This window comes from Pinus tabuliformis, chromosome 2_1 (genome assembly GCF_031772625.1).
Source record: "Pinus tabuliformis cultivar Carrire ecotype Pingquan chromosome 2_1, CPIR1, whole genome shotgun sequence".
Classification (NCBI taxonomy): Eukaryota; Viridiplantae; Streptophyta; class Pinopsida; order Pinales; family Pinaceae; genus Pinus; species Pinus tabuliformis.
Genome location: NC_142299.1, coordinates 826,267,396 through 826,411,574, shown reverse-complemented (window position 1 = coordinate 826,411,574; position 144,179 = coordinate 826,267,396).

The window sequence follows — 144,179 nt, the reverse complement described above, 5'->3', positions numbered from 1 at the left end:
AAATATTTAGGTATTCATCTTTATTTAGGTATGAAGGTAAGCCTTTTATAAGCTATACATATTTTATTTTCAAGGTGCGAAGGATTGAATTGGAGTGAAATCACTTGGAGGTGAGGTACTTGTAGAATGAGAGAGTAGTTAGACACTCACTCTCATCTATATTTTAGGGTTCAAAAACATTACTGTACAAAATCGTTGTTAGGAGACCAAGTGGAATGGATCAAAGAAAGCAAGAATATTATAGTTTAATGTTCTAAAACAAACGTAGCAGATCAATATATATATATATATATATATATATATATAATATAATATATATATACCTAATTATGTTGAGTCATGCTCAAATACAACTTTTAGGGACTCTAAACTTGTGTTGTGGCTAAGAACAAGCTAATCAGGTTTTTTGTGAACTTCCTATGTGGTCAGAGAGTAGAACCTAGGAGGTTCCATATTCATTATGAAAAAAGAAGAGAAAAAAAAACATGAAAATTCCAGAAGATAACTATTTGGGTTAGTCATGCCTAGAAATAAAATATCATCGTGAGGAATCCTTAAAGAGCTAATTAACAACAAAAAAGTTCTATCACATTGAGAACTGTAACCACACCTTGAAATTGTTTCTCCTTGTAGATTGCGAAATCCAATCTTTAAATATGCGCATAGTGGAAACAGGGGAAAAAATTTCTTAACCAGAGTTGGGAAAATCTAAACACATGCACAGCTCCTTAACGTAGCATAATCAACAACACTATGGAACTAAAGAGTAGAAGGAAAAAAATTGAAAGATAAGACTTAAGATACTTGACCATTTTATGATGCCAGAGCATTACATTATGATCAAACGAGAAAAATTAAGAATAAATATGAAACAATCAAAAGTGGGATGGAAATAGAGTATATAATGTTTTGTACAATTATGGAATCAAACAATAGGCATAATGTATGAGAAACGATCCTCTAAAGCATCAAATATTCTACTAAGAGGTATGTGATAGTGACACAGGTAATTAAACAGTGAAATACATATTTTCCATTTAACTAATAGTATCATATGTGAACAATTACATATTCCAAGAAGCACAACAGGAAATCGAGACTAGTATCCAAAAAATATATGATATTTCTGAATAAACAAAAAAAATAAAAATAAAAAAATAAAAATTAATTAATTAATAAATTAATAACAGTGCAATTATGAAGAGAAGAATCGTGTTACAGGTGACCACATTTGAGAGAGTAATATACGCATTTCAATATCCTATAAATTTTGGGATCCAAAATTTTATACAACCGAACAGGAAAAAGAATTCCCCTGAGGGTTTTATTTTAAATGCATTGTTCTACTGCCCCACCCGGAAGGTCCTCAGCATTTACCTATATTTCATATATAGTATAAAATATAGGCTACACGCCTAGTGTGATATTCCATAGTAACAAAAAAAAAAATACAATCCCTTCGATAATTTAAACAAGAGTTATCATCAATGTAAAAATTAACGCCACGACCACTGTGCCATAAGAAAAATACCTAACTTTATGTGTGGAGAACCGACGTATAGGAATATAAGGGAAATGGTTAGACATCGAAAGTCGACCTCATTGCCTAGAAATTCAACGAACCCATTTTCCATCATACCTGTAGTCATCAAATTCAACAAAGTAATAAGTCCTAAATTTTCGGAATATAATTATAGAGTATCTCATGCTGAGTAGGAAGAGCAGAGTACATAGAATGGTTAATCATATCTACGTAAGGGAGAGGAACCAATCACCCTACACATGTAGCATGTTTGTGCAAAAATAGGGTCAGTAATGCACTCATGGTGCGATAAGAAATTCGACAACGAAAATAGCAGGTAAACAACAAACGCTCAATAAGGGTGGAATTTTGGAATTTACACAATAGTAGGCCAAACAGATTGGTACTTAAATTCCGTGCTAATAAAAAAAATGGATTATAAATTCAATTTACCTGCCATTATGGCCTATAGGGAGGAGTGATTTCCCTAACGATTCCAATCTTACCCACACAGGTAAAGGAAAGGACTAGGAGCCAGGCACACCTTGGAATTGAAAATCTAAGAAATTGGATTAGCAAATGTTATGACCAAAACCAATTTACAGAATTAAGGAAAACCCTTCTGCTATCGAATATTACCAGATGGGGGTACTTACATTTCACCCAGAATATGCTTATGGGTACCGGACTCCAGCATTAACACTTCACTATTAACCTCACACCACTGTACCTTGAATAGTGAGAAGAAAAGTAATTATAGAAATAAACAACAAAGGAATAACAAAACTCAAAGGTGTAGAGTGTATGATTATGAAGTTTGTTTTAAAAACCTTACCATACTGTTGAAGCCCCGAAAATCGGGTCAACAACAAGGGGGATACCCGCCCGGTCCGGACCTTGGTTGGCAGCTCCTTATCTGTTTGGTATAGCGGGTCCGACTGGGGATAATGGGACCAGTTTCCCAATCTATGGGTGTGCGTTTGTAGAATTGGATGTTGCTGATCTAACAGTAACTATCTAAGCTATTCTAATTCAAAATTTAATCTAATTCTATGCTATTGTAATCTAATAAAAACAGCACATCTAATCTATGCTAACTCGGATGTAATTCTTCTATTATGCAATCTAAAGAGATTTCAAATAACAACTTGTAATAAAGATCATTCAGCGATTATAAGAAAGGAAATCAATTAAGATGAACTATTTCACATAAAAAGTTAGGCAAAACAGTTGTGAACAACATATCGCATAATAAGCTATTCATACATTAGACATAAATAAATAGCTATCACCGTACAAAAGTGCCAAATGGTAACTCAAGCATTCATGCAATAACATATAAACAACTAAAATCTGTATATCACTTTAACATATAAGCAGAAACGGTCAAGAGATAAAAGTATCATTTATGACTGGTCCTACTCATAAGCTTCAAGCAATAATGATTTATCTCTCCTTGCTCTAACATCTACTAAGAGTACAAAAGTGCAACATCAGTGATCTTGATCCATTCATTCACCAAAACCTCCTCTGAGGGTGCAAAAGTGCATGTTCCGAGGACAAGTTTTTGATAAATTTATGGACCCTTTCTAAATGCATGAGAAGGGTTTAAATACTACTTCCTAGTTCTAATAATAGTTTATTTACAAAAATTCAGGATGCGGATTTCAAATGACCACCCATTTTCTAAGCAAAATTTAAAGCGAAAATTAAATTCAGAACTAAACTACTTTTGTATCTGGTCTTTAAAACTGCATGTATTCAGCATTGGTTTAAGGAGGGTCGGCTGGCTGACTTCTGCTTTGAGCTGGGCTGAGAAAACGGAATCGATGAGTGCTGGTACCACCTTTTCGGCCGCATTTATGATACACTTCACACTCATCCACTGACTATGCGACTTCACCAAGTATGTCCAGTAACATTCCCAATTTAACCTGTTTAGTGCTTGGATTACCTTTCCCTTTTCTTGTGCTCTCTGCTTTCGTTCCGCCTCTAGTTGTAGTTTGTTTGGTAAATACCTCGAGGTGGTTTCTGTGATTAAATTAGCTCTGTGCAAATTCTCATTTACACAGTCAATAAGAATTCTTGATGTTGTGGTTGTTGTTTCTGCCGCTTGTTTTGCCTCCCTGATTTGATCGTCCCACTTGTTAAAGAGCAGCTCTTTATGATTCTCATTTATCCTAGGTGCGCCTGCTCTTTTTCCCTCGTCCTCATCCTGCCAAGCCAAGTACTCAGTCACTCGTTTGTCAATCAGATCATATTCACTTCATAAGTCGACCACTTGATTAGTGATCTTATCACTCATTTCGCAATAATCATTCCACTGTGACATCTTTTGTCCCAATGCTTTTTTCTGCTGCAGTAGTTGTTCATTCAAAGAAATAGATTCTGAAATAAACTCTGTAAGCTTAGGATCATCCCTGTGCATTTCTTGTACTTCCTGTAATCGTTTTCCCTTCTCATCCAAACTTCTCTTATAACTTATCTGCATTTGCTGGAAGTCTTCCTGCAACTTTTCAAGCTGTTTGTGTGCCTCATTATTAGCATTGGCTTGTTGCAATTGCAGTTGCAGTACCTGTATCTGATCTTCTCGCTCTTTCAACAATTGTTGTATTTCTGATGCTTTGTCAATAGTCGCAGAGGCATACGCTCCTGCAATTTGAGATAGTTTGGTGAGATTTTCAGTCGGATTACTGGCGGGATCTTTCCATAAGACATCTAATTGCTCAACATCCTGAGAGAGTGTATTTTCTAACTTCCTCTTCTTTCTCTGTCTTCTTACCACTGCTTTATGCTGGGGACTATAAAATATGTCTAGAGGGGGAATTTCTTCTACATTAAGTAGAAGCTCAGAAGACGGAGCGATAGGAATATGCTCTGTTTCTGAGACATGGCTGACTATGGTTGGGACCACTTCCTGTACTACCTGTATATTGCTTACAGGTGTTTTTGGGGCTTGTCCTTCAAGATTGATCAGTTCGTTGAAGGTTTCCCATTCCTTATCTAATTCTGTCGTGACGGGTGGTGCTTCAATGACGAGAGGGGGAGGATCTCTTTGTGGGGAGGCAATAACCTGCTGTTGTGGAAGTTCTATTGACTGAGCAGTGTCCTTAGATGATTCTTCGCTCCTATCTTAGTCGTTTCCGGATCTTTTAGAATGTTCAGGCATTTCTTATACAGACTTAGACTTATATCCGTTAGTGCTTGAATTCCAACTGAGGCTAATGCTTGGAGTCGGTTCTCTGGCAGACAGTTGCAGTTTTTCTAGAGGAACACTGGCTAGTCTTCTTTCCCTGTATACCATGAATTTTTTAAAGTCTTCTGGAGACAATTGCAATAGGGCTTCCCGCAAAATTTCTTGAAGTGAGCTTTATTTTGGAATATATCATCAAATAAATCCTTTTTCCCAAAGAACACTTTTATCTTGACTGTAGTTGTGAAATTCTAGGAAACCTCATTTGGGTCAAATGGTCTTCCCGGGAGTTTAAATAATTGTAGACACGTCATATTCTGTACTTCAGTGACAGCATGACCTACATCGAACAGTGAAAAGGCCCCACAAGCCATAGGAAACTGTGGCCATATAGCCTTCTGCACAGGTTTGATATGCAATTTCTCGAGCTAGGAGCTTATCAGGGATATACAAAGGTAGAACATGAGGGGGTACAGTACTTCCAAAAACTCTAACATAAGTAAACAATTCTTCTCCGAACCATCTTGCGATGGGGAGGATATCTATCTGTGCTTCAGGCGAGCACCTCAGGGGTTCTTTATCATACAACATTCTATACAAGGGCAGCATGAGTCCGTGACAAATCTGGTAGAAATATGGAGTGAACTGAGAGTCCCACAATATCTTATGATAGACATGGATAGGTAAAGGGTCTTGAGTTGTCCACTTCCAACCCATAACAGGGAATTTAGACACATAACATATTGAATCCATAACATATGTGACTAGGTAAAAAGGAGGATAAATCCTTTGAGACGTAGATCTTTTGGACCGGTAACTAACAATAGTCGTGATTAGGTTATCAGATAAAATATTGGCCCAATCTACAATAGTGGCATTTGTGGCAGCATCTAGTAATGGTAACCATTCGGATGAAAATTTGTTGATATCTGGCATTCCAAATAATCTACAGATCATGGCAGCAGCAAAGCAATATGGGGAGGTAAGGGAACCAGTACTGTACATACCGTGTTTATTTTTCTTGAGCGGTTCATCTTTTATGGACCAATCTTTGGTGGTCTCCGACAGGTTCGGGTTCTCCTCCACAAATTTTTCTATGAATTGCATATTATAGGTTGCCTGCGGTTCAGGCAGATGATACATAAGCTTTAAATCCTGCGTAGCGAATGACTTGATGAGCCCTTGACCATGAATCTTGAACTGTCTATTTTTCATTTCTGCGCTATCAAGTATCCACCTGATCATGTCTGTATATGGGAGAATTTTGGGCCTCGCTGCTATCCGATGTAAGAATGAGCATGCTATCTCTTCTAGGGATGCTTCGGAAGAGCCTTGCGAGCCCGCGAGAGCAGTAACCTTCATTACTCTGGGATTTTCTTCTTCGAGCAGTTTGTACATGCCTTCCGACGTTGATATTCCTGCATCTCTGTTACAGGCTGTGTCTATGTATAAAGGTGCCATTTCCTTCACTTCGGAGCTCTGAGCCTTGTTTTTCTTCCCCATTTCAACTTGCGTATTGCCTTGTATCGTCCTCCGTTCTCCGTACCTACAATTCACAAGTGAAATGGAAATGAATGACACGGACGGGTGATGGGAGAGTTCTTAATGCCGCAGACATACCAAATACACCACCTTACGTGAAGTGATTCTTTGAAGAGCACGCGTCCATATTTTATTAATAACTGGCAACTAACTCTTGTATTAGCATTTAAACCGTGTAATTATGTGTCAGCTTATGACAAGTGGCTTTTCTTGAATATTGTGCCCGAACGATCTGCGATGGAGCGATTTTGCGATTTGCCTCGCAACATCGCAGATCGCACCATCGTAATATTGTAAAATCGCACAAATGTAATATCGCAACGTTAGTGTGGCTTGACATTGCAGCCGTCTCTATATCGCGATATCGTAATATCGCAGATCGCAGAAGTTTATGTATGACATTTAACCTGTTTTCCTGCGATATGCGATCTTGCGATCGGCGTCATCGTAAATCGGTAAATCTTGAAGTTTTTCTTATAAGCTTTGCTTATTGCGACGCGGTAGTTGCTTTAATACCATAATCTCACACATGCTGGGATTGTACTTGTATGGTGGGGTTCTACTACCATTTATACGATGCGTTTTAAAGATTTCTTCCTCATCATAAACTTTAGGTTTTAAGTGTTCGAAGGAGTTTCCTAAGCTTATGATGGTAACTTTATTTTGAGGGAAAGAAAGCTAAGCCCCACTCTTGCTTTTCCTAAATTTTAACTAAGGGTCCCCACACATTTAGTATTTTGGATAACACTTAAATGAGAAGGGGGGGTTGTTGCTGGTCACAACAATTGGCGATGCACTTGGGAGAACCAACTATCTCTGTTTTTCTGTTGAATTTTTCAAACTTCCAAAACAGGAAATTTTTCAGAAAATTAAACTTCATTATGGAAAGATAAAGCACATTATACTCTAAACTGTCAATGATATTTTGTTTCAAGCTTCCTTTACTTCGACTATTGGCTTCCTTAAGCTAGTCCTTGTATTTATATCAGCCATTACTTGGTTTTGTAAAGATAAAACAAATTCTCCTCTGTATACCAGTTTTAAATATGCTCATTTGTTGTAGGTAGAGCCTCTGCTACCAGCAGGCGTTTATATCCTCGACAGGGTTACCTGTTATCCAGCAATGATCCTGTATCCTACTCAAGGTGACCTACAACTTTCAAAGAAAAAATTCATATCCACACTTATTGATTTGATTTTCTTTTTTATTCTTAAAGAACAATGTACTGGTTTGGTAGCCAAATTATGACACAGTCACTCACTTGATTCATAACTTTGCTGAACAAGCTGGCTCGTGATGAGACCCCTTGTCTTTTGATTGCAACAATCTTGAGTCATTGCCCTGTCGTAGTGGATAGTATTGGCAAAGTCAGCAAGTTATAATATCTGTGATCATGATAAGCCGGCTCGTGATGAGACCTCTTATTCTTTAATACATAGTGTATCCTTGGATTATTCCTCTGAAGGCTGCGTTTTCCTTAGCAGGGAGGAAGTCATTCTTTCCTTAAGATAGCTCTGGACGACAATAATAGGGTTTTTTGGAAACAATTGTTCTACAGAGAATCTTCATTTTGTTATTGATACCTTTCATTGTACTGAGATAAAACAATTTATTCACTAAAGGTTGCTTTCGTCAAACTTTATGAAGTTGAAACTAGTATAATATGTAGGCTAGAGTCTTTAACTGTATCTATCAATAATAAAGATTATTTTTCCAAAATATTTGCTATTTATACAAGCGAAGGATTCAAAATCTGAAAGAGAGTTGGCCTCTTTTAGTAAATGTCAAATGTTGCCAACGACAGAAAATTTTATTAGGGAAAAACACGTTAAAGAAAATGAGAGGTAACTATTCCCTTGGATTATGTACACGATAGTGATAATTAATTCTCTTATTTTTCCTATCAACTGTTAAAAATAAACTATCCACCTAACACCTAGCTAAATTAATCCTACTCCTATTTTAACTATACACAAAAAATCGACTAGGTATAGTGATATTTCCAGTGTAACCATCTTTCCATTTTTATTCCTACATGTGTATCCCTTTCAAACATCAGTATTAAGACTAAATTTTTTCCTGGACTAAAAATGTTGAATGTGGAATTAGAAAGTGTAATTGTGGCCAGAATTCTGTCTGAAATCTCTTTCTCATGAAATCTTCTTTCCAATTGAATATCTATTGGATCATAAAAATCAGGATGAGTTTGCATTATGGGTTGGTAATCGTTCAATAGGAAAGATGACAGGCTGGGCTGTAAATATGAGTTTTTGGTTTTAATAGCCGGTATTTTATTATGTGTGAAATTTAGGACTTCGACTTTTTCTAATAAAAGGAAAGTTTCCAAATATATCTCGCTGAATGAATCAATGAAGAATGGATGGAAACTCCTCAAAAGACAATTAGCAATTAACCTGAATTGTCAGAAATTCTCGAGAAATACCCTCTTTTGTTGATGTTATTCTGGATAGGATAGAAGTTTTTCAAGAAAAGCCGATATTGATTGGACTAGGAATTGAAAAAGTTCTAGATTTCCTTGACACAATTGAATTTTCCAAAATGGTAAAACATCTCTCCAATGTTTGTCAGTAAGGTGCTCAGTATGCCATAGTAATCTATCAAGAGTCTGAAAATTGAAAATCAAAGCAAAATCCGGTTTTATACAAAATGAGTGCAAGCAACAAAGAATGCAATGACTATCTGTACAACTAGTGTTATAGCACAACTGGGATTGATTTGAAATATCTTCTCTTTCACAAGAATTGACCAGAATTATGGGATTCGAGTAATTTCGAATTCCATCTTGTGAATTAGAAAACAAATTATGATTGGGAACAGGCGTGAAGGTTTGTTCATGATATGAATCATAGATTGGAATATTCTCTTGGGTAGTGAAGTCATGTAAATGATCGGCCACTCTGGAATGAGGATTGGCTGAAATAGTTCTTGAATTAGAATATCCCTCATTTCCATATTTCTGTTGATTTACTCGAGATAAATCAACATCTTCATCATCAAAGTAGTTATCATAAATGACTTTACAGGATTCCCTAGATTTCTCTTTTTTATCCAGTATATTCAAACAAGGGGGGTCAAGCCGTTCATGTTTGTAAATGAAAAAAGGGTGTTCTATATCTGCCTCTTTATCTTGAAAACCTAATGGTGATTCATTTGTATAATCCTCTGTACTTTTTGAGATATCATTAATACTGAGGGGGGGAAATTATCATCATTAAAAACATGAGGATAAAGAGAAAAATGAGACTCTGAAATAATGCTTTTGAAAGTATCATCATGGAAAAACCCTTGTTCATCACATTCATCGTAGTTTTCGGGATTTAGATCATACCTTGGTGTGCTTATGTTTTTTGAAAGAGGATTATTTTGTTGTTCTAACCTTGGCATCTGCATTTGTCGACTTGCGATCATATTATCTGACATTGTCTCAAAATTGCTTTCTGGTTCCAATGCAGGCTTTCTTCTAACATTCCCACTTTCGTCTTCTTGTATTGGATCAGGAATGTCCCCTAAGCTTTGGGAATTTTCTTCATCATGACTTATTCGCACGTCCAAATTGGAATTCTCATTCATATTAGAAGAAAATGGAACAAAGCTTGGACTAATTTCTACTGGATCAAGGATAGGAGGAAAGGAATAGTTATGCTCAATACAATCTAGTGATTCTTCATTCATGAATTCATTCTCAACATCATATTTCAAACAATTAAGATGAAATCGAATATTAAAATCTCTAACAGGCTCGTCTTCTTTGCGTAGATATTCAATTTCGTCATATACATTATCGTAATCATAGCAATCAAATTTAAAAATGAAAGCCGTGACAAATTGGTCCCAGCTGTGAATTGAGGCAACTGGGAGGGTTCTACACCAGTTTCTAGCTTCCGCTATGAATGTGAGAGTAAAAGTTCTGCATAAAATGCCTTCATCAATTCCTTGAAAATTTGAATTCGAAACATTTTGAATAAATTGAAGGGCATGATTAAAAGCAGAAGAATTAATCTTACCATTGAATTTTACCTGAGACAAGAGTCTTACCACTTCGGGTGGAGTGATGGAAGAGACACGAACATGGATACAACTCCAAATGGGAAGCTTGAGAGAAGCCATCCTAATTCAAATGTCACAATTGCAAAGAAACTCCAACAGACAACATGTTCAGGCCCTCCTTCTAGCGCCAAATATGTTGAAGCCTCGAAAATCGGGTCGACAACAAGGGGGATACCTGCCCGGTCCGGACCTTGGTTGGCAGCTCCTTATCCATTTGGTATAGCGGGTCCGACTGGGGATAATGGGACCAGTTTCCCAATCTATGGGTGTGTGTGTAGAATTGGATGTTGTTGATCTAACAGTAACTATCTAAGCTATTCTAATTCAAACTTTAATCTAATTCTATGCTATTGTAATCTAATAAAAACAGCACATCTAATCTATGCTAACCTGGGATGTAATTATTCTATTATGCGATCTAAAGAGATTTCAAATAACAAATGGTAATAAAGATCATTCAGAGATTATAAGAAAGGAAATCAATTAAGATGAACTATTTCACATAAAAAGTTATGCAAAACAGTTGTGAACAGCATATCCCATAATAAGCTATTCATACATTAAACATAAATAAATCGCTACCACCATACAAAAGTGCCAAATGGTAACTCAAGCATTCATGCAATAACATATAAACAACTAAAATCTGTATATCACTTTAACATATAAGCAGAAACGGTCAAAGATAAAAGTACCATTTATGACTGGTCCTACTCATAAACTTCAAGCAATAATGATTTATCTCTCCTTGCTCTAACATCTAAGTCTAGTAAGTACAGAAGTGCAACATCAGTAGCAGATATCAAATGCAAACATCAACAAATCTTGATCCATTCATTCACCAAAACCTCCTCTGAGGCAAAAGTGCATGTTCCGAGGACAAGTTTTTGATAAATTTATGGACCCTTTTCTAAATGCATGAGAAGGGTTCAAATACTACTTCCTAGTTCTAATAATAGTTTATTTACAAAAATTTAGAATGCGGATTTCAAATGACCGCCCTTTTCTAAGCAAAATTTAAAGAAAAAATTAAATTCAGAACTAAACTACTTTTGTATTTGGTCTTTAAAACTGCATGTATTCAGCATTGGTTCAAGCAGGGTCGGTTGGCTGACTTCTGCTTTGAGCTGGGCTGAGAAAACGGAATCGATGAGTGCTAGTACCACCTTTTCGGCCGCATTTATGATACACTTCACAGTCATCCACTGACTATGTGGCTTCACCAAGTATGTCCAGTAACATTCCCAATTTAACCTGTTTAGTGCTTGGATTACCTTTCCCTTTTCTTGCGCTCTCTGCTTCCATTCCGCCTCTAGTTGTAGTTTGTTTGGTAAATACCCCGGGGTGGTTTCTGCGATTAAATTAGCTCTGTGCAAATTCTCATTTACACAATCAATAAGAATGCTTGTTGTCGTGGCTGCTGTTTCTACCGCTTGATCTGCCTCCCTGATTTGATCGTCCCACTTGTTAAAGAGCAGCTCTTTATGATTCTCATTTATCCTGGGTGCGCCTGCTCTTTTTCCCTCGTCCTCATCCTGCCAAGCCAAGTACTCAGTCACTCGTTTGTCAATCAGATCATATTGACTTCGTAAGTCGACCACTTGATTAGTGATCTTATCACTCATTTCGTAATAATCATTCCACTGTGACATCTTTTGTCCCAATGCTTCTTGCTGTTGCAGTAGTTGTTCATTCAAAGCAATAGATTCTGAAATAAACTCTGTAAGCTTAGGATCATCCCTGTTCATTTCTTGTACTTCCTGTAATTGTTTTCCCTTCTCGTCCAAACTTCTCTGATAACTTATCTGCATTTGCTGGAAGTCTTCCTGCAACTTTTCAAGCTGTTTGTGTGCCTCATTATTAGCATTGGCTTGTTGCAATTGTAGTTGCAGTACCTGTATCTGATCTTCTCGCTCTTTCAACAATTGTTGTACTTCTGATGCTTTGTCAATAGTCGCAGAGGCATACGCTCCTGCAATCTGAGATAGTTTGGTGAGATTTTCAGTCGGATTACTGGCGGGATCTTTCCATAAGACGTCTAATTGCTCAGCATCCTGAGAGAGTGTATTTTCTAACTTCCTCTTCTTTCTCTATCTTCTTACCACTGCTTTATGCTGGGGACTATAAAATATGTCCAGAGGGGGAATTTCTTCTACATTAAGTAGAAGCTCAGAAGACGGAGCGATAGGAATATGCTCTGTTTCTGAGACATGGCTGACAGTTGGGACCACTTCCTGTATTACCTGTATATTGCTTATAGGTGTTTTTGGGCTTGTCCTTCAAGATTGATCAGTTCATTGAAGGTTACCCATTCCTTATCTAATTCTGTCATGACGGGTGGTGCTTCAATGACGAGAGGGGGAGGATCTCTTTGTGGGGAGGCAATAACCTGCTGTTGTGGAAGTTCTATTGACTGAGCGGTGTCCTTAGCTGATTCTTCGCTCCTATCTTGGTCATTTCTGGGTCTTTTAGAATGTTTAGGCATTTCTTGTACAGACTTAGACTTAGATCCATTAGTGCTTGAATTCCCACTGAGGCTAACGCTTGGAGTTGGTTCTCTGGCAGACAGTCGCAGTTTTTCTAGAGGAACACTGGCTAGTCTTCTTTCCCTGCATGAATTTTTGAAAGTCTTTTGGAGACAATTGCAATTGGGCTTCCCACAAAATTTCTTGAAGTGAGCTTTTATTTTGGAATATATCATCAAATAAATCCTTTTTCCCAAAGAACACTTTTATCTTGACTGTAGTTGTGAAATTCTGGGCAACCTCATTTGGGTCAAATGGTCTTCCCGGGAGTTTAAATAATTGTAGACACGTCATATTTTGTACCTCAGTGACAATGTGACCTTTATCAAACAGTGAAAAAGGCCCCACAAGCCACAGGAAACTGTGGCCATATGGCGTTCTGAACAGGTTTGATATGCAATTTCTCGAGCTAGGAGCTTATCAGGGATATACAAAGGTAGAACATGAGGGGGTACAGTACTTCCAAAAACTCTAACATAAGTAAACAATTCTTCTCCGAACCATCTTGCGATGGGGAGGATATCGATCTGTGCTTCAGGCGAGCACCTCGGGGGTTCTTTATCATACAACATTCTATACAAGGGCAGCATGAGTCCGTGACAAATCTGGTAGAAATATGGAGTGAACTGAGAGTCCCACAATATCTTATGATAGACATGGATAGGTAAAGGGTCTTGAGTTGTCCACTTTCAACCCATAACAAGGAATTTAGACATATAACATATTGAATCCATAACATATGTGGCTAGGTAAAAAGGAGGATAAATCCTTTGAGACGTAGATCTTTTGGACCGATAACTGACAATAGCCGTGATTAGGTTATCAGATAAAATCTTGACCCAATCTACAATAGTGGCATTTGTGGCAACATCTAGTAATGGTAACCATTCGGATGAAAATTTGTGGATATCTAGCATTCCAAATAATCTACAGAGCATGGCAGCAACAAAGCAATATGGGGAGGTAAGGGAACCAGTATTGTACATACCGTGTTTATCTTTCTTGAGCGGTTCATCTTTTCTGGACCAATCTTTGGTGGTCTCCGACAGGTTCGGGTTCTCCTCCACAAATTTTTCTATGAATTGCATATTATAGGTTGCCTACGGTTCAGGCAGATGATACATAATCTTTAAATCCTGCGCAGCGAATGACCCGATGAGCCCTTGACCATGAATCTTGAACTGTCTATTTTTCATTTCTGTGCTATCAAGTATCCACTTGATCATGTCTGTGTATGGGATAATTTTGGGCCTCGCTGCTATCTGATGTAAGAATGAGCATGCTAGCTCTTCTAGGGATGCTTCGGAAGAGCCCTACGAGCCCGCGAGAGCAGTAACCTTCATTACTCTGGTATTTTCTTCTTTGAGCAGTCTGTACATGCCTTCCCACGTTGATATTCTTGCATCTCTGTTACAGGTTGTATCTGTGTATAAAGGCCATTGCCTTCACTCCGGAGCTCTGAGCCTTGTTTTTCTTCCCCATTTCAACCTGCGTATTGCCTTGTATCGTCCTCTGTTCTCCATTCCTACAATTCACAAGTGAAATGGAAATGAATGACCCGAATAGGTGATGGGAGAGTTCTTAATGCCGCAAACATACCAAATACACCACCGTACGTGAAGTGATTCTTTGAAAAGCACGCGTCCATATTTTATTAATAACTGGCAACTAACTCCTGTATTAGCATTTAAAGCGCGTAATTATGTGTCAGCTTATGGCAAGTGTCTTTTCTTGAATATTGTGCCCGGACGATCTGCGATGGAGCGATTTTGCGATTTGTTTCGCAACATCGCAGATCGCACCATCGTAATATCGTAAAATCACACAAATGTAATATCGCAACGTTGATGTGGCTTGACATCGCAACCATCGCTATATCGCGATATCGCAGATCGCAGAAGTTTATGTATGACAAATTTATTTAACCTGTTTTCCTGCGATATGTGATCTTGCGATCAGCGTCATTGAAAATCGGTAAATCTTGAAGTTTTTCTTATAAGCTTTGCTTATTGTGACGCGATAGTTTCTTTAATACCATAATCTCACACATGCTGGGATTGTACTTTTATGGTGGGGTTCTACTACCATTTATACGATGCGTTTTAAATATTTCTCCCTCATCATAAACTTTAGGTTTTAAGTGTTTGAAGGAGTTTCCTAAGCTTATGATGGTAACTTTATTTTGAGGAAAGGAAAGCTAAGCCCTACTCTTGCTTTTCTTAAATTTTAACTAAGGGTCCCCACACATTTAGTATTTTGGATAATACTTAAATGAGAAGGGGGGGTTGTTGCTGGTCACAACACATACTCAAGTGGAAAAATTCACAAGACTTAAGAAAAATTACGGCTGCCACAGAACTCTGGTGTAAGGTTCAGCTACAACAAGGATAAAGAGTGTTCTTGGTGGCAACCTTTCAGTGTGACACCCTTTAGAGTGGTTAGCAGACCAAATGAGGCACAAAGGAGAGCAAAGCGAAAGGTAAGGGTTACTCAAGAAAATCTCCACCGTTGGATCTTACAGAACCATCCTTACCGTCCACCTCACCATTTTACCACCAACCATGTCAATATCACGTGACCACCAAGAATTGGCATAATTGGTATGATCTCACCATTCAATAATTTATACATTGGACTATGGAAAAACCACTTGGCATTCCGCAATGGGAGAAATCAACGTCACTTCCAATGTCATGCCAAAACAAACACATAATATTAAGATGGGTGATGACCTTTTCTAGAGGCATCGACTTCAAGTTTAAAAGTTTAGGTGCATATGTATATAGACTATACAAATAGTCAAAAGGTCTACGATGTATGAAATTGATGTCTAAATACTCAGGAGTGTGTGACCATAGTGAGTGGCAAGAGAAATATGAAATTTCCTTTATCCTTCAATATGATAATAATGCCTATGTTATATTGATTCTTTATGAATTCAAGTCATTAGAGAATGTACCTGTTAGGGAGATTAACAACTGAAAATACCTGGGGGGGGGGGGGAATGTAGAAGGGTCCAGGCTTGTACATAAACTCTCATAGTTTTTTATTGAAGTTAAAACAAAAAAGTTAAATTACAAAGAAAATATATGTCTGGATAATTTATTCTTCACTTCGGTGTAATATAGGAAGGGGGTTCCTTGGGTAGTTTATGAAGCTATTTTTTAAACTAAATGTTAGCAGAAAATACTGGGGTATAAATTTAATGAGAGTATTTGTGTGTGTGTGAGGAGTAGGGGTATTTTACAAAGGGATAGTAATTGGTTGCAGGTTTTTAGGAATATCAACATTCTTCACCTCATGTTTGTTTATGATGTGCTCTTCATAGGAAAACATCATGGAATGGAGGGAATTCAACCAAATACTAAAGAATTTTGGAGAAGCATCAGGTTTCATCATGAATAAAGAGAAATCAAAATTGATCACAGATAGAATGGAAGAACAGGAAAAGGAGATTGTTGATCTTTTTGAGGTAAAAAGTAGGCCGATAGATGGACATTTTAGGAATTTGGGTTTCATTTTGAAGAAAAATAAGTATGAGACTCACGACTCAGAATGACTTATTAAAAAAATTGATCAAAAGATGGATCTTTGGGAACATAAGTGGATGTCCATAGGAGCTAGCGTAGTCACGATTAAAGGAGTGTTACAATGACTCTCAGTGTACTAGATGCATTTATTTAAATTACCAAAAGAAATCATCAAAAAAATAGAACTGACTCTTGATAAGTTTCTTTTGGTAGGAACAAGGAAGAAAAAGAAAATTCATCTAATCTGACTTGATGTGATTTCATAGAGCGAGATTGAAGGGAGATGGAGTATTAGAGATACTAAATGCTTTAATCTAGATTTGTTGATTAAAAATCTTTGGAGGGCATTCAAGGATGAATTGTTATGGAAATAGGTAATGATAGAGAAGTATCTAAATAACCAACAGCTGGAGGAATGGATTACTGAAGGTGTAACAACTAAAAAGGAGGTATATTTTATTTGGAGAAGCCTGATGCAGGTCGAACACTGGCTTCTAGCAAATCTATGTTGGTAGGTAGGTATAGGAGACAAGCATTAGAGAAATTTTGACGTATAAAATGGGCCTCCTAAGGAATATTATAAAATAACAATGGAAATAATAAAATAAGATTAGATTACCTCATCAATTTGTGGAGGGAAAAAAAACTATTTTTTCAATTCACATTTTCAATTTCTGTCCCTATGATTTTACTTAAATTTTGAGTGGGAGCACTCATTGGATGCGAAATTCACTTTTTCATCCTAGGAGTACCCATTTTCCATACTTTTGATAAACTCGACTACATGTAAAAATTGAAAGACATGAAAAGTGTGATTGCAATCACGTTTTTCATGTATTTCACATTTTTCATGTAGTAGGGTCCATTGAAAGTATGGAACATGGGTACTCCTTGGATGCAAAATTTAATTCCACATCCATTGAGTTTTTCGACTCAAAATTTGAGTAAAATCTAGGGAGATAAGTTGAAAATGTAGTTTTTATTTTTATTTTTTTAGATTTTTACTCCAAAAATGGTGAATCATCCCCATGGTTGACATTATCATATTGAATATTATTGGTTCTTATATTGAATCCTATTGGTTCATATTGAATCATATTGGTACAATTTTGTTTTGAGGTCCATTTTTGACCTGAAAATTTCTCTAATGATTCAAATCGGTCTTGATGCAATAAAATGTATGGAAGGAGTCCATCTGCTCTCTGTACATGTCATTTATTTTCTCAATCAATTGAACATAGAATTTCTAAATCAACTAAGTTGTTATAAGAAAACCTTTATGTCCCCCTTTATCTGGCCGAGTTTTAGAGATTTCGGGTTACCAGAGGGCCTTTAGGCATAGTAGGAATGGTACTAGTATGGGATCAACCATGCATGCATCACATCGACCGAGAAGGAGGATGTATTAGAATGGGGTGGGTGTGCGAGCGACGCGAAAATATCGACAAGGAGATTTATTCCCACATTACTTGGGGAAGCAGATCACCTATCAGCAAATCTCAATGCCACTTGCATGGAGGTGGGAGGTGCCATTGAAGTTGAAATTCTTCATGTGGTTTTGCCTACAAAATCTGCTCTTAACTTGGAAAAAACTCACAAGAAGGGGATTTCAAGGCACTCATATTTATTCTCTATGTAGTAGGGTGAATGGAGAGGTGGTACAACTCTTCCTCTCTTGTCCATTTGCAGAGTTTGTCTAGAAATAGGTTATGCTACTACTCAATATTCAAGCTCAAGTGGACAAATCTACTATTTAAAACGCTTTTATAAGTGGGTTGAGGGTCAAAAATCTTATAGGGCACTTCCTTTCTACATATCTTGGGGCATATGGAGGAGCATAAATGCCAAAATATTTGATCAAATTATCTATGAAGTGAAGTATGTAAATCATATTCTGGAGTATTTTTAGGAGATTAGGCCTTAGAAGTCGAAGCCACGAAGGAGAGTTGTTTACTTCAAGGAAATCGAGGCATCTATGTTGGTGGGCTATTTTGATGGGGCTTCCACTAATGGGGTATGCAATGTGGGGCATATATTGTCCTAAATCCTGGTTAGACCTACCAATTTTACTAGTATGGGGGTAAAGGTACTAAAAACAAAGTAGAATTGCTAGTTCCTTGGGGTGTGTTGAGGCATTCTAGTCGGTTGGAAATAGAAGAGATGGTGGTTGCTGGTGATTCTAAACAATCATAGATTGCGATAAGGGGAAATCAATCTTTGGGCCACCTACTCTATTCCACTAGATTCAGTATATTGGAGTTTTGACAAAGTCCTTCAAGCACACTACCTTCCCCAACATCTTCAAAGAGCAGAATTTGGAGGTCAACCTCCTTTTCAAATGTGGACGAATTGTCCAAGAAGTTGAAATAACATACAGTTGTTTTGTTGATTCAACCATTAGTTGCACTAATTGTTTGAAGATATAGTGGTCCTCCTTGCACTATCGGGCTTCCTTTCAAAGGCAATGGAAGAGTTATATCAAACCTGGCTTGAGTATGGATTGATGGTTTTTAAAGTTTTTAAAAACTTAGTTTTTGTAGCTTATCGATATTAATATAGATTCTTAGAGTCAAAATTAATAATGGAAAAATTATGAAGGAAATGGTGAGCTTTGAGGTGAGGCTAGCTCACCACGAGAGTGCATCAAACAAAGATTGTATGCCAATGTTAAGGCCCCATGAAGTTTATGTACCAATTTACCCAAACAGGGCCCATAGTTTGGTGCTTCATCTCCTAGGGTTAGGTTTTCAGATGTTAGGGTTTTCCATTATTTATAAACAATAAATAGGCCTTTGAGCCTCTTTGTAAGCATATTTAAGTATTTTACATTAATGAAATGAAGTATTATTTCTGTTGCATCTCTGTATTTTTGGTTATCTCTGTAATTTGTTGTGTTCCTGTTTAAATCTAGATCAGTGGTATTAGAGCAATCTACTCTTTCATTATTTTTCTTTGTATGTCCCCAACGAGGTTGAGATATAAGGAGTTAGGGCTTGAACTGGTCGAACCTTTGCAAGACCAACCTCGCAAATCCTGATGGCCTCCCATGGCAGATGAAAAGAAAGACAAGGGGCAGGAGATCCTATCAAAATCTTGCTCGAAGAGGCCCTCAAGTGATAAAGGAACACGATGACAGACAACTTTGCCGAGATTCTTTAGTGGCTGCCCAGGGGCGACACATCTACTTCCAACAGCTACTCTGGAAGCACCACACCCTTTAAGGTACAAGTTAACTTTGACATTCCCATATTTGAGGGTTATGTAGATGCAAATGTTGTAGATAAATGGTTAAATCTGCTAGAAGGGTATTTTTCTGTTCATGAATTTTCTGACCAAGAAAAGATTACTTTCACTCTTCTCAAAGCCACCCCCATGTCAAGGACTAGTCGAAAACCTACTACGAGTAGAAGGATGAAAGTACGACCTCAATGTTTTCAGCTACACCCACTTGGAATTCATTCAAGAATGTGGTGAAGGAGCAGTACTACCCTCTCAGAAGCTATGACGATAAATACATAAAGTGGACCATGTTGCAGCATGGAAGGGACCAAGACGTGTCAGAGTTTACCTAGGTATCAAGGATTCTGAGCTACATTTGGTACTCAAATACCGTGGATGCCTACACAGGTACATCCAAGATGAGATGGAGTTCCTGGACATCTCCTCGCTTAGCAGGACGTACCGATATGCTGTCAAGATTGAGCAGAAGTTTAAATGGAAGAAGTGAGACTTTGGATCTGCAAATCTAAAGCAAGGGAAAGGCGCCCCCAAACCATTTAATAAACGAAAAAGCCAAGGTTGGGTGCCTAGGACAACTCGCCAAAGCCACAAGAAAAGAACAACACCACGTAGCTGAAGAAGGACACAGGAAAGTGATGTGAGTTCCATAAGAGCTTCACTCACAACACAAGTGAGTTCCGGGCCAAGTAGTCACTAGTGTCCGAGCTAAAGTGTTTGGAATCGGATGCATGTTCTGACTCTGAGTCAGAACTCGATAAGGGAATGACAAAGGGAAGTAGATTATCGATGTGGAGCCCAATTCCACCATTGCCACCATGAAGATCCAAAAGGAGGAACCCGAAGATCCATAAGAGGAGGAGTGCCTCTTCCACTCCCAGATGTGGGTAAAGGGCTCCCTACTACAATTCATTGTCGACAACGGGAGCCAAAAGAACCTCATTTCGATAGAGGTCACGAAGTGGCAGGGCTTACCGACCACAGCACATCCACAACTGTACACCATCAGGTGGCTTCACCAAGGACGGGATCTTCGCGTGAGACAGTAGTGTCTCCTTCCATACAACATCAAGCCCTTAACAAATGAGGTATTGTTTGATGTTGCTCCCATTGATGTTTGTGATGTATTATTAGGCCAACCATACTTGTGGAAGTGACATGCTATCTATGAGTCAAGGCCTTAGGCTGTTATTATTACTTTGGGAAATAATTTGTACAGGATACTCGAGGTAGAACCGCCTACCACCATCTCCTTGGTTACTACAAAACAATGTCGTAAGCTCATTTCCAAAACAGGGAAATTGTTTTTCCTGATGATACGCCCTCAAGGAAAGAAGAAGACGGTGGCCACAACCTCCAAAGGGGCCCCTTTGCACGACAACTACAGATGGACAAGGTCGTGCAGGAGTAGGAGGACCTCTTCAACTCCCCCACAGGGGTTCCTTTGCACTGTCAGGTCAATGAATCTGTATTGACTCTTCTCGGCACCAGTGCTCACATTACCAGACTTGCAACAACCATTTTAGATCAAGATAGATGCCTCTGACTATGCTATTGGGGTAGTCCTTACTTAACAAGGGAATCCAATGGCATATCAAAGTCAGACGCTTTCCGACACAGTCTGAAAGTATCCCACTTATGAAAAAGAGATGTATTCCATTGTGAAGGCCTAGAAATAATGGAAGCATTACATTTTTGGGAAGGAAGAGATCACCCACATAGACCACTGGCCCCTGCAATTCATACAGACCCAAGGGAAGTTGCAAAATGGTAACCATCAGAATTGGTCCACATACATGCAACAATTCCATTTGAATATCAAGTATAAGAAGGGCAACACCAATAATGTTGTAGATTTCCTCAGTCGACCACCAATCATGGCGTTAACCATTATGCTCATCTCTTGTGGGTATGAGACTTTTAATTGGCCGCTTCTCTACAAAAGCGACCCAAAATTCAGCCACACATATCAAACAGTCTTGGAGGGTCAGCATGTTCCATATTTTCACCTCCAGGATGCCTTGTTATGCCACCTGGGTCACCTTTGTGTTCCTTCAAGTGAGCGTGCTAAGATGATTTGGGAAGCACACTACAGTCAGGCTACTGGGCATTTCGAGGTCGAGAAAATGGTGGCAATACTGCATAAATATTTCTACTGGCCAAATTTTCGATAGGATGTCAGGGAGTACATCAGATCCTGCACTGCCTACACCATTTCCAGACTGACCATGAAGACGTAAGGCCTCTATACTTCACTGCCTACCCCTAGTCGACCTTGGGAATCCATCTCCATGGATTACATGTCAGGCCTTCCTTCTACTAAGCATGGAAATGACTGTGTTTTTGTGGTCGTCGACAGGTTCTCGAAGTTGGACATTATGGCAGCCTACAAGAAGAATATCATAGCAGAAGCCACTGGTAAAATCTTCTTTGAATGGGTGTGGGTACAATTTGGGATCCTACAGTCTATCATCTCAGATCGGGACAACAAGTTACTCATTAAATTTTGGTCCAGTCTCTAGTCTTTGTTGGACAACAAACTCACTAAGTACACAACCTTCCATCCCCAAAATCATGGTCAAATAGAGGTTGTCAATAGGATGATTTTACACATTATGCACATGTACAACTCAAATAATCCATGCACATGGGATGAGAGCCTCCCCTATGTTCATCACAACTATAACCAGGCTCTCCATAGCTCGACTGGCCATAACCCTTTTTAGGTGGTCTTGGGATTCCAGCCACTATGTCCCATTGAAGTGGCCATGCCATTTGCAGCTACTCAGGTAGATTTGGCTCATGTCTAGCCCAAAACAGATAAGGAAAACAACTTCATTGAGCACATCCAACATATCCTCTAGTAGGTCCACGACATTTAGGAGAAATGAAATGCCAAGTACAAGCATCGACATGATCAACATTGGGTGCCAAACAAGTTTCAGGTGGGAGACAAAGTCTGGTTTCATTTGCAAAAAGAACGCCTTACCGAAGCCTATCGGAAACTCAAACCACTCTGATATGGTCCTTACACCATTACCAAGGCTATGGGAGATAATTCATTTGAGCTCAGAATTCCCCCATTCCTTGGCTTGCACCCAGTGTTCAATGTGGACCGCCTTCAGCCATACTTTCCACCATTACTAGACACATCTGACATTGCAGAACAACTCACACCAACAAATTTAAATCTAGATTGCATGTAACAAGCTACAACTGATCAGATCATGGACACGCAGATCATGTACACTCACCATCATAGGATCCAACTGTATCGAGTTGGCAAAGCAGGCTAACTCCTTCACCAGGGAAAGTGGCTCACTAGGGATCAATTTTAGCAGAAGTTTCCTCATCTTATGGAGGAACTCAACGAATGGGGACCATTGCTTCCTAAGGGGGAGGAATGATCCAAGTGGATATTGGTGGCCACCCGCCAATTCCACTGGGACCCCCACCATTGTTTCTTTCACTTTTTTAGTTTCCTTAATTGTAGCACAATTCACTATTTTTAGTAGTTTTTCGGTCCTAAACTTCCAAAATCGTTTTAATGCCCTAAATGATGTTTTTTGGGAAATTGGGAGCAACATGGGTCCATGGAATGATGTTTCTCATCCAAAAGTTGTAGTCCTCGAATAGATCTTTGTATCAAGGTATTGTACACGTCAAATGGAGATCATATGCCAAAGTTACAACCCCGGGAAGTTGATGTACCAATTTACCCAAACGGGCCCATAGTTTGCTGCTTCATCTCCTAGGGTTAGGTTTTTCGATGTTTAGGATTTTCCATTATTTCTCAACAATAAATATGCCTTCGAGCCTCATTATATGACATTTCAAAGGCATGTAGCTGCCACATCTCTCCTCAGAGATAAGTTACCATCACCTGAGCTAGTTTATTTCCATTTCTGTTTGTAAGCATATTTCAGTATTTTACATTAATTAAATGAAGTATTATTTCTGTTGCATCTCTGTATTTATGGTTATCTCTGTAATTTTTTGTGTTCTTGTTTAAATCCAAATCATCGCTTCTTTGTACCTGTAGGCAACTGCACTAACCAAGATTCTACATGCAATTACTTACTCAAACCACACTTATCCACCAAGTCAGGACTAACATAGTTATAATTGGATCTAGGGTCAATCAAAATAGAAATAACTTGATCAGATAGCTTACCATCCATCTCAGTGATAAATGCTTGATGGTCTGCCTACTTATTATCCAATGTTGAATAAATACGAGGAACGTGCTAACCAGCATCCCCAACAGTTTGTGCCTCCTATGCATTATATATTTGAGGGCTATGACCTTGATTCTATGGAAAATCTCTCTTAAGGTGTTGCTTACCGCTTATCCAACACTCGAACTGACCGATACACTCACCTCTATGTTGTTGTTGTGACCCATGTCCCTGTCTAGTTGCATTAAACATCTTTTGTGGTCCCACATTCTCTTTCTCATTTGAATTCTAAGGCCTTGCTCTATTCAGCTTCCATTTACCTTTACCTTTGTCTTTCGCTTTCCATACTTGCTGAGATTTATTCTTATGCTTTTACTATTCATAGAAATGCCTCAATTTCATAATAACTTCCTTAAGTGACTGGTGCTCATCATACTCAATCTGAGCTCTAAATTCTAATGGAAATCCACTGAAAAATCATTGAACTTTAGGCTTCTCATCTTTAAGATATGTAAATACCTCAATAGCTCCAGGAACTTAGTCGTGTACTCTTCATCCGTCATTCATCCCATCCTTAGCTTGTATAATTCCTTGGCCCTCCTATCGTAGTACCTTTCTGAGAAGTATTTCTTCCTAAAAATCCTCTTGAACTCATGATAACTAAAGTCCTTTGTCCTAATATCTCTAACCCGCTCCACATCTTCCCACCTTATGTCTACTTTACCTCTCAGGCTAAAGATAGATATTCTGGCCTTCATATTATCTATGTACTCATGCAACACAAAGAACTTCTTCGTCCCAAGTATCCAAACCTCTACATATTCCGACTTATTCACATATTCATCAATAGTAGGTGGCTTTGCTTTCTTAAACTCATATGGTAAGTATCTCCTATTACTCCTTCTGCAAGGATGATAATGATGATGATCATGATGCCTATCAAAACCACAACTAGAATAATACATGTATCCATCACCTATCCTATCTAGAATATCCAACAATCTTCCGTCTCTAACCATGTCATCTTTGTCTGACCTGTGACCACCATGAGACCTACTGCCATATGCCCCATTAGTTTTGTCCCCATGTCCATGGTTGATCTGAAGTGGCCATTTTCGGTGAAATTCTAATAAACTCTGAAGGAGTTTAGCATTAACCTCTTCTTGTTTCTCTTGTGCCTATATTATTTTGACATTGTCAGCCTTACAACTCCTAATTTCTTCTTTCAATCTTCTCAATGTGTCTTCCAAATCAAAAGAGTGCCCAATAGCACGTTGCTCATCTAATTCATAGGGAGAGTCTTTGTAGTCTACCATCTTGCTAGTCATTTGAACTTTCTCCTGCAAGGCATACTATGTCAGCTAAACGAAACCACAAAAAACCAACGTACCTTAGCATAACTCGAGGAGGATAGATCATCTCCAAGATCATCGAATCAATGTAATACATTTGTAACAGAATCATAATAGCATATATACATATAATACATAAGAACATAACCATGTAAGCATCATTATAGCTAGAGTCCACTCATCAATGTGTGACCATATCAACTACACGTACCATGACCTCATGCATGAAAACACAACCATACCAATTTACACTAAAAATACGTAAGCATAAACAACATGTAACCAATCATACACTCATGACGACATACTTCATAATAACAACATGCTCTTTCACATAGCAACATCACCACAACCATGACATACACCATGCACCTGCAACATGCACGTAGACCACAAGGATGATTAAAACACGTGAAAATGACATGAATGCATGACCAACACATTGCTCATCTAGCCAAAGGGTGAACTATGCTTTGATACCACTATGTAACACCCTCCTCCCACATCTACCTAAGTAACCGACCAACCGAGGTAGACATGTCACGAGAGGCTACTATGACTGCATTCAACCTCCTATGTGACCTTAAGGAAGTCGAATCGATGGGAACACAATATACAAACCTTTCACATCAACTACAAGACTCCCAGGAACCATCCCAACCACTCAGGTAGCTAGCCACTGGGCTCCACTGAGGTTTTAAACCACATGACCTTTGGAAGCTCCCATGCTATGGGCCTAAAAACATCTAGGAGGCTCTATACACTCTCATGACAAGGCATGCTAGTCTATAGGGACTATTTTTCTCAGTGTTGTTCCAGCGTCCCCGAGATTTGAGCCAATTTTTCAAACCTAGAATTGAATGACACCTTCAGAATAGAAAGATAACAAGAAAATAATGAAGAAAATTCAAATATTTGAACAAGCCCTTAACCAGACTCCTACTAGCCATGACATGAATTTTGTCAAACATATCACAAATATGTAATCTACAGGTGTAACCAACAAATTTAAGCATAGGGGTCTCATACTTACCTAAGAATCATTATGAAGCATTGTTCCCTTATATCATTTGTTTCATTATCATCTATTACGTCATAGATACAATGTTCATTCATTTACAAGTAAAAACATGATGAGAGCCATATATATCCACTCTCATAAAACGTATACATAACCAACATAATAGCAACAAAAATACTAAGGAAATCACACTGATATGATCCACATATAATACTCATAGAAATACAAGGTGTAATGAACTCATATTGATGATGCAAAATTCAAACCGAAGATGGGACTACCACATTCCTCCCAACCATAGAATGGCCGAGCCAAATATTTCTTCAACCATTCACCCTCGTGGCATATTCCAAGCATGAATGTAGGACTCAAACCAAAAGAACCAAACAGGGCATCCCAAGGCTAAACCACCTCACCCTCATCAATAAAAACTAGGCTTTATTGTAATCCATCTTGGATCAATATTTCAATACAATGAACATGTAATAATAGGCTTTAATATGATCTCCAGCAGATTACTAGGCCAAATAAGCATGGTTGCCACCGAATTTCTCCACCTACACCGTGAGGAATTTTCCTATCCCCTGGTCTCTTAGGCTTTACCGCAATCCACAACGGATTATTAGATCCTAAACCAAGACCCACTCTCCAGGATTTACTTCATATCCGAAACTAAGATTACTAAGCCCAACGGAGAGAAATCTACCACTTGGCTTTACCGTATATCCTGTTATTCATCGACAAGGATTCCTACTCCCACCGAGGCAACACAAAATCTGGATTTACCGCAACCCACAGTCTGGTTTAGGGGTTACTAGCCCATGTGTTCTATCATTGAGAGATCCACCTCACTCAACTTAGAATCCATCCGAAAATCTAGCTCAACCAAAACATGAGAACCACATCACACCATGGCTATCCAGAAATGGCAAGGCTAGGATAAAAACACTATCACAACTAGAAAAACCCATGCCATAATAGCAAAATAAGCACATGCACTACCATGCATGCCAAATTAGCAAGGAAAACACACACAAAAATTGATACTTGCAAAGAATATTGTTGTAGCTACTTGATCCTACTCCTTCTTGCTCCTTCCCTCCTTCCTCTTACCTTCTTTGCCTTTCTTGATCCAATGCCAAAGTGCTCAAAGAAACATCTAGGTGTCCAAGAGTGAGTGAGAGAGAGAGATAGAGAATAATGAGAGAGCTCCAAAAATGAACTCACAAAAGGTTACAAACTAATCCTCGGACACCTTTTTATCAATTAGGCCTCTATTTTCTTCATTTTCCTCCTCACATGCAACCTGTGGCCTTTCACTTTCCTTTTCTCCTAATTTCCATTATTTTCATAAATAAATGCACCAAAAGTGTGACTTTTCCTTTCCAAAACCTTAGTCATTTCCATTACAAATTTACTTAGCCGTAATAAACCAAATGAACACCCACTAGGATATCTTGCCTGACATTCAGGTTGGAATAAGTGTCCCATCAATCGTGGTTATTATATTTCCTTTATTAGCTTTTATTACATGGAATTTGCACCAGGGTTGTTACAAAGTGAAAATGTTGGATCTAATAGTTGAAGTCTTTCGAGGGTTGTTTTTGGTTTACTACCTCGTACCCACTGGTGAATTTCCGAGAAATTCGAACCTTATCTCCTTCGAAGCATCTCTGCGATAGTCCAATTACAGAATGATCACTATGCCTTTCAAGTTGTAGGAATTCACCCTTTTGAGTTAGTGTTGATTTTGATTAAGTTTAGATTGTTTTCCATAGCTCAAACTTCATTAATGTTAAGGGTTTCCCCCAATTTCTTATTTTACAGGGCAACAAATAGTTAATATTTCCTACTCTACCTAGTCGCCTTCTGCAATGACTTCCAACGTGTTAGTTAACTCACGAGTCTTTTATTTTGTTAAGAAAATTTTATTCCTAGCCTTCATGTTTTAAGCATACCTGTTGTTGGGTGTTATGTAGGATTCAAACTTATGGTTGAGAGGATTATGAAGGTAAGGACTCCTCTGTACTTAATTTAAAATAAAACTTGGTCTTTTCTCTTGCAGCTAGTAGAATTGAGCCTGCACTTTTCTTGTTTTAGGTAAGATTCCCTGTTCTAGATAAAGGTTTTACAATTACATTAACGTGCTTGTGTTTCATCCTACTACTTGGGCTTTCTGCTACTTAAGACCGTCTTGTTCAATTCTTGTAGGTGTCTTCTTTCAATCCTTTATTTAGGGTCATTTCTCATGAAGAGGGTTCTATACCACAAAATGTACCAGTTTTGTTCTACGATTATTTACAATTTTAAACCTTTCCTTTAGGGCTCAAAATTCCATTAGCTTCTTTATGGCTCTCCATAGATATTTGACAGTAGGCTAGTATTCCAGTAAACATTGCATTTTCGTACTTGTGATTAATTTTATTATATGGATTCTTTGATGGTTTCTTATCGGTAAATGAATTATACAATGTTTGGTCATTCACAACATAAGACCCAGTTGGGTTATTGTTTGTTTTTATTAAATAGTGAATTCCTTTGAACTTGCAATCTAGAGGGTTTGGCATTTTCTGAGAAAGATTTACTTGGTTCTCTGTTTTCTATGTAAGGAAAGAAATATTTTCCTAGGTAGGCTACGTCTTTCATTTACCTTATGACAGCTATGTACTTGTGGAAAATTTGATATATGAATTATTCTATATAAATGGTTTATTCACCTTCACGAGAAGTTCGTTGGGTGCAGGAGGAATTTGTGTTGGTTTGTTGGGTCATTTGAGGGTTTTGATAATGATTACCTGATTTAACACCAGATGTTCCATACGTATGACCATATGTACCATACTACAAACCCTTATTCAAAAAAAATGTTCTTTAGAATATATCTGTTTGTGTTCATGACATTGGGTAATATGTGCAATTTCATATTTTATTTACCTATTCATGACCTTTATATATGTTTATACTTAGACTATGTTGGGTGAAAGGTAGGCCCTGAACTTACTTTTGGGCCCATCGACTCCAACTCTTGGGAACTTAAGGTATTTCATTCATAGATGTCAGACTGTTCCGTTGCAAACTCCAATTGGAGCAGGGAACTAACCACCTTTATAAAGAGAAGAGTAGAACCATTAATTGTTTTCTAAAGTTATTATTTTCTAAGGTTATTGAAACATCACTGTTAGTATTTTTTTAACATTTATTTCCTTTTCATGTATATGACTTATTCCATATATGTATATTTACACATAGAATCTGATAAGAGTCTCAAAATTATTCATCTAGAGTCTTGTTTTCTTTGTTGATAGTTTCTTGTTACAAAGGAGGTAAAATATATCAAACATTTCTCCCTAAAGTTTAATATTCCATTTGTGATTCAAACTTAATAGAAACATATGTTTCTTTCATAAAAGAACTATTGTTAGTTTGCAATTTAAATATACTTATCTACATAAGTTGAACCAGTGATGGAATTAAACTGGGAAGAGGACTCCTCCACCCAACTATCGAGATTGGAAATTACATCCAAATCTCCCCTCGAGCCTCTTTGATTTCTAAAGTAGTTAGCAGAAAGTAATCTATTCTTAGACCTCAAGACTCCTAGTGGAGCCAAGAAATTTCAAACATTAGCTCTTCTGCTCGCTGTAGTCTAGCTAGAGAACACCCTTCAGGAGCATCCTGCTCAAGGTTTATTCTCTCGTTTCAGTTGCCTGGGGCCTCTGTTTCCTCTCTTGCCTCTCTTTGCTTCTTGTTCTCATCTAAGATATTTAAATCTCTAACGAAGAAGGAAGAAATTGTCTCAACTACTTCGAAATTAAAGATTTTATTTTAGGGTATTTTCCCCTAATTTCATGACATGTCATAACATTTTTTTTAAGAAATAAAATAAAGTAAACTTTAAACATCTTAAATTTCTTAATTAGACTTTCACCTAGTCTAGAATTTTCCATGTCTTGCAACATAAAAATAAAAAACAAATATTTACATTAAAAATAAATAACAAATATTTACATCATCAAGGAGTGCTACAATATATATAAAAGATTTTTAATGTTATAATTTTTTAGAAAATAGTATATTTTTATTGTCAAAATATTTTTTATTCTAATTTTACATAATGTGAAATATATTAAATAAATTATTACTTTTAAATTTGAATATAATAAAAGCATAAAAAATAATGAAATGAGAAATTGTAAAGAAGTATTTTTAAGTTTTCACTAGTGTAAAAAAGAAAATAAACATTTTCATATATCTATATTACATAATAAAATTAGTTGTCATAAAATCCCAAAAATACAATAAAATACTAAAATTTATTATCCTTATAATATTATAAAGCGTAAAAACAATTTATAAATATTTAATATTTAAATTATATCACAAATTCAAAATCATAATCTTTCAACCTTTCTTTTAATATTTTATTTAATATAAAAATAAAATATTGATGACACTCTCCATAAAATCTATAATTCAAGTTTAGATTTAATAAATATTAATAACGATAATCATCACTATAATTTTTTTTGTTTTTTATAATTATTTTTTAAATAATTTAATCTTAATTAAAACCATTTAGACCATTTATATTTAAATTAACCAATTTTATATCTTCGTGGAATGTATCATCATTACATTCGCAAAACTGTAATGTAACGTACTAATCAGCATTAGTATTACTATAACTATTAGCCTAGCTGTGCAATATTTAAATGGCTCCATTTCTATTATCTATCACTTCTATATTTTAATATAAATAATCAATATACTTCAAAGTAATTTTACTATTTTGTATTTTAAATTAATACAATCAAAATTAATTATCTTAATTATAAATCTAACAAAAATAAATATGGATGATTTTTTTTGAGATGTAAACATTGTTTTTAAAATACTAAATATGAAAAAAAAAAAAATCATGAATTAATTTTTATTTTTATTTATTTATTTATTTATTTTATTTTATTTTCATAATAAAAATGAACTTATATCTTTTCTATCCATATCTATAATGATATACATTAAATTTATTATTATTATATATCTAGCTGTTGTTATTTTAGCCGTTATCGAATCAAGAAATTTGGTCATTGGATATTCTGCCCTATCTATTTATAATGCATAGCAAGATGTGCTACACGTTGGTTCGAAACGCGTTGACTTTATGTGATTTTTGCCAAAAATTCTTCTCAAATTTAATATGGATCACAGAAGCCTAAATTCAATATTTAAAATATTATATTTTTTTAGTAAATTTTTATTTTTGTAGAATCTATTTATTAACATCTACAATCAAATGTTAAAATACCTTTCATAAGTTTGTATGTGTCTATAATAACAAAACTAACTCGTGAGCTTACCACATTAGCTAAGATATCTAGATATATCTAATGAATAGGAAATTAGGGATTCTTACACCTACCAGAGTTTCTAGAGCTATCATAGATAAGAGGTTCTATTCAAGAAACCGAGGATAAAAGAAGATCCCAATGAAGCCGCAGAACCAGAGACCTTTGGTCAAAATCTTTTTGGCGAATGTCTATGTTTTCAAAATATACCACTAAAAACCTTTTGATCAAAGAAGCATTTCCATACGTTGGAACATGCATCGTTCACCCATTCCTAGAGCGTAGATGTCGGTGGCGAAAACCCATTAAAGCAATAATAACACATCGCATATGAAGAAGTTTCGAAGTTAGGATGATCAACTTCAATAGTTAGAGAATCTTCTAGTTGTTCCACAATGAAGATAGGACCGGAGAGATCTTTATGGTTTTATTGTGACAAGCCTGGCTTTAGGGCTTCCTTAAAAGAATGAGATGAGGGGAGCAAGGTGCACCTCTACCTTTATCTTGAACATTTAAATTTGAAACTAGGAATGTTAAAACATCCTTGGCTAGGTCGTAATATCTGAGTGACTTTTCTTCCTAAGGATACCTACCTTTATATAGGAGCTGCATAAAGACACGGGATTTTTGTAGAATCTTATATTTTGATTTTCATTGGAGAGACAAGATCACGAAATTTCACTTGTATATAAAAGGTACCCCGTGAGATTGGTCTCATGAAAATTGAAAGGTTCAAGCGATCTAGAGTGATGGACTTAGAATGGATGCGGGGATAACCCTGTTGCCAAAGAAGTTCTCACTATTTTATCATATTTGCGGCAATAGCACTAAAATTAGAGGATTTCATATAAAAGCTAGTGGCATGAAGAAGAAAAGAAAATATTCAAAGAACCCTGCAATTGCTAAAAGAATTAGGGTTTCCATTATTATAAAAAGTAATTTGTTATAGACTTAAATATTATATTAATTTTATATTAAAAATTGAATGAATTACATTTTTTTTTTATTACTAAGTAATTGAATTTTATTACTTTCAAAACATTTTCTTATGATGTATACATATGAATTTGATATTAAAATAAAGTATTTAATATGGATATTGAAATAGTTTGTTTAAATGTTGTATTGAAATTTATTAAAATTTATAAGAATTATACATCTTTTTTTTGAAAATATAAGGATTTTTTATTTATAATTTTTTTTTAAGTTGGTATAAAATTGTTATATTTTTTTTATGGAGATTGAGATATTTTATTTATGGTTGAGAGTAAGAATGAAATATTTGTAACACATCTTTATATAGATTGTATTAGATTATAATATTAATAATTAGTAAAAATTGACCGAAGTAGAGTAAGAATGAACTTATTAATATCTTATAAAATTTTTAATTTAAACTAACCCATATATATATATGTTATTTTTTAAATTACAATTAAACTTGTATTTAATTAAAAAATATTTTATTATTATTTTAAAAAACAAAAACATAATTTATATTAAATTATAAAATACACCTCTCAACACAATAAATTAATTAATATGTGATGCAAATAAATTAAAATTAACTATTATATAAAGGAAAAAATAAAAAATAAAAATCCAAAATTTACATATAAATTACAACAAATAACACTTCCATACGTTTCGTCGTGGTAAAAAAGCACCATATTTTCACTTCCAATTGAATATAAATAACCAAAGCAGGACAGTACATCGTGTCTTAGAAATAGCCTTTGAAGTTTTGTTATGCGACCTCCTTCACTTGTGACTGGCCGGAGCCAGACTTAGTCGGCTCGGCTGCATGTGCAAACCTACGCACGCCTGAGTGCGATATTTGGGAATATCGCTCAACCGACGCACCTCAGCACGAATTTAAGATAGGCATTTCTCTGTTTCGAGGATTTGATGGGCCATAATAACCCATTACATATTGTTATTATTTATTTGAATTATTTTCCGCACAATTGGTAGACAGGAATTTTAATATACAGTAATAAATTGGTTTTATTAAAATAATATTTTGTAACTAAATACGTATTTTAAATTTTAATTTATATAAAAATGTTTAAACAATTAACCTAAATAATTGTTTAGGTTAAATGTTTCATATAAAAATGTTTAAACAATTAACCTAATAATTGTTTAGGTTAAATGTTTCATTATTTGGTTGAATAATGATAATAAATTAAAAATAGACTTTTTAATTGTATAATTATTTTGCTTGTCAAATAACTTATTTATTGATATAAATTTTTAAAAATGGAAATTTCTCGGCAATATAATGATAATGTGGAAGTTTATGGGAGAATATTTTGTAATTATGTCAATCACACATTCAAAAGTTATTTTTTTATATAATTTAGTTGGATTTTTTTAGAGTTATTTTAGTGAGATTTTTTGGGAGATTTTCAGGTGCGGTTTTCCAGTTAATTTTTTTTTTAAATTAGGCATAAATTTATTGAAATGACAAGTTTGATGTGTAGCCCGTGCACAATCAAAGTGCCTTAGGGGGTTTTCAGGTGTTGAATCCATATATAGAATCAAAAAACCAATTTAAATAACACAAATCAAGATTTCATCTCAAAATTTTTCTGCTGGAAAGTCCAAAAAATCACACTAAAGACAACTCCAATTTTTTTAATATAATTTAATCAAATTGTTGGCCTTTATTCATTGGGAGTTATTATCTAATACTTTAAAAACAAAGAAAACTCCAATTTTTTAATATAATTTAATCAAATTGTTGGCCTTTATTCATTGGGAGTTATTATCTAATACTTTAAAAACATAAAACTATTTGTGTAGAAATACATAACAAGTTTGAAGATACTCCTAAGAGGTTTGAAAATGGATTAGGGAAGTTTGTACTTGAGATTCTCAAAGCATTCTGCAATTAAAGGTGTGTTATCAACACGTTCTGTAATGGAAGGAGCTGTGGTTTTAAGGCATAGTGTTTTTGGCAAGCAAACGTTTTTGGCAAATAGATGTGGTATTCTTCTTGAAGTCAAGAATATTATTACGTTGAATATATTTGAATTTGATTGAAATTACCTAAGTCACTTAACTTTTTTTATTGAACATTTTACATTTTTCTTTATATTTTTTATTTTTCAATAAGTTATTAAAAATTTCTCATCTTTTTCTAATATTTATACTTTTTAACACTACAACTATTATGAATTCATAAGAAATAAAACATATTATAAATTTAATTTACAACTATTATGAATTCATAAGGAATAAAACATATTATAAATTTAATTTAAGCATAAGTGTAGATTGAATATACATAGTAAAATAATCATATTTCTTTTTATAACTAAGTTAAATTTTATATATAACTAATTTTTTAAAATAAATTTAAATAATAAATTATATATAGTTTTCAAAATAAAATTCATAATATTAAAAAGTTAATTAATTTATTTTTTAATTAAATTTAACAATATTTGAAAATTAACTTATTCTACTAATTGTTGTATTGAGGCTTCTGTGATCCATATCGAGTTTAAGAGAGATTCTTTCAGTGTAAGTAAATCACATGATGTTTCATGTGTAAGTAAATCACACGATGTTTCATTTGTCAACGCCTTTCGAACCAACTAGTGTGGTTCATCGTGAGGACAAGTTGAATGAACAGATCACACTTATGCATATTAAATAGATAGCAAAACATTCTAGACCAATAACGACTATGATGACAACGGTTGGATTCCACCCGGAAATGGCTAATTGACCTAGATAAGGGTTAAAAACTTTATTAAATAAGTCAATATTCTTATTAAAATATGAAATAGATCATTTTATAATTATAAAAATATATTAGAATAAGTAAAATTTGAATCCGTAAATCATAAAATAAATTAATCTAAATTGTTAGTTATCAAAGTTATTATAAATATTAGTTAGTTATAGAGTAATCCAAAATTAGTTAAATTATATTTTAATCAAAATATAAGTTAAACGAACATGTATTTATAAATATATATTGAAATAAATTAATTTAAATTAATTTTAAATTAATATATAATAAAATAAATTAAATAAATTAACTTAGCTATAAAGTTATTATATATAATTATTAGTTAGTTATAAAAGTAAATTAGATAATCTATAAATAGTTAAATATATTTTGATAAATAATAAGTTAAAGGGACATATATTTATATATTAATTATAAATTAATAGTTAAAAAGTTTTTAAATATTTAAATTAATCATAAATGCATTAAATCTAAAAATTATTAGAGTCATTAGTTAATATTAATCATAAATAATTATAAAACTTTCAAATAATACTTAGCTATAATTAATTACTTTTATCTTTTAATAAAATCTTATTATTCTTATCTTCGAATAAAATCATAAATAAAAATAGTTTACTTAAGTTAAAATAATTAAACACTATATTTTGTTTTATTTGTAATTTATGAAATTAATTATTCTATTTTATTCTTATTTTTATTTACATAAAAATTAGCAATTGTTTTCCTTGATAATAGTTCATTCTTTAAACATTTTTAAATATGTGTTTACGCATAATAGTTAATGAAAATTATATTACTTATATTAAAACAATCTAGATTAGAATTGTGTCTACAAAATCTTAGAACAAGATTTTCATGTTATAAGAAATGAAGCTTGTATTCTCACCTTAATACGTAAGAAAATCTGCAACTTTACCATGAATTTGTATGGCATGCTAATCAAGTTATATGACCCTTAGGATCTAATACTTTGCAAAATTCTAATGAAATGGCTAAATCTTACCACATGACTTGTATCCATGGGTTGGGCAATAACGTCATTGATTATGTGATTTTAGATACCCCATATACAAACAAATAATAAATTTTTACCTTTTAAATGACCATGAACATGAATTTCATCATAGACCTTTATCCCTAACCCTAAAATTTGTCTTGCACAAAAAATCTATTCAGGAAAAATGGAGTAACCGAAGATACTTTCATTTTGATGAAAATAAAGTTAATCCTTTTTCAAGAACTTGAACTAAATATCCTATCCTATAAGAACAATATTTAGGACCTATATCATAGTTTTATGACAAATCTCTCTACTTCCTTAAAAAATTCTATATTGAAGTGCTAAGGAAAAAGACAAATAGGATAGTCAACCCATGGCATGACAACAAATGTGAAAATGGTAGAAAATCCATCATGGATACTTCCATTGAGTGCTTAAAATTAGATAAGAAAAGAAGATACAAAGCCATAATTTAGAGGAAAAGGGGCACTACATTGATAGATATCAAGAGAAGCTTATCCATGATCGGAATCTGGATTAGGGGCAAGAAATAGCTCAAAAATAAAAGTGCTCGGAATCCCTTGAACGCTGAATGATTGCGTCTATATTGGCGATATGATGCCAACGTAACTTGATTCACTGAAAACCGAGTTCGTATGAGGAATCTATTGAGTTTTGTTTACTTTGCTAAATAGGCAAAATTTAAAAAAAATGCCCAGTCACTGCACAGTCAGCAGTTCGTACTACTGATGTGGCAAGTGATGAGGCAAGGTCAACAAATGGTCAACATATAATCACAGTGCGACAAGTGTTGTGTTCTTATTAGGTTTTAGATTGGTGACATGGCGCATTTATATTGGTTGGTTTTAGACCAATGAGAGAATGCCACGCGAAAAGCCTGAAGGCCATCACATGGCACCTCCCAACGGCCTAGGAAGAGGATAGTTCAACAAAAATATTATGGAGGCATCAATGTTTGACTCCTTAACCTCCTACCTGCAGACCAAGACTCTCTACTGCCTCCGCTACTAGTTATGACTTAACCATATGGTGGACCATTAATATTTAAACTTTATTGTAGTTTGGGTTGGCGGTTAGGGGAGGGACATCATGCAGGCCAGCCCTCCCCATGTGAACACAACTACGATTACACCAAACAGTTATGCAAATGATTAACCAGTAGCTCCATAAATCGTCACCCCAACGGTTATCGCAAAACATGTGAACGCAACAGATAACATGGTTAAGGTTACAGGTGGGTTACAACAACCGTCGAGGCTATAGCACTACGACGGTTACCGAAGCCATGTGAACACACCAACATTCACCGTAGACAGTTAATGCAATGACTCCATAAACCATGACCCCAAATGGTTATTGCATATGCGAACACACCGCAGAAGTCACCAACGGTTTCGGAAAACTGTTAGCCTTATCTGCACGATTAGCACTAATCTTCCAGCTAATCACAGTTATCATTTAATTAATCTGGAGTTAAACGAACATTTTTTTGGCGAATCCCACTAAATCTGACATTTTTACCTAATTTTAGCAGCTTTAACTGGAGTCAATCCAGTTTTAGAGGAATTTTTCTAGGGAAAGAGTGCTTGAGCCATAACTGGAGCATTTTTTGACCAAATTGAGATCAGAAAAAGGTGTTCGTAGATGATTTTGACATTTTGAACACAATGGAATAAGTTTCAGAGGCAATGGGGCAATTCTGTATGTGAATTTTCCACATTGAAATTTTATGAAGCCTAGGGCCACCGGGGAGGAGGTCAAGCCCAGAATAGTTGTAGTCCATTTGAGGAGTTTGGAGAGTCATCTTAAGGGTTTTTGGATTCTTTGAGTCCATTGAAGCAGGTTTTAGGAGTTGAACAACATTGTAAACTATACTTTTTCCATTTTGATCAAATACGGAGGCCCAATCCATGGTAGCTGGACCAAGGAGATGTAGACCACGAGGGGTGAACTCATCTACCAAAACATTTTGTTAAGTGTAATTCTTGATGGTTTGCTGACAGTTGTTCATTTTCTTGTTGTTGTTCAACATTTATATTTCATGATATTCTGGTCATGATTCTAACATAAAAATTGACATAAAATTTACGTGTTTATGTTCTCAAACACCTTAAAGGAACCATGCACATGAAAAAGTTGACAAGCATATTTTTATAAATCTAAAGTTGAAATTAGCACAACAAAACTAACATTAACTATAGATCAATCCACCTATCAAATATCGATCTTAAGAGATTGTGGAGGTGAGTTTTGATTTCTAAAAATAAAGAAAATAATAGAATCCTCTAAATGAATGGAATTTTTACTTCAAAAATATATATGAATCTCCTATTATTGTGGACAACATTTCAAATGTTTGTATACATGATGAAGTGTTTTTTATAGAAGACTTAAAGTTTGGGGCTAAGAATCTTGCAAAGGGGAAGTCTAAGGACATCAAAGGTACAATGGTGAAATATTGAAAATTTGAGAGCCTATCCTCATCCATGATATACCAAAACTCTTCACTTTAGCAGTTAATAGCGATTTTGTAAACCATAGACTCAAAGAAGCATTATTTTTATCATTAAAAGTGGGGATAAAAATAATATCTCTAATTATAGGGCTACTATGATTATCCCAGTCTTCTCCAAGCTTTAAGTAATTATTTTGGAAAAAAAGATAAGCATATGGCTTCAAAGTCATAGAAAAGAGTTAAAGGACAAGTTGCATTAGCAGATATCATTTGATAATGTACCATCTTTATCCATTTACGATCATTATGGAAGAATTTTGCAATAATAAACCCAAACTTGTTGATTGTTTATTCAATTTTAGATTTTTTTTTATACTATTCCCATGACTAACCTTTGGAATATGTTAAAGGAGATAAAAGTTCCTAGCGAGCTAAGAGATACTGCTATAGGGCTATATGAAAGTGTCATTCCCAAGCTTAGGAACTTTGAGGGGTTTTCAAAAGAAATTAATTGTAATATAAAAGTCAAACAAGGGTGTCCCCTATCCCCTACTCTCTTTGGTATTTACATTGATAAGCTAGAATGCTGGCTTGAAGAAGTTAGTTGTGCTAGCTTGAATCTTGGTAGTATAGTCATCATCCTTCTTCTATAGCACTAAATGTCATCAAAATATCAAATGTTTATTGCATGCGTTAAATTTATACTTGTCTTTAAGAATGTAATGCACTTTTTGTGCATTTGTATAATAATTTGATGTTTGTTTTTTCAGGGTTAATCCAAAGGGATGGATATGGAGTCCAAATTTATGAATGCCCATACTTTAGTATACATTGGTTGGGGCAATTTCCATGCTCTACTCTCTTGATGGTATTAGTGTTATTATGAATAATTTAATAGATTGCCATTGTTTCCTCCCCGGGCCTCTCGCTCAACGTGGGAATCCCACCTTTTTGTGGGAATCAATAGCACATTAGAACCATCTTCCTCTTTGACTCCTTCTTGCAAAGGTAACAATGTATGCTTCTTACCATTTTTCTCAACTTTATATGTATTCCTTCTACCATCATGGATAATTCTTCTAATATACTGCCATGGCCTTCCCAACAGAATATACTAAACATTCATGGGCATTATATCACATAATATTTCATCATTATACCTCCTAATCATAAATTACACCTTACACTATCTATTTACTAGAATTTCATGCCCTTTTTGCAGCGTTGACACTTTATAAGGGGTGGTATTTCTTGTTCTTTTCAAATCAAGTTCCTTTACCATATCTGTAGAAACAATATTTTCTATACTACCACTATCAATTACAACCTTGCAACACTTACCTCTTAACTTGAACACAATCATGAACAAACTTGAACAAGATTTTCCTTATCTTATATCTCTCATTTTATTAAGACTCTTTTCGTCAGCAAGAAATTTCCTCTTGCAGAAGTTATGTAAGTAGATTCACATTTTATTCTTTTGTTTCTTCAACATGGGAACTCCTTTAAACTGCTAGAGTATTTTTTGGTCATTCAGGTGACGTATGCCCATTTTTTCACTTGTATAGCATCTAGGTTGGTAATCTCTACCTTTGCCTATCAGAAACATCCTCTACCTCTAAAATGACCTCCTCTTGGTGACTGATTACTAGGAATTGCAATTTCTTCTATTAGAGGTTGGGATATTCATTTGTTGTGCTTTCCCTAGTACATGACTTTTCCCGGCTCTCTTCTCACTCTATTTTCTATTAATCCTTTCTTCAACCTTTAAGGCAGCTTGGTTTAAAATATCCATAAAAAGCTTTCAAAGGATTTATTATACTTTAATATACTAGTTGCGAACAAATTTCTTTGACTCTTTGTCCATGTTCCATTATTTTACGGTACCTTGATTAGATTGCCCTTTAGTGAGTCATTCAATAATAAAAAAATAATTATATATTTGTAAATCATTGGGATAGACTCACAGTACCCTAAGACCCCACCGTAAGTCTCACTACACCACTATCGCTCCTCATTCGCCATCTTTTATTTCTTTAATTAGGTCTGACTATTTCCATTTCATGCAAGGACTTTTAGGTCTGTCGAAACCCTTATTATATGGGAAACCCTTATCCTGATTGAAGATTATTTAAATGTGCTAACATGGCTATTCATACCTACCTGTGTGTCTCATTTATATTGACAAATGTTAGCATTGATTATGAAATTATTTATCATGGAAAATTGATGTAGTGGGAACCTATCACGTCTCATAGCTGGTATTGTCCTTACGATCGTGAGTGAGGAGCTTGAGGCATAAATATGTTCACGTGCCTTCGCTTGGGAAGGTAGGCTGGTGTTGCATTCCCTATTCATGAACTGCACATATCCTTATTTATTTATACAAAATTGTGATTTTTTTAAAATAATATATTTTGTTTTGTTTAGTTATAGTAGAATATATATATATATATATATATATATATATATATATATATAATTTAATTTTTATTTACAAAATATAATTATAATTATAATTTATTTTTAAAATATATGTAAAATGTGATTAAATAATTTATAAATACTTAAATAAAAGTTAATGTTAAAAAAATGTTAAATAATTTTTATTTGGTTTGATTTTATTTTAAGTTTTTACTATTATTATTATAAATAGATGTATAGGATATAGTTTATTACAAACTTTTAAATTTTCAAAAAGAATATGTGTTGACGACTTATAGTTTCTTTATGTGATTTTTACCGAAAGATATCTCAACATTCATCATATATGTTGTTATTAAAATTAAAAATTTCATAATCATATGAACTTTTAATTTTTCATGTGGGAGCATTATTTAGGACCTTTTTTTTTGTAAGCAAGAAAACTTTTATTATATTTTCAAAAGTTTACATAAAATACATCCATGGATAAACATGAGTAGACTAAGTCTGAGATGTATTCATTTTGTGTACAAAAGGCTTCATGACCTAAAGCATGTTTAGGAAGAACAATCTTCCCTTAAGTGGAAAACCAGATGGTCTCCCTAAGACTCCAGAGACCAATGTTTGACTTAATAGGACCAAAGCGAAAACAAATGTAGCAAATGAAATGTGGACTGAAACAATAAAGGTCCATAAGTAAAATAGTAAAGTAGAGGTTGAGAGAGCCTTTCCTGGAGATAATTAACGAGCATGGTCATGATGAGTGAGATACTGGAAGGGAGCATCATAGCCTTCAGGTAACCAAGTAGATTGTTCACCTTCAAAAAACACACCACCTATGTTGGTGTTGGCCTCCTACTGAGAGGTATAACCCTTTGGATGGACTGCATCCACAATCTTGTTGGCGGAAGTGAATTCCTTCTCCCCATGGCCATAAGAGTTGGGATTGTCTGGTTGCTAGTCCTTCTTTTTTGGGACCCTAGATGTTTAGGGTTGGGAGGCTTGGTACCTTAATGAATTGAGTCTGCATTGCAGAAGTTGGCAAGCAAGTTATATGCAGGCGAAAAAGGGGGAGGAGGAGGGAATTGAATTACCAGAGCCTCTTATAGGGCCATCAAAGTCAACCGAGTCTGGACTAGATAGAGATCTATGTCCACAATTCTACTTTCCACGACACATAGGACTTCCTCTTAATCTCTCAGATGACAACCAAGCAAGTTCTTGACTACCTAGTGACCATTGGTAGTGTTTCTAAGCTCATGCGCTTCCATTGTTGTGACCAAGTGCTTGATGTGCAATGGAAAATCCTCATCAATTTATTCCATGCCTTGTCCATGCTAGGGATGGGGGGTTGATGGCCTCTTCCACACCCTCCTCTTCTAGCACGGCCTCATTCATGGACCAAAATTGTCATGTAGCAAAATTGTTTTCATTTAGTGTTGAACTCCCTGATCATAATTGCTCTAAAAATGGAATGGTGTCCAACCATCTACAGAGCAGTTTGAATATGAGAATGGATGTCCCTTGGTGGAATAATGCCTTAGTTCATGTCCTGAGTAGGGTATGAGTGCCCTGTCCTCATCTATTCACCACCTTCACTTTTGCATTGAATGTTATCTGTAGGGCTAACAGAGGAGAGGTGCCACCCATCCCTGTGCATTAATGTGTTAGATCGAACTAGCATGAGGAGCCTGATGGGCACCAGAGTTTAGGAGGACACCCAGATCTGAGGTGTTGAATTTATACAAGATAGTTTCATATTTTCCAATAAATAAAACTTTTGACAATTAGCATACTGATCTTAAAAATTGATATCAAAATCTCATTAATATCCCCTATTGTTCCTTGATATGTTCCTGACTATATAGGAACTATTTCAAGGCATTTTGGACCCACTTTTGACCTCAAGCTAGTTCTTGGGCAAGCAGGGGCTCCCTCAACTATTGATAATAGATAAGTTCTTATTAGTAATAAGAAGTGGTATATTCTTTAAGCTCATAACGTCATATTCAAAATAGAAAGGGATGATAAATAGGGTTGAGAATAAATGGTAGTAGGCACAAATAAAACATTGTAAACCTCTTAGATCAAAAGCTTATCCATTAGACATAGAGTCTCAAAGTGCAGAGAACAATAACTAAAAGTGAAAGGTGGAACAAGCTTAAAGAAACTAATAAACCTCAAGTGTGGTAGTGAGTAATGAAGTCATAAGAAACATAAGATGAAGAAAAGTGAATTGTTGGGTATTAAAATTAATCCAACTAATAAACATTTGTTTGATGATTTTAATGATCATCTTAAATGCATATGTACATAGGCATTGAAAAGATGAAAAGAAATCTAAATTCTTTAACCATATATTGTTTATTGTATAAACATTTCATACAAACCATAAATATAAATAAGTATGAAAATAAAATTTTGTGTGTAAATGTTGAATATATGAGGACCCTAGCTTGAAAGACGTGATAATTACATTCATAATAGAAATGAATAGAGGTGAAAAGTGAGAAGCTTAAAACCAAAAAATTACATAACAACATGACTCTACTATCCTTGAGACAGGAATCCAATAAATATTTCACTTAGATATAAGAAGTTTACAATTAGCTTTAAGAGCTGATTATAGAGAAAACTCCCCTCTCACTACTTCCAAAATTATCTCTCTCTTTTTTTTATTAATAAAAGTTATTATATATTAAGCCCTTAATTTTGAAAATTCATTTTAAATAATAATAATAATTTATTATTTTGGTTTTTTAACATGGATGTAAGTAATAGTTGGATTGGATAATAAAACAAGGACTTGGTGAAGAAAGGGTAGGTTCCAACCAAGATATAATCTTTGATAAATATGATAAGTTGGTTTAGGGGGCAAGGGCAAGATTAATGAATAATCCAAACTTGTGTGAATTCAATAATTCTGGTGGAGTCATTTTATGTTACAACATTGGCTCCAACTGAGGATAGTCTCTCTTTCTGAGGCATAAAGAACATGTAGACAACATTCCTTCACCTTTTGTTTATAAATATATCCTTGTACCTTCTCATTTATGATTCATTGAAATCATTTATTTGTTTCTCTCTATCAGCTTATTCAACATTGAAACAATTATATGTGCAAATTGAAAATAAAAAGTGTTCTACAAATTGAAAACAAAATGCTCATTTGGAAAGATTATTTATGCACAACCAACTCTTATACTAATCTAGTCAACCCTTTTGGTTAAATAAAAGTAAATTTCTAGTGCAATTGTGAAAATATTTGATTGAATGAGTGAACATTATTTTCATCCTTTTGCAGGAATAGGATAGGAAACAATTGTGTAATTAAAAAAAAATGAAACTAATAGTTAAAATTTTGAAACTCTACTCTTATGAAAGTGAAATATTTTGATATCTTAAGCAATATTGACTCCATCCATATTGCCACTAGATCTTGAAAGCTATGGAAAAAACTCTTCTGATCAGGAGCGAATACCCTATCTTTATCAACATGATTAACCTATTTTTGCAAGATTTCCATCTTCTCCACTTCTTCGATAATACCAAGTTGTTTCTCTTTTTGCGATCCTAGTGAGAAAATGAAAAAGACAAGAAATTACCTTCAATTGATTTGAAAACTTTGATTGGGTTTTCTCATCAACTTCTTCTTCGTTTCCTTCCTCAGATTCAGTCTCAGGTTCTTTATAAATAACTTGATTTTGAAAAAGATTTGAAACAACAATATACCTCTCTTGATTGCTTGATTCAATCCTCGTTTGAAAAAGTAATCCATAGAAGTAGAAATATTAGTTTTTTAAAACTTGTATTGTCACATACCACCTTTGGTGCGCTTCTTGAAAGGATGTTTACAAGTGTTCTTCATAAAGGAATTGTATTTTTCATTATCACTGCTCTGATAACATTCCCTTTCATTCTAGCTCACAAAAATATTTGAAAAGAAGGCCAGTTGAATACATTGTTTTGCAATAAGAATTAAACATTGCATGAAAATCCTTCAATGAAGAAATATTGGCAAAATGCAAGCTTTTATACCATTTTCTCACATCTTTGTCTAGAGATATCATGAACATCTTCATGAGAACATCCTTGTCAAAAATTTCAAGTTGATGCATAAGACTAGGAAAATCTTGCAAATGGAAAGAAAAAATTTCTTCATCATTTTCTCTAAATTTTGGAAGGATGCATTCATATTTATTGCTATTAAGCAGTGGATTTGGAAAACCATGTAAATTTGAAAAATCGAGAGGAGCATATTTTGTAACTATTAGTAAATAAAATGAATATGCCATTAGATAAGAATGGAATCACCAAAATGTGGAGTCACCAGGTGAAACTGTACAACCTATGTTTGATCTTTGTTCATTTTCAAGAAATAGGTTTGACCTTTGTAATTTTTTAGGGAAATAATTTTTTCAATTATGTTCCCCGGTAATGACACCAAAAGATGTCATTCCTTGAGATGTTCATGAGTGTTTAGGAACTATGCCAAAGCATCTTGGACCCATTTTTGGCCTCAAGCTAGCTTTTGGGGCAAATAAGGCTCCTTTTAGCTATTGATAACAACTCATTACTCACTGTTAGTAAGCACAACATGTTATTTAATATCATAAAGGTAGATTTAAAAGAGAAAGGGGTGATAAATATGGTTTAGAATAAATAGTAGTAGACTAAGATAAAACACTACAAACCTCTTAGATCAAAGTGTAGAGCACAATAATTAAATATTAAAAGGTAGAACAGGCTTAAGAAATATAATAAACATGAGGTTTGGTAGCGAGTAAGGCAGTCACAGCAAAGCTGACATTAACAAAATTGAAGTATTGGGCATCAAAATCAATTTAGTTGATAAGCATATCTTTGATGACTTTAATTATCAACTTAAATGCATATATTCAAGGCATGGAAAAGAGCAGAAGAGAAATCGAATTTCTCTAGCCATACTTTGTTTATTTTACAAACATTTAATACAAACAAAAAATCATAAAGAAATATGAAACTCAAATTTTCTTTGTAAATTCTTGAATATGTGAGGACCTTGGCTTGAAAGTTGCAATAATTATATTCATAATAGAAAAGAAAATAGGTGAAAAGTGAAAAGCTTAAAACTGAAAATGACATAGAACAAGTCTTTACTATCCTAGAGATATGAATCCAATAAATAATTCACTTGGATTTAAGAAGTTTACAAATATCCCTAAGGATTGAATTACAAAGAAAGCTCCCCTTTCTTGCTACTGCCAAAATCTTTTCTATCCTTTTTTTTAATATATATATATATATATAAATTATTATTGAATAATTTTTTAATTTTTAAATATATATATATATATAAATTATATAGAATAATTTCTTATTTTGAAAACTTTTTAAAATTTTTTTTTTTTTTTTAACTTGGCTCCAAATATTGGATAATAAAACTAGGACTTGGTGAAAAAGTCTAGGTTCTAACTAAGAAAAAATCTTTGATAAATAGGGGAAATTATTTTAGGAGATGAAGACTAGATCAATGAATAAGTGAAACTTGTGTGAAGTCTAGAAATTTTGGTTAAGTTGTTACATCCTCTTTGATCATTATGATTACTTCTAATGAGCTCAAATTAGAGTGTCCTCGATGCATTTTATAAAAAGACATGAATCTCTAGTTAAAGTTTCAATTGTGATATATTTTAAAATATATTTATGTAAGCACATGATGGTTGATACTTCTAAATGTTTAGAATGTAAATTGTTCAATCATAACTATTTAATATAATGAAAACACTTTTATAATATTTATAGTTTTTCTTAATTAAATTACACAAGATGATTTCATTTAAATATAAATTATAGTTTCAAGCATTAACTATTTATTTGAAAGAAAAAAGGTTTTGAGATTTATTTGATAGTGATATTATTTGAAAAATGTAGTTATAATGATATCTTACATAAAAATAGACTTATCTATTAATGTGATATGCATATTGTGATTTTTTCAAAAAATGTTTGTAATTTATTAATAAGAAATAAATTAAAATATAACAAAATGAATGGAATCTATTCATTATTATTATTATTATTATTATTATTATTATTATTATTATTAATTGATATTATGTTTTTTTTTATTATTATTCTTTTTATTTAATACTTTATTTTACAAATACTAAAATTTATCTTTTTTTGTGTAGTGAATCGATATTTAAATACTTACATTCATTGCATGCCTTTCCAACCCAATATGGTAGAGATGCTATAATTTCCTATTGTATTATGTTCAACATTTTAATGTAGTCAAATTACATAAAAATAAAACAAATAAATAATTAAAATAAAATAGTCAATTTGCCAATAGGTAATTTTTAGACTCTAGATTTTGAATATAATTTTTTATTTTTTATATTTAAAAAAATAAATTACTCTCATTAAAATTTTAAAATATCCTTGTGGAAACAGTAACGCTCAATTAAAGATACTATATAAATTTTAAAATATCTTTGTGAAAAAAACACCTAGTTAAAAATCTCATCTAAAAGCAATTATTTAATTTTTTTTACATTTATTTTTTATTATCATATTTTTTTCCTTATTAGTTTCTAGATCAACATATTATTAGATTGATACTAAATTTTGGAGTCTGTACCCAATAAGAAAAATCTTATCTTTATGGAAGAAGAAGCATTAAATTAAGAAAAAATGTATCTTTATGGAAGAAGAAGCATTAAATTAAAGTTTTAAAGCTTCAACTTGGTAAAATATTTTTTTGGGGTGTAAGGTGTGAAGTGCTTTTATTGGTAATCAAAAAATTTAAATTTATTTTTCTATTACTCTTCATATAAGAAAATTGATTGACATGTATTTTGAATGCATGATCACATGATTTATAAATGATATCACATGTTGTGCTTATTGTTAAACAAATAATTGTGTCTAGAGGGGCTTTCCACTCAATAATGTAGAGATGTTGTAATGTTTAACACTTTAGCTTTCCACTGAGTAAAGTAGAGATGTTGTAATGTTTAACAATTTAATTCAGTTAAAACAACAACAACAACTAACTTAGTATGTTAGAGAAGTTGTAATGTTCTATTTAATATTTAAAATTAAATTATATTTAAAAAACATAAAATTAATAATTAAATCAACCTAGATCTATCTTAACTAGGGATCTACCAAGCTCCTAAATGAACAATTTTTTTGAAATACAAACATTATTTTAAAGTGAAAAGATATTTGATCCCTCTAGACATTTAGATAAATCCAAAGTTAAGATAAATAGACTAATTTACAAAACTAAAATATCTATCATGACAAACTACAAAGTCCATTCTCAATATAATTACATTTTAAAATTAAATAATCTAGATATATTTTAATATCTTATTTTTCTAAATTTAATAATAATGCAACATTTATAACATTCCTTAAAAAAATTAACAATATTTTTAATATATAATTAATATAATAATAATCATTTAATTTAAAAATTTGGAAAAAATGTACATACTTTAAGAGACAATACATTTTGCATTAATTTTGTTTGGGATGAATTGCATTTCTTTTTACTCGATCGATAATAACTCTTTAAATAGAACCCAATATTTTAATGCCATTTACATATTTACTTTTATTTTAATTTAAGGAATTAAATCATATCAAATAACTAAAATTTTGATTTTGATTTTTTCAAATTTCTTGTTCTTGATTTTGATTTTTTCAAATTTCTTGTTCTTAGACCCCCTACGGACCTTTCCACCCTTTTGAGTCCCATGCTTTTATTTCCCCGTCTTTATCTTTTCTTATGAGGAAACAAGCAATGTTCATGAATATGTGCTTCTCCTCTTCATCAAGAGCGTCTAACAAAATTTTTAAATGAGTTAGGATAGTAGGTTGCCCATTTATATTACTTGCATTTCTCAATACTACACACTTTTAGATCCAAGATGTCTCCTTCACATTTCAATAGTTAGTGGCAATCCCATTACTATAACTAAGTTCATAGAGATGGTAAAAATCGTCACTAAATTTTTAAATGAGTTAGGATAGTAGGTTGCCCATTTATATTACTTGCATTTCTCAATACTACACACTTTTAGATTCAAGATGTCTCCTTCACATTTCAATAGTTAGTGGCAATCCCATTTCTATAACTGAGTTCATAGAGATTGTAAAAATCGTGACTATGCACTTAATTGAGTTTACCAAGATGGTAAAAAATATGAAGTACGACGACAAAAAAATAAACAGCTAAACAAAGGTAGGAGAAAGTTCCCCTTCAAAACCATTGATTGATGATAAAAAAATAAATAAACATCTGAACAAAGGTAGGAGAAAGTTCCCCTTCAAAACCCTTGATTGAAGCCTCGCAAGAACTAAGTTTGTGTTAGTTCAGAGCATACATAACACACCGCAGATTTATACTCAGAGACTTAAGTGGCAAAAGCAGAGAATAATTCACAGAGACAGACAAATAGAGAAACAACAAGATTACTCACTCAAAAACAGCGAAATAGATAAAGCAATCACTGGAGAACAGAAATCACTTTGCATTACATAATAGGCTTGGGCCTTGGCTTGTGTTCCTTGGCCAGAGAAATTACAAATTTATCGAGGTAGAAGAAGGATCTAGAATCCTGTATGTGATTCAGATGGATATCTCGAGTGATCTAGAAACTAATGGCGGTGTAGAATGTCAACGCTCACCATGTGTTTCGTGGCATGTGCTTAAATCTAGCGATGTGTCTGTTTACTAATACCTGTGGGTTTTGGTGTAATGGCAATTGTGACTCCAATAAGTTGTATCAGAGCCAGAGGTCTCGAGTTCGAAACACACTGGACTTGCTTTGGGGGGGAGATTGTTGGCTCCTCGTTAATGGCGGTGTTAATACCTGCGGGTTTTGGTGTAACGACAATTGTGAGGTGTAATGACAATCGTGACAAAAAAAACTAAACATCTGAACAAAGGTAGGAGAAAGTTCCCCTTCAAAACCCTTGATTGAAGCCTCGGAAGAACTAAGTTTGTTCATATGATGACAATTTTGTATTACAAGAACTGTTAGCTTTTACAGTGATGCGAGTTTTGTATATATATATATATATATATATATATATATATATATATAATGAATTGCACAGAGCGTGAAATTTTCTTTGGAAGGCATGCATTTTCCTACGAACTGCTCAAGTATATCAATATCATTCCAATATGCAATATTAGAAAACATTAGAAATTCAAAAACCAATGAATATTAGTTACATTAGAAAAACTGAAGCTTCAGCAATGTCTAACAGCAAACATAAAACTCGCACACCAACTTAACTCCCAAGTGAATGAAATGTGATCCTATGCCGAATAGATTCATCGAAGTTCAGAGCTTGGGTTGTGCTTTTCTTTTTGCGGCCAACATTACATGCAAACATAGAAAATTTTAGGGGGAAATGTTTGCCTTTTGGTGAAATTAAGGGGTTTTAAATTTTTAGTGGGCGAATATTTTGTATCATAGTACATTTTTACAAATCACCTCAAATAGCCCACCTTATTTTAAGGGAGAGGGTAAAAAATGTAAATTTAGCCCTTGAAATTAGGAGTTACAACCTTCCATTCGCCCATTTTCAAGAATAGGTTTTATTTAAGTGAATCCTATGGGCCAAAGGCCCAAATACCATATTTATAAAAGATGTATGGTAAATTAATAAAAATATAAATAAATGAGAGGTATGGTAAATAAATAAAACATTTTTTATATTTACTCCATAAGTCACCTTATATACATGCAAGGGTGTAAACAAATAAAAATATAAGTGGAGGTATGGTAAATAAATAAAATGTCTTTTTATACTTACTCAAAAGCTATGGTAAATAAATAAAAATATAAATAAACTAGATTCATGGTAAATAAATAAAACCTCTTTTTATATTTAGTCCATAACCCTCGTTCTATTTATGAAGGCTCAAGAAAGAGGTTTTATTTAAGTGAATCCTATGGGCCAAATACCATATTTGTAAAAGAGGTATGGTAAATTAATAAAAATATAAATAAACTAGAGGTATGGTAAACAAATAAAACATTTTTTTATATTTACTCCATAAGTCACCTTATATTTACGAACACTCAAAAAATGTGTTATATTTAGGTGAAACCTATGGGCAAAATACTATGGGACAAATACCATGGACTAGATTGTTATTAATACCATGCAAAAAAACATTATTAACCCTATTATTAGTATTAATAAAAATAAAAATGGCACATGGTATTGACCCATGGTATTCACCTAGAATGTAGCCTATTTAAATGGGGAATTAAACCAGGATAGATCCATCTTTACTCTAGATCTACTAACCCCCGAGAGGTATCAAATATCGTGATATGCAAACTAGCATAGAGTGAAAAAATACTTGATCCGATCAAGAGTAAAAATGGATGTTGTAATTTAATGTATGTTAAACATTTTAGCTTGGTTAAAATAAAAAATAAAATAAAAATCAACTATTAATTTTATTAATTTTTATAAATTACTAATAGTAATTTTTAAGCTCCAGGTTTATGATAACACACGGTATTGACCCATGGTAATACCATGGTATTCATGTGAGCATAGACTATTTAAAGCGGAAATTCTATCATCTTAGATCCATCTTAATTCTGGGTCTACCAAGTGCTCAGAGAGATAAATAGATTTCATCCCCCGAAGAGTGGTAGATGTGGAGTTAAGATGGATATAGGTTGGTTTTTATGATAATGAAGATATTAAATAGACTTAAGAAATTATATTGTAAAAACATCTTAAGGTGAATGGTTAAAGCATAGACATTGGACAAGTATATTTATATACTTCTGTTTCAAACTGAAACAAATCCAAGGCTAAAAGGAATGGATTGATTGCACTAGTCATCCTTCTATAACTTTCCAACATATGGGGAGTAAACAGATTGTAATTTGGGTAATTTTTCTAATTGCAAACAGGAACATACTTGTGTATTGGAAGGGTGGTTACGAGGTCCCTAGAAGTGATGAATTTGAATTTTTCTTAGTTTTATATATAGTATTAGGTTTTTTCTCATGCTTTCTGTTAATGGCACGGGTGAATTTTATCCTACAACCACTAGGTTATCGATATGTAATTTCAGTGATTTTGATTTCAAAAGATATTTTAAGGAAATGTAATGATTTCATTTGTGTATTCAATAAACACAAGATTTTATAATTGAGTAAAATATTCGCCATGCCTGGTGAGAGATTCGCCAAAAAATTACATATACATATCATATTATTGATAAAATCACCTTCCATTTTTCCTATATACCATGGCGATTCGCCCATTTATTATACATGTAAATTTAGGGGGTTCTTAAAATTCCTGCATGCAAAGAATTTCAAATGTTTTTAAATAGGTACGAGGGCAATTACATCATGGTCTACATAGATATTTTGAATTTGAAAACCAAACATCACGAGAGTGTCAAAATTTTGAAAATGAAATCAAAATTCAAATGAGAGGTACTGTTTTTAGAAGTCTTTAATTGCGTTCTGAAACCGCTTGGTGAGAAGGTCGAACAGTGGAAGAACAGAGGGGAGGAGAAAGTACGGATACAAGATGTCAAGTACCTTGAAAAGACACAAGGCGACAGAGTCTCCGTGTTTCGGATTGCAAATTCTCCCCAGCTTTCTGAATTGGGCGGGGAGATTGGTTTATCCTTTTATATAAATGGATGTGCAGGGAGATTGAGAGGGCCCGTTGGACACGTCGTCGAGCCTCATGAATGTGCAATCTAGATAAGCTCGGCGCCTCCGTCTATGGCGACTACGGTGCATTAATCCATAAACCGGCTTCTGCACATGTATTTCCTCACGCTTTTGCGAAATTTCCAGAATTCTTAAATGATAGTTTGGTTCTACCCTCTAACCCGATCAAGGCCCTTCTCATGCAGAAAGGTACTCAACGATTTGTACGTGGGTTGGACTACCGTCTTCTTCCTCACACAGAAAGGTACTCAATGATTTGTACATGGGTTGGACTGCCGTCTTGGTCATCTTGCTGGAGATTTCTCGAGTGTAGTAGTTTGCAACTCACTACCTTGCTCAGCCTTCGAAAACCCTACTAACGTATACAAGAACTATTCTTTGGCTCCACAAATGAGTAAGGATATAGAGGATGCCATGGACTTGCCTCATCAGTCGTCACTTCACATAATTACTGGGTCAACATGATTGAGAAACTCGAGTTCTTCCCTTCGTCGCTACTTTGCTTTTGTGTTTTTTGGTCCTCCGAGAAACCTTATTAACCCCGCGACATTTACAATCTACTCATCTTCGACAATGTGCTCAACAGGACTTCAACTCTTCTGCACGACTACACAATCCTTATTGTAATTCCTTAGGAACGGAATTCCTCGAATCTGAAGCGCAGAGTAATATTCTCCTCTGGCTTGGTCTGTCGATAGATTAAAGTTGAGCCATATGCATTACTCATAGCTCGTTGCAACATAATAAAGGCACGTGTTCGGGCATACCTCAATTGTGTAATCTTATCCCATGAACAATATCACAGGACACATTAAATTTGATACAACTCAAACATATAATCAAACATATAATGATTAAGTTTAGATGTTCATTCAACATCACAGGACACATGAAATTTGATACAGCTAAAACATATAATCATTAAGTTTAGATGCTCATTCAACCGTCTAGTTTGTTTGAAATTTTGTTTATGTTGGCCAAAATAAAAAAATTTAAAAATCTAAAAATAAAATAATTTAAATAACCATACAAAATATTTAAATAATGTCTACTCATAAAAAAAATTACACTTAGATAAATTAAATCCCTCTAAACTCATATTAAATATGTATTTAAAATAGATATATACCGATTATATTAAAATTCAAATAGATTATTTACATAACTCCATGGCTCACTCCCCGAACTTCTGTCTATCACACCAAAAGATATCTACAGTAGAGTATTCAATGGGCTCTTTGCTCAATTGTCTAAAAACTATCCCCTTATGTCTGAGCTTTTAGAAAAATCAAATAACATAATAAAGACACTTTGGACATTTGTTCCCCACTCTAATAACTCAATAGATATTGGTTACAAATGCAAAAGCATTTGGGGCACAATTAACAACTCATCAAACTAATTAACACACTCCCAATGACCAGATTCTTTGAGAATATTAGACACTTAGCTTTAGACTAAAATTTTTTAATTTCTAATTTACATAAATTTACAATTGGAAAATTCAAGATGGAACAAATTTCGTAGACCAATGATGATGATGCTCGTGCATCATGCTCCCTAGCTGGAAAAGAATGTCTTTCGGGTCATATACCTCCTCGATCTACACTTTATGTTGTTGTTGACTTCTTACTTTGTTGTCTTGCTGCACTGCTTTTGTTGTCTGCCACGTGCCAGGATCCCAAACTTCATATTGTAGTTGAACATCCATGCTTTGATATTGCTTCATTAGTCCTTCTACTATCATTTTCGACTGTTGAGGCTTTCACACTTTATTTTGCAGCCTGCCACTAATTTTCCTCATGTATACTTGTACAATTAGTGTCTTCTTCTCCTGATAGTACTTCCTGTCAAGTGTCTTTTCTATCAACCTTCCTATTTCTTCAATTTCAAAGTCCAACATGTCTTTTTGCTAGAATATACTGCTAACACTTTTGAGTTTCATTAATAAAATTTCCATGGTTGTTATCATTAGTTTGCCATCTCCACAAGTTTACACACCTTCAAACAAATATAAGATAATTGAATGCTTTCTCCCTAGCTACCATATGAGATATTGACTCTCATCTCCCACACATTCTTTAGAGTAAATACTATTGTCGTCAAATCCTAGTTTACTTTTTACAACCTTTTGATTTCTTTTCAAAACAACTCCAAAACTAGTATCCCTCCGTTGGAAATGAAACATAAATTCATTCTTATGGGAGAACCTTGTCCCCTCACTCCTTATCCCATCTTCTTCTTCCTACAACAACAACTCTATCTCTTTTATTGCAACTTCACATTTCTCTTCTCTTGTGCGTGCAAGTATATAATCAGTTTGAGAAAAAAAGTTCTCCTTCATTTCCTTGGATGCAATGAGCACCCCTTCCATGCTAGGAGTCTCGGGCTATATTCTTAAGTCTTGCTAATAACCTCTTTAGAAATCTTATCTCTTCCTCAAATTTCAGGAGCATTTCATCTGAATGCTTCTTTTTTTCTTCATCTTCAACACCCAATTCTACTTTGATCTCTTCATCAGTAGGTCCTTTCAATTGTGCTCCTGTATTTTGATTGTCCTTATGAAACAGTGATGTTTCATTTCCCTCCATAACAGAAATTTGTTTATGTTCTTTCTTTATGCTTTTAAAAAGCATACATCCATAATCTTCATTTAGTGTATGGCCACCTACATAACCTAGTTCCATTTTCTTTGTAGGTACAATTCCTACATCTTTATGGTATGACTCACTTCTATTGATTTTGGAAAGCATATTTATTTCTCCATACTCATGCTTCTGGAAAGACTTATTTGCATTTTCCTTCTCCTTCTAGACAATTTGATTGAGCTCTTCATTTGCCAATGCACTCTGGTACTCACTTAGCAAACTTTTATGTTCATAACGTAAAGAAATAACCTTGCAATCTATAGTTATCATCTTTGCACATTTTCTGGTTGTATTTTCTAGGCTATCTTCTCCATTCTTGGTTGTCTAGCCAATCCCCTACAAATTTTAAATGTTGTTGTTTCTCCTCATTGCAGGTAGTTCCACAATTTGGCTTCCCATCTTCACTTTGTCTTATGGTTTCCTTCTCTAATTCTCCATTTGAGCAATCTTCCCATGATTTTCGCATATATGACACAATGGTGAATCATCTATTTCCTTTGTAGCAATTTTCTCATTCTTTTCTCCTCCCACAATTCTTATGACAACCTCAAAGGGTTTTTCATTCTCTATAAAACTCAATGTTGGTTCATGTGCTCCTCCTTCAGTGTATTGGTTGCAACCCTTAGCTTCTTCTCTATTATTTCCCTTCAACAAAAACTTTACGATCCCTCCATCCCTTATGAAAACTTGTGATAGTTGCTCTACTTCATGATCTGTACATAAACAAAGCTAATTAGCTTTAAAAGGGTGAAGTTCTCGAACCTCCATTGATGCCCCCAACACCATTTGTAGATTTGGACTTGTGCCACATTCCATAATACCTTCAGTTGGACTCGTCTTTCCTCCTGCATCATTCTCAATGGAAAGAACTACATCCACACACAAATTGTCAGTTTAGAAAATGCAAGGCTTTCTATCCTCTTCTTCTATTGAAAAATTCTCCAACTGTCATGGACCTTTGACATGTTCTTTGAGACTCTCCCTTAGTCTCATCTCTTCATTATCTTCACCAAATAATTGTCAATTCTCTGGTCTATAGAAGCATACATCTCCTATCACCTCTTTTTTCCTTGGAACTTCCACAAGTCCCTTCTCCTTATCTTCAGGGAGTGACACTTCCTCATTTCACAATAGCGAAATGCACCTTCCTTAGACTTGACTGCTCTGAGCTTTGTTTCCTCTATCTAGTCTTTTATTAAAGACATTATCCTTCTTCTCCCCAACTCCCTAGCTTTTGGGAATTTCTTCTTAAAATCATTCTTTTTGAGACATAATCTAAACCTTCTCCCTATATGTTTCTCCCTCTCCCATAGCCATTGCATTAGTGCATTAAGCTCAACCTTTAATCCATTCATCTCCTTTTGAAACTCTTTGTGACTCAGCCTTCTCATGCCATTTCTCTTAACATACTTCTCTCCTTTGCTATGGATTTTACTTGAATCTCCATTATGACCGAAAGTGGCCACCTTCTTCTTCTTTTTCTTCTTCTGCATGGGCCCCTCCATGCTTATCGTGAGCTACAACCCAACCTTGTAACAAGCCTCACCTTACTTGTTATGTGGACAACTCACCTCCTCTTGGATATTGGTGCTTATTTGCTTCCCTCCACTGGAACCTCTTGAGAACTCCTTGCTTCGCCCTTGTTGTTGCACCTTTTGCTCACCTCCTCAAAGCATCACTTATTCTCTCCTCTTGAGGTCCTCCATTCCTCTTCCCTCTTGTCTTCCATTCCTCTTCCCTCTTTTCCAACCTCAGCTGGAATCATTTGTTCCTTATGTATCCTCTCTGTTGCAAGGTTCACTACCATGGTTCTCTACTTCTATCTAGGCAATTTCCTCATTCACAACGCCTCTAGATGTATCAACTGCTACCAACAAATTTTTCAGTTCCCTTAGTGACCAAATCAAAATTTCAGAGACCCGGTTTTCATGACTGGTTCCTTGCCTTAAGTCTCCTCAATCTTGCTTCTGGATGGTACTCCTGGTCAACTTCCATTCTTTTATTCTGTCTTGAGTCGTATTCTTCAGTGTCTTTGTTTCTTCTTTGGTTTTGGTTCCTTTTCATACCTTAAGAGCATACTATGCTCTCATACCACAATGTTAAAAGTCAACTTCCATTCTTTTACTCTGTCTTGAGTCGAATTCTTCAGTATCTTTGTTTCTTCTTTGGTTTTGGTTCCTTTTCATACCTTAAGAGCATACTATGCTCTCATACCACAATGTTAAAAGACCGCTTCAATGGCCTGCTCTATATACCCAAGATCCTTACCTTTTATTCTTTTCACTCTAGGTTGTGTCCTCCCATTTAACTAAAGCATTCTTTATCGAATCCAATAGACGAATGTCCAAAGCCCACAATGGAAAATGTGAGCTCTCACGGGCCTATTGCATCCACATTTCAACCCCCCTACACATAACATCATTTCCCTAAAAACACCGTAGCTGATTTGTAAACAAGTGGTTTGTGGGCCCGTAAGACCAAGTCAGAGGTAGAACTCCTTTCATGTTTCACCAAATGATGTGTCGCTCCTTACTATGGTAGGACCCGAGTTAAGGTCGAGTCACAACTCCGTTGAATGGGATTTGTGTGGGACTACCCGACTGCTGGTTAACCCATGACGTGAAGTCGACGTCGGGCTGAAGCTCAATTTCATGGAGTGAAGAATATATCGGAGGGCCAACCTCTTACTATCGCAACGGTGCGTAAATCCAAAACCAGCTTCTGCACATGTATTTCCTCATGCTTTTGCGAAATTTCCCAAATTTTTAAATGGCAGTTAGGTTCTACCCTCTGACGCAGTCAAGGCCCTTCTCACGCAGAGCGTTTCGCACTCAACGATTTGTACATGGGCTAGACTACCATCTTGTTCATCTCGCTAGAAATTTCTTAGGTGCAGTAGTTTGCAAATCACTGCCTTGCTCAGCACTCGAAAACCCTACCAATGCTTACAAGAACTAATCAATGGATCTGCAGAGTAAGGATATAGAGGCTGCCCTGGACTTGCCTCCCCAGTCGCCAATTCACATAATTACTTGGTCAACATGATCGAGAAACTCTAGTTCTTCCCTTCTTTGCTACGTTTCTCTGGCATTCTTTTGGTCCTCGAAGAAACCTTATTAATCCTGCAACCTTTATAATCTACTCCTCTTCGAAAATGTGCTCCACAATCCTTCTACTCTTCTCCCTGATTACACTGTAGCTATTGTAATTCATTCGGAACGAAATTCCTAGAACTTGAAGCGTAGAGTAATATTCTCCTCTCGCTTGGTCTGTTGACAAAATTAAAGCTATGCCATATACGTTATTCCAAGATCGTTGCAACGTAAGAAATGCACTTGTTCGGGTAGGCCTAAATTGTGTAATATTTTCCGATGAACAATACCACAAGGCACATTAAACTTGATAGAACTCAAACATATAACCATTCTAGTAAAATTCGAATGGGGTATTTTAGGACTCCATGGCTCGCTCCCCCGAGATTCTATCTATCACACCAAAAGATATTTACAATGGAGTATTCAATGTGCCCTCTGCCCGATTGTCTAAGAACTATCCCCGTCCCTCTGAACTTCACCGCTACTAAAACTAAAAGACTTGTATACGAAAACCAGACAACAAAATAAAGACACTTTCGAGATCTATTCCCCACTTAGGTAACTCAGTACCTATTGGTTACAAATGCAAAAGCCATATTGCGCACAATTAACAACTCATCAACCTAATTAACAACTTTGAAGTCCCTATATTCTTCCAAAATTTTGGACACTTACATCAAGACTAAAATTCCACTAATTTCCAGTTTACATAAATTTACCATTGGAAATTTCAAGATCCTTTGATCTGGAACAAATTTCGTTGACCAGAAATGGATCAAAGACGTTAGTAGCTAACAATTTTACTACAAACTTCACAAATTGGTTAGAAATATATATCCTTCATTGTGAAGCCGAAAGGGCATCCCATTCATTATTTAAATCTCCTTTGTGCAATAGTAAATACCAATATCCACCTCCCCAAAAGTTTACAAATATGCAAATAAAAAATTCAAATATAAGCCCGGAGGTGACTGACATGAATAGCTATTGGGGTACCTCTTCTTTTAAATCATATGTGGGAAGGAAAAGTGAATTTTTAGGTGAGGTTTGATGTTTGAGGTGAAAGAGGTAAATAGTTCTTGTGATGTCCTTTAATGAAAGCATACGTTGCAGGTAAATATCGTTTCAATGTGACACGACCTTTCTGAATGAAATCATGCATTGCAAATAATAACGGTGTTTATTCTCGCACCACCTGCATTGTATTAATAAAAAGGAGATCACGATGAATTCATTTAAAATCTAAAAAAATTATTTATTTACCACATAAAATAATATGGTTTTTTAATGGAAGAAAAGTATTAAATATGTTGGTCTAGGAAAGAGAAGTAGTAATTATAAATATTTATAGAAGGTATGTTTGTTTTTCAACAGAGTTTTTATAATTTTAATATACTTATCAATAATTATTAAGTGAATAATTGATTTAATTTCCATAAAATAATTTAAAATATTTTTAATTTTATTAAATGTTGTTTTAGATATATGTATTAGTAAGCTATTATATTATTAAACATATATACTAGTAAATTATTATATTACCAAAAACTTTAGTGAAATGTTTAAGAATTTCTATCACCAAAATGTTTGTATATATATATATATATATATATATTTTAATGTAAATATGTTTAACTCATATATTCAATTTTTATAATTAATCATTAATGAAAATAAAATATTGAATTAAAATAAAATTATATATAAATCTTGAATTACTAAACAAAACAATTAAAACCATGTTTCCAAATAAGTCTGTTGAGTGCTAAAACAAAAGAACAAAAACAAAAACCCTCCAGTGCATGAAGCCGAGATCCCAATGAAGGCAAGCCATGAGTTTTCCAGGTTGATGTCATTATCCACCGAAGCCACTATCCCAATGAAGGCAAGCCATGAGTTTTCCAGGTTGATGTCATTATCCACCGAAGCCACTAGTACGCAGAGTACGTTGAGGAGAGATGCCAAAACCAAAAACCTAACAGCGATGACAATACTTTCAGTCAGAGATAACCACCGGAGAAAGGGGAGCTCCATTGGTAGAGAATTGTGGGGACGCGAAGCTATGCTGATTGGTTGAACATGGATCACTCCAAGAAATTAGGTTGATTGATTGAACATGTATCACTCCAAGAGTGCTAGTTAGGTTTTTAGAATCGGAATCAGAATTGGTTAGACTTGGCTTTTCTGACTCCTCATTTCCTTATAAGTTAAATAGAGTGAGTTGTAAGTTTAAATAACGACTTGCATCTGGCTAGTTGCCATGGTTATCCTTAACTAATGTTAGACTGCCTCCATTGCTAATAAAAACTTCTATATTCTCTTAGACAAAATTGTGAATACACTTACATGGTATTAGAACGGGCGATTCCTGCTAAATTCTTTTTTGAGTTTCTAATTATTTTTTAAGATCTGAGTGGCGTTCTGTTCTACTGAGATCTGGGAGAGATGATTTTTGCAGAGGATTCGTCTGATTGGTTTCTGCCCGGGTCGAAGACCTTTTCCTCTTCTGTGATTATTGATTGATATTCCGTTACTAGATATTGTGTGTGGCTGCAACACATCAGATTTCTGTGAGATCTCAATGAGAAGGTCAATCATAGAGTTATTCCATCGACCCAAAACCCTAGTATTACACGACTATAAATTGCAAGGCCTACAAGTATTTTGCAGTTTGCCGCGTTTATTGTCGAATCACATGTGAGCGGTCGCCCGTCTCCATTTTCTGATGGTTATCTTAGACTGTTGCTGCGCGTGTATTATCCATGCGAAAATGGGTTCCTTAGATATGGTTCCAGATGAGGCGAATCTCAAGAGCGTAGCTATCTGCAATGAGAACGCATCGTTGTCCTTGCATTCTATTGTTTATAGCTTTGCACAACAGCCGCTGGGGATTTTGTTTATTTTTCTCCTGAGAAACTCTCTCAAGCGAGGCAGTGTCGGTAAAAGGCATGGTGGATTGCAGAACTCGCTGGATATGCAGAGAAATTTTTTTGATTGTTGACTCATTGGTTTAGATGGTGAAACCACCAGTTTGTTGATCCAGATCCTTTTTTGCAGAAACCGATTTTCTGTGTTGCTTTTAAAATCTGCTCTGGTGCTCAACAAGGAATCTCAATAGTTTAAGAGCACAGTGAACCACTGTGAACCCTGATGCAGTTTTCCCTTATCGTTTTTGCCCCCAGTGTTCGACGGCATCACAGATATCGTAGTTTTTTTTATTTGCCTGACAGTGGGAGCATTGATAGAGGCCTTGTATTTGGTCCCAGTTTGAATTCTGACTCTGGCGGCTGGTGCGTGCATTGGCGAATTTCACTGAACTTTGGCCTTGCAAAATTCTCAAGGGAGGTGGAACGGTTGGTCCCGGAGTCAATCACCTTCTTTTCTTTCTTTCTTTTCCTCTCCAACGCTCGTTATTCTTAGTGGTTTAATCCATGCATTCGTAGTTTTCATACGTTAACCCAAGAAATTTTCTTTTTGAGTTTCCAAAAAGGAAGTTTTATGATTAAAATATTATTAGGTTTAAAGCATTTGAAAAGAAGAAAAGTTACAATCTTATGAAAAGGATTTCCCTGGGAGATTGACTATATGTTTACTTGGTTGACGTTGGAATGCATTTTCTATATTTATTACCGGTGGTTATGAAAGGTAGTGCGTTATGTAAATTAGTTCCATTTGTGACCTGCTCGGAAGTGTAAAGTAGTTTTTGTTGTAATCATCAATTTTGTTTTGTAGCAGTTTTTAGTTAGTGGAAATAAATTTTCCAAGTTGGTCTTTTCAAGACGGGTAAAAGATTGTAGGAGTTTTCTGGGAAGAAGGAAAGAGATGAAATAAAGAGGTCTTTCAATTGTAGTAGTGTAACTTTATTGTACGTAGAAAATGCAGTTCTTAAAAATATTTTGCAGGTTTTAATAGTTGAGAAATTTGAGAAGGTTGATTATCTGGATTCAACTATGAGAAAATATTTCTAGATGCTTGCGGATGAGTTTCAAGAGAAGATTGATTTCTTTGATGACTTGGAAAAAGAGGTTGAGTCTTTTTCTGACCAAGAACTAAAAATTTGAAGTAGCTAGAAGAGCAAAATAATCAGCATTTTATGGAAATTAACTGTGTAAAAGAAACAATGTTGGGACAATATCAACTTTGAAGCTCTTAAAAATAGTTTGCAAAATTTAATAGCTCAGAAAATCTAAAAGGTTGAGCATCTCCATTTAACAATGGGAAAATATTTCGAGATGCTTGCAAATGCATTTCAAGAGAAGATTGACCTCTTGATGACTTGGAAGAGGACATTGAGTCTTTTTCTGACTCAAGAACTAAAAATTTGAAGAAGCAGGTAGAAGAGCAAAATAATTAGGGCTTCCACTCGCTATAGTCTAAATCAAGAACACCCTTCAGCAACATCCTGCTCAAGGTTTCTTCTCTCATTTCAGTTGCCTTAGGGCTCTATTTCCACTCTTGCCTCTCTTTGCTTCTTGCTCTCATCTAAGATCTTCAAATATCTAAGAGAGGAGGAAATAATTGTCTCATCTAATTGGAAATTAAAAATTTTCTTTTAAAGCTTTTTCCGTAATTCCATGACATGTCATAACATTTTTTTCCAAATAAAATAAACTTTAAACATCCAAAATTTTTTAATCTAGAATTTACAAGTCTTACAACTTAAACATTAAAAATAAATGACAAATATTTACATGATGAAGTAATGCTCCAATACATATAAAGATTTTTAATGTTATAGTTTTTTTAGGAAATAGTATATTTTTATTGTAAAAAAAAAATATTCTCATTTTACCTAATATCAATTATATTAAATAAGTTATTACGTTTAAATTTGAATATAATAAAAGTATAAGGAAGTAATGACATGGGAAATAGTAAACCTTAACTTTTAAGATTAGAAATATTTTTAGGTTTTCACCGGTCATATATCTATATTGCATACTAAAATGGTGGCTATAAAATCCCGAAAATAATAAAATTTATTATCGTCATATAAAAAGTCTTAAACAATTTATAAATATTTACCAATATTTAAATTAAGTAACAAATTCAAAATCATATTGATAAAACTATTCATAAAATTTATAATTCAAATTTAATTTTAATAAATATTAATAAGGATAATCATCACTATAGTTTTTTTTTATAATTATTTTTTAAAATAATTTAATCTTAATTAACACACTTTATACCATTTATATTTAAATTAACCAAATTTATATCCTCATGAAATGTATCATCGTTACATTGGCAAAACTGTAATGTGACGTACTAATCAGCATTACTATTACTATAACTATTAGCCTACTTGTGGAATATTTAAATGGTTTCATTTCTATTATCTATTACTTTTATATTTTAATATGAATAATGGAAGTAATATGAGTAATCAATATATTCTCATATGAGTAATGCACTTTAAAGTAGTTTTACTATTTTTTATTTTAAATTAATATAATTAAAATTAAATATTTTAATTGTTAAAAATGGCTTACCCTACTTGTGGAATATTTAAATGGTTTCATTTCTATTATCTATTACTTTCATATTTTAATATGAATAATGGAAATAATATGAGTAATCAATATATTTTCATATGAGTAATCAATGTACTTTAAAGTAGTTTTACTATTTTTTATTTTAAATTAATATAATCAAAATTAAATATTTTAATTGTTAAAAATGGCTGAAAGCACTCACATATTTCACACAAAGGTGTATGCGCTAAACACACACTACATTCAGAGATTACTTTAATATATCAGAGATTACTCTAATATATAGAGTTTCTCAGATCTAACTTATTCCAAACTTAGAAAGAGAGGTTGAGAGAATTTCTCAACCATCACAAACCAACATCTTAAATATAGGATGTAAGCATTAACTCCAATATGCCCTCTTAATGTTTACATTACATAAATTTATTGAAATCATCCACAAACAACAAAATACACCGTCATTCTTTAACTTATTTACAACTTATCACTATAGACTCCATCAAGTTGCCTCATAACCCTCGTAAAGGTGTAGTCGACAAGTTGGATTCCCGAGTTTGACTCCTGAACTCCCGAATTAAGGACCTCCCGAAGTGAATTACTGAACATTGTCCGAAGCCGTCACATAACCTCATTAGAATACCACTCCCACGTCTTCAACGAATGAGGGATTCTTCCAAAGATCCGCAACTACCGTACTATTTGGACAACCATCCATGTTGAGCCTTTTCACTAAGATGTTCTAAAAAATTTTAAGAAGTTAAAATTCTTCATTGAATTCATTGTTAGAATTCAATGGATATTCATCCGTGGCTATATTTGCTTATTCTTTCCCTTTTAACAGATCACTGTCACGACTTTTGCAATTCCACATTGTATGCCCAATTTTCCTGCAATAGTAGCATTCAATTTCACTCTTTTTTGCATTTTTCTTTTTCATCCTTGCCCTTTTAAACAATGTGTTTTCTATTGGAGATTTCTCTTCCATATCCTTCGATTTTAGTCTATTTTCTTCCGCGAGAAGTGCTGCAATTGTCTCATGTAATTTTTGTGAAGACATTTGATTCAATGTGAAGAAAACATTATTATAACTTGAAGGAAGACTATTTAGTGATATTGCTTTCATGTCTTCATCCTCCACCTTGGCACCTGCTTCAGCTAATTGTCTTATAAGAAACATTAAATTGTTTACATGAGTGGAGATAGATGTCTCTCCATTCATTTTTAGTCTAAATAATTGCAATTTTATGGAAAATTTTGCATTTGTAGCTTTTACACCATATAGTTAAGTCAAATGTTTCCATATTTCCTTAGATGGTTTAATGAGATCTACAAGATGTAATTGTGAATCCAAAAGAGCAAGTCCAATAATGGACTTAGCTTTTTCATCTCTACTTTTCCATTCAATTAACTATTTAGCATCTGTAGGTGCTACTTCTGAACCATTCATTATGCCCCACAGATTTTTCTTCATTAATTGCATTTGAATTTTTACTTTCCATGAAGGGAAATTTGCACCACATAATTTTTCTAAAACCATCAAATCCATGGGCAAAGAAGACTATTAAAAAAAATACCCATTTAAACTCCAACACCGATTTACCTTTATTCAATTTAAAAATGTTTCCACTGCTTCAGATAAATGAACCTTGAACATGAGCTAGATAACATTGGGCACATCGTACCGGACCCACTTCAACTATTCAGAAACTTGACTCAAAACATGCCAGCACACAAAGATGATATCAAATAAACTCTTCTTCTTCGGTCAAATAAACTCTACAACTTCGATCGTCTCACACTCCAATGCTTGTGAAGACATCAGACGTTGCCATGTAATCAGTGCCTCCTCTAATAGCAAATATGTCATACAACTTGCCTAAATAGTTTCAAACATATCCTGTCTCCAAATCATGGTGCCAATTATCTGTACGACAGATTGGAGTTGATTGAAACTTGATTAAAGGCATTCAAACAAACAACATCATGAGAACAGATGAACATCGTCAGTCAACTTCCATCTCTCCCTGTCGCAATAAACATGCCCTCATTCCGAGAATTTTAATTCCATGGATTTAGAGAGTTCAATTGAGATGAGCTATGAACCCTTCTCGTAGTCACTTCACCCCAGCGCAACGGCTCTCTCCGATCTGCAGTTCTCAATGGATATCAATCTAGTTCCAACGCAATCTGTCACAAAACAATCTCAACCACAGCTTAAAGAAGCACAAATCTAATCAAGCGCTCTCATACCATGTTAAAAATGGCTGAAAGCACTCATATATTTCACACAAGTTGTATGCCCTCAACACACACACACTACATTCAGAGATTACTCTAATATATAGAGTTTCTCAGATCTAACTTATTCCTAACTTAGAAAAAGAGGTTGAGAGAATTTCTCAACCATCTCAAACCAACATCTTAAATATAGGATGTAAGCATTAACTCCAACATTAATTATAAATCTAACAAAAACAACTATGGATGAGATTTTTTTGAGAGGTAAACATTTTTTAAAGTATTAAATACGGAAAAAAATTTAGAGGTAAACATTTTTTTAAGTATTAAATATGAAAAAGAATTATGAATTAAAAAACTTGATTGTTTTCTATTCTTAATAAATTTATACCAAAAATTTAATTTTTTCGGTTCATATATAATATTATACATTAAATTTATTATTATTGCTAATATTATTTTTTAAATATTATATTTTTTTTGGCATATAGAAATTATATTTTTCTTGAATCTCTTTACTAAGATATATTTCAACACATATACAGGTAAATGTTAAAATACCTTTTTTAACTTTGTATGTGTCTATAGTAACAAAACTAACTCATGAGCTTACCACATTAACTAAGATATTTGGATGTATCTAATGAATGGGAAAATTAGGTCATAGATAATAGGTTCAATTCAAGAAACCAAGGATAAAAGAAGATCCAAATGAAGCCGCAAAACCAAGACTTTGGTCAAAATCTTTTTGGCAATTTTTCTTGTTTTCAAAATATACCACTAAAAACCTTTCGATCAAAAAAGCATATATATACATTGTAACAGGGACGGTTCACCCATTCTCGGAATGTAGATGTCGGTGGCCAAAAGCCATTAAATCAACAAATAATGACACACCACATATGATTTATGCAAGAAGTCTTGAAGTTAAGATGATCAACTTGAATAGTTGGTGATTCTTCTAGGAGAATCTTCTAGTTGTTCCACAATGAAGATAGGCCCTGGGAGATATTTATGGTTCTATTGTGACAAGACATTTTGAAGTTAGGATGATCAACTTGAATAGTTGGAGAATCTTCTAGTTGTTCCACAACGAAGATAGGCCTTGAGAGATCTTTATGGTTTTATTGTAACAATCCTGGATTTAGGATTTCCTTAAAGGAATGAGATGGAGAGGAGGAGGGTGCACCACGGCCTTTAGCTTCAACATTTAAACTTGAAATTCAGAATATTAAAACATCCTTGGTTATGTCATAATATGTGATTGACTTCCTTTCCTAAGGGTACCTACCTTTGTATAGGAGCTACATAAAGACAAGGGGAATTTTTGTGAATTCTTCTATTTGATTTCCATTAAAGGTACAAGATCAAGAACTTTCACTTATATATAAAAGGTATCCCGTGAGATTGGCCTCATGAAAACTGAAAGGTTCAAGCGATCTAGAGTGATGAACTTAGAATGGATGGGGGATAACCCTATTGTGAAAGAAGTTCTCCCTATTTTACCATATTTGCACAATAGCACCAAAATGAGAAGATGGAGAAAATCTTCCAAGAACCATGCACTAGCGGAAGGAATTAGGGTTTCTATCATGATAAAAAACAATTTTTTATGGACTTAAATATTACATATTAATTTCTTATTAAGAATCGAATGAATTGCATCTCCCTCTTATTACCAAATAATTGAATTTTATTAATTTCAAAACATTTCTTTATAATCAATAGAGATATATATACATGAATTTGATATTAAAATTAAGTAGTTAATACGGATATTAAAATAATTTGTTTAAATGTTACATTGAAATATTATTAAAATTTATGATAATTATAATTTTTTTTAAATATAAGATTTTTTACTGATAATTTTTTTTTTTAAGTTAGTATAAAATTGTTATAATTTTTTATGGAGATTGAGATATTTTATTTATGATTGAGAGTAAAAATGGAATATTTGTAAGATATCTTCTTTATATCGATTGCATTGGATTATAATATTAATAACTAACAAAAATTAACCTAAATATAATAAGAATGAGATTATTGATATTTTGTAAAGCTTTTAATTTAAACTAACCAAATATATATATTCATTTCTACTTTTTAAATTATATTATATTAAGAAAATATTTTATTGTTATTTTAAAAGACATATAAAATAAATACATAAATAATTCATATTAAATTATAAAATACACCTCTCAACACAAAAACCTAACAAATTGATATATAATAACTTAATAAATTGATATATGATCCAAATAAATTAAATATAACCTCTCAGCACAATAACTTAATCAATTAATATGTGATTCTCTTAGGAAAAGCCAGGCATGCTCTTGGTTATCGATACAATTGTGGCCACAGGTTGGTTTCTTATTAAGAGTTCGATTAAATCGAAGCGAAGATGTCATGCTCTATATGCCCAGTATCCTCTTTTTTATTCTTTTCACTCTACCTATCTACCATTTGCCCCAAGGTCGCGTCTTCCAATTTAACTCCAATATTCTCTATGGAATCCACTCGACTCAAAGTCCAAAGCCCACAACAGAAAATGTGAGGCCTCGAGGGCTTATTGCATCCATAGTTCAACACCCCTACACATAGGATCCTTTCCTGGAAATCACAGCAACTGATTTTTAAACAAGTGGTTTGTGGGCCCCCAAGAGCAAGTCGGAGGTAGGACTCCTTTTTTGGTTCAAAATTTCGTGGAGTGAGGAATATATCGAAGGGCCGACCTCCATCTATGGCGACTACGGCGCATTAATACCAAAATCGGCTTCTGCACAGGTATTTCCTCACGATTTTGCCAAATTTCTAGAATTCTTAAATGACGGTTCGCTTCTAACCTCTAAACGCGGTCAAGGCCCTTCTCACGCAGAAATGTACTCAACGATTTTTACATGGGTTGGACTGTCGTCTTGTTCATCTTGCTGGAGATTTCTTGAGTGTAGTAGTTTGCAACTCACTACCTTGCTCAGCCCTCGAAAACCAAACCAATGTATACAAGAACTATTCAATGTCTCCACACGTAAGGATATAGAGGATGCCATGGAATTGCCTCATCAGTCGTCACTTCACATAATTACTGGGTCAACATGATTGGGAAACTTGAGTTCTTCCCTTCGTCGATACTTTTCTTTGGCATTTTTTGGTCCTCCGAGAAACCTTATTAATCCCGGGACCTTTATAATCTACTCATCTTCGACAATGTGCTCAACAGTGGTTCAACTCTTCTGCATGACTACACACTCGTTATTGTAATTCCTTCGGAACAGAATTCTTGAACCTGAAGCGCAGAGTAATATTCTCCTCTCGCTTAGTCCTAGCTAGTTGCAACATAAGAAATGCACTTGTTTGGACATGCCTCAATTGTGTAATCTTATATCATGAACAATATCATAAGACATATTAAACTTGATACAACTCAAACATATAATCATTGAGGCCAAATGCTTATTCTACACCCCAATATGTTGTGTAAGTCTGTGTAAAATTTTTCTCATGTTGGCCAAAGAGATCCATCTAACACCGGAGGTAAAATCTTTCCAAATCGACAGACGAGGTAAAATATATTGATTTCCTTTTAGTTTCGTCTTCACATAGTATGATTTCTGTTGGAGATTTGGAGATCCCAATTACAGGGACAAACATGGGGCTCCTTACCAGGACAAGGCACGAGGAGGAAGAAGAACTTGGTTTTAATAACCAAGGCACAACTCAACCATTGGAAGTTGCGCAGAGACCTCGATTTGCAAGCTTGGGATACACCCAGGGAGAATGCTCAAAGGTGTCATATTCTTCCGAGGCGTCGTTGAAATCGTCGAGGAAAGAGAATGAAGGGAAAACATCCCCTTCATCCCATGGTAGTGCCCATTGCAGGGAGAGAGCTGAGGCAAGCTCTTATCACCATAATGACACCAGAGACGACAAGGAAACGTATAACCAGTTTTGATATTCGAATGTTCATTTTGATTATAATCATGTTGTTAAAGATGAATGTAAATCATGGAATCGGAAAACATGTACCTTTTGTGGATTACATAACCATACATTTTCTATGTGTTGGAAAAGAATAACAACATAGAAAAGGAGGAGGCATGAACGACCCTCTCAACAACAGGTAAAGAAACATGTAAAGCAGATATGGAGGAAGAACATGTATTGCTGTCATTGTGACAGAAGTGGCCATCAAAGAGCCAGATGTTGGAGGCTCCATCCAGAGCAACACATTAAAGAAAAATTGTCAGTGCATGAACCAGGTGAAGCAGTTGTTCGACAAGAAAAGCCGCCACAAGGAGGCGACCCATTCGCATTGATAAGTGAAAAATGGCTTATAGATATATTAGTTTGTCATGGTCGTGCTTTTGTAAATCATTTGTTGCATTTTAAACTACAAAAGTGATGATGTGTTTTCCATCACTTTTTAAGCAACAATGATGTCTGGTATTATTTTGCGTTGCACTTTAAATTGCGAAAGTGATGCTGTGTTTCCATCACTTGTCAAAAGAAAAATAGTGTTTGGCCTTATTGTTGTAAATCATGTGTTGTAGTGATGATGTTTTTTCCATCACTTGTTGAAGCAACAATGATATGTTGGCCTCATTTTCGTAGCTGGGGTATTGTGTCCATCTTGATGGAAACTTGACCACTGAGTATGTGTTATAAACTCATGGCAAGTATGGGATTCTTGGGACATTAGCTAGTCATATAAGACATGCATGTAATTTGCAAAACAATGTACTACAGGTTGTAGAGGTTGCAGGTGTCGGCTCATCGCTTAAGGCTCCAAAGAACAAAGGTGAAGGAGATGGAAGCGAGACCTTTTCAAGATGCTTGTGATGAAGACAAGGTACAAAGAAGTTGCAGATTATTTTTCATGTTTTTGGAGGACCAAAATCTCCTCAGTGGGGAGGATTGATCCAGGTGGATCCATAGACACACACAAGACAAAGAGAGCTGATGGAAGCTCAAAAATCAAAGTGATCAGAATTCTTTTGAACTAAGACCAGAGCGTAGATCTTATCTTCCTGATTGCAACGGTGTGAACAGTTCATCAATCAGAGCTCGTATGAGCGAGAACGAGCTAGTCAAATTTTTGGTCAAAGTTGGGTTGTGGGCTAGGTTTAAGTTTCTTACAATTTGATTGGCCCCGGGGCATGAAACGTAGCTCTGGAAAGTGGGAAAATTTGTTGAATCGTTAATTTGTCTAATATCCTCTATATTAGACAAATTCGAAAATATGTTGGTTATTAACAAAAATAAAAAAAATATTAAAACAAAGGTGGCGAGCCATGACCCCAGCCACCTCCACCGGACCCAACACTATGTCATAACAAAAATTTATTAAAAATTGCTGACAAGCCATGACCCACGTTGGCCCGAACCGCCACCATACACCACATAACAATTAAATTTAAATGGGCCGGCGACCATGACCCCACTGGACCCTCCAATTTCCCACTGAAATATTACATTAAGTGTTGTGGGCGGGCCACCATTGGAGGCCCCGACCCACACCCAACCACCACATAACCATACCTCCCACTAACAAATTGCCAAGTTTGCCAATAGGGCACAATGGTTTCTTTAGAAACTCCGCCCACGTTTTTATTCATAAACCCGTTTTTTCATCAGTGCAGGGAGGCGGATTTCGAGACATGTAATTTTTTATTAAATTTTTGCAGGCAGAACCACGAGCCTAGAGAAGAGGCAGGCAAAACCATGATTGAGCCAAATTTTCAGGAGGGTGAAATTTTGCCAGTGTCCAGATTGGACAAATTTTATGCCGATCTTACACCTCTCAGTGACACGAATTTGATGGAGTTGTTAGAATTTTGAGCTGAGCAGTAGATCTTTAGATGACCCAGAGGATAGAATCTTTGAGGAATCTAGGGGGAATCTAAAAGCTTCCTTAAGCTCCAGATTTTCATTTTTCTCAGAATTTAGAAATTTGATAGTCGATTTTGCACTATTCGACACCACAAATCTGATGGTGTATTTAGATTTTCCATTTGATCATTTCATTTTTTGCCACTTTTCAAAGTGGAGTGCAAGTGTCAGCATTCATGTGCGAGCAGTCATTTCCATGCGATCCGATGCCCCGATATTGATGGTACGTCCTGACATTCTTTCCTTCAGATGGTCCCAAGATGTGAGGTATATGCAGTATGTTCATGTACTTCTTTTTGCTATGAAATGCATTGTGCTGCATAGATCCCTGTTTGATGTTTGATGTGGGATCTTGTTTCTTACTTGTTTCACGATTCCTTCTTGATGTGACGTGGAATCGTTTGTGCGATGTACTTGTTGTCATGATTCATCGTGTTTTGTTTGAGATCCCTTTGTCATTATGTTGATGGGATATTCATGTGTTTCCACGTATGTTTGCATTGAGACCCATTTTATGCCATGTTGGCAATATGTTCATTATCATCATGCATGAGTTTATGTCATACTGATAGGAGTCCTTTTTGAATGAGAATTCTCGCAGCAGAACATCTCTTGGAGCCACTCCTGCATGAGGGAGTTTTCCTTGTATGATAGCGACGTCACCACCTATGTACATCATCACTATTGACAACACTTAATGCAGTGGCCTACACCATCTTGACACTGGGGCTCGGAGACGTAGTCCCTCCTAGACGAACTCCGTTATCAAAGTCTTGTTATTTTATGTTGCTGATGATTGTCATGTTCCTTCTTCTTTACAGTATGCATATCCGTTCCTTTATGCATTTTAAATGCAATTTTAATCACTTCACGAAAGTAAAAGATCTTGGTTAAATCCGGGAGTTGATTCAACTTGGATCAGTAGAAGAGACATTTGTAAAAGAATCATCATTGTAAAGTTGTAAAAGAGTCATTTGTAAAAGAGTCATCATTGTAAATATTGTAAAAGAGTCATTTGTGAAAGAGTGATTCTGCCTAGAGTCAAAGAGGCAGTGTTGGGAGGTGTAGGAGTCACTATTGGGATGATGTCATTGTTGGGTTGTTGGTCATAGAGTGATTAGGTATTTGGTCAAGTACACAAAAATCATTGTACATCTTATTGTATCGTGGATTTTTGTCCCTTATTTGGAGATCCACAATCTTGTCTTATTTTAGTCATTATAGGGTGTCAGGGAGGTGCTAGGTAGGTGTATGAAGTCACCTATAGGTTGGGGCCTGTGAATGCATCCGGGTGGTAAGGTTGTGATAGGGCATGTTGTGGCTCGCTAGGGTCTTGGAGAATCCATTCAATTGATTACTTAAGAAACCAGGGCATTGGGGCATCCTTCCAGTGGGAGATGGAGAAGAATGCTTTTGTAGAATTCTATGAAGTTGTTGCTTTCATTTCAATTGAGGCTGAAGATTAAAGAATTTATTAGAAAAGTGTTTGGTGGTTTTTGACCTGGAGGGGGTTTTCCAACTAAAATTCTTGTGCCTACTCTTTTCTTTAATTTATTGTTATTACTGCATAAACATTTATAATAATTGAAGATTAACTAATGCTCTAAAAAGATTTAAAAGTGCTAATTTCTAAGGAATACTGATGTAGACCCCCCCCCCCTCTTAGTATTTCCACCATGGGGTTGTGAAACCATGCATGCACCTGGTTCACAATTTTGTATATAGTTTTTTTGTTGTGTTTTATATTTCAATAGATAAAATCCTAGGATTGAATAACCAATTGCATTGGCACAACGAAGAATAGTCATCCACTCCTTTCTCTTAGGAAAAATCTTAGACACATTTATGCTCCCTCTCTTGGAAATTACCCACATAGCCCAATTTTTTCCTACCTATAAGCATTTTTCATCACAGTTCCATATATGGTATGGGGCATATAAGTGTTGCTAATAAGTAGGAGAAAGAGTGTTATAAAACTTGGATACAATTACAGGTCGTAGATTTAAAGCCCTCTCTCTATCAAGGCCCTCAGCTGTACATATCACAAGGTCTGGATGCCTTTTCTTAAACCCACTCCACCATGATTTACCATGAAACCCGTCTTTGAATGTGTTTGGCCTCCTCTGACAGATTTGAGCTACTTTTGATTTAATTTGTATAATCTCTAACCCATGTCCCAATTGGGCCATCTCCTTGCACCACTCGACCACTTCATCCTCCTCCTCTTCAGTCATAACTGTAATAGGCCCTCTACTCTTTGTATTAGTCAACCCATTTATCTAATAATGTACGTTAGAGGCAGTAATACCTTGCTTTTTTGTAGAGGCATGGTTTGAATATATCTTAAACTTGATGTTATCAATTGCAGCTAGCATGTCTTGATTTGTCCAGCCTCTGACGACACTAATTTTCTTTGTTGAACTTGCACCTTGCATTATGGTTAAAGGTGGCTCTGTGGTTGATGATGGGATAGCATGATCTATCACCATAGTGTCCTTTTCAATGACATTACAGGGCGCATTGGGAGCATTCACATCACCCTCCTATGCTCATATGATGAACATGGTAGCAGTCGGCCCCCCCTCTCCCCTCGCCTTCTCCTCTTTCTTGTGTGATCTGAAATAAACTACTAAGTTACCACGAACTTGTGATTTAAAAAAATTGTATTACAAAACAAGGTAATTCTTTGGCCTTTGCAATCAATGAGCAACAACAATCAATGCTTTATCTATATATTGTAACTTTAATCTTACATTTCCTTAACATCAACCTTACGGGTGATTGAATACATCTCAGATATTAAACTCATAATTTGAAGGGTTTTCACACATAAAATTTCATATTACAAGAGCCTTGGAATAATTAAAATCACATAAAGAAAAACGAAATCTAGAAATAAATAGTGAGGATTCACACATAAAAATTCTTTCGAGATCTCTCTTGCAGGTTTCTGGGCTTTATTTGATTGATTTGCCTAGCCTGTGAGGATCTTCTAAGGTCTGTTGCGTGTTATTGATAATTGCAGTGTAGTTTTTCAATCACTTGTAAGCTTACTTCTCCTCAAAAGTGACCTATTGTAAATTGTCGAAAAATATCAGGTCTGAAGCATTGTTATTATAGTAGTATGATATTGAATTGTAGGGGTCAGATTCGCAGTTACAGTGCCATTGACTCTTTCTTGCATTTTAACTTCTTTATTGATCCTTAGCTGATTTTTTTTGTTATCCAAACATTTAATCAATGTCGTAATCTGCTTGCAATTAATGTTTATATTTTACTTTCCTTTTCAACATTAAACCGTGGCTTTGGTTTTTTTACTTCATTTTTCTTTTTGTGACATCTTTTACATAACACAGTTTCTTCAACTCAAATATTTTTCTATTTCCTCAAATAATTGTTCTTGGCATTCATTTTATCTTTTTGGAGTATTTTGTCAAAGTATAAGATCTAAATTCCTAGTTGGTAAAAATATGAGTTATCAAGAAGAGCTATAGAGAGTAAGGGTTCTTAGTTGCAGTCCCTTTATGTAGTTATTCCCTTTCAAAGTCTAAATGTCTAAGGGTTTAGTTCTAGTTCTTTTTGTTCTTGCAAGTCAAAGCCTAAGTCAAATATAGGTAAGAGGTTTCTTTCCTTCTTGTTCTTCTTCTTACTCTATGCTAATTATTGTAACTAAACTATATAAAATATATCTTGACATCTAATTCCTTCTTTCACTTCTTATCTAATATAAATAATACTATCTAATTATAGTTCCTCTAAATACTAACATAAATACAAGAAGATAGCTCCTTTCTATTCAGGATAAGATCTTTCCTTACAAATACATACCCTATAAACTAAAATCTCCAAGAGTTTATATAAAGAGGAAGTAACAAATTGATGTCGGGTATATTTGACTTTCCTTTTCATCTTTAAATTGTGACTAGATTTCACAATCTCACAAGGATCACTGGTAACTCCCCTTTGATAATACAATGAAGATAAAAATATTAAAGGATAATCCTTTTTTCTTAGGAAAGAAGATTTAATTAATCAGGCCTTAAAATAGCCACTTGAAACTCTTTTGTATTAACCAAAAACTAATCTTATTACATCGTGGTCAAAGTCAAAATTAGGGCATGTCACATATTTCAACATAAACACCTTTATCCTTATATATTTTTCTATACAAATATGTTCAACAACCAAAATGAAAGAACATAATCTACACTTTCTTTCTCAACTAAGAACCCATACAACTTGTTACATTTAATTCATATGATATATGATTTCCAAACATTGTAAAGACAAGTTTATGGAGAACCTTGGCAGACCTTAATGGAGAGATAATATAGCATTTTCTCACAAAACTCACAGTTTTGGTTTTCCCCACCCAATGGTGCACTATATGCCTTCATTGTTGTCCCCTTATATGCAGAAGCTCATCATAGTCCATAAATCAATTGAATGGAACTGAGATTTTTCAGTTTCTAGTCGAAATTATCAAACTTATCATGTAGGTGCTATATATCCTGTGCCATCTTCGAGGCTACATCCTTATCCATGCCATGCCTTTGAAGCCACTATTATGAAAAAATCAACTTGAGAGGAAATGTATCTATCTGACTTCAAAATTTTCTCTTTGAATTCATAAAGTTCCTAGGTCATTCCCTTCAGGACGTCGCATATCTCCTCCAAGTTGCTTCATTTCCTTCAAATAATAAACATGATCTTGCACTCTGGGATGCATCATCTTCAATATTATAAATTTATATGTTTCATCCTTCACTAAATCTCCTTAATTTCAGAACCATCATGATGTCAGAAACCAGGTCCCTCATTTCCTTGTAAGAATAAACACATTCTTGCACTCCCTAGAAGCATTATCTTCATGATCTTATATTTCCTTCTTTTATGTACTATTTATTACCCATCTCAAGGATCATATGTTTCATTATTTTCTTCATCATCCTTTCATTACATAAATGTGAAAGGATATTATTTTCTATTATAGTAGTTTGATATTGAATTGCAGGGGTCAGATTTGAGGTTACAATGGCATTGAAATTGGTTACCAAACTAGGCTGCTCCGCTTATTTTGGTTCTTTTCCAATTGGAATAGCTAGTCTTTTCAAATAATAGGCCTTTAGTGCTACCTCTCCTTTATAAGTTTTTTCTACCTCCTTAGGTGCAGCCCTTCTTGCATTTCCACCCCCCTTGTTGCCTTGTCCCTTCTCAAATTAGGTGCATTCAATCTTTGTCGTAGCTCATATTTATTTATCACATCCACCATGATATTATCAGACATCATTTTGAGCTAGGTAGGGGACAAGTTAAGGGATGGTCATCATTTAAGTACACTTCCTTGTCGTACACTTCTTCTTCCTCCCCATCATGAGCAGAAAGTGGAATCAAGGGAGATAAAGTCATCTGCTACCTCTACATTATCATCATGATTAAATAGCATTTTAATGTCTATGGTCTGGTATTTAGGATATTAAATACCTTTCTCATAATATTCCTCATAACGAAATAAATTATTATCTGTTGCATCTCATTTGTTTAATTCCTTGTAGTTCTGCTCCTATAATCTTGTAGTTATCTCGTCTTAATTTGATATTTTAATAATTAAAAGATAATTAATAATCAATGGGTTTGTTATTCATTTAGAAATTCCCCCCTAACCAAACAATGGATCTGTGCATGACCTTAGAATTTTCTCTTTGAATTCATAAAGTTCCTAGGCCATTCCCTTGAGGAGGTCACAAACCTCCTCCATGTTACGACATTTCCTTCCAAGAATAGACATGATCCTCCACTCTGAGATGCAGGATCTTTAGGATTATAAATTTATATGTTTCCTTCTTTAGTAAATCACCCTAATTTCAGAACCATCATGATGTCAGAAAATATGTCCCTCATTTCCTTGTAAGAATAAACAAATTCCTTCACTCCCTAGAAGCACTATCTTTATGATCTTATGTTTCCTTCTTTTCTGTATTATTTATTACCCATCTCAAGGATCATATTTTTCATTCTTTTCTTCATCATCCTTTCACTACGTAACTATGAAAAGATATTCTTTACTATTATAGTAGTATGATATTGAATTACAGGGGCAATATTTGAGATTATAGTGGCATTGAAATTGGTTTCTAAATTAGTGGGTCTATTATTGATATAGAAATGCTTCTATAATTGGATCTTGTGATCTGTTTAACAAGTGATATTAGCTATAATGGCTTTAATTTATCCTCGTTTCTTAACAAAAATAACATTATTCAACAAAAATGATAACATTATTCAACAAAAACAAACCTATATGTCTCCATCAGTTGATGAATAGAATGAATGTAACAATGTGCACACACTTTTTTTCTATGTATCCAACGACTGATGAATAGAATGAATGTAACAATGTTTGATAACTCTGATTGTATGTCTCCAATAGATGATGAGTAGAATGAATGTTTGAAATGAAAATTAGTAAGAGTTGATGTTTTATAGTTTTTTGATATAGAATTTAATTGGTAGGGAATATTGGCATGGATTTCCATCTCCCAAATTCAAATGTGTGATCTGGATTTATTTGTACATGATCAAATGGCTGATAATATTTCATGGTTGATCCTTGTGCTTTCATGTGTTTAATTTGTGAATTGAAAATGATGGTGTGCTTAATACTTGAATTGAAAGGTTTGGTGTCATTTATTTCATCCTCTGAAATAATTCGTAAATTGAATGTTGTCATTTATCGTCTTCAATAAGTTGAATGGTTAAACACACATGTGCGTATTTCTCACACACATTTCACCTATTCTTGTGCAGGTATTATTGAGCAATGGGATGTGTTGCTCCAGTGGAAATCAGTGGGTGACTATTTGATGGGATATGTGTACTCCTGAATAGAATTCAATGGAATGTTTTGTAGTGCATTTTAGCTTATTTGGCAGTTCATAGATGGAGATACTTGCGACATTATGTCTTGTTAACTTGTGATGTTAAGGTTTGGTGTTTGAAAGTTGTTGGCCCAATCAATATATGGGCCCATTTTGGACATAATTATATAGCTTATATAACTTAATATAAACTATTTATGTGCATATTTTGTATTGTTTATGATGATTTTTTGATGGATGTGTGGGACCAGTACTATAACTAGTATTGGTCCATGCACAACAATAGAAGGATCTCTCCTATCATGATTGATTTTGCTAAACCTTTATCATGCACAATAAATTGAAATGGTTAAAAGGTATGATAACTAGTTTAAATTGTGTAGATGATTTACATTAACACTTTGCTTGAAAAAATTATATTATCTATCAACTTACATCAATTCCTTAAAAATAATTTATAAAAAATTTACCATATATAATGAATGATTAAGTTTATAGCTACTACAAAAGTAAGTATTGTTATTGCATTCACTATGGACAAAAGTATCATAACTGGTTTCCTAAACCTTGATCTAACCAATTATTGCACAGTATATTTAAATGGTTAAAAGGCGTAACTAGTTGCCTAAATTGTGAATATTTAAATAGTGTCATTTGCATCGCCTATCATTTGAAATACTTTAGGACAGTCACTTAATACATTTCACAGTAATTTAATTACAATCTGTTCATATAATGAAAAATTAATCTATTTTTAAGGAAAAATATTAATAGACAACAAAGAGAATAATCAAACAATTCCATATATGTCTCGCTATTATAAAGCTTCCAGCAGTATGGAAGACATATTTTTACATTCAAATTAAAATATAAATAACCATGGAGAAAATTATACACTAGGAAATTGTAGTACGTGTAGATGGATGGTATAATTTATTTAAGCATAAGTATAATGCAAAGCGGCTACCTCTTCCCTTCTGATAGGACCACTCCCTGATGGACACCTAGAGACTCCCTATTGCTTCCTCTACTACTCTGCATTTGCAAACTTTTGGAATCGTGAGTGTGACATTTGCAGAGATCGATTTCTCGATTGATATTGGAATGAATATAAAATAGGTGTTTTAGTGTCACGAGGATCTGAATTGATTTGATTTCAATTGGCAGTATCCAACATGCTAAGTTCATGTCCAACACTACCATAGAGTCAACATGTGTAGAGAAAAATACTTGTTATACCTGTTTATTGTATCTTGTTTGTGGCAAGTTATATTGTAACATTTTATAATCAAAATGTTTTGAAAAACATTTTCAATTAGTTTTAGAATTTTTTTTTTTTTTTTTATAAAGTTTATTAAAGTTTTGAAAAAAAATAATTATTAAACTGAATATTTTAAAAATGAAAAAATAATTTTCAAAATTTTTAAAATTTCAATTTCTATTTTTTGATTGGTTCATATAGATTAAATGACTAATTTTATGGGGTTATAAATATAATTTATCAGAAATAGAAACTATTTTTAAAATATATATAAAAAAAAAAAAAAAAAAACAAAAAAAACAAAAAACAAAAAAATTCTATATGCCACAAAGTGTCATTATAGTACCTATAGTACACACATCAAATCTCAATATTTATGAAAGTTTCATTATTTATGAACATTTGATTTGTAAGTGTAACTTTTGAAAATAATTTATGAAGTTTGCTCAAATTTTTGAAAAAAATTAACAAACACATTTTATTTTATGATTTTCTTTTTTGGTGGTTTAATATATATATATATATATATATATTTGAAATGTAAAATTACTTTATATATAATATTAACACATATAATCTACTTAATATATGAAAAACATCTAAAATTATTATGTCACTGCTTAAAAAAATAGTCCTAAGTTATAATGATAAATCTTTAACAAAATATTTTTAAGCTTTACTACTATGACTCCAATATTATTGCAAGAAATACAAAAACATCCAACAAACTCATTTTTTATTTTCTATCACTTAATATTAATATAACAATATTTTTGAAAATGCAATCTAAGTTCTTCCTCTAAACTCTTGCTGCATTTCAGTCTCTTCCTACATTAATACAACTTATTTAGATAGATGATCAACATTTGAGTTGAATTATATATATATATGAAAAAATATCAAAATTCTTCTTACCTTCATAAATTGACTTCTAAATGGAACTGATATTATAGTCTCAATTTTACATTTCTTGCCTATCTAATATATTAATAACTTAAAGTCTCCCAATACTTATAAATATTTTTCTATTGTTGTTTTCATAAAAATATAAAATGACTAAAACTTAACCATTCCTTTACTCATAACATATTTCAAAATAATATAATGTATTGATAAGGAACAACAATGTCCCCTTCCATTATAAATCTTTATAGCTGTTTGGTATGCCCCTAGGTCAACATTCCTCTTCATAATTAATTATGTGTTCCTTTAATATTATATAATGTTTTTCTTTCAAACATTTTTACCTACTTTTAATAGTTAGCTTGATTTTGTAATATTAAATATTTTTCTTTCAAACATTTTACCTACCTTTAGTAGCTAACTTTATTTTATGGGAAACTTGTGTAGGTGTCATATAAGGCCTTGACATATCAAGTTTTCAAATAATGCAAGGTAAATACTTATAATCATTTGTAGATGCATTATTTATTTAAGAATATAAACAACAAACAAAATCCAATTGATGCAATTTATTGTGTAAATTTTTGTTACAAATGATTTTAGTACAAAATAGAAATCTCATTGTTTTAACTAAACACTTACTCAATCTTAACCTTCTGAATTCAACTATAAAAATATCCCTACTTAAAGACTTTAACAGTTTATTTGTTTTAATATTTTGAAATTTGTTTTAATATTCTAAAGTAGAAACCTAAATTCAAAAGTTGAAGGATATTTAAACTATTATTATGTCACTTACAAAATGGAACCTTGCAGATCATAAGTTTTAATAATTAAAAAATTCTAAGATCTTTAAGCATGGGCATGAAGGGATTTTTTATACTTCGGCTATCAATTACTTTTTGCATAAGAGGCAGGTAGTAAGCAGAAACAATGCATATTAGACTTGTTTTAACGTATACAGTCTCACTTTCAGTGCATGGAAGAAAAAGGCTATGCGGGTGGACACTGAGAACAAGAACACTAATTTATTGTATCATTTTACAAAGAAAAACAAATCTATTTGGCAAATTCAGGACGTGGAGAATAATATCATTACCAAGAAGTCAAAAAACATTTCAAGGCGAAGTAGGGCGCTGGCATCTCTCACCAATTATATTTTATTGATTTATTCCTCAAAATGGAGAGTGTCGAGGTAAACCCATAGTTGGATAGGCCAATAAACATGGAAGAGATGCTTGGGTTATGAAAGTCTTTGCGTGAGACAAGAGCCCTAGATTGGACGGATAGTCAATTACACCGTTTCTTCACTCCAAAGACATCATGGGACAAGATCTTCTAGAAATGGTCGAAGAATCCATGTGATAGGGCGATATAATAAGTTCTATCAATGCCACTTTTATTACTCTTATTCATAAAAATCCATTTTCGTCCTCTTTTTCTGATTATAGGCATGTTTCCTTATGTAATTTTGTTTATAAGATGGTTTCCAGAGTGATTGTTATTTTCACATTACTCCACTGTACTTTGAATTCATATCCAATAGACAAATACAAGAAGTAGTGTCCATTATCCAAGAGTTTACATGCACTATTAAAACGCACAGGATGGAGGCATGCCTCATGACGATCGTCTAGATAGATGCGTATGATTGTGTAAATTGGGAATTCTTAACACTGATCTTGCATAAAATTTGTTTCCATAGAAGGATCATATATTGGATCATGGCATGTATTAGCTCTACAAATCTATTTATTTTTATAAGCGGGCTCTCGACTAATTTCATCTGGTTTTCTAGAGTACTCTTAGAGGGGTATGCTCTATTAACGTTGTTGTTCATTTTGGTCATAGGTGAATTAAGTAGATGGATTAGAAAATCTAGGTCACAAGGGTGTAATGCCCCTCTGTTATGTATTGCTATTTTTAGACTGGAATATTTTTAGATTTGATGGCCAGAAATCCATGTTGGATTTGAAATGAATGTAAACAGTAAAGTTACTATGATGTAATAAATAGATTTTTATTAATGAGGAAAAGTTGGAAATTACCTGGGAACGAAACATTAGAGATAAAATATTCTTGTCAAGATTTAGAAACATTATTGGTGAATGAGATAAAAATAACCCTTCCCTTAAATGACTCCTAAAATCCCTAGGTGTTAATAAACAAGATTTAATATGGTGGGAGAGAAAGATCTATTAAATCACTTAGTTGGAGAAAAACACTAGCTATTGGTGGAATAAAACATTGTGAGAGAGAAATGTTGGCATTAAAGAAGAGGGAAAACCCAATTTTTTCAAAAAAGAAAAAAAAGAAAGCCTAGGCAGCTGGGTTGGGAGACCCAAAAATCTAGGATGCTAGAAATTCTATTGGGAAGGAAAATTACAAAAATATACCATTCGGGAATCAATGATGTTATTGATTCGAAGGAACACTTATATCATCTCGGGGGCAACCGGTGAACACTTATATCATCTCGGGGGCAACCGGTGGATTATTTCATGGTCGGCAGGATAGTGAGGCTCCCAAGTACAGTTCCAACCGTAGATACGAATTTGCTGCCCTATTATTGGCGCATATAATTAATTTAATTCTACTCATGTTAGGGATTATGTTATAGTAGAGTAAAGGCCTCCATGAGCTATATGAGTATACTCGATATTTTAACATAGTAATTTTTTGTCTATATATCTCTAATTTTCTTGTCGGATCGTTGCTTATATATGCATCCTAGAATGTTATATATGTGATTGTGTATATTTAGTTGGAGAAATATTTAGGTATTCATCTTTATTTAGATATGAAGGTAAGTATTTTATAAGCTAGACACATTTTATTTGCAAGGTGCGAAGGATTCAATTTGAGGGAAAGACCCTGGAAGTGAGATACTCGTAGAATGAGAGATTAGTCAGACACTCACTCTCATCTATATTCTAGGGTTGGAAAACATTACTGTACAAACTCGTCGTTAGGAGACCAACTGAAATGGATCCAAGAAAGCACCAGTAATATAGTATAATGTATTGAAAAAAGTGTAGCAGATCAGAAATATATATATATACCTAATTATTTTGAGTCAAGCTCAAATAGGATTTTTAGGGAGCCTAAACTCGTGTTGTGCCTAAGAACAAGCTACGCAGGTTGTTTCTTGAACTTCCTATGGGGTGAGCAAGTAGAACCTAGAAGGTTCCATATTCATTACGCAAAAAAAAATACAACACAAAAATGTCAGAAGATAACTATTTGGGTGAGACATGCATAGAAATAAAATATCATCGCTAGGAATCCTTAGAGATTCAATTAACAATTGAAATTTCCTATAACATTAAGAACTATATTATCACACCTTGAAATTATTTCTCCTTATCGATTACGGGATTCAATCTTTAAATATGCGCATAGTGGAAACAGGGGAAGCAAAATTCTTAACGAAAGTGGGGAAATCTAAACACACACATACCTTCTTAACATAGCATAACTAATAAAACTCTAGAACTAAAGAGTAGAAGGAAAAAAATTGATAGCAAACGCTTACTGGAGCATTTTGTGACACCAAAGCATTACATTTTGACCAGGGTACCGATTCAAGTTAAGTATAAATATGAAACACATATGCGATAGTCACACATAGGTAATTAAAAAGTGAAATAAATATTTTCCCTTTAAATAATAATACCATATCGGAACAAATTAGATATTCTAAGAAGCACAGTGGGAAATGGAGATTATTATCGAAAAATTAGATGAGATTTCCAGAAGAAAAAAAAAATAATAATACTGCAATTATCAAAAGAAGCATCATGCAGCAGGTGACCACATTTGAGTGGATAATATACCCATTTCAATATTATATAAATTTTCAATCCAAAATCTAAACAAGTGAACATAAAAAAATCCCCCTGCGGGTTTTATTTTAAATGTATTCTTCTATTGTTCCCCCAGAAGGTCCTGGGCATTAACCCGTATTTCATACGTAGTATAAAATATAGGCTACAACCCTAGTAGTGAAATTCCACTTATAATTTTCCTATCATCATAGTAACATAGAAAATAACTACAATTCTTTCGATACATTAAACAAGAGTTATCATCAATGTAATAGTTACGCCAGCACCACTATTTCGTAATAAGAATCCCTAACATTATGTGTGGAGCACCGACCTGTTGGAATATAAGGGTAGTCGTTTGACATCGGAAGTTGATGTTGTTGGCTAGAAATTCAATGAACCTAGTTTCCATTATACTTGTAGTTATCAAATTGGACATATTAGTAAGTTCTAAAATTTTGGAATATAATTGCAGAGTACCTCATGTAGAGTATGAAGAGAAGAGTACATATATTGGTGAATCATGTCTGGATAAGGGAGATGAATGAATTACCATGCACATGTAACTTGATTGTGCAAAACTAGGGTGAACAAGGGAGCCACTGCCGTGGCAGTAGTCCCTGCTGGGGTCTGCCACAACAACACAATATAAATGTTCATAGATATTATCAATATTTCTATTATATGTCCAGGATCAGGAATAGGAGCACAACCTTCGGTGCAAAACTTGCGGTTAAATGTTCACAAATGTTATCAAACACAAAATGAGATATTAACATATATTCCTCTCGTGCAATTATCGTCCTGGTGATTTATTACTACTTTGTGTGTGAAATGAGATTAATACATGCAGACCCCACGCGGCTCCTCAATTTCAAAGCTGGATTCCAATGCCATTTGTATCGTACTATTAGCATTTAAAAAAAAAATTGAGAGTAAGAGTGCTTAATTCTGTTTTGATTGTGAAAATAAACTTAACCCGATTAAAAAAAAAACTCCAAAATATTCAAAATCTTCAAACTTTTTATAATCCATGATTTTAAAATGTGTGTCATACGCCATTGTTTCTTCAAAATCACATACCTAGTAATTAAAGGCACATGTAGACCCCACGCGGCATACCACCGCTAAACCTATCGCCAAGTTCGAAGTCGAATTCCATTTACCCACTAGTAAACCTAACCTGTCACATTATTCAAAGATGGATTCTATTATTTTCTTTTACAATAGCATGTCTTTTCCATGAGTAAACCTTTGTCAAAACACAATATTACTCCTTTGTATGTGAAATCTCTGCATGCAATCCAAGTTTCCTTTGCAAAGGTACAGCTCTACATCCATTACAGGTTTTGCATATTCGGTCACTTGTACTGGTAAGTACTGCAAGACCACTATCCGCTTTGCACAATCCTGGAACAGTGAAAGTAGGACAAGTAGGGCAGCCCAGTAAAATTTTATTGCACTTTTCTTGACTGCTCTTCATTCATTTCAAAATCTTATTGCAATTTTCTTGACTGCTCTTAACCTTTACAGAAGAATTATGCAAGCTTTCAACATATTGATACTGACCTTTGTCAAAACACAATATTACTACTTTGTATGTGAAATCTCTGCATGCACTCCAAGTGTCCTTTGTAAAGGTACAACTCTACATCCATTATAGGTTTTGCATATTCGGTCACTTGTACTAGTAAGTACTGCAAGACCACTATCCACTTTGCACAATCCTGGAACAGTGAAAATAGGACAAGTAGGGCAGCCCGGTAAAATTTTATTGCACTTTTCTTGACTGCTCTTAACCTTTATAGAAGAATTATGCAAGCTTTCAACATATTGGTATTGTAATTCTCTTCATTAGTAATTATATAGAGATATGTGTGATTAATAACATAAATTTGTTTGATCTTGTTTCAGTTATATTCAACGGCTCTATCTCTGCAAAATATAAAAGCAGTAATGATTTGGTCGCACTTGCTGTTATGCTAAAATATTTATATAGTGTTTCACCGCCGGATACCAATGTCGTTTGCATCACAACAAGCGGAGGAACGTCTTGGGCATTGTTTGTTGAAATGAGCTTTTGTGACCTTGCAGGAGTTGTATTTTCTCGTGCGGGCATTGCACTCCACAGGCGGTCGAACTCATCTTGTGGATACCTGCTTAATTCATATGCAAAAATGTTCAGAATACCGACAAAAGAGTTATCACAAATTGACAACAGTAGTCCATCAAAAATTGGGGTTCGCGTAGGAAGCATGTCTTGGTTGCGCTAATTGGTATTTAAAAACTCGACATCATTCCGGTTTGATGGTAATTTCTACTTTCTTCGTGTGTGAGTTTTAGATTACCGAAGTTTTCTAATATTTAAAAGAAGGCATTTTTTTCTACTGAGAAAGAGAGTTTTAGATTACTGGAGAGAAACATATAAACTGTAAACAATTACCTGATCAATGAATTTGCACTAACCGCATATCTTGATTCTAAACTCAACATTGTTCCTGGGATAGCCTGTCGATACATGCCACGGAGGAGTGTCCTCAATTCGACAGCAGAGATGAAGGGATCGTTATCCTCCGAGGTTCTAATCAAGCAAATATAATGCACACTACTCGAACTAAGCAACACCTTCTCATAATTGAGGGGAGTTATCATTTTCAGGTTTGTGATTGCTATGGTTTCCACAGCCAACATACCCAAGGTCTCAATAGAGAGAGAAAGCGAAGGTTGATGACTTTTGAAATCCCGTGTAATTTCCGACGGCGAACCATAACCTTAAGAGGTAAGGCACATTAGGTATCACAGGCAACTGATAGCAAGATTTCTTGAGAGGGTTCGAAAAAACGTAGACTATGCATGGAGGAATCGTAGGCTTGTTGAGTGGCGTCCCCTGTGTATGCTGTCTCACCGACGTCTATGTAGTTAATGTCAGTGACCCATTGTATGTTGTTTTCTGCACTATAATTTGTTTGGTCTCCACAATCGATACTAAGAAATCCTGCTGCATCAAAGGATACCTTGTCAAATAAAGTAATACATAAACATGGAAAAATTGATGAGCACTGATAAAAAACAAAAAATAAAAATAAATTACTATTCGAAAATAAACGAAACTCAACCATTTATGGCCATAAGAGCGTCGGCCTGAATTTTTTATAAAGATAAAATTAATCACCTGGTTGAGCAATAACAATGAGTAAACATAATAACTCGCTGACAGCCACCAAACAGGTCCATTTGCCGCAACTCATGTTTACTGTGTCTGCTCCAATTTTTAAAACTACAAAAATTCTAACATCGAGGGCAGATCATCGCGGGCAGGAATCGAAAGGGTGCGTATCTCTACTAGGAAGCGTTTGGATTAGTCTTGATATCCATGATATTTGTTTCTGATAAAGATCAAATATCGGACCGATCGAAGGGTCGAGAAGGTGCCATGTGTCTTCTCGACTTGACTGTGACTTGTGAAGAGGCCAAGGCGCATCCAAATGAAGAAAATTTGAAATGCATCGTGTAACGCCTCATCCAAAGTATGTAGATTTAGTAGCTTTTATGTTTCATGTATTGATATTGTTTTAGTGTCTTTCTATCTAAGGTCTCGATATTGTTTTAGCGTGCAGTTTTGTACACTATAGACACTTGCTCGACATGCGACACCCAATACTATTTGGTTTCCAATAAAGTTATGCTAAAATTAAAAAAATAAAACATAACTGAAATAATAAATAATTAGAGGAATGTTTGGGCGAGCACACCGGGTTAGATGCAATCCACGTGGTCCCATTGCTTCAATGCTTTTTAAAAATTCTTTTAGAAATCCTTATCGCAACCTATTATGTGACCGTGCATTTTAATGAACATAGAAAACATGACTTATTTAATAAAAAAATAGAATTTGAAAAATGTTTTTCGTATTTGAACATGGCCTTGAACTTTCTCGACACAGTTGGGACGCACCCAAAAGAAATTATTTCGCCGACAATCTCAACGGTACACCTGTCCACAACTCCATCGAAAGCATACAACGGTAGTTTACCTCGCATCCTGCTCCACCCTTCCCACCGAGGCTGCCCATTTGCATGACCTTCCAACCACAGTGATGCCTGGAGATCAGCGTCTTCATTTTTTGACCACCAAAGGGTTTTCCCTTCATTTTCTTAAAAATGAGGCCTTTCATGGAACGCATTTTCGTCCAAGACAACCATTTTTCTCTCTAGCAGCGCCTTCCTCCACAATAATCCTCTGGGCCCTTTTATTGACCATTTTTCCATACCGTCATAATACATACCACCATTTGTCAATACCGTCATAACACATACCATTCGTCAATACACGTACATGCCATAGGAAGGTTGGGTTGTTTGTCATGCTTGTTCAGTGTTATATTCCTCGTGAGTCATCTTTAATGGATTTCCATTTTTGTATTAATAGAAGTTGTTGTGAGCCTGCTATCATACTTTCAGTTCTTTCTTTCTTTAGTATGTTGTATAATACATACAGTGCCTTTGCTGCTTTTGCCTTTGTGCCTCGTCTCTTGCTATGTTTTTTGAAGACCTGGCTGCTGCAACAACTTCAACTTCTGAAATATAATCAAAAACCCTAACCATGGCGGTAGTAACATCATGTGTTGTAAAAACACAACAATGCTATTCCTTTCCCCATTCCGATAGACGGATTTCGTTTGCACCACATAATCCACAATCTCAGTTCACGTTCTTTATATATGTGCACAAAATAGGATTTTTATGGCTCAGAAGTTTAAAGAATGTTATTTCTTTATATATGTGCACAGTTGCAGGGAATTAAGAGAAAAATTACGAAATTCCTCCACCCATTGGGTTTTCTAATTCTGGGCTACACAAGCGGCTTCCATAGAGGTGATTTATCATCAATTTTTGGTAGCAATACAACAGGTTAGCATTGTAGCAATTTGATTAAGGAAATTTATTCTTTTTGTTACTGTAGTCACATTTCTTCTTTTTGCTACTATATTCGCATTTCTTCTTTTTCTTGTTACTGTACTGAAGTCACATTTCTCGCATATGCATATCATATAAAAAATTTAGGACAAATTTAAATATCCGCAATCAATGTAATTCCCAGTTATGATATTTAGATATATATACCATTTCCAATTAATTCATTTAAAAGTAGTCTCGTCCATAATTGAAATGTTAGCTCATTTACTGCCAGTAAAACACAACCGAGTCAACAATATATTGCAATCAGGAAATACAAAAGAAACCACTATTGCAGAAAAAACCATAGTATACCTTAGTGGAAAGTTATAGAAAGAAATTTGTCATGTCTCATAAATTGTCTTGGTTGTAGTAAAAAATTTAGCCAATTACTATCATATGAAATGATATATACTTCAGCATTACGTTAATCACTATATTAGTATCATATAAACCTTATGAACCTGTATTTTAGTGAACACACCTGTATTTTACTGAACATTGATTCTTCTTCTTTGGTCTCAGGGTAACTTCCACAAAAACCTCAGCGACCTCTTACATCTCTAGAGGAAGTGCCTAGAGAGAAAGAGATAAATGCAACCAGCAAGGGCATAGGATTAAGAACAATAAGGAAATTGCAACCAGTCAGAGAAGACGTGGGTTCTGTACAGTCTTCGTAGGTTTCTCCTGGCAGTTTGCATTCGAAACCCAGAACAATGGGCTAACATGAGCATGGAGGGGGACGCAGAGGGAACAGATATTGCATGTATTGTTTATTGCGTGGAACGAATACGGGACAGTAGATATAGGAGGTGACAAGTGGCCCGAAGAACATGCAGGTGGCATGCAGCCTCCACTGGAAGTGGAGGCTTAAAAACTTTGCATAAAATATTTCAAACACTGCGATATAAATAAATTGCAAAAACTTTGATATAATGAAATTGGCAATGGTATATAAAATGACAGAACTTTGGATAAAATGGTATTGCCACAATTTTCTCGCATCAGGCCACGTGAAGCCTCTAATAAGAGGTTGAATGCTTTCAGAGTTAAAAATTTGGAGAAAATTTAAGTGAACAAAATTGCTATGATTAAACTTTGGTTAAAAGACAAGAAAACATAAAAAAATAATGGTCAACGGATGGATTAATAGCCGGTCAAACGTTCGATCGAACGCTATAGTCCCTGCTATGCTGGAGGCAGGGACTAATAATGCATTCATGGTGTGTCAGATAAGAAATTCGACAAAGAAAATTGTAGGTAAACAACAGACGCTCAATAAGGGTTGAATTATGGAATGGACATAGTAGTGGCACTAAATAATTTTGATAAGAAAAAAATAGGGATTTCTAAATTCAATTTACCTACCATTATTTCTTGTAGGGAGGAGTGCTTTCCCTAATATTCCAATCCTACCCTGCATTGGTAAAGTGTTGGGTCCCTATAATACTAGTGATTACCCCATTACTATTGTAGTTATACCCCTTATTTATATTTTTGTGCCCCTATTACCCCCATGTTGTTATTTCTGTGCCCCATACAATCCCTCTATTGTTATTTTTGTGGCTTTATATTATTATTGTTAGGTCGGCTGGATTATATTGTGACTCCTTTGACTCCTATATATAGAAAGGAGGTTTTGTCATTTGTATCATCCAAGAATTGTTCATTCATGTAATGTAAAGGAGGTTTCCCCCTTGAAGAGGCTGAATTCTAAGGCGTTGATCTATCTTTTCTATCTTTTTTTGAGTTGGTTTCATAACATTTGGTATCAGAGCTTTGGATTCTAGGGTTTTGCTGCTCCAAACAGGTCATCGTGGAATTTTCGCTATAACTTTTTTTTCTGTGACGTTTCAGAAGTCGCAAAAAAAACCCATTTGAGAAGAAATCATGCTGAACCTTGGCTCCGAATTACAGAGCTTTTCACGCGATATTTGCGGAGATATGATCTGAGGAAGTTGGTCCTTTTGCAGACTCCTGAATTACATTCGAAACAGGTGACCTGGGGAAAATCGTCATAACTTTCTCTCTGGGGATCGGATTGAAATTTCGTAAGAAGGTATAGAAAGAGGACAGAATTTAGTTTCTTGTATGTGTGTTTTAGATTCAAAGGTTGAAACAGTGACTTGTGGCACGTCATGCAAGTTCACTCTACTGAACTAGTCTAAAAGCAAGTCACTGTGTGAGATTTCACATAACTCTTCCTTGGAGAATCCAATTTGGGTCAGACTTGTGGCATTGGAAAGAGGACACAGAAGGCTACTACAGGTCGCAATTTCAGAACAGGATGATCCGAAATTATAGGGATACATCAGATTCAATATCAGGCTTCTATAAAGTGAAAAAAAGGTGTGTAGTTTTTTTTTATATTTTTGTGTAAGCTTGGTTTAACGGAATTCAAAGGGCATAGTAAAGCATTATTATCGGTAACTGATGCCCCGAGGAAAGAAAATGCAAACACCTAGTAAGGAACCTGAAAGCTCTAGCATGACTCATGAAGAAGAGGAAGAAATGCTACATGATATATCAAAATTACAAGAACAAGTGCAACAAATATCACGCTCACAAAAGCTAACAGAAGCTAAGATAAGTGGCGTGGAATCTAGGATAAATGGCGTGGAATCTAAGATAAATGGCGTGGAAGCTAAGATGGATGATTTGAAGATAGATTTGAAGACAGATTTGAAGAAAGACATGGCAAATTTGAAGACAGATTTGAAGACAGACATGCAAGATTTGAAGACAGATTTGACAAATTTTCTACAAGAGATACTTACTAATGGTGAAAAGTTTGTAAAGGAAACTCATGATGTGAACAAAAGTAATGTTAATCATGATTCCATAGATTCTAATGTTGGATCGAAGACCCACCATATTCCAAAAATCGATATGAGGAAGTTTGATGGCAAGGATCCCGCCAGATGGATATTACAGATGGAGCAGTTCTTCGATCTCAATAATGTGCAAAACACAGAAAAGGTACACATGACAACTGTATATTTGGAACCAAATCAGTTTGTATGGTATCAATGGCTTTGCTCTCGTAAAAAATTTATCACTTGGGCAATTTTTATGGAAGAATTGATAGCACATTATGAAGATACAAAAAGCAACACTTTTTTTTAGCCAATTGATAAGTCTCAAACAAAAGGGTTCAGTAATGGAGCACATTGAGGAGTTCCAAAAATTGAACATAAGGGTAAAAGATATTCCAGAGGAGCATAGGATTGATGTGTTCATAGGGTCTTTAAAGGATAATATCCAACATGATGTTCGCCTTTGGGAACCTGATTCATTAGAGAAGGCATTCAGGTTAGCAAGAAAAATGGAAAGAAAAATTATGGCAACCAGGAAGCATACCACTCACAAGTATAAAGATGGAAGTGTTGTTGCCCCTAGTCTTCCACAACCTATAAGGTTGACACCACAACAATTGGAAGAAAAAAGAGCAAAAGGGCTTTGTTACAGTTCTGATAGCAAATACACTAAAGGTCATAAGTGTGCTGAGAAGAAATTATTCTACATAGATTGTGAAGAGGAAGAAGAAAAGGAGCAAGAAAGGTCAAAAGAAGAAGATATACTCCAGGAACAAAGCCTAGATGAAGAACAAATAAATCCGACCATATCTTGTAATGCATTGGCGGGAATTACCACTCCTCAAACCATCAAGATAGAAGGACAAATCAAGAAGAGGAAGGTAATAGTGTTGATTGATTCAAGAAGCACCCACAATTTTATTCATTGTAGGGTTGCAAAAGAATTGAATTGCTTCCTATATCCAGCACCAGAGTGTCAAGTGATGATTGCAAATGGAGGAACAATAAATTGCTCTGGAAGGTGCCATAATATCAAGCTATCCATGGGAGAATATGTATTGACTAGCCCAATGCTTTCCATTCCAATGGGAGGTGCTGATGTTGTACTAGGAGTCCAATGGCTACAATACTTGGGTACAATAGCTTTTAATTTTCAAGAACTTTTCATCAAATTTTCTACGGAAGGAAAGGAAGTTGAATTAAGGGGTATTGCAGGGAAACCAGGAAAGATAATCAGCTCTAATGGTATGACAAAGCTTCTAAAAAAGGAGCAAAGAGGTGTAATTGCACAATTATGTTCGCTAGATGTTTCCACATCGGAATCATCTATTTCTCCAGATCTCCAAAATGTTCTGGACAATCATTCCAAGGTATTTGAGACTCCCAAAGGTCTCCCACCTACGAGTGATCATGATCATGCTATTCATCTGATTCCAGGAAGTGTTCCTCCAAACATCAGGCCGTACAGATATCCCTATGTCCAAAAAAGTGAAATTGAAGTATGGTTGCAGAAATGCTAGAGGCTGGTATAATTCAACCAAGTCAAAGTTCTTTCTCTGCTCCAGTAGTATTGGTGCACAAGAAGGATGGATCATGGCGCATGTGTCCGGATTATAGGGAGCTCAACAAGCTCACTATTAAAGATAAGTTCCTCATTCCTGTCATTGATGAATTACTGGATGAATTGCATGGATCAATTTACTTCACCAAGTTGGATCTTCATTTGGGATATCATCAAATTAGAATGAAGATTGAATACATTCCGAAAACGGCATTCAGAACTCATGAGGGTCATTATGAATTTTTGGTCATACCTTTTGGCCTTACTAATGCACCTTCAACATTTCAAGGTTTGATGAATTCAATTTTCAAACCATTCCTTAGAAAATTTGTGTTAGTATTTTTTGATGATATACTAATCTACAGCAAGTCTTGGAAGGATCATGTTGAATATGTTGACAGGGTGCTACAACTATTGGAGGAGAAACAATTATATGCAAAAAGATCCAAATGTTTCTTTGGAGTCCAGGAGGTGGAATATTTGGGTCATATTGTATCTCATGAAGGAGTTAAGGTAGACCCTAGCAAAATTAAAGCCATTAAGGAATGGAAAATTCCCACATCCATAAAGCATCTGCGAGGATTTCTTGGGTTGACAGGGTATTATCGCAAGTTTGTTAAGAATTATGGGAGAATAGCAGCACCTCTAACAACATTATTGAAGAAAGATGCATTTTCATGGACTCCGGAAGCAACAAAGGCCTTTGAACATCTTAAAGAGGCAATGTGCCAAGCACCGGTCTTAGCTACACCGGACTTCACAAAAACCTTTATTGTGGAATGTGATGCTTTAGGAAATGGAATTGGTGCTATTCTAATGCAAGATGAAAGACCCATTGCTTTTGAAAGTAGTCCAATCAAGGGAAAGTTTTTAAGCAAAGCTATTTATGAGAAGGAAATGTTGGCAATACTCCATGCACTTAAGAAATGGCAACCCTACCTAATGGGAAGACACTTCAAGGTAAAAACAGATCATGATAGCCTTAAATACTTTTTAGAACAAAGATTATCCTCTAAAGAGCAACAAAAGTGGGTCACAAAGATGTTGGGTTATGACTTTGAAATCATCTACAAAAAATGGAAGCAAAATGTGGTGGCAGATGCACTCTCAAAAAAGGATGCGGATGTGGAAGCATTTTTGTGCGCCATTTCTATTATCCAACCAGATTGGATAAACGAAGCAAGGGAGGAATGGAAGAATGATGAAGAATTGTGGGAACTTATTCGAAAGCTACAACAAGATTCCAATACGTCTGATACATTTAGCTGGAAAAATGATTCATTATGGTACAAAGATCGCTTATACCTCTGTAAGAATTCCCGGCTAAAACAAAAGATTCTTATGGAATTGCACACTTCTCCTTTAGGAGGGCACTCAGGATTTTTAAAAACTTACCACAGGGTTAAGAAGGAATTTTTTTGGGATGGCCTTAAATCAGATATTCAAAAGTTTGTGGCGGAATGTTTGGTTTGCCAACAAAATAAATTGAAACAATTAAGACACCGGGTCTATTACAACCTTTATCCATTCCAAGCCAACGTTGGGAGGAGGTTTCAATGGATTTTATCACAGGTTTACCCAAGTCTGAGGGAAAGAGTGTCATCATGGTGGTAGTTGACAGACTTACCAAGTATGCACACTTTTGTGCATTATCACATCCATTTAAAGCCAGTACAGTTTCTACTGCATTTATGGAAACAATTCAAAAGCTACATGGAAACCCAAAGATTATTGTAAGTGACAGAGATCCCATTTTCACTGGAAATTTTTGGAAAGAATTATTTTCTTGTCTTGGTACTCAGTTAGCTCATAGCTCATCTTATCATCCTCAATCTGATGGGAAAACTGAGATAGTAAACAAATGTTTGGAAGGATATCTTCGTTGCTTTGTATCTGATAAACAAACACAATGGGTCAAATGGTTGCCTCTGGCTGAATGGTGGTATAACACTTCCTTCCATACAGCAACAAAAATGACCCCATTTATGGCACTTTATGGGTATCAACCACCATCCATCACATCATATTTAAGAGAAAATTCTAAGGTTCAGGGAGTGGAACATCACATCGAACATCAACAACAAGTCCTCCAACTCTTAAAGGATAACCTCGTGTTGGCACAAAATAGAATGAAACAAGAGGTAGATCAACATCGCAGTGAAAGAAGTTTTGATGTAGGTGATTGGGTATTCCTACAGCTACAACCATATAAGCAAATGTCCCTAAAGCAATCTAAGAAGGATAATAAATTATCACCAAAGTATTATGGTCCGTACAAGGTGTTGCAAAAGATTGGTACTATGGCATACAAATTGGAGCTTCCTGCAGCTTCTCGATTGCACCCAGTTTTCCATGTTTCATGTTTAAAGAAAGTTATAGGCGACAAGCTCCCAGTTCAAACAATATTGCCAAAACTTGACGAGGAAGGAAAAATTATATTGGAACCGGAAGCAGTCACAGAAACAAGAACTCAACAGCTACGAAATCGATCAATTTCAGAGTATCTTATCAAGTGGAAGAACTTATCCACTGAAGATTCCACATGGGAGGATGAGAATTTTATGCAGAAGTACCCAGAACTACTCAAGCGTTGAGGACAACACTTTTTTGAAGGAGAGGGGCATGTTGGGTCCCTATAATAGTAGTGATTACCCCATTACTATTGTAGTTGTACCCCTTATTTATATTTTTGTGCCCCTATTACCCCCATGTTGTTATTTCTGTGCCCCATAGAATCCCTCTATTGTTATTTTTGTGGCTTTATATTATTATTTTTAGGTCGGCTGGATTATATTGTGACTCCTTAGACTCCTATATATAGAAAGGAGGTTTTGTCATTTGTATCATCCAAGAATTGTTCATTCATGTAATGTAAAGGAGGTTGCCCCCTCGAAGAGGCTGAATTCTAAGGCGTTGATCTATCTTTTCTATCTTTTTTTGAGCTGGTTTCATAACATAAAGGACAAGACCAGGAGAAACCCATACCTTAGAACCAAAAAGCCAGGAAATTGGATTAGTAAATGCTCAAACTAGAACCAATCTACAGAATTAAGGAAAACCCTTCTCCTTTCGAATATTACCCAACGGGGGTACTTACATTTCACCCAGAAGAGCCTTGCGGGTATGAAACTCCAGTGTTACCACTTCACCATTAACCTTACATCATTGTACCTAGAATAGTGAGAATAAAAGGAATTGTATAACTAAACAAACAAATAATAATGAAACTAAAAGTCATAGAGCATATGTTCATGAAGGCTGTTTTAAAACCCTTACCAAACACAATTGGAAAACTTCACGAGAGTTAAGAGAGATTATGTTTGCCACAAAACTCTAGTATAAGGTGCAACTGCAACAAGGATATAAAGAGTTTTTGATGGAAACATTTTCATGTGATAACCTTTAGATGGATTAATATACCAAATGAGGAAGAAAGGAGAGAAAAATGAAAGGTTAGGGTTACTCAATAAAATCTCGACCATTGCATGTCAGAGAACAATCCTTACCGCCCACCTCACCATTGTACCATCAACCATGTGAATATCACGTGACCACCAAGACATGGCCGAATTGGTATGGTCACACTATTCAACGATTTATACATAGAACTATTGATAAACCACTTGGAATTCCACGATGGGAGAAATCAATGTCACTTCCAAAGTCATGCCAAAACAAACACATAATATTAAGATGGGTCATGACCACTTCTAGATGCTTTGAATTCAGGTTTAAAATTTCGATCACATATCTATATAGAATATACATTTAGTCAAAAGGACTATGGTATATCACATTAATGTCTAAAAACTCAACAAAGTGTGAGCATAGTCAATAAAAAGAGAAATATATAAGCGTCCTTATCCTTCAATATGATCACCGCTCCTATGTTATATTGATTCTTTATGAATTACAGTCATTAGAGAATGTAACCATTAGGGAGATTAACAATTGAAGGTACCTAGGGGAAAACATGGGAGGGTCAAGCCATGTACATAAACTCTCATAGGTTTTTTAATGAAGTCAAAACAAAAGAGTTAAATTAAAAAGAAAATATATGCATGGATATTTTATTCTTCACTTTTTTGTAATAGGAAACGGGTTCCTTAGGTAGTTTGTGAAGCTATCTTTTAAAGTAAATGTTAGAAGAAAATATTGGGGTATCAACTTTCATGACAATATTTATGTAGATTTGTATATGTATATGAAAAATAAAATAAAAATTGAGTAGGGGTATGTGACATATGGTATAAAAGTTGTAGTTTCAAACACTGGGCTCATAGGGAATCACAACACTAGAGTATGGTTAATTGTAGAAGTAGGAATTAGATTTAAGAATGGTTATGCTAATGCTAGTTTTGTTGATTATGAGGTACTTAAGTGATAAGTCAACATGGTTGATGACCACACTCCACCTATGGAATAAGGAGAGGGAATATATGTAGAGTTGGGAGAAGGAAACACCCCACCAAAACTCAAATTTTCGATGTTATCAGAGGTCTACAACAGGAATTAGCTCATCTCAAAACCAACATTGAACGTCTTCCAAAATCAAGTGAAGAGAAAGAAATGATGACCATGGAATTAACTGAAAAGAATAGCCATAAAAGAATGGAGACCAAGAAATTAAAAAATAATAACAGGGTGACAAAATCTAAAAAATATGGAAGTGGAGATGATTCAGATAAACCCTACCTAAAAACATAGAAAAGGAGGAAGAAGATGGAGCTGTTGGGGGAGTTCAGAAAAATAAAACCCCTAACATTTAATAGTGAAAAGTAGCAGGATGAAAAAGCATGGCTCCTTAACATGACAAAGTATTCCCAATCTTATGACTATGAGAGAAATATGAAGGCCAAACTAGCCATTTATTAGTTGTAAGGAAAAGTTTCTCTTTGGTGGGAATAGGTCAAAATGATAATTACATTGGAAGATAATATAGTGTCCTAGGAGGACTTCCAGAAACAATTTATGTCCTGATAACTCAATGAATGATATTATGATGATTGAGCAAAGGAGTTCCATGAGTAAATATTAGGACAATTAACTATCAATGAGATTGTAACTAAATTCACAAATTTGTTGCGATATGTCCCTTGTATTAAATAAGAGAAAGCCAAGGTACAACGATTTTTAAACTGCTTACCAGTTCCTTACAAGGAAAGGATTAAATTTGACAATCCTTAAGAAATGGATGAAGCAGTAAGAAAAACAAGACCGTGTTATCAACAATTTAAGAATAGGGGAGAGGGTTCAAAACCTTTGCAAGGTAAGGACAAACACAAATCTACAATGGGGTAAAAAAACAGAAACTTTCTTATCTTAAAATTTTTGGAAAGGACCACTAGAGGAACAAATTCATTAAGGGGAATTCCAACTAGCCGATGCAATCCCAAACTATGTCGAAACCCATGGAATTGAACAATAAAAATACAACTAGGGTCAAGGTGATGGAACTGTTGAAGTGTTGGGGGTGACATGAACCCCATTTGCTGAGGGATTGCCTGCATAATCCAAAATCTATTTAAAACATTCAATTTGTTGATGAAGCAAAAAATTTGAATGATATTGCTAGAAACATTTCGAGAATAAGTGCAGTGGTGGAGGATAGGAACGTGAAGTACAAGTCTACAATGATTGAGATTGAATGTACTATTTTGAACCAACCTGTTTCATTTCTTATTGATCCAGGGCGTAGCTTAAGTTACAGTAGTCCTCATATTATGGAAAAATGTAAATTAAAAATTGAAAAGTTTAATACTGCATGGTTGGTACAGTTAGAAACTGTCACAAAGAGGAGGGTAACTAGCTAAGTAAAGAAATCTTCTATTGATTTAAATGGAGGTTCCACATAAGTAAATTTAAATTTACTTCCCTTAGGGTCATGCGATGTGTTAATAGGCATGGACTGGTTGGAAAAACATGAAGTTTTTATTAATTGTTTAGAGAAAATAGTAAGTTGTGTAAGTCAAGGGGGACAAACTTAGTTAATAAAAGTTATGCTGAAACCAATATCAGTTAGACAGATCTCATCTTTACAACTGAAAAGGAGTGCAAGAAAAGGGTGTTAATTGTTCATGGGGTATATGGAAATAAATGAACAACAACGAGAAAAAAATATATAAAGAACCTGCCAATCATTAGGGAATTTCAGGATGTTTTCCCTGATGAAATCCCAGGTTTACCTCCATGTGGAGGCATAGATTTCTCCATTTATCTAGTGCTAGGAGAAATCCCCGTGTCTACAACCCCTTATCAAATGACTACCCATGACATACTAGAATTGAAGATATAGTTACAAGAAATATTGGACAAAGTCTATATTAGAGCAAGTGTCTCATCGTGGGGGGCTTTGGTTTTATTTATAAAGAAAAAGGATGGCACATTCAAAACGTGCATGGATTACCAACAAGTAAATAAATTGACCATTAAAAAAAATAGCCCATTCTCCATATTGATGATTTGTTTGATCAAGTGAGAGGGGAAACCATATTTTTAAAAAATGACTTAAGGATGAGATATCACCAGTTGAGAATAAAGGACGAAGACATTCATAAAACAACTTTCCAAACTAGATATGGGCACTAAAAATTTGTATTGTTTCCATTTGGCCTTAGTAATGCACCAACAACATTAAGTTTTTAATGAACAACGTGCTTAGTAAGTACCTTGATAAATTTGTACTGGTGTTTATTCATGTTATTTAGGTGTACTCCAAAAGTTTAGAAGAGCATAAGGAACATCTGAAATTAGTGTTGCAAACCTTAAGAGAGCATTAGTTGTATGCTAAATTTAGAAAATGCGAGTTTTACAAGGACATAATACAATATTTGGGGCATCCTATTTCAAAGAAAGGACTACCTATTGATGTTGAAAAGGTTAGGGCTATTTCAAATTTGCCCATACCTAAGCATGTGCCAATTGTTCACTCATTTATGGGAATCATAGGATATTATTGAAGATTCATAAAAGGATTTTATTGTAACAATACTAATAAAAAATCCATGTAAAAAATAATAATGGTAAAATAATAATTTGGTCATGGGATACATATTCCAACGTAAATGTTGGGAAAAAACATAGTGATGCGGATCACTTGTGATTAATTGATGGCTGAGGAAATTGGAAAAGTAAATGGCTAAGGCTTTGGAAAGGAAAAGTGGAATTCATTGCCATTTATTTATGAAAATAATGGAAATTAGGAGAAAATGAAGGTGAAAGGTCATAGGTTGCAAGTGAGGAGGAAAATGAAGAAAATAGAGGCCTCATTAATAAAAATGCTTCAGAGGATCAATTCATGGCTTTTGTCAGTTCAGTTTTGGAGCTCTCTCTCTATGCTCTCTCTCTTGGACACTTAGAGTTTTCTTGGAGCACTCTGGAGGAGTGTGGCATACTTGGACTTTTGGAGCAAGGAGGCAAAGGAAAAGTAGGAAAACAAAAGAGGACATCAGGATTAATAGTTACAACATTCTTTTCTTGTAAGTAATGAGTTGCACGTATTTTTTCCTCACTGGTTTTGGCATGCATGGCATATGCATGTGGTTACTCGGTTATGATCTATCATTGACATGGATGATTGCCTAGATTGACAATGGATTTGCCTAACCTTTCCATTTCCCTGATAGCCATGATATTGTGGGTTTACTTTTGTTTTCTGGTTGATTTTCCTCTGCCATTGATAGTGGGTTGGGTTACTAGTTCTTGGAAGCCTTGGTTGGAAAAACACTTTTGAAGCCCTGTAATAGCTTAGGTTGAGTTACTAGGATTGGAAACCTTGGTTGGAAAAATTCTCTTGAAGCCCTTTGTGGGTTGAGTTACTAGTCATGGAATCCCTAGTTGGACAAATGATCTCGAAGCTCGACAACAGCTCTGGGCAGAGTTACCTGTCCTTGAAGAGTTAGTTAAAACAAATGCTTTGGAGCCCTATACAACTTAGGTAGAGACAAATCTGGTGATGGTTAGTGATGTCTGACCCTGAGGTGGAATCACTTGTTCATGGTTGAGGTGGTTTGGACTCTGGAATCCCTGTATGGTTTTTATTGATTTCTTTTACGAGATTCCACATTCATGCTTGGAATATGGCACGGGGGTGACTGACTGAAATAACAATTTGGTTCATCCTAGTCTACGGTCAAGTGGTTCGTGGAAGTCCCATACCTGGTTGGCTTATGATATCATCAATAATAGCTCTCTTTCTCCTTGGTATTTTATGGGTAATTTAATATAGTTATTTATATGTAGTTCATATGGATGTTATATCCTTAATATTTCTATTGGTTATATGTTGCTTATGAATGAGTTTTATGACAGTGGAAATGTATGGCTCTCATCAAGTTTTGGTTAATCACTGAATGTATAATGAATATATGGCCCAATAGATGGTAATGCAATTATTTTGATGAGGCATCAATTCATCTTAATGATTCTTAAATAAGTATGAGACCCCTATGCTCAGATCTATTGTTTAAACATGTAGAATGTATATTTGTGACTAGGGTATTTTTTAAGGATTTAATATTTTTTTCCATATATAGTATTATAGGTGACTATTCAAGCTTCAAAATTCCTACATATAGAATGTAGGCGAATATTTAATAAAAAACATGTAATTTAGTACTAAAATTGGTAAATTTTTGGTGAATTTCATCCATTTAATCATATATATGTAGAAATAGGTGATTTTTTAACAAATTTGGTGAATATGTTTTTTAAAAAATGTCTGAAAAATAGCCCATTTGCGAAATTTCTCCCCTAAAATTTTCCCTAGTTGTGACACGTTTCAAAAAATGTTTGTCATGCCTAGTAGGGGTTCAATCAAGTCCTTGTTCAATTAATTACATTTGTATAATTATTCTGTTGTTATCTTTAATTTTTGAAAGTGTCAGGGAGTTCTAGGCAATGAGCCAATCCTTGGGCCTTAAAAAGTGGCACAAAATTTGGAGTCACAGGCACATAATTGCTTGGGAAAGTCCTAAGTCACAGTTATACCCATGTTGTGGGAGTGACTGGAGGATCCTAGTCGCACTCATGCCCATGTTGGGAGTGACTGGGGGATTAATGCAGTAAAATGTTAGTTTGTCTTAGGGGCTAGTCACCTAAAAGATTTGGGTGACACCTGGGGGGTCTTTAGTATGTCTGGAAGGTATGTGTAGAGTGTTCCAATGGTTCCACTTCCTTAACTAACACATGGGGATTTGAATCATATCATAGTAAATCTTTGACACTTGCTTACCCCGGTTAGTTGTTTACTTGGGTAGATGTTGGAAGAGGTTGTCACAGAGTGGTATCAAAGCATGATTCACTCCTTGGACAAGATGGGTGGTGTGTTGTTCATGCATTATTGTTGGTTGCATATGTGTTACTTATGCTTGTGGTCTATGTGCTTATTTCATATGCATGGTCTTGATCATGGTTGCAGTGATGTCGACATGTGGAGGTCGATGGTGTTGTCACAGAATGTGTCGTCATGAGTGTATGATTGGTTATGTGTTATTCATGCATTTAAGGTTCTTATGTGTTGTCAAGTGTAAATTGGTATGGTTGTTGTTGTCATGCATGAGGTCATGATATGTGATTGATGTGGTCATGCATTGATGACTAGACTATGGTTGGAATGATGTTTATATGTTTTTTTATCTATATGCTACAAATTTACATTTTGTTAAGATTATGTTATAAATGTATTATGTTGATTGGTCAATCTTGCGAGAGATATCCTCCCCAAATGATGCTAAGGTATGTTGGTTTGTTTATGATTTGGTTTAGCTGACATAAGACACCTTGCAAGAAAGAGATTAAGATGAATAGCAAGATGGTAGACTACAGTTCACAAGATTCTCCTCATGGACCATATGGGTGGCATGGTGTTGGGAATTCTTCTAACTTAGAAGACACATTGAGAAGCTTGAAGGCAGAAATAAGGAGTTATAAAGAAAATAATGATAGAATCATACAAGAACATGGTAAACAAGAATAGGTTAATGTAGTAATCCTTCAGAGTTTGTCAGAATTTTAGAGAAAAGGGCCACTTCGGATCAGTCGTGGAAATGAGGACATAACTAATGGGGCATATGGAAGTATGTCTCTTGGTGGGTACAACCTAGATAGAGATGCCATGATCATATATGGAAGTTTCTTGGAAACTTCAGATAGGAGAGGTGATAGACACATGTAATATTCTAGTTTTGGTTCTAACAGGCACTATGATCGTCATCATTATCATCCTTACAGGAGGAGTGACATGTGATATTTTATGGATTATTTTAAGAAAGTAAAGCCACATACATTTGATGGAGAGATGAAGAATTCATAGGATGCAGAATCATGGTTTCTTGGATTGAATAAGTTCTTCGAATTGCATGATTAATAAGAGAATATGGAGGCCATAATAGCTAGAATCATGCTTAAAGGTAAAAGAGATATATGGTGGGAAGATGTAAAGAAATTTAGAGAAATTGATGAGGGGAGTCGATTTGAAGTGAGTTTGAGAGGCTATTCTGGAATATGTATCTATCATAGAGATACTATGACGACAGGTAAAAGGAATTTTATGAGATGAAGATGGGATTTATGACCGATGAGGAGTCTACTAGTAGATTTATGGATTTTTTTAGGTATGTGGGTTTTGAAAAGAATTTAAAGACATGATTGAGTTTGATGAGTCTAGATGATTGGAGGAGGCCATCCAGAAGCTAAAGCATTATTACGAGGCATATCTGAGACTAAGACAGATTGGAAAGGTAATGCAATGAACAAAGGAAAATGAGACAAGAAGCAAGCAAGACCTTACAGTATGTGTAATAAAGACAATGCAATGTCATCTCAGAAGTTCAATGCATCTGACAAAGGATAGAGACTTCAATTTCAGGAGCATAAGAATGATGAAGGTTGGAAACATTTGCAGTGTTGGACTTGTGGAGGAGAGAAATGCAAGAGATATTGTCCACAATATCATGGTGGTAGAAAGTAGATATACAGTGCTCAGGAGGCATAGAGAATGGGGGATGTTGGACAGATTATTCCTAGGATCTATGCAGTGCTGGATAACCAGCAGTAGATCACCAAAAATCTATTATCGAGATGGATGGTAAGATTTGTGATCAAGTTGCTTCTATTTTGATTGACCCTGGATCTAATTATGATTATGTTAATCTTGACCTGGTGGATAAGTGTGGTTTTAATAAAGAAGTACATGCAGAGTCTTGGTTACTGTAGTTGGATATAGGTAAAAAGAAGTGAGTTCATGATTGTGTAAGAGCTTGTGAATTTGTTTACAACAGTATGCCTACTTCAACACATTTGAATGTATTACCGTTAGGATCATATAATTTGTTGTTAGGTATGGATTTGTTATATATTCATAGGACTAAGGTAGATTGTCATGATAAGACTATAAAATGCCTCGATGACAATAGGGAACACAAAGTCTTGCAGGGTAAGAAGAAAGAAACATTAGTGAGAATGGTGAAAACTATGGAGGACAAGTGTAGTCACTGGAAATGGTGTGTGTTATTTGTAGTGCATATTTCTAGTTGAAAAGGTAAGGAAGTTAAGGATGTAAATTTTTGGAAAAGGTACCCAGTTCTACAACAGTGTGCAGATGTATTTCTCGCATAGATTTTAGAGTTTCCACCTCACAAGGAAGTAGGCTTTTCTATTAAGTTGGAACGAGGCGTAGCACTAGCATCTAAGGAACGTTACAGGATGAGCACACCAGGGTAGGTAGAGTTGAAGTTGCAGTTGAAGGAAATGCTTGAAAAGGGATACATTGGGCCAAGTGTATCACCATTTGGCACATTAGTACTGCTTGTGAAGAAGAAGGATCGTACTCTTAGGATGTGCATTGATTATACATGTATTTGAACAAAGTGACCATCAAGAAAAAGTATTCATTGCCAAGTATTGATTATTTGTTTGGTTAGTTGAAGGGAGAAACAATGTTCTCAAAGATTGATCTGAGATCAGGATATCATTAGGTACGCATTGACAAGACAACTTTCTAGACCACGTAGGAACATTATGAGTTTGTTGTAGTTCCATTCGATTTAACTAGTGCTCCAACTACTTTTATTTGCTTTATGAATAGTATGTTGCATCCTTATTTCGACAAGTTTATTATTGTTTTCAGTGATGATATATTGGCACATTCTAAAAATCAAGAAAAGCATGTCGAAAACTTAGAAACAATATTGAGATGGCTGAGATGGCATAAATTGTATTCTAATCTCAACAAGTGCAACTTCTTTCAAACTGAGGTACATTACTTGGGATATGTGGTTTCGAAGGAAGACATAGTAGTGGACCCAAGAAACGTAAGACCTATCATGGAGTGGGAAACTCCTAGGAATGTGGATGAGGTGAGATACTTCATGGGGTTAGTAGGGTATTACTAGAGGTTCATCAAGAACTTCTTGCATATTTCTAATTCTATCACATCATTGCAAAGGAAAGGTAAGAAGTTTGAATAGACTGAGGAATGTGCAACGAGTTTTGAGTAGTTAAAGTAGTTCTTGACACATTCTTCGATGTTAAAGATCACAGATCTAGATAAATACTTTGTGGTATGTACAAATACTTGCAAGAGAGGACTAGGTGGAGCCCTTATACAGGAAGGGCAAGTGGTATGTTATGAGTCGCAGAAACTAAATGAGCACGAGTAGAAATATCCAACACATGCTCTTGAGTTGGCAGCGATCATTCATGCATCAAAGATGTGGAGGCATTATCTTTTGGTAGATGATTTGTATTGATGAGTGATCACAATGGATTGCAATATCTATTTGACCAACTGCATCTAAATTCCAGGCAAGCTAGATGGTTTTCCACGATCAGTGAGTTCGACTTTGAGATGAGGTATATTAAATGTAAAGAGAATAGGGTTGCATATGCTCTTAGTAGGTGGATATAGGTAAATCAAATAACAACTATGAGATCCTATTGGACAGATCTACATGATAGGATCTTGCAGGTAGGTTAGCAGGACGTCAAGTATATGGAGATTAGGCACATATTGCAATAGAGTATAGGTACATGCATAGGTACAAATGTAGGTGCACAGGATGTGGACTATTGTCTCACGACAGATGGATTGGTTAGGTTAGAGACAGGATATATGTGTCAGACAACAATGAGATCAATAAGCTGATCTTTAAGTAATTTCATGTGAAAACATATTTAGTTCACCTAGGCTATCAGAAGATATTGAAAACAATGAAAAAGTTTTACTATTGGCAAACTTTGAATAGAGACATGGAAAATTTCATGGCTAGATGCTTGGATTTTCAACAGGTGAAGGCAGAGTGTAAGAATCCAGGTAAGGAAAATTTTAGGGGCTAATATTTGCATGTGGGCTAATTTTCCAAGTTTTTTCCAAAAAAAGAAGATTCTCCAATCTCCATTTTTCATAAAAATGATTTGCCCAAATTTTATAGAATAAAATTATATTACCTTAAAAATCATAATTTTTTTATAAATACTATATAATATTATTAGGAATTTGAAATATTTTATGAAAATATCACCAAACAATTTAATAAAGATTCACCATGGTTTCTAAACTTTTAGATAAGTTTCCATCCTTAAAATTTTCTATTCATCCAAATGGAATACTACAACCAATTTTGGTTCCAAAGTGGAAATGGTAGGTAATTTCCATGGACTTTATCATAGGTTCACCGAGGACATCTAGGCGACATGATTCCATCATGGTTGTGTGGACTGGTTGGCAAAGGTTGTGCAGTCCATTCCATTGAAGTCTACATACTCAACAAATGATGTAGCACAAGTCTTCATCATTAATGTGGTCATATTACATGGTATTCTGAAACAAATTGTTAGCCAATGATGCGAAGTTCACTTCCATGTTTTGGAAGGAGTGGTTTGCAATATTAGGTATAGCGTTGGCCTTTAATACAACTTATCATCTGCATGCAGATGGACATATAAAGACGGTCAATGGGATATTAGAGGACATGGTGAGGATGCATGTGATGCACTAGCAGTGGAAGTGGGAAGAGTATCTTCCATTAGTAGAGTTTTCTTACAACAATGGGTATCAGGAATCTTTGAGGATGAGTCTGTTTGAGGAATTGTATGGGGAGAGTTGCAATAATCCCATTAGTTGGAGTGATCAAGTTAACACGGTGTTAATTGGACTGAACATGTTGGCAGAAATGGAATAAGAAATGCAGGTAATCAAGAAGAATATTAAAGCAACACAAGATAGGCTAAAGAGTTATGTAGATCAGAATAGATGGTTAAGGAGTTTCAGGTTATAGAGAAGGTGTACTTACACATCAAAATGAAAAAGAGATCCTTGTGGATTGGATCATGTTCCAAGTTAGCACCTTGATTTTGTGGACCTTTTAGGATTGTTAAGAGGATTGGACTAGTAGCCTACCAACTTAAATTGCCTCTGATATTGAAATTCCATGATGTTTTCCACATGTCATTACTTAAGAAGTATGGTAAATATGTTGATCATGTGATTGACTGGTATGTATTGGAGGTGGTGCCAGAAGGAGAATCCCAATCAGAACCTCAGTGAATTTTGGAGAGAAAGATTCTCATGCTCCGTAACTAAGCAATTGAGCAAGTTAAAGTGTAGTGGAAACACTTTGGGCCCAATGAAGCTACATGAGAGATGGTGGATCAGATGCGGGCTATGTATCGTTCTCTATTCATTGGTTGAGAAAATGTTTTGCTATATGTCTTTGGTATATGTTTTTCATACATGCTTTGGTAATGTTTTGGTATATTTACATATGTATATGGATGTAAATACTGCCATGAGTTGAGTTATAAAGCTCCAACAAGCGGTATGTGTGTCATGTCATTATGATGTTATATTTGTCATGTTGTCATGTTGGTTTTCTTCTCAATACGTTGATAATTGTAAATATTGCAACGAGTTAAGTTATAAAGCTCTACGGATAGTATTTTTTCTTACAACAATCTTGTGGTTGTAGGTTTTTTTGAATAATAAGGATGTTTTTCCCCCAGGGGGGAGGGTTCTGTAACAATCCTTGTTCAAAATCCATGTAAAAACTAATAAAGGTTAAATAAGATCTTCATCATGGTACACACATTCCAAGCTGAATGTTGTGAAAAAACATAGTGATGGGGATCAATTATGGTTAATTAATGGCTAAGGAAATTGGAAAAGGTAATGGCTAAGGATTTGTAAAGGGAAATTGGCATTTATTTATGAAAATAATGGAAATTAGGAGAAAGGTAAGGTGAAAGCTCACAGGATGCATGTGAGAAGAAAAATGAAGGAAAATAATGGAAAATGAAGAAAATAGTAGCCTCATTAATAAAAAGTCTTATGAGGATCAGTTCATGGCTTTTTTCAGTTTAGTTTGGAGTTTTCTCTATATTCTCTGTCTCATACTATTGGAAAATCATAGTTTTCTTGGAGAACTCTAGAGGAGTGGTGTATACTTGGATTTCTGGAGCAAGAAGGCAAAGGAAAAGCAAGAAAGTGCAAGAGGACATCGGGCTCAACAAATACAATGGGTTTTTCTTGTAGGTACCAAGTTGCAGGTATGTTTTCCTCTCTATTTTTGGCATGCATGGCATATGCATGTGGTTTCTTGGTTATGATCTTTCATTGGCATGAAGGATTTCCTGGATTGACATTGTATTTTCCTATCCTTGCAATTTCCTAGATCGCCATGGTGTTGTGGGTTTACTTTATTTTTTTGGTTGGTTTTCTTGTGCCTTTGGATGTGGGTTGAGTTACTAGTTCCTGGAAGCCTTGCTTGGGAAAATTCTCTTGAAGCCCCGTAACAGCTTGGGTTGAGTTACTAGTCCTGGAAGCCTTGGTTAGAAAAATTCTCTCGAAGCCCTTGGTGGGTTTAGTTACTAGTCCTGGAAGCCCTAGTTGCAAAAACACTCTAGAAGACTGACACCAACTGCGGGTGGAGTTACTAGTCTTGGAAGCCCTGGTTGTAACAAACTCTCTGAAGCCTTGGAAAAATTAGATAGAGACCACTCTGGTGATGGCTAGTGATGTACAACTATGAGGTAGAATCATTCATTGAGGGTTATGGTGTTTTAGCCTCTGGAATCCTTAGATGATGTCAATTGGTTTGTTTTATCAGATCTCACATTCATGCTTGGAATATGGCACATGGGTAACTAACTGAAAGGAAGATTTGGTCCAGTGTAGTCTATGGTCGGGTGGTTCGCGGAAGTCCTATACCTGGTAAGCTTATGCATTCATAACTAAGAGTTTTCTTTATCCTTGATATTTTATGTGTAAATATACTCGTTTATGTGTAGTTTATTTGGTTGTTATATCCTTTATATTTCTATTTCTTATATGTTGGTTATGAATGAGTTTTATGATAGTGGAAATGTATGGTTCTCATCATTTTTTGGTTAAGAAATGATTATGCAAGGAATACATGGCCTAATATATGGTAATTTAGTTATTTTGATAAGGCAAAAATTCTTCTTAGTAATTCTCAGATAAGTATGAGACCCCTATGCTCAAATATCTTATTTAAACCTGTAGAATGTATATTTTTGACATGTTTGACAAAATGCTTGGCATGGCTAGTATGGGCCCATTCAAGTGCTTGTTCAAGTAATGACATTTGTGTCATTATTTCGCTGTTACCTTCATTTCTGAAAATGTCATGGAGTTATGGGTAGTGACCTAAGCCCTGGTTCTCAAAAAGAGGTATATAATTTGGAGTCGAAGGCACAAAACTACTTGGAAAAGTCCCCATTCGTAGTTAAACCAATGTCGTGGGAGTGACTAGAGGGTCTCAGTCGCACTCATGCCCATGCCATGGGAGTGATTGGGGGATTAATGCAATAAAAGGTCATTTTGTCTCAGGGGCTAATAACTTGGAATGTTTTGATGACTCATGGGGGTTCTACAATATGTGTGGAAGGTATGTGTAGTGTGTTTCATCAGTTCCATTTCCTTAACTGACACATGGGGAGTTGAATCATGTCATAGTAACTCTTCATCGCATGTTTACCCTTGTTGGGTGCTTACTTGGGTAGATGTGGGAGGAGGGGATTACATCTCTAAACTAGTCGACCCTATCACATCCTTATAAAAGAAAGGAACAAAGCTTGTGTGGGAATCCAAATGTCAGGAAAGCTTTAACAAATTAAAACATTTTCTTACAATGGCCCGTATTTTAAAAATTTCAGACCTGGATAAAGAATTTGTTGTTAGCACATATGTTTGTTTATAAGGTTTAGGAGGAGTTTTGATGCAACAAAATTCAGTAATGGCGTATGAGACTAGAAAACTGAAAACACATGAAACACATTATGCAATATATGACTTAGAACTAGCTTATGTAATATGTTCCTTAAAAATGTGGAGACAATAACTATTCACGAATAAATTTACCTTGGTAATAGATCATATTAGTCTGAAACATTTTTTCATCCAATTAGATCTTAATGCTAGACAGGCTAGGTGGATGGATTTTCTTAGTGAATTTGAATTTGATATCAAACATATTAAATGAAAATAAAAGAAAATAGTAGATGCTTTAGGTAGGCATAGACATGCTCTAATGAAAATATTTTTTAGCAGTGTTAGTACATATTTCATGAAACAAATCATAAATTCAACATAAGAAGATTCTAACTACCTCATAATTCAACAAAAAATGTAGCAAACATAATCTCCAGGTTTTGCTGAAAACTTAGAAAAACTGCTAACTTACAAAAATAGATTGTATGTTACAAATGTAGGTGCTCTAAAGAAAATAATATTATATGAATATCATAAGAAACCATATGTTGGAAACATAGGATATCAAAAGATGATAATCTCACTAAAGAAGGAATACTACTAGCCTAGTACGAAAAAAGAAGTACCATAGTACTTGTCTAAATGCTTAGAGTGTCAAAGGTAGAACACCAACATCTAGCAGGATGATTAAACCCACTACCCATTCCTAAATGGAAATGGGAAGTGATCTCACTAGATTTTATTATAGGATTAGCAAAAACCAGTTGACAACATGATTCCTTTATGGTTGTAGTAGACAACCTAAGAAAGGCATCACACTTTATACTTGTATAATCTACCTATGGAACAAATCATATTTCCAACATTTTCATGAAAGGGATTTTCTGATTACATGGAGTGGCCAAAATGTTAGTGTCATACAGGGATGCTAAATTTACTTCCAAATTTTGAAAATCTTTATTTGGAGGTATGGGAACACAATTAAATTTTAGTATTTCTTATCACCCCCAAACTAATGTAAAGACAAAAAGAACCAATAAGATTTTGGAGGACATAATAAGAATGTACATCATGGAGAGATCTACTAAATGGGAAGATTTTCTACTCTTAGAATTATTTTCCTACAACAACAGTTACCAAAATTTTATAAAAATGAGTCTTTTCGAAGCCTTGTATGATAGAAATGGCACACACCTCTCAGCTGGAGTCAACCAGAATATAGAATAATTTTGGGCCCACATTCTTTACAAGAAATGGAACAACTATTGCGGAAGTTTATAAAAAACATAAAGACAACACAGGATAGACATAAAAGTTATGTTGATAAAAAAAACTCACAAGGAATTTAAGGTTTGAGATCATATATAATTAAGAGAGGGATCGAGAAAAATTACCTTAATGACAAGAACCTATACCAAACTGGCACAATGGTTCTATGTGGATTTTGAGATTTTTGATATAGTTGGGCCAGTAGCATATCAGCAGGCATTGCCCATCCATATTAAATTCCATAATATTTTTCAGGTATCTTCGTTAAAAAAATATATCCATGATAATTCTCACATAATTGATTGGAATTTGATACAGGTGGAACTAGAAGGAGATTTCCTCGCAGAGCCAATTCATATATTGAACCAGAAATAGATCTTGCTCCGGAATTGAGCCATAACTCAGTTTAAAGTGCAATGGAAGAACTTTGCACCTGAGGAGGCTTCTTGGGAGCTAGAGGATACATTACAATATGCCTATCCAACATTGTTTCAGCAAGGAAGAAATTGAACAATGAACACCAAGGACGATGTTGAATTAAAAATAGGGGGAAGATGTAATACCCCTCTATTCTTTATGGTAAGGTCTTTCTATTTATAGACTGGATTATTTTTAGATTTGATGGCTAGAAAGCCATGTTGGATTTCAAACGAATGTAAATAATTAAATTACTATGATGTAATGAATAAAAAGTTGGAAATTACTTGGGAAAGAAACACTAGAGTTAAGAGATTATTTTCAAGATTTGGAAACCATTATTGGTGGATGAGATCAAAATAAACCTTCCCTTAAATGACTCCTAAAAATCCATAGGAGACGATAAACAAGATTTAATATGGTGGGATAGAAAGATATGTTATATCACTTAATTGGAGAGAAATGCTAAGTACATATGGAATAAAGCATTGTGGGTGAGAAATTTGGGCTTTCAAGAGAAAGGAAAAAATACCTTTTTCAAAAAATAAAAGAAATAAAGCATAGAAATTTGGGTTGGCAGACCCAAAAAGGCAGGATGGTGCCAACAAATTCTACTCAGAAGGAAAATTATAAAAATATACTATTCAAGAATCAATGAGGTTGTTGATCCGGAGGAAAGCTTATCTAAGCTTGCGGGGAATAGGTGAATCAGTTCATGGTTGGGGGGATATTGTTGTTTCCAAGTACATTTCCAGCAACGATTACAATTACAATTTATGTGTACATTTAAGTTTTGAATTTACTACCTGATTATTGGTGCATTTAATTAATTTAGTTATATGCACGTCGAGATTATGTTATAGTAGAGTAAAGGTGTGCATGAGCTATTTGAGTATACTGGATATTTTAGCACAATAATATGTTGTCTATGTATCTGTGGTTTTCTTGTTGGATCATTAGTTATATATGCATCCTACAATGTTATGGTTGTGACTATGTCGATTTAGCTAGAAAAATATTTAGGTATTCATCTTTATTTAGGTATGAAGGTAAGCCTTTTATAAGCTATACATATTTTATTTTCAAGGTGCCAAGGATTGAATTGGAGTGAAATCACTTGGAGGTGAGGTACTTGCAAAATGAAAGAGTAGTTAGACACTCACTCTCATCTATATTTTAGGGTTCGAAAACATTACTGTACAAAATCGTTGTTAGGAGACCAAGTGGAATGGATCAAAGAAAGCAAGAATATTATAGTTTAATGTTCTAAAAGAAACGTAGTAAATCAATATATATATATATATATATATATATATATATATATATATATATAGATCTAATGACGTTGAGTCACACTCAAATACAACTTTTAGGGACTCTAAACTTGTGTTGTGGCTAAGGACAAGCTAATCAGGTTGTTTTGTGAACTTCCTATGTGGTCAGAGAGTAGAACCTAGGAGGTTCCATATTCATTACGAAAAAAGAAAAGAAAAAAAAACATCAAAATTCCAGAAGATAACTATTTGGGTTAGTCATGCCTAGACATAAAATATCATCATGAGGAATCCTTAAAGAGCTAATTAACAACAAAAAAAATCTATCACATTAAGAACTGTATTACCACACCTTGAAATTGTTTCTCCTTGTAGATTGCGAAATCCAAGCTTTAAAGATGCGCATAGTGGAAACAGGGGAAAAAAATTCTTAACCAGAGTTGGGAAAATCTAAGCACATGCATTCCTCCTTAACATAGCATAATCAACAACACTATGGAACTAAAGAGTAGAAGGGAAAAAATTGAAAGCAAAGACTTAAGCTACCTGACCATTTTGTGACGCTAGAGCATTACATTTTGATCAAGATAACGAGAAAAAATAAAAATAAATATGAAACAATCAAAAGTGAGATGGAAATAGAGTATATAATGTTTTGTACAATTATGGAATCAAACAATAAGCATAATGTATGAGAAACTATACTCTGAAGCATCAAATATTCTACTAAGAGGTATGTGATAGTCACACATAGTTAATTAAATAGTGAAATACATATTTTCCATTTAACTAATAGTACCATATGTGAACATATTACATATTCCAAGAAGCACAACAGGAAATTGAGACTAGTATCCAAAAAATATATGATATTTCTGAAAAAAAAAAAAAACAAACAAATTAATTAATTAATTAATAAGAGTGCAATTATGAAGAGAAGAATCCTGTTACAAGTGACCACATTTGAGAGAGTAATATACGCATTTCAATATTCTATAAATTTTCAATTCAAAATTTAAACAAGCGAACAGGAAAAAACATTCCCCTGAGGGTTTTATTTTAAATGCATTGTTCTACTGCCCCACCTGGAAGGTCCTCAGCATTAACCTATATTTCATATATAGTATAAAATATAGGCTACATGCCTAGTGTGATATTCCACTTATTATTCACCTCTCATCATAGTAACAAAAAAAAACTACAATCCCTTCCATAATTTAAACCAGAGCTATCATCAATGTAAAAATTAACGCCACGACCACTGTGCCTTAAGAAGAATACCTAACATTATGCGTGCAGAACCGACCTATAGGAATATAAGGGAAATGGTTAGACATCGAAAGCCGACTTCATTGGCTACAAATTCAACGAACCCATTTTCCATCATACCTGTAGTCATCAAATTCGACAAAGTAATAAGTACTAAATTTTCGGAATATAATTATAGAGTATCTCATGCTGAGTAGGAAGATGGTTAATCATATCTACGTAAGGGAGAGGAACCAATCACCCTACACATGTAGCATGTTTGTGCAAAAATAGGGTCAGTAATGCACTCATGGTGCGATAAGAAATTCGACAAAGAAAATAGTAGGTAAACAACAAACGCTCAATTAGGGTGGAATTTTGGAATTGACACAATAGTAGGCCAAACAGATCGGTACTTAAATTCCGTGCTAATAAAAAAAAATGGATTTATAAATTCAATTTACCTGCCATTATGGCCTATAGGGAGGAGTGATTTCCCTGACGATTCCAATCCTACCCACACTGGTAAAGGAAAGGACTAGGAGCCAGGCACACCTTGGAATTGAAAATCTAAGAAATTGGCTTGGCAAATGTTATAACCAAAACCAATTTACAGAATTAAGGAAAACCCTCCTACTATCGAATATTACCAGATGGGGGTACTTACATTTCACCCAGAATATCCTTACGGGTACCGGACTCCAGCATTAACACTTCACTATTAACCTCACATGAGTTTGCAATAGGGCCTTGAATGCCCGCTTAGCTGCATACTCCTTAATCCCATAACACACTCGGGTGGTGAGTTGATAAATAAAAAATAGCAGCGGTGTGTTATTGGCTTAAAGAGTATGCAGCTAAACGAACATTTAATGAGATATGACAAGCTCGTTAAGCATTGACACCTCACATCACTGTACCATCACTATACAAGTAATTATAAAATAAACAACAAAGGAATAACGAAACTCAAAGGTGCAGAGTGTATGTAAACGAACATTTAATGCCATATGACAAGCTCTTTAGGCATTGCCACCTCACATCACTGTACCATCACTGTACAAGTAATTATAGAAATAAACAACAAAGGAATAACGAAACTCAAAGGTGCAGAGTGTATGTTTATGAAGTTTGTTTTAAAACCCTTACCATACTCGAGTGGAAAAATTCACAAGACTTGAGAAAAACTACGCCTGCCACGGAACTCTGGTGTAACGTTCAGCTACAACAAGGATAGAGAGTGTTCTTGGTGGCAACCTTTCAGTGTGACACCCTTTAGAGTGATTAGCAGACCAAATGAGGCAGAAAGGAGAGCAAAGCGAAAGGTTAGGGTTACTCAAGAAAATCTCCACCGTTGGATCTTACAGAACCATCCTTACCGTCCACCTCACCATTGTACCGCCAACCATGTGAATATCACGTGGCCATCAAGACTGGGCAGAATTGGTATCCTCTCACCATTCAATAATTTATACATCGAACTATGGAAAAACCACTTGGCATTCCGCAATGGGAGAAATCAACGTCACTTCCAATGTCATGCCAAAACAAACACATAATATTAAGATGGGTGATGACCTTTTCTAGAAGCGTCGATTTCAAGTTTAAAAGTTTAGGCGCAAATGTATATAGACTATACAAATAGTCAAAAGGTCTACGATGTATCACATTGATATAAAAAAACTCAGCAGAGTGTGACCATAGTGAGTGGATATGAATTTCCCTTATCCTTCAATATGATAATCATGCGTATGTTATATTGATTCCTTATGAATTCAAGTCATTAGAGAATGTACCCGTTAGGGAGATTAACAACTGAAAATACTTGGGGGAAAATGTAGAAGGGTCTAGGATTGTAGATAAACTCTCATTGTTTTTTAGTGAAGTTAAAAAAAAAGTTAAATTACAAAGAAAATATATGTCTAGATAATTTATTCTTCACTTCGGTGTAATATAGGAAGGGGGTTCCTTGGGTAGTTTATGAAGCTATTTTTTGAAGTAAATGTTAGCAGAAAATACTGGGTATAACTTTAATGCGAGTATGTGTGTGTGAGAGGAGTAGGGGTATGTGACAAAGGGATAGTAATTGGTTGCAGGGTTTTTAGGCATATCAACATTCTTCACCTTATGTTTGTTGATGATGTGCTCTTCATAGGAAAACATCATGGAATGGAGGGAATTCAACCCAATACTAAAGAATTTTGGAGAAGCATCAAGTTTCATCATGAATAAAGAGAAATCAAAATTAATCACAGATAGAATGGAAGAACAGGAAAAGAAGGAGATTGTTGATCTTTTTGAGGTAAAAAGTAGGTCGATAGATGGACGTTTTAGGAATTTGGGTTTCATTTTGAAGAAAAATAAGTATGAGACTCATGACTCAGAATGACTTATTAAAAAAATTGATAAAAAGATGGCTCTTTGGGAACATAAGTGGATGTCCATAGGAGCTAGGGTAGTCATGATTAAAGGAGTGTTACAATGACTCTCAGTCTACTAGATGCATTTATTTAAATTACCAAAAGAAATCGTCAAAAAAATAGAAGTGACTCTTGCTAAGTTTCTTTTGGTAGGAATGAGGAAGAAAAAGAAAATTCATCTAGTCTCACTTGATGTGATTTCATAGAGTGAGATTGAAGGGAGATGGAGTATTAGAGATACTAAATGCTTTAATCTAGATTTGTTGATTAAAAATCTTTGGAGGGCATTCAAGGATGAATTGTTATGGAAATAGGTAATGATAGAGAAGTATCCCAATAACCAATAGTTGGAGGAATGGATTACTGAAGGTGTAACAACTAAAAAGGAGGTATATTTTATTTGGAGAAGCCTGATGCAGGTCAAACACTGGCTTCTAGCAAATCTATGTTGGTAGGTAGGTATAGGAGACAAGTATTAGAGAAATTTTGAGGTATAAAATGGGCCTCCTAAGGAATATTATAAAATAACAATGGAAATAATAAAATAAGATTAGATTACCTCATCAATTTGTGGAGGGAAAAAGAACTATTTTTCAATTCACATTTTCAATTTATGTCCCTATGATTTTACTTAAATTTTGAGTGGGAGCACTCATTAGATGCGAAATTCACTTTTTCATCTTAGGAGTACCCATTTTTCATACTTTTGATAAACCCGACTACATGTAAAAATTGAAATACATGAAAAGTGTGATTGCAATCACATTTTTCATATATTTCACAGTTTTCATGTAGTAGGGTCCATTGAAAGTATGAACACGGGTACTCCTTGGATGCAAAATTTAATTCCACATCCAGTGAGTGTTTCGACTCAAAATTCGAGTAAAATTTAGGGAGATAAGTTGAAAATGTAGTTTTTATTTTTATTTTTTTATATTTTTACTCCAAAAATGGTGAATCATCCCCATGGTTGACATTATCATATTGAATCTTATTGGTTCTTATATTGAATCCTATTGGTTCATATTGAATCCTATTGGTACAATTTTGTTTTGAGGTTCATTTTTGACCTGAAAATTTCTCTAATGATTCAAATCGGTCTTGATGCAATAAAATGTATGGAAGGAGTCCATTTGCTCTCTATACATGTCATTTATTTTCTCAATCAATTGAACATACAATTTCTAAATCAACTAAGTTGTTATAAGCAAACCTTTATGTCCCCCCTTATCTGGCCTAGTTTTAGAGATTTGGGGTTACCAGAGGGCCGTTAGGGAAAGTAGGAATGGTACTAGTATGGGATCAACTATGCATGCATCACATCGACCGAGAAGGAGGATGTATTAGAATGGGGCAGGTGCGTGAGCGACGCGAAAATCTCAACAAGGAGATTTATTCCCACATTATTTGGGGAAGTAAATCACCTATCAGCAAATCTCGATGCCACTTGCATGGAGGTGGGAGGTGCCATTGAAGTTGAAATTCTTCATGTGGTTTTTCCTACAAAATCTGCTCTTAACGTGGAAAAAACTCACAAGAAGGGGATTTCAAGGCACTCGTATTTATTCTCTATGTAGTAGGGTGAATGGAGAGGTGGTACAACTCTTCCTCTCTTGTCCATTTGTAGAGTTTGTCTAGAAATAGGTTATGTTGCTACTCAATATTCAAGCTCAAGTGGACAAATCTACTATTGAAAAACACTTTTATAAGTGGGTTGAGGGTCAAAAATCTTATAGGGCACTTCCTTTCTACATATCTTGGGGCATATGGAGGAGAAAAATTGCCAAAATCTTTGATCAAATTATCTATGAAGTGAAGTATGTAAATCATATTCTAGAGTATTTTAAGGAGATTAGGCCTTAGAAGACGAAGCCACAAAGGAGAGTTGTTTACTTCAAGGAAATTGAGGCATCTATGTTGGTGGGCTATTTTGATGGGGCTTCCGCTAATGGGGTATGCAAATGTGGGGCATATATTGTCTTAAATCCCAGTTAGACCTACCAATTTTACGAGTATGGGGGTAAAGGTACTAAAAACAAAGTAGAATTGCTAGTTCCTTCGGGTGCGTTGAGGCGTTCTAGTGTGTTGGAAATAGAGGAGATGGTGGTTGCTGGTGATTCTAAACAATCATAGATTTGGATAAGGGGAAATCAATCTGTTAGCTACCTATACCAATAGGTTTCATATTTCATGATTGGCTATGAAAGGTCCAAATATGCTTTGCTTTGATGATTCAAAGATCACATATTTCCAAGAGAATCCAATCTGTGCTTATAGCTTGGTATGGACTTAAAATTTTGATGGATGGTCCAACAGTCTAATCTGGATCATTCCATGGTTTAAATTTGAAGTTGTAGATTAGAGAAGGAAGTCTGTCCAAACTGTTTAATCTTGGCAGACAAGTAGTTCAGGTAGAGAAGAAAAGGCTCCCAACAGCTTAATCTGGGACCTTGGAAGAAATAAGGGTAGAAGTAGATAGAAAAAACAAAAGAAAAAGCCAAATAAAAGAAAAGGCAAGTAAGGGTCTGCAAGTCCAAGTGCACCCTCCAAGAAGAAATAAAAAATGCTAGGCACAGTAGCTGGGTAAGTAGATGGGGTTGCAGAAGTGGTGTTCATTACAGATTGAGTCTTGCTGGTTAAATAAGAAAAGCAAGGCAAAGGAGCATGTCTAATTCCCCAATTTCCCCTTCCACTCTTATTACTAACATCCCTTCATCCATGGAGATTGATGAGAAATTTCTGAGGTTTATGATGGTTCTTGTTCATTTAAAAGCCACATTTCCTGTGTAAAATTCTTTTCATTTTGATCTACTCCCTAAACTAAGTAAATTTCAAATAAACTTAGTGGTTTCCCCTTCATTTACCCTCTCATACATCTTAACCACTAACTCTACTATCTAAACCCCTATGTCCCCCTTTCCCTACTATAAATAACACTAAGGTGTATAAATCCCAGCACTATGTACATATCCTCCTCTTGGCACTATAGCCAAATAAATGGTCAAGGGAGACTTTAGTCCATCTGGGACTGTGGTCAACCCCATCTTGGAGCTGCTCTAACCTCTGGTTATGAACAGCAACCTCTTCCCTCAGCCATCCCCATCCCTCTGCTTAAAACACAAAAAACCCTTGTTTCCCTTGCTAAAATCACCCCTATAAACCCCTTTTTCTTATAAAACCCTTGAAAAACCTTTGAAAACCCGAAAAAATCCCAAAATACATGAAAAACCCAATTTCCTATAGTTCTCCGCCCAAATATTTAAATTGAATTTTTTAATGGGCCGGCGGGACCCCTCCCAACCTGCACGATCCGTCGGAGGACCCGCCAGCCGTCCGATCTCCGCCGCCCAGATCTAACGGTGGGCGGTCATTTTCGTCCCCCGACCTGCCGACCTTTAGCATCTGGGGAAAGTGGTTTCCTGCTCCGTACCCTGGACGCGTGTCAACCGCCGGGGTTGTTCGGAGCCCCCCTCCCCAATACCACTCGCCAGCAAAAGCGGTGCGGGGAACCCGCTTACCACTATTCCAAACCGCCGTCCTCTATGTCATCATTGCGTCATCCTGACGTAGTACCTGTCGCCCACCCCGCGCCATGTGATCCTCCACGTACCCCTGCCACCTTATTCACCTGCCACCGTGTCCTGCCACCCTGGCCCACACCTCAGCAGCCACGTCACCTCCGTACCCGGGCCCCGCCATGATGTCATGATGACGTCATCGGCGGAAAAGCGCCAAATGCATACTTTTTCCAAATTTAACGTTATAAACGACCAAATGAGCCGTTTTCGGTCATTTTCACGCGCAAAAGAAGGAGCCGTTGACAAGCAGTTGCCGCAAAATTTGTCCCCAGCCATCAAATTTGAAATTTCAACCGCTACAAGTCCAGAATTCGACGGCATTAACCCCCACAGCTCGGCCCGCAGGCTTCCAGGCTAGCTTTTCCAGGTATTTCGCCAGTTTTCCCCGCTTTGCCCATGCATTCCAATTCTCTGTAAATTCACCATTAAAAACTGGTAAAAATCCTAAATTCAACTCTGCTTAGTAAGCCCAAGCAACCTGCACCACCCCTGAACTATAATTCAACATTAGAGCGGTCATTCCACGGGCTGAAACCGTAAAATTTTCCTCGAGCTGCTCGGCATTGTTCCCTTTTGCCGAGTACAGGCCACCTGCATTCTTACCAAAAGAAACCTCATTACCTCTGCAACTTACCCCTGGCAGTTCACATCCCTGAGAGGTTGCAGCAAACTGCACAGACCAGCTTGCATTTTCACTGAGAAAAACACTTCAGACTTGGTCTATCAATTGCCATCACCTCATTTCAAATCAAGTTTTACAATGGCTGCTTCTGCATCCTCATCCCTCAGTGTAGCTCCACTGAATCCAACAAATAGAGAGCTGGAGGCCTTGCCATTGGTTGACAAGGACTGTCTTATTGAAGACTTTGAGGGCAACAGGGACTTCTTACAAACTTTCAGTCAGTTGAGAGAGGACTATAAGGATGGTCATGGCACACATGGGATATGGGAGTCAAACCTACCATATTATTGTCTCCCAGCTGTAAATATCTTCCCTGAGATCATTCACCTATGTGCTGAAAACTATAATGTGCAGCACAAAACTGTTAGCACTCCATCTGGAAGAATCCTTTTTTACATAAATGTTGAGTCTATCAACAAGATGTTACATTTTGATCAGACAGAATTGCTAATCCCATTTTCCTTAAGCTATTTGATAGAGACTGGTGAAAGGATGACCAGTGAGGAAATTCAAAGGGTCACCAGAGATTTCATGAGACCTGAGTGCCAGCCTACAGAGCCACCTCCCTACCTGGGTATCCATTTCAATGATATAGGCAGGCTTTTACTGGACATGATTGCCTATGTGCTGGGATACAAAAACAGTGAGCATGTGGACAGAACGATGCTGGTATTGCTATCTGCATATAGCCCACGCCAACCCCCTGCCAGGAAATATAACTTTGCTAAATTCATTGCCAATAAGATTCATGATCAACTGAGCAAGGTGGACAGGCAAGGGGTCTTCAGGTACTCAGCCTATATTTACCACCTATTCATGTACTACCACTCTGAAGCCTTCCCATGCTACATCAGAAGGCTGGATCAGAAAGGGGAAAGAAGATCTGTTATCTTCTGGACCTCTGTCTTTCATAAGGTCACAAACTCACCCTATACTTACTGTGAATTTGTTGACCAATTTGTATACCCAGTCTCTTGCCTGTTAATGAAGTCCCCTCCTCCCAGGGTATCAAATGAGATAAAGAAAGCTCTGCAGCTTTCTAGAAAATATAAAATAGGTGACTGGTACCTATATGAGAACCATACTGTCATTAGGATTTATGGCTGTGAGCTCTGTCCATACAGGCTCCCAAAATATGTACCAATGAGGTTATTTGCCTTAGAATATTACAGGCAGTTGATTCAGTCAGACCTCACCCATTTCCACAGCGCCAAAAAGAAGGCCCACCTCAAGTTCAAACACGAGTTAGGCCCCTTCATCATGAACAAAAAAGAAGGGTGGGAAGAGGCAGACCTAATCCTCAAGGATAAATACAAGTTATCCTATAGTTTTCCGTGGCTCCATTATGACCCTCAAGGTTTCATCACTGCCAGAAGAAACAAGTATAGGCTGATAGGCATTAAACATTGCCAGTACTCTCACATTGAAAAATATGCCAACCTACAAGAATGGCAGATGGACACTCTAGTTGAAAATCTAACTGAGGAAGAAAGAGTGCTAAAGAGTAGGAGGGAGCTTGAAAAGACTATTGACCTAGACTATGTGCAGCAGGTACCTTTCAGACCGCCTTATTCAATAGGAGAAGGGACCTCGGCTACAAAGACTGCACCACAGGCACCTTCTACATCAGCACCAGTGTTAGATAAAGGTAAGGGTATAATGGGCACAGAAGAGGAGGTAACAAAAGAAAAGCCTGCCCCTGAAGCAGAGCAGCAAACAGGGCAGCAACAAGAACAGCAGCAAGGGCAAAATGTCCCTCTACAGAGTCAGCTACCAGCAGCTCCAACACTGCAAATTCCACCCCCACAAAAGGAGCCAGTGACTGCCCCAATCTTACAGACCCCAGCACATGAGGACAGGGGAACTAAAAGAGATAGAGAAGAGTCCACTCCTCTCAGTGGATCCTCCCACCAGCCAGAAGCCAAAAGGCAAAGAGCAGACTCCCCAGAGGTAGAAGACATTACTGATGATGTCTTGGAGGGTGAAAGAAAAGACAAGGAGGGCAGCCAACATACAGGTACAAGCTCCTTTCAGCAGGAGCAAACTTTACAACATGGCTTAGAGGTGTCCTCCTCTTCCCAGCTGACCAAGAAGCCCAAAAGTACCAAGGCTTCTTTCAAACAGATAAAAGCTCAGAATGAGCTGCTAAGGGCCGAGGTCTACAAGCAATTCGTTGATGCAACACCAGCCCAGCAAGAGAGACTATTGTCGGTATTTGACATTCAGGAGGAGAGACTGCTCCTGAGCCACTTCAAGCCAATGGGGCCGGAGCCTAAGACACCGGCAGATTTCATAAAAACAGGGGTGGAGGTCCTAGCCAGGGATATACATCCCATGGACCAGATTGAACTCCACAGGCAAACTGGAGAGATGGTCTATACGACCCTAATAGAGAAGGCCACCTTGGCCCATGAGCTGAAGGAGTCCCTCAAAAACACCAACACCCAGTTGGATTTTGAGAGATTATCATCCCAAGCCAAGGGCAACAGGATAAAGTCCCTGGAGGAGATCATCATCGATCTAGGACATGATCCTAGTGATCCAACGGGTGTAAAGGCCCTCCTGAAGAAAAAAGATGATGACTTGAACGCAATGAAGAGGAGGTTTAAGCTGCAGCCCACAGAGCACCCTCAAACAGCAGAACTCCAAAAGCAAAAACGGGCTGAGGACTAGCTAGACCTCCTAATGCAGCAAGACCAAAGGATTAGGGAACTGGAGAAAGAGCTGGAAGGAATATTACAGGAAAAACAAGCAGATTCCACTTCCCAAGCTCCTCCAACTACATCAACAACAGCAGCAACTTCAGGGGCAGCAGTGCCCCCTACAGCAGAAGCAGCAGGAACAACACAGCCCCAGATGCCAGTCCAAGTGTAGAAGAATTGACCAAGGCCGTCAAAGCAATGGAGCTCCAAGCAGATGAAATAAAGAAGGCCAAGGAAAAATTGGCAGAACTGGACTCCAAGTATACCAATTCCAAAATGACTGTAGCAGAACAGGGCAGAGAAATAAAGGCCCAAAGAGACAAGATAAAGGCCTTAGAAAAGGAGCTAAACCTAGAGACAGCTATGGCTGACATAAAGAGAATCCTATGGGCTAAAATTGGCCAATCCATCAAACAACAGTGGAGGTCAATAAAAATAATACATGAGCAGATGGAGTTGATGGGCCAAGCACAAGCAGAAATTCAGAAGGCCAAGACAGTACTAGGTAACAAAACAGAACAGGCCAACAGGATGATAGACTTCCTGAATAGACAGGAAAGGGCAGAATTAGCAGCCATAGGCATTCCCAACAGAACAGAAGCTGTCCTCTCTGCCAAAAAGGCGCTAACTCTAAGAAACTACATACAAACAGTAGAGAGGAAATTTTTTGAAATGCAAGCAGATGTGGAGGAATATAAGGCCAAAATGGGAGTGCTACAAGCAAAAGGCCTGCCCAGCTTGCTAAGTGGTGCAGGAAAGCTGATCTCCCTAGATCAAATGGCCAATAGAATGGCAACCACTATTGAAAATCAGATTATTGCATCTGGCAGTACATCTGAACCAGCAGGGCCTCCTACAGGACAGAGTTTATATGAAAAACTTGAAGGCATGTTCTACATTGAGAATGAGGTGAATCACCTGTTCGAGACTCCTCCCAATCTGTACAAACATACAGAGGCAGAGGAAACATTGATAAAAATACGCAGGCATCAGATGCCTAAGGAGGATTGGTGGCAGTTTATGCTTCAGATTTTGCCACGGTAAGTCCAGCTGTTTACTCACTGCCAGCTCCAGGTCACTAGAAGACAAACAGCAGAAAAGGTTAGCATTTAAAAGCAGCTGAGTAATGACTCATCACATAAGAATATGACAGCTAGCCAAATTTTGAACAGCGCATCTCCAACCGACTCTAACAGCCATAAAGACCAAATATCTTCTGACTTTTTGACAGCTGAAGCATAAAGGAATTTCGGCTGCATTCACTTCTTCAGCTACTGCACTTCGGAGATTAGCATATCATAAATGAGATAATAACTCATTTCGTTGATATTTTGATGTAAATTTTTGTATATAAACTCCCCTGAGTAACTCACAAAGGGTTGGTAATTTTCTCTATGAGAACACTTGTATTGTACACTTTCAATTATCTAATACAAAGGGCTGGATGAGCTCAGTGATTTCCTGAAATTATTTGATGTCTGGAGGATGCCCCATGTGTTGATGCAGAATTCTTGTGCTGTCTGACGAAATAACAAGTTTTCTTCAAAACTCTGTTCTTGTTTTCTTATGTTTATCAAATCATACTTATCTCACACTAAGCTAGCAGTAGAAAAGAAAGAATAGTACAAGATTTGTTTTATTGCACCTTGTGCTCAATTTTTGCTGCTGTAAATGTTTGTCCTCAGGGTTAAATATGTACATGAATTCTTAATTGCTCATGTGTCTGTTAATTCTATATGTATGAATATCACCTAGAAATTCTTAAATGCTCCTAGGTCAATATTCTCACTGTCTTACTCCAACAGTTAAGCTGTAAGATTCTTAATTGCCTTGCACTAACTGGATACACTCCATTCCATCACTATTGCCAACGTTATTTCTCAGACACTAATCTGGCTCTGCAGCATCACTACAGTATCACAGCAGCACATCAAACAGTTAAAGGACCACTGACTCCATAGCCCAATGGACTAGAACTATTTGGAGATTGCACAAGAAACTAGACTGAAATTATCATCCAAGCGAAAAACTCAAAACAGACCTGAATTTATAGCTAGCCTAAAAACATTACAAACAAAGATAAATCATAAAGAGAGAGCCCTCTCTGATTACAGTTTGGCTAGAAACTGTGATCCAAAGATTGGTTAGTGGTTACCCCGGCCGTATTCCCTTGGGAGTCATAGGGAACAACCTGGGTGTTAACATAATTGGCGACTCCACTGGGGAGTGCTTAAGATTTTTCAATTACCATATATTTTCATAGCTACTATCAAGCCTGAAATCAGCCAAGAGGCCTTTAATCTATTTCTGTATCACATTAACAGCTTTAGGGAGGAGCTTGTTTAGGGAATCTTCATCTTAGCTCTGAGAATGTATAGCCATTCCAAAATCTTCATCCAGTCCTTTCAGATATAAAAATTTCCTACAAAATCCCAAAAAACAGTTAGAAGCTGGTTCCCAAGAAAAATCCACGGCACACTAGGGAAAATCCTGATCCTAATCCACCCATCATTGTTGATAATCCAAATACCATCCCAAGAAACATTAGGAGGCAGCAAAAGCAGGAGCAGCCTGCTGACTTAAACTCAGATTCAGATCATCCTAACCTTATCTCTACCCCATGCAAGGTCCTTTTCCGGTCTACCCCTAGTTCCCCTAGTTCACCATCCACATCTCAAAGTCCTCCTCTCACATCTTCTTCCACTGCACATATCCCCTTAACCAACACTCTAGGTTCACCCCTACTTGTTACCCCTATGATACCTACTGTTCCTATTATCCCAGATGCCCCTGTTAATCCTCTAAATCCTGTAAATATGGCTAACAGATATGCACCCTTGCAGATACCAGCTAATGCTGCAGCTCTACCCCAAGATTACCAAACCAAAATTTCATATTTTGACTCCAATGGCCCTCTGACAGCTGCCCAGCATGCCAAGAGGATGCAAGACCATTTTGAGACCTATGAAATAGATGATGACAGTGTCAGAATGAGGATGTTTGTTCAAAGCCTAACTGGGGATGTAAGAACTTGGTTTAGATCCCTGAATGCAAACTCCATTACAACTCCTGCTGAACTGTATCAAGCCTTTACTAGTAGATGGGAGAAGAAGAAAGATCCTCTGCACATACTTGGGGAATATGACACTATCAAAAGAGGTCCCCAAGAGACTGTTTTGGAGTATTGTGCAAGATTTAACAATGTATATAACTCAATTCCACAAAATTTAAGGCCTCCTCCTGATTTAGCCTTGTACAAATTCCCTGATGGTTTTGACCCTGATATGGCCTATCAGTTGAAGGAAAGAGACTGTCAATCCCTTGAAGAGGCCCAAAGGGTTGCTGTCACAGTGGAAGCCAACCTAATTGCCAAAAGAAACAGGGCAAGGTTGGAAAAGAGGACTGTTTTCAAAGAGGAACCCTCTGCCTTTGATCAGAAGCTGGATGCAATACTCAATGGAATGAAAAGATTAGGGGATAGAGTGGAATCGGTTGAGAGAAAATCATCATGGGAAGCACCGCAAAACAACCCTCCTAGGAATCCAAATTTTAGGAGAACTCAAAACCCAGGCATTGGCAAAACCAGTGCTGATCAAGACATAAGACCCCCTTTCCAAGAAAATTATGTAGAAACTTCCACATCAGCGGAGCCCAATGAAGATCCTGAGATTAATTTAATGGGTCTAGATGGTGAAAGTCAAGTTTTCTTAACACGAGAAGATCATGAGGATGATGAAATCAAACTGTTCCAAACTAAATCAGGTGAATCCTTTGACTTCAAACAAGGCTATGACACTGCTGTTTATGAAGTCCATAAACAATACAAGCTGAGGAGCAGAACTGTGAATGTTAACCACCCTGAAAAGAAAAAGGATAATCAGCAGCCTGAAAGAGTTACAGTCACAGAACCTAATGATAAAATGAATTCACATATAGAAGAAGTAATTGTTGAGGAGATCACTGAACCATTGTCCTTAAAACAGCAGCCTATGGTCACTCCCCCTGCTCATCCTTATTCAACTCTTTCTCCTCAAGAGATGAGTAAAAAGGATAAGTCCCAAAGTCAAGACAAAAATCAAGAAGAAGATGTAATAAACAAGGAAAGGACTGTCACCTATAACCCCAAGACCCAAGCTGAAAAACCTTTTGATCTAGAAACAGAAATTGGCAAATTAAAGATAGCAATTCCTCTCTTAGAACTTGCCAAGCATGACATCTATAAACTACAGATCAAAAGGTCCCTTCAACTCACTAGTAACAAAGATGATGTCAATGTGATGGATGACACCCCAGAACTCCTGTTTGGCCCAGAAGTGGATGGAAAAACAGTAGTCACAGGGGTACTGCCTTTCTATGTCAGTTTACATATTCATGATAAAATATTACATAATGCAATGTTTGACTCAGGTGCCTCTCACAATCTCATGCCAAAAGTAGTCATGGAGAGATTGAATTTAGACATAACAAGACCATATAAGGATCTGTTTTCCTTTGACTCCAGCCAAGTCAAGTGTTTAGGTCTCATAAAAGACTTATGTGTGTCTCTGGTTCAATACCCAAACAAGACCATCCTAATGGATGTGGTAGTTGCTAATATCCCACCTAAGTATGGGATGCTGTTATCAAGATCATGGGGAGCTAAACTCCAAGGTTCCCTACAATTAGACATGTCATATGCCACCATCTCTGTTTTTGGGTAGCCAAAAAGACTGTGCAGAGAAACACTTATGAAATACATGGTCAGCAGTGAAGAAAAGCCTCAAAACTTTCCTATATATGCTGTCCATTCAGACATAGACTCATACATTCTCTTCAATGACACCACAATGCCCTCAAAAGATGAGGATGAAACCAAGATATTCATACAAGAGAAAGACTCAAGGGAAAGTTTCACCACCCATGAAACAATAGTCAAGAAAACACTAGATACTACTGCTGTCCTAAATCTCAAGCATGCCCAATCAAATGATGAAACTGTCCTAGAAGACAAGCTAGATGGAAAACCACAACTTCTACTCACATTGCCAGCCCATGAACAGGTCATCAAATCTCCTTCCCAACAGAATATTCTATGGTTCCTTGAATTTGATGGCTCAGTCAACAAATTAGGGGCTGGAGCTGGAGTTTGGGTACACAATAAAGAAAATAGCTATGCAGAAGGCAGAGCCTATAGATTGAATTTCAGATGCACTAATAACATGGCAGAATATGAAGCTCTTTTACTAGGACTCAAGTTGGTAAAGTTCTTGCAAGCTGCCAGGGTTTCAATCATGGGTGATTCAGATTTGGTTATCCAACAAGTGAAGGGAAACTTTGTCACCAATGACAAAAGACTAAGGACTTATAGGTCTGCTGTTGCTGAGGTACTAAACTTTTTTTCTGAATTCCAAATTACTAAAATTCCTAGAACCCACAACCTACATGCTCATAGTTTGGCCACCTTTGCAAGTACCTGCAAGTTGCCCTTTGAGCCCCACCAGTGTTTTACAGCTGAGGTAAAACACAGACCCTCGATTCCAAACAATATCAATGATTGGCAAGTATTTGAGGATGACAAGCAAATAAATCATTTTTTAACTATGCAGCAAGAATTTGCAGGACTAAATATTGATACTGAGACAGCAAGTCAATCACAAATACTTGAGACAGCAAGTCAATCACAAATACTTGTTGGAGCAAGTCCATCACAAATACAGTTTCAACAGATTGCTCACCCAATATCACCTAGAGCTGCAAAACTAATGCTGAGTCCAACCATTTTCAACAAGGAAAACATTCAACAAATTCAACAAATTAACTATGAAGAGGTGGCCAATACTGAAACTGAAATCATTGAGCTGAAAGACAATTTCCTACCAACGGGCCTAACTCCGCTAGAAGACATCTTTGACTCAAATGACATTCTTAGAAAACCAAAAATGCAGCCCTTAAATGCAGCCATTGAAGAGTGCAACATAGGTACAAGTGAGAAGCCCAAGATAATTAAATTATCTGCTTCCTTACCTCCTGATCAAAAGCCCAAATACATTGACCTCTTCAAAGAGTTCCAGGATGTTTTTGCATGGAGCTATGAGGACCTAAAGTCCTATGACACCTCTGTAATCCAGCACACTATCCCTCTCAAACCTGATCAAAAGCCCTTTAAACAAAAACTGAGGAGAATCGATCCTATGCTTCTCCCAGCAATGGAACAAGAGGTACAAAAAATGTTCAAGGCAGGCATCATAGCACCAATCAGATTCTCTGAATGGATCTCTAACCTAGTCCCTACAAGAAAGAAGACTGGTGAAATTAGGCTGTGTGTGGATTTGAGGAATTTGAACCAAGTATCCCTCAAAGACAATTACCCCTTACCCAAGATGGATCACATTTTGCAGAGAGTAGTGGGGGCTTCCAGAATTTCTCTACTTGATGGATTCTCAGGTTTCAACCAGATCTTAGTTCACCCTGATGATCAGGACAAAACAGCATTTACAACCCCATGGGGAACTTTCAAATATGTAAAGATGCCTTTTGGATTGAAAAACGCAGGGGCAACTTTTCAAAGAGCAATGGATATTGCCTTTGCCAAAGAGATTCATGACTTTTTAGTCATTTACCTGGATGACCTTACACCTTTCTCAAAATTAGACCAAGAACATATAAAACATTTGAGACAGATCTTCCTTAAATGCAGAAAATATGGAATTTCCTTAAATCCCAAGAAATCCCTGTTTGGTTTAGAGGAAGGTAAGCTCTTGGGCCATATCATTTCTAAAGATGGAATAAGAATTGACCCAGATAGGATACAGGCTATCCTACAAATGCCCCACCCACGGAATGTCAAAGAGTTGCAAGGATTCTTGGGAAAAATCAATTTCTTGAGAAGGTTTATCCCAAACCTAGCAGAACTAATCAGATTATTAAATAACATGTTAAAAAAGGATTCAAAAGTAAAATGGACTGTTGAAGCCAATCAAGCCTTTGAAGGTATAAAATTGGCCCTTACCCAAACCCCAGTCTTGACCAATCCTCAGTTTGACAGAGAATTTATCATTTTCTCTTTTGCCTCCCAGCATACTATTGCTGCTATCCTATTACAAAAAGATGACCAAGGTAATGAGAAGCCAATTGCTTTCTTTAGCAAAGCTCTTAGAGATGCACCTTTAAAGTATCAAATCATGGAAAAGCAAGCTTATGCTTTAGTCAAAGCAATTAAAGACTTTAGGATTTATATCCTTTATTCCCATGTTATAGCATATGTGCCAAGTCCTATTGTCAAAGACATTCTCACCCAAGAAAATTTAGAGGGCAGAAGAGGAAAATGGATTGCCAACATCTTGGAATTTGACATTGAGATAAAACCTACAAAACTAATAAAAGGCCAAGGCTTGGCTAAATTAATGACAGAAACAAATTTTCAAGCCTTAGACATTAACCAGCTGGACAGTGAACTGGAGCTGGCGACTCCAAAGATCAATGTAGCCTTTGAACAATCCCCCTGGTATTCAGATATCTGTTATGTGTTACAAAACCTGTGTGCTCCCCCAGGACTGTCCAGAACTAAGTGTAGATTCTTAAAAATGAAAACCTCAAGATTTTGTGTGATGGATGGCAATCTGCTTTGGAAAAACCATGAAGGTATATTGCTGCACTGTTTAATTGAAAATGAAGCTGACAATATCATAAAAGAATTTCATGCAGGTGACTGTGGTGGACACTTGTACTGGAAGTCCACTGTGGACAAGATACTAAGGGCTGGATATTACTGGCCCACCATGTTCTCTGATGTCAAGAAATTCATCACCTCATGTCATAAATGTCAAATATTTGAGGGAAAGAGACAGTTGCTGCCACTTCCTTTAAGGCCTATTGCAACAGAGAGACCTTTTCAACAATGGGGATTGGACTTCATTGGGGAAATTCATCCCTCATCTTCAGGCCAACACAGATGGATTTTAACAGCAACAGACTACTTCACTAAGTGGATTGAAGCTGCCCCATGCAGACAAGCAAATGATTCAATAATTATTCAGTTCTTGGAGAACAACATATTGGCCAGATTTGGCTGTCCTGACAAAATAATAACAGACAATGCTGTTGCTTTCAGATCCAAAAAGATGGTGAACTTCTGCCACAAATTTCACATTACTTTGGGCCATTCTACTACATACTATCCCCAAGGAAATGGCCTTGCTGAATCATCAAACAAAAGCCTTGTAAACATTATAAAGAAAGTACCGGAAGAGAACAAAAAGAATTGGCATAAGAAGCTTGTGAATGCCCTATGGGCAGATAGACTAACAACCAAAAGATCAATTGGGACCAGCCCATATGAGTTGGTTTATGGATTAGAGGCCAAGTTCCCCTCATCCTTAGGAGTGCCTGTTATGAAGCTTCTTCAAGAAAGCCAAGCTGAACCAAATGATATGCAAAGAAGAATCAATCAAATCATATGTCTGCAGCAGACTAGAGACCAAGTTTTCAGCAGAGTTCAAGTTCTACAAGAGAAATTAAAGAAGGCCTTTGATAGAAGAACTAAGGCAGAAGATTTCAGTGTGGGAGACAAAGTCCTCAAGTGGGATGCAAGAAGAGAAGACAAAGGAAAACATGGAAAATTTGACTCCCTTTGGAGAGGACCATTTGCTGTCCAAGCAGTGCAAGGTAACAGTACCTATTTCCTTAAAAGTCTAACTGAAACTGACTTGGATGAAGGTCCTGTGAATGGCAGGATGCTGAAGCATTATCTTGACTATTACCCATGAGTACAGCCTGACGTCCCCTTGTATATATGCAGATGTATATATTATTTTCTGTTTAGATTGTAAAAATGCAGTTTTCCTAGTTTATTGACTGCCAGCAAAAGGTAAATAGAATCAGAGGTCTACCAAGAAGAGAAGCACACAATTTTGGCACTTCAAAGCAGCAAACTTCAAGATTGGCAAGAGCAGTCAAGGAGCAAGGCAATCTGACCTGCTGTTCTTGGTCTTTCAAATAAAACACCATCCCCATGTGGAGCCACTGTTAGCTACCTATACCAATAGGTTTCATATTTCATGATTGGCTATGAAAGGTCCAAATATGCTCTGCTTTGATGATTCAAAGATCACATATTTCCAAGAGAATCCAATCTGTGCTTATAGCTTGGTATGGACTTAAAATTTTGATGGATGGTCCAACAGTCTAATCTGGATCATTCCATGGTTTAAATTTGAAGTTGTAGATTAGAGAAGGAAGTCTGTCCAAACTGTTTAATCTTGGCAGACAAGTAGTTCAGGTAGAGAAGAAAAGGCTCCCAACAGCTTAATCTGGGACCTTGGAAGAAATAAGGGTAGAAGTAGATAGAAAAAACAAAAGAAAAAGCCAAATAAAAGAAAAGGCAAGTAAGGGTCTGCAAGTCCAAGTGCACCCTCCAAGAAGAAATAAAAAATGCTAGGCACAGTAGCTGGGTAAGTAGATGGGGTTGCAGAAGTGGTGTTCATTACAGATTGAGTCTTGCTGGTTAAATAAGAAAAGCAAGGCAAAGGAGCATGTCTAATTCCCCAATTTCCCCTTCCACTCTTATTACTAACATCCCTTCATCCATGGAGATTGATGAGAAATTTCTGAGGTTTATGATGGTTCTTGTTCATTTAAAAGCCACATTTCCTGTGTAAAATTCTTTTCATTTTGATCTACTCCCTAAACTAAGTAAATTTCAAATAAACTTAGTGGTTTCCCCTTCATTTACCCTCTCATACATCTTAACCACTAACTCTACTATCTAAACCCCCTATGTCCCCCTTTCCCTACTATAAATAACACTAAGGTGTATAAATCCCAGCACTATGTACATATCCTCCTCTTGGCACTATAGCCAAATAAATGGTCAAGGGAGACTTTAGTCCATCTGGGACTGTGGTCAACCCCATCTTGGAGCTGCTCTAACCTCTGGTTATGAACAGCAACCTCTTCCCTCAGCCATCCCCATCCCTCTGCTTAAAACACAAAAAACCCTTGTTTCCCTTGCTAAAATCACCCCTATAAACCCCTTTTTCTTATAAAACCCTTGAAAAACCTTTGAAAACCCGAAAAAATCCCAAAATACATGAAAAACCCAATTTCCTATAGTTCTCCGCCCAAATATTTAAATTGAATATTTTAATGGGCCGGCGGGACCCCTCCCAACCTGCACGATCCGTCGGAGGACCCGCCAGCCGTCCGATCTCCGCCGCCCAGATCTAACGGTGGGCGGTCATTTTTGTCCCCCGACCTGCCGACCTTTAGCATCTGGGGAAAGTGGTTTCCTGCTCCGTACCCTGGACGCGTGTCAACCGCCGGGGTTGTTCGGAGCCCCCCTCCCCAATACCACTCGCCAGCAAAAGCGGTGCGGGGAACCCACTTACCACTATTCCAAACCGCCGTCCTCTATGTCATCATTGCGTCATCCTGACGTAGTACCTGTCGCCCACCCCGCGCCATGTGATCCTCCACGTACCCCTGCCACCTTATTCACCCGCCACCGTGTCCTGCCACCCTGGCCCACACCTCAGCAGCCACGTCACCTCCGTACCCGGGCCCCGCCATGACGTCATGATGACGTCATCGGCGGAAAAGCGCCAAATGCATACTTTTTCCAAATTTAACGTTATAAACGACCAAATGAGCTGTTTTCGGTCATTTTCACGCGCAAAAGAAGGAGCCGTTGACAAGCAGCTGCCGCGAAATTTGTCCCTAGCCATCAAATTTGACATTTCAACCGCTACAAGTCCAGAATTCGACGGCATTAACCCCCACAGCTCGGCCCGCAGGCTTCCAGGCTAGCTTTTCCAGGTATTTCGCCAGTTTTCCCCGCTTTGCCCATGCATTCCAATTCTCTGTAAATTCACCATTAAAAACTGGTAAAAATCCTAAATTCAACTCTCCTTAGTAAGCCCAAGCAACCTGCACCACCCCTGAACTATAATTCAACATTAGAGCGGTCATTCCACGGGCTGAAACCGTAAAATTGTCCTCGAGCTGCTCGGCATTGTTCCCTTTTGCCGAGTACAGGCCACCTGCATTCTTACCAAAAGAAACCTCATTACCTCTGCAACTTACCCCTGGCAGTTCACATCCCTGAGAGGTTGCAGCAAACTGCACAGACCAGCTTGCATTTTCACTGAGAAAAACACTTCAGACTTGGTCTATCAATTGCCATCACCTCATTTCAAATCAAGTTTTACAATGGCTGCTTCTGCATCCTCATCCCTCAGTGTAGCTCCACTGAATCCAACAAATAGAGAGCTAGAGGCCTTGCCATTGGTTGACAAGGACTGTCTTATTGAAGACTTTGAGGGCAACAGGGACTTCTTACAAACTTTCAGTCAGTTGAGAGAGGACTATAAGGATGGTCATGGCACACATGGGATATGGGAGTCAAACCTACCATATTATTGTCTCCCAGCTGTAAATATCTTCCCTGAGATCATTCACCTATGTGCTGAAAACTATAATGTGCAGCACAGAACTGTTAGCACTCCATCTGGAAGAATCCTTTTTTACATAAATGCTGAGTCTATCAACAAGATGTTACATTTTGATCAGACAGAATTGCTAATCCCATTTTCCTTAAGCTATTTGATAGAGACTGGTGAAAGGATGACCAGTGAGGAAATTCAAAGGGTCACCAGAGATTTCATGAGACCTGAGTGCCAGCCTACAGAGCCACCTCCTTACCTGGGTATCCATTTCAATGATATAGGCAGGCTTTTACTGGACATGATTGCCTATGTGCTGGGATACAAAAACAGTGAGCATGTGGACAGAACGATGCTGGTATTGCTATCTGCATATAGCCCACGCCAACCCCCTGCCAGGAAATATAACTTTGCTAAATTCATTGCCAATAAGATTCATGATCAACTGAGCAAGGTGGACAGGCAAGGGGTCTTCAGGTACTCAGCCTATATTTACCACCTATTCATGTACTACCACTCTGAAGCCTTCCCATGCTACATCAGAAGGCTGGATCAGAAAGGGGAAAGAAGATCTGTTATCTTCTGGACCTCTGTCTTTCATAAGGTCACAAACTCACCCTATACTTACTGTGAATTTGTTGACCAATTTGTATACCCAGTCTCTTGCCTGTTAATGAAGTCCCCTCCTCCCAGGGTATCAAATGAGATAAAGAAAGCTCTGCAGCTTTCTAGAAAATATAAAATAGGTGACTGGTACATATATGAGAACCATACTGTCATTAGGATTTATGGTTGTGAGCTCTGTCCATACAGGCTCCCAAAATATGTACCAATGAGGTTATTTGCCTTAGAATATTACAGGCAGTTGATTCAGTCAGACCTCACCCATTTCCACAGTGCCAAAAAGAAGGCCCACCTCAAGTTCAAACACGAGTTAGGCCCCTTCATCATGAACAAAAAAGAAGGGTGGGAAGAGGCAGACCTAATCCTCAAGGATAAATACAAGTTATCCTATAGTTTTTGGTGGGTCCATTATGACCCTCAAGGTTTCATCACTGCCAGAAGAAACAAGTATAGGCTGATAGGCATTAAACATTGCCAGTACTCTCACATTGAAAAATATGCCAACCTACAAGAATGGCAGATGGACACTCTAGTTGAAAATCTAACTGAGGAAGAAAGAGTGCTAAAGAGTAGGAGGGAGCTTGAAAATACTATTGACCTAGACTATGTGCAGCAGGTACCTTTCAGACCGCCTTATTCAATAGGAGAAGGGACCTCGGCTACAAAGACTGCACCACAGGCACCTTCTACATCAGCACCAGTGTTAGATAAACGTAAGGGTATAATGGGCACATAAGAGGAGGTAACAAAAGAAAACCCTGCCCCTGAAGCAGAGCAGCAAACAGGGCAGCAACAAGAACAGTAGCAAGGGCAAAATGTCCCTCTACAGAGTCAGCTACCAGCAGCTCCAACACTGCAAATTCCACCCCCACAAAAGGAGCCAGTGACTGCCCCAATCTTACAGACCCCAGCACATGAGGACAGGGGAACTAAAAGAGATAGAGAAGAGTCCACTCCTCTCAGTGGATCCTCCCACCAGCCAGAAGCCAAAAGGCAAAGAGCAGACTCCCCAGAGGTAGAAGACATTACTGATGATGTCTTGGAGAGTGAAAGAAAAGACAAGGAGGGCAGCCAACATACAGGTACAAGCTCCTTTCAGCAGGAGCAAACTTTACAACATGGCTTAGAGGTGTCCTCCTCTTCCCAGCTGACCAAGAAGCCCAAAAGTACCAAGGCTTCTTTCAAACAGATAAAAGCTCAGAATGAGCTGCTAAGGGCCGAGGTCTACAAGCAATTCGTTGATGCAACACCAGCCCAGCAAGAGAGACTATTGTCGGTATTTGACATTCAGGAGGAGAGACTGCTCCTGAGCCACTTCAAGCCAATGGGGCCGGAGCCTAAGACACCGGCAGATTTCATAAAAACAGGGGTGGAGGTCCTAGCCAGGGATATACATCCCATGGACCAGATTGAACTCCACAGGAAAACTGGAGAGATGGTCTATACGACCCTAATAGAGAAGGCCACCTTGGCCCATGAGCTGAAGGAGTCCCTCAAAAACACCAACACCCAGTTGGATTTTGAGAGATTATCATCCCAAGCCAAGGACAACAGGATAAAGTCCCTGGAGGAGATCATCATCGATCTAGGACATGATCCTAGTGATCCAACGGGTGTAAAGGCCCTCCTGAAGAAAAAAGATGATGACTTGAACGCAATGAAGAGGAGGTTTAAGCTGCAGCCCACAGAGCACCCTCAAACAGCAGAACTCCAAAAGCAAAAACGGGCTGAGGACCAGCTAGACCTCCTAATGCAGCAAGACCAAAGGATTAGGGAACTGGAGAAAGAGCTGGAAGGAATATTACAGGAAAAACAAGCAGATTCCACTTCCCAAGCTCCTCCAACTACATCAACAACAGCAGCAACTTCAGGGGCAGCAGTGCCCCCTACAGCAGAAGCAACAGGAACAACAGCAGCCCCAGATGCCAGTCCAAGTGTAGAAGAATTGACCAAGGCCGTCAAAGCAATGGAGCTCCAAGCAGATGAAATAAAGAAGGCCAAGGAAAAATTGGCAGAACTGGACTCCAAGTATACCAATTCCAAAATGACTGTAGCAGAACAGGGCAGAGAAATAAAGGCCCAAAGAGACAAGATAAAGGCCTTAGAAAAGGAGCTAAACCTAGAGACAGCTATGGCTGACATAAAGAGAATCCTATGGGCTAAAATTGGCCAATCCATCAAAAAGCAGTGGAGGTCAATAAAAATAATACATGAGCAGATGGAGTTGATGGGCCAAGCACAAGCAGAAATTCAGAAGGCCAAGACAGTACTAGGTAACAAAACAGAACATGCCAACAGGATGATAGACTTCCTGAATAGACAGGAAAGGGAAGAATTAGCAGCCATAGGCATTCCCAACAGAACAGAAGCTGTCCTCTCTGCCAAAAAGGCGCTAACTCTAAGAAACTACATACAAACAGTAGAGAGGAAATTTTTTGAAATGCAAGCAGATGTGGAGGAATACAAGGCCAAAATGGGAGTGCTACAAGCAAAAGGCCTGCCCAGCTTGCTAAGTGGTGCAGGAAAGCTGATCTCCCTAGATCAAATGGCCAATAGAATGGCAACCACTATTGAAAATCAGATTATTGCATCTGGCAGTACATCTGAACCAGCAGGGCATCCTACAGGACAGAGTTTATATGAAAAACTTGAAGGCATGTTCTACATTGAGAATGAGGTGAATCACCTGTTCGAGACTCCTCCCAATCTGTACAAACATACAGAGGCAGAGGAAACATTGATAAAAATACGCAGGCATCAGATGCCTAAGGAGGATTGGTGGCAGTTTATGCTTCAGATTTTGCCACGGTAAGTCCAGCTGTTTACTCATTGCCAGCTCCATGTCACTAGAAGACAAACAGCAGAAAAGGTTAGCATTTAAAAGCAGCTGAGTAATGACTCATCACATAAGAATATGACAGCTAGCCAAATTTTGAACAGCGCATCTCCAACCGACTCTAACAGCCATAAAGACCAAATACCTTCTGACTTTTTGACAGCTGAAGCATAAAGGAATTTCGGCTGCATTCACTTCTTCAGCTACTGCACTTTGGAGATTAGCATATCATAAATGAGATAATAACTCATTTCGTTGATATTTTGATGTAAATTTTTGTATATAAACTCCCCTGAGTAACTCACAAAGGGTTGGTAATTTTCTCTATGAGAACACTTGTATTGTACACTTTCAATTATCTAATACAAAGGGCTGGATGAGCTCAGTGATTTCCTGAAATTATTTGATGTCTGGAGGATGCTCCATGTGTTGATGCAGAATTCCTGTGCTGTCTGACGAAATAACAAGTTTTCTTCAAAACTCTGTTCTTGTTTTCTTATGTTTATCAAATCATACTTATCTCACACTAAGCTAGCAGTAGAAAAGAAAGAATAGTACAAGATTTGTTTTATTGCACCTTGTGCTCAATTTTTTGCTGCTGTAAATGTTTGTCCTCAGGGTTAAATATGTACATGAATTCTTAATTGCTCATGTGTCTGTTAATTCTATATGTATGAATATCACCTAGAAATTCTTAAATGCTCCTAGGTCAATATTCTCACTGTCTTACTCCAACAGTTAAGCTGTAAGATTATTAATTGCCTTGCACTAACTGGATACACTCCATTCCATCACTATTGCCAACGTTATTTCTCAGACACTAATCTGGCTCTGCAGCATCACTACAGTATCACAGCAGCACATCAAACAGTTAAAGGACCACTGACTCCATAGCCCAATGGACTAGAACTATTTGGAGATTGCACAAGAAACTAGACTGAAATTATCATCCAAGCGAAAAACTCAAAACAGACCTGAATTTATAGCTAGCCTAAAAACATTAAAAACAAAGATAAATCATAAAGAGAGAGCCCTCTCTGATTACAGTTTGGCTAGAAACTGTGATCCAAAGATTGGTTAGTGGTTACCCCGGCCGTATTCCCTTGGGAGTCATAGGGAACAACCTGGGTGTTAACACAATCTTTGGGCCACCTACTCTATTCCACTAGATGCAGTATATTGGAGTTTTGACGAAGTCCTTCAAGCACGTTACCTTCCCAAACATCTTCAGAGAGCAAAATTTGGAGGTCAACCTCCTTTTCAAACGTGGACAATCTATCCAAGAAGGTGAAATAACATACATATGTTTTGTTGATGCAACCATTAGTTGCACTAATTGTTTGAAGATATAGTGGTGCTCCTTGCACTATCAGGCTTCCTTTCAGAGGCAATGGAAGAGTTATATGAAACCTGGTTTGAGTATGGATTGATGGTTTTTAAAGTTGTTAAAAACTTAGTTTTTGTAGCTTATCGATATTAATGTAGATTCTTAGAGTCAAAATTAACGATGGAAAAATTATGAAGGAAATGGTGAGCTCTGAGGTGAGGCTAGCTCACCACGAGAGTGCCTGACCAGGGCACTTCAATTCACTAGCAAGAAAGCTCATACATATACAAGATTACATGTCTTTTGAGGAGTTGGAACAACTTCCTCAAAAATAGGATCTAAAAACTAATTAAGACACATATCACAACTAATATCTAATAATAAATATTCTAGAAATTTCTACATTTCTCCATTAATTCCCAGTCCCCCCCTTAATGAAGAAATGTATCAAAGCATAACATAGAAAACACGCCCACTGGTCTGATTTCATTTTGACCTTTCTTGCTGTTAAATAGTAATTACTAATAATACTTCTTCCTTGATTTGTTTCTCTTTGACTATATGATACAACTCGACTCTAGAAATACTTCATCAAATTCTTGAGGTTAGGATTTGTCTTCAATAGTTGCACATTCTTCAATACATACATAACTGGGTTGTTGTACTTTGTCAGTATCTTCATCTATTCCTTGTTTGGTGGATTGTTGCCACATTAGACTATAATAATGCATAATTTCTTCAGGACTCCAATGCATCATAATCCCATGAACTTCTTCAGATGTGTCAATTATTGTTTCAATCTCTATGTCACCTACATCATTCATGGATTCATCATTTTCCTCATTTTCAGGAGCCTTCACTGTAACGTCAATTCCTTGTTTTAGACCTTCATCAATATGTTCAAAGGACATTTCAAGCCATCCTTCAATGTGTTTTATCTTTGCATCATAATGAAGCTTGACATCTTCAAACTTGTATGTTCCTTTAATTGCTGCTATGATTTCCTCACCACATTCTTCCCCTTGATTGTCAAACTCAAGCAACAATTTATTAATCAACTTTTTTTAGAAATAATCTGCAATTCATTTTCCTAAGATTTCGCTGTGCTAGAACAACTCTTACTTATTGAATTTAGGCTTCTGTGATCCATATCAATATTTCTATAAGAGTTTTAGACCAAAAAAAAAAAAAAAAAAAAAAAAAAAAAAACTCTTCTAGAAAAACTCTTAATTAAACAACTCTCACAAACTACAGGGGCACAACCTTGGCAACATGATACCTAACTCGGGCACTGCTTTTAGCTAGTTGTGGCTTTTGACTGTTGCAAAACCCAGTAGGATATTAAATAAAATTGTTATGGTCACAATGTGCAGTTCAAGACTACATCAAAACGAGCCACCCACAAGTTTCGAGTATAGTAGTGCAAGCCACGCAGAGGTTTCATTCCATGCCACAATAAGAAATATAGCTGGAAATTTCTACATTTCTCCCTTAATTCCAAGTCTCCCCCTTAATGGAGAAATGGATCAAAGCATAACATAGAAAACATGCCCACTGGTCTTATTTCATTTTGGCCTTTCTTGCTGTTAAATAGTAATTACTAATAATACGTCTTCCTTGATTTGTTTCTCTTTGACTATATGTTACAACTCGACTCTAGCAATACTTCATCAAATTCTTGAGGTTAGGATTTGTCTTCAATAGTTGCACATTCTTCAAAACATACATAATTGGGTTGTTGCCCTTTTTCGTTATCATTCCTTGTTTGGTGGATTGTTGCCACATTAGACTATAGTAATGCATAATTTCTTCAAGACTCCAATGCATCATAATTGCATGAACTTCTTCTGATGTATCAATTATTGTTTCAATCTCTATGTCACCTACATCATTCATGGATTCTTCATTTTGCTCATTTTCAAGAGCCTTCAATGTAACATCAATTGCTTGTTTTAGACCTTCATCAATATTTTCAAAGGACATTTCAAGCCATCCTTCAATATGTTTTATCTTTGCATCATAATCAAGCTTGACATCTTCAAACTTGTTTGTTCCTTTAATTGCTGCTATGATTTCCTCACCACATTCTTCCCCTTGATTGTCAAACTCAAACAACATTAATTAATCAACTTTTTTTTCAGAAATAATCTGCAATTCATTTTCCTAACAAGAATATCCATTATTAAAATGGATTACAAACAACGTATCCATTTCTCAGCATGGTAGAACAATGGTGACTACATGAATTAGGTCTGCCCCCACACCTCACAAGTTCAACATTGAGAACACTACCACCACACAGCTCACACTCTCCCCCACAACAGTTTAAGCCTAATTGTGCCAAGCCCTGATGGCTTGATTTTTGATTGGTCTGCAAAGTCTACTGCTTCATCAACATTGTCAGTAAATTTTCCAAAAAAATATTTTCTATAATTCATGTGGCAGGTTGCTCCTGAATCAAGCAACCGATCATTTTTCCAAGAAGCAAGTGAAGGATTAAATAAATCTTCATTTACTCCAGTGTTACATTGTGCCACAACATAGTGAGCAGATTCAGGTGCTTTACCTTTGTCTGCATCGTCATTTTTACCTTTATGTTGGTTTCTTTGCTGCTCAATTTTGTCCCACGATAGCTTACATGTAGAGGGATCATGTGATTCATTTCTTT